Source organism: Stomoxys calcitrans, chromosome 4 (genome assembly GCF_963082655.1).
Source record: "Stomoxys calcitrans chromosome 4, idStoCalc2.1, whole genome shotgun sequence".
Lineage (NCBI taxonomy): Eukaryota > Metazoa > Arthropoda > Insecta > Diptera > Muscidae > Stomoxys > Stomoxys calcitrans.
This window is the reverse complement of record NC_081555.1, coordinates 182,902,025-183,039,873: the sequence shown is the minus strand read 5'-3', so window position 1 is coordinate 183,039,873 and position 137,849 is coordinate 182,902,025. Positions and strand designations below refer to the sequence as shown.

The 137,849-nt window shown below is 37.4% G+C and overlaps 2 protein-coding genes across 10 annotated transcripts; both read left to right on the top strand.

Annotated features, from left to right (window-relative positions):
• The first annotated feature begins 6,009 nt into the window (after positions 1–6,009).
• Positions 6,010–16,625, top strand: LOC106095877 (uncharacterized). Of its 2 annotated transcripts, XM_013263308.2 has the most exons (7): positions 6,010–7,065; positions 13,245–13,573; positions 13,794–13,993; positions 14,057–14,999; positions 15,061–15,204; positions 15,263–15,455; positions 15,523–16,625. In XM_013263308.2, the coding sequence occupies exons 1-7, from the start codon at positions 6,433–6,435 to the stop codon at positions 16,141–16,143; spliced, it is 3,063 nt and encodes a 1,020-aa protein (XP_013118762.2). In that variant the 5' UTR covers positions 6,010–6,432; the 3' UTR covers positions 16,144–16,625. The 2 variants fall into 2 exon arrangements, with proteins under 2 accessions (XP_013118762.2, XP_059224239.1); XM_059368256.1 differs by having other exon boundaries at positions 13,806–14,999.
• Positions 16,626–21,614: 4,989 nt separating this feature from the next.
• LOC106095876 (integrin alpha-PS2) lies at positions 21,615–128,960 on the top strand. Of its 8 annotated transcripts, none has more exons than XM_013263303.2 (13): positions 22,250–22,319; positions 29,465–29,658; positions 34,484–35,022; positions 70,094–70,218; positions 85,415–85,512; positions 101,367–101,493; positions 112,980–113,041; positions 114,985–115,033; positions 120,057–120,131; positions 122,963–123,351; positions 123,407–124,284; positions 124,362–126,654; positions 126,715–128,960. In XM_013263303.2, the coding sequence occupies exons 3-13, from the start codon at positions 34,772–34,774 to the stop codon at positions 126,802–126,804; spliced, it is 4,437 nt and encodes a 1,478-aa protein (XP_013118757.2). In that variant the 5' UTR covers positions 22,250–22,319; positions 29,465–29,658; positions 34,484–34,771; the 3' UTR covers positions 126,805–128,960. The 8 variants fall into 8 exon arrangements, with proteins under 8 accessions (XP_013118758.2, XP_013118756.2, XP_013118761.2 ...); XM_059368253.1 differs by having other exon boundaries at positions 29,465–29,667; positions 34,488–35,022; XM_013263304.2 differs by lacking the exons at positions 22,250–22,319; positions 29,465–29,658 and adding an exon at positions 21,615–21,700.
• Positions 128,961–137,849: the final 8,889 nt, after the last annotated feature.

The following is a 137,849-nucleotide window of genomic DNA, read 5'->3' as shown; positions in this document are numbered from 1 at the left end:
GGACGGAAAGTCCACTTTTATCAAACTAGAAAGGCGATCAGATGTTTCCACTTTTTGTTAAAAACTTCCAAAACATTCTAAATAAGATACTCCTATTTCCTACAAACTTTAGTACACCCGAAAAATACTGTGCTAATATCAGCAAACACTGACTACTGATATTAAATTTAAAATTTTAAACTGAATAAATCCATTTAAAATTCTTGAGCTTCCAAAAAAACAATTGAGGCACATGCTATATGTTAATAGAGAAAAATTGTCAATTATAGGCGAACATTTTTTGTTTAAAAACATAAATATAATAGTAGTTGATATTTTGTCAGCTGTTATTTAAATTCGATGAAAAATAAGCAATTTGTAAAAAATTTTAACAAATTTTAAGTTATGTGCTTGTAAAATAGGAAAACAAGATGGAATATAAACATTTTTTAAATGTTTACTGTTTAAGCAAAAAAAATACTGCTGTCCCTTTTCAGCAGACTTTTTGCTGTTTCAGCAAACATTTTTGCTGTTTCACCAAACACCTAACGAATTTCTATGAGTGTCGATTTTTGCCATCAAGATATTCATTCATTCATCATTCCTTTGTATTTTCATAAAGGGACATTAGGAAGAATTTTAAATGCAAAATTGGCGCATTTTTATATCAAAACTACCCCGCTATCTTAAAAAAAAAATATCCTAGCCGACTTTCTACTTATGTTACTCGTAAGGTTAAATCCCAAGTAGAACATCACATTTTATTGCACATATGAGTAACGAATTTCTATTCCCTATCACTTCCTCTATAAAAGCCCAAAAGAAACACAAAATTATCTCTATTCTTTCCGATTTTATGTATCCGGCGTTATCAAAGATAATTATTCAAAAATGTCAAATTTCCCAAATTTTATGTATCAAGAGTAGAGAACGAATTTCATAATAAAAGTTGGGTCGAAGTACCTGGGGGCCGCCCCAGCCCCAAAACGCTTTAAAATAGGATTATTTGACGATCATGACAATATGGGACTCAAAAGAAAGGTATTCGGGAGTAGATTACGAATATAGTCAGGAAGTACGAATAGGCTTATAATTTATTGATAACGGAAGTGAGCGGACCCTCCACCGTTATCCCAAAAACACCACCCAAAATTAAAAAGTGGACCGATAAGGATAATATGGGTATCAAATGAAAAGTATACGGAAGTAGATAACGAATCTGGTATACAAAGTCATGTCGAAGTATAGGGCGTCACCCCACAAAACGCCCAAAATGGGCACATTACCCAATCACGGATACATGGGATCCGGTTTGTTTGTCCATATAGACTGAATAACGGCAGAACCTATTTTGTCGACATTTTCGCTTATTATGTAGGTTGGTCTGGAAGGAAACATAGGCTATATAATTTTTCGATATCGTAAGGGGGACGAACTCTTATGACAAAAACACAATCCAAAATCAAAAGTTGACCGATCGGGACAATATAGGTATCAAATGAAAGGTATTGGAGAGTACAATACAAATATGGTATTCAAATTTGAGTCTAAGCACCCATCGGGCCGCCCCAATCCCAAAACTCCCCCAAACAGACATATTGGACGTACATTTCAATATGGGGCTCAAATGAAAGGTATTCTGGAGTAGATTTCGAATCTGGCATACAAAATCAGGTCGAATATAGGGGGTCACGCCATCCCTCAAAAACGCCATAAGACCCATTATGACTGTATGATACTTGGCTGAACCGATTTTCTTAAAATTTTCAGAGATTGTGTACGTTTGTCTGGAGGAAAACATAGGCAATATAATTTTTAGATATCGGGTGGAGGCGGACCCTCCCCCTTACCCCAAAAACGACACCCATATCCAAAAATGGTCCGATGGGCACAATAAGGGTATCAAATGAAAGGTATTGGAGACCAGAAAACGAGTATGGTATTAAAATTTGGATCCTATCCAGCGGGCCACGCAACCCCAAAAATCCTCTTAACTGATATATTCAAAGTTCTTGTCAATATTGGACTCAAATGAAAAGTATTAGGCAGTAGATTACAAATATGGCATAAAACATTAGGTCCAAGTAATGGGAGGTCGCCCACTCCCAAATACCCGCAAATAGGCATATAAACCGACCATGGCTATATGAGACTTATGGGAGTAGATTACGAATATGACATTAAAATTTGCATTCAAGTCTAGGTGGCGCTTTTCCTCCTAGAGATACGTCAAATGGGTTATTTGACCCATTATGACAATATGATATCCAATTTTGAAGCCAAGTGTTTTGTAGTACGCCTTAAAGCACCCCCTAAACTGAACCTTATTTCCGTTGGGAATAAAGAACATATTTGATATATATTTTCAGTGCAAAGTGTCAGTGGCCGCCCAGTCCCAAAACACCCTCCAAACGGTTCGTATTTACCGGCCAAGGCAATATGGGGCTCAAATTAAATGGAGTGCAGCACGAATTTGATCCCCTAATGAGAACATTACCCTAGGAAGAACATTACCACCAGGAACCGAGAAGGGGCAAATTCTCACACATCAATGAGTGCTTTCCGATTCAACTCAATGATAAGGGACCTTTTTTTATAGCCCAGACCGAACGGCATCTCGTAGTGTGCCACCTCTTTGGGGAAAATTTTTTAAATGACCATGCATGGCATTTTTCCTCGCAAACGTCGCCAACATTAAGAGGGGATAAACACCGCTTTGTCCGATGTTCTCGCCAGGATTCAAACGCGTTCAGCGTCATAGGCTACAATGACACGAATTCGATATCCGCATTCAGGGCGAAGTGTCCCCACCCTAAAAAGATATTAGAGAGTTAAAGAAGGCGCAGCGGAGCGGGCCCGATTCGGTTAGTTAAACATGAAAGCAAACCCTATCACCAAATCGGAGTCTATATATTCTAAATTCCATCTTAACCTAGCTAAATTCGATGCAAAAATCTATATCTGTGAAATCTAACCTGATTGTTCGATTCATCCATGGATTGAACTATACTTTTATCATGCCGAGAAAATGTCGCTAGACAAATTTTAGATAAATTGGAGCAAATATATGGGTTTCAGAGCAAAAATACCGAAAATTTTGAGTACCTACACCTTAGGTTGGACCCACATAGACCATATTCGCATTTTTTAGCCTAAAGAATTTAAAACTCGGAAATTTAATACGCCTTTTTGGAGCTGAAGATTTCAAATCCGGAGTCCAGTCTTTACGGTGGCAATGAAAAGCTCTATACAGCCTATGCTCAAACATAAACACTAACGCTTTATTACAAAGTTTTGGCATAACTATTTGATCAAAAAAATTTATTTATGGCAACAAGGATAAACTAAAGAGCAATGAATCGTAGCACTTGCGAATTAAGTACCTAAGTGCATCTCAGAAAATTGGAAACAATTCTTACCTAGCGGCCTGGCAGCAACATAAGCAAATCAGACTTCACAATCGATTATTCGACTTTTTAATCATTAAAAGTCGACTTCGACTTTTTTACACAAAGTATCGACTAAACGATTAGTCGAAAGTCGACTTTGAGATCCCTAGTGTTGCGATGTTAAAAAACCGAGTGTCGTCGAATACACAGACCGAGTAATGGCTGTTACTATGTTCATTTTCCACCGTTGAAAACCCTTATTTCGCGATTACTTTTTTGAAACATTGCGAAAATAACAATTCTATTAAAATTTTACCATAAGTAATGGGTGAATGTCCGATCGATAGAAATTTGCTACATTTGGAATTTTAAATTAATTTATATTTTGAATATTCGTTGGAAAATTAGTGTCGCCACACAAATATTAACTAATGAAATATTTCATTATAAGAAGTGCGTACACTGAAAAATAGTTTTTCCTAATTTTAAAGATTAGCAAACTTAATCTAAAATGATCAATTTTCCAACCCTTAAAGGAAACACTCTCTTTAGTGAAAAATATTATCCTTCATATTAGGGTTTTTTCATTTTAAACAGTAGGTTAATAAATCGTTAACTTTCCTCCTTTTATTAACGACATAAATCTAACAGGAAGAATAATTTAAGCAATTTAAAGATACCATTTTTATTTTAAAGTTTTAGTTCTTTGGTTCGTTTTCATTGCTAAAATCCTACGAATAAGGAAAAATCTTAAATTTTCGGCCAACTTCATCGACATCGAAACACTACCATTTGTATTCTCAAGTTGCTGACGTGATTAGGGAGAGATGTAGGGATGCCATATGTCAATAAAACAAATGTTTTTTATGTGGCCCCAGATAGGGTCCTAGGTGTCTTTAAAAGTTGTGAGCCCCTTGAAAATATGAGATATTATACTCAAATGAAATGAAATTTAGAGTAGATTGCCAATTTTGTGCATTGTTATCGTTGTCGTTACACAAGAATTACCGCGAGATTTTTTTGAAAAAGTTTCATTTTGGTAAAAATAGGAAAAAACTAAAGAAGAACGGAGAAAAAGCGCCCCTGAACATTCCATTAAGGAACAGCGAATATTTCTCTCATATCAATGAGTGCAGTCCGATTAAAGTTTAAGCTCAATGATAAGGGGCCCCCTTTTTTATTCCGAGTCCGGACGGCTTGTCGCATAGCGGCATCATTTGGTAGAGAAATTTAGGAGAACGAACTGTTCAATTACAGTTGAAAACACATATTTTTCGGATTTTTTTTAACATTACAAAAATGTGAATGATAACACAATGCTTTTATGAACAAGTTTAAAAAAGTAATGGGGGAATGTCCTACTGAATGAAATTAGAAAGTTTTGCTTCAAAAATCGTCTATCTACTATCTAAAAAAGTAATTCGCACCATTTTCGTTGTTTGTGTGGAATGGTTCTTAAATATAATTCACACACAACCAAAACTAGTTGACAGATAGTGCACTTCGTGAGAAAAAATTGTACTCAGCTACACTACCTGGTAATTATGTCATGCATGGAACATACATTTTGATTCGTTATTCCAAGAATAAATTCTCCAATGCCTATTATGTCACACTGTTGCGCCAAGCGTCATTTTCGGTAAGGTTTGGTATTCTATTCTGATTACGGAATATACGCTTAAATTTTAATTGTTTCGCGAGCGATTTGACAGCAATCAAATGTTTTTGCTTCCATACCAAAACAAGTTTCTTCATCTGCACTTATTGTTTTCTCAATTTTATATGCTTTTCTTCAAATACATAAAGAAAAATAACCACTGAAACCAATAAAGTAAACAAAAATGATGCCGGCAATAGTTTCAAATATTGCCACTATAACAGTTTCTAAAACAGCCATTAAATCCGGATTTAAAGAGCATTATAAACGGGATTTTCCTTACTATAAGCAGAGTACTACTTTTCCACCTATTTTTAGCCAACGTTTCATTTTCATTTTTTTATATGGAGTTTGACAGCATTATGTCGCCTGAAAAGCTAAACAGAATACTCGGATTAACGGTTTCGGCAATGAAAATTTCGCTTACGATGTCAATGTAATTCTTATGGTAACGAAAATTTCGCCAGGTTTGTATACTGCTTCTTCAAAAAAGTAACCGTGAAAAACATGTCTTTTCACCTATGAAAAACGAATATTGTACCAGTCTTTATGAATGCACATTTTTCAAAATATCAATACAAAAAAATTGTCATATTGCTTATAACTATGCAACTAACTGCTTTGTGTCAACGACCCATTAGAGAATGTACTCTGTGTTTCGTTTGCACATTCACTAACTCAAACATTTACCAACTCAAACCTGAATAGACTACTACACGCTAGATGTCACACTCTACACACATGGCTGCAAAATATAACCTAATACAGTGATGCATTTTATTAGCAAACGAATTTAAAGAATTTCTATCATTATTTTCAATTAAATTTTCCATTGTTTCCAAACTCTAAGCATTAGTAAACGATACAAATATTTAAGTTGTATGTACATAAATATAAAAAAATATATACATTTCTATTGTATATTGTACAGGAGCTACTACTAATACTCATTTTATACAACCTTGGGCTTGCTGAATACAAAATTGCAAGCGTGCGGCTTTATTTCTTTACGTGAAATCTCGCGAAAATCTGCTAAAATCTTTTCAGAAAAATAATTTTCTAAGTTTTTCATTGCTTTAGAAGTCGGAAAAACGTCAAAGCTTTTCATCACAACAATTGTAAATTTTCCGTGAAGCCTATATATGAATTTTTATGGGCTTTGCCAAATAATTGCCGACGACGACGCTTCCAGTTGCATTAAACCGAGACAGAGGCGGCAAGGCAGCCATAGCGAACTGAGAAGTGAGTTGTGGGTACAATAAAAAGGGAGACAAAGTAATAGAAATCGAAAAAAGGTGGAAAAGAAAGTCAGGTGCATCTTGCTGCGAAGAGCGGACTAATCGAAGACACGCATAAATTGTCGATGGATAAAGGAGCTTTTGAAGCTGTTCCCATAAACCCGCATTGATGATGTACATTGAAAATACTGGCCTGGAAGATAACCTACATCACATTCTTACTAATCGTATTCCAACATCGAGCAGCCCATCAGCAGCTGCGGCGGCGTCTGCTTTGTTGCTGGCGCACGTAAGGGAGGCGGCGCACAACAGCGCATCGTCGCAAGTGCCAAGGGTGGAGGAGCAGCACAAGCCGTGTAACAAGGAGTGGGTACGCCGCCCAGAACCCCAACTTGTTCCAGTTGAAAGTCTTCAAACATTGGATGTAGCCAAGCGCTTGCCTTCTATACCAAAAGAAGCACTAAACGGTGAATTAAAAAACTTGGCCAAGAACAAAGAGGAGGAAGAGCCAGAGGAGGAGTTTGAACTTTTATATGTAGAGGACATTGATCTACCGGAAAGTGAAGCAAACACCTCCAAGCTACGCAGCGAAACAGAAGAGCAGCCTAACGAATCGGAAAACAAGAATAGGTCAACGACCCACTTTGTTATTGATCTTAATAAATTCACTGGTCCGGCAAGTAGTACCGCGGCGGAAGAAGAAGAAGAATACGAGTACGTGGTGACGCGAGTTGCCAAGAAGAAAAGCAACCGTCTACCACCAACTTCGCTCCAAGAAAGCTATCAAACAACCAATAGCCAGGTGAGTAGAACACAAAAAAATCAGTAAGCTTATTAATGTCCATTGGCTTCTACACAATATTTTACAATTAACCCATTAACCCCGAATGGGTAGAAAAATACCACAAAGCAGATGTCTTGGAAAAATTCCAGCTCGAATTGGGAAAGATTTATCCCAATACTTTTTGGATTAGCGTAGAATGGACTAATAGAACTGGTTAGAAAAAATGTTCCCGTCATAGCGAGGTCGAGCTTAGAAAATTTTTATATCTCAAAAATTCAACAAAAAATTCCTGAAAGTTTTTGGGAGTAAAATTTTTAAAAAACATGTCATGTGGCATTTCAGGTTTCAGTATTAAAAAAGCATTAAAGACGATGAAAATCCTGCTACTTATAAGAACAGGTGAATATTTTTATCAAAACCATTGAAATTCACTTTTCTCCCCTAAATACTCATATACACCTAAGCCAGTCATCGGCTAGTTGTCCACTCCAAATACTAAAAAAGTAACCTCGAAAAAGAAAATCTAAGTTAGGAATTCCGTGCTAATTACAAAATTCCCAATTGTTTTCCTTGGCACGTCCCTTAGTTCGTTCATGCCTGATATTGTGCCCCCACCTAAGTGCCGGTATCTGTTATCTGCGAAAACCGGGCAATGACGTAGGAAATGCTTCAACTTCATCTTCCCCGCTTGCGTTACACATGCTATCACTTGTTGCACCGATTTTACATAAGTGAGCTCGTAGGCCTATGTGTCCCGTTATGATACCGAAAGCTACACTGGCCTCCTACTTACTTCCTTTCAGTAATAGCCTCGTTTTCTCACGATCTGGATCTCTCCATTTTTTACCAAAAAATTAAAAAAAAAAATTTGTGCTATCACACTACACGTTCTTGTCTTATGACAAATCACTTTCAATGTATCATTACTATTTCATTATGTGTGTCAAATTGCCAATTTACATACGATTCGCTATTTTTGTATGACATATGGAGCAAAAGCTGACTTTTTATGGCTACAAATTGTGAATACAATTTAACTTGGGTTTGCTTTCATTCAACTTACAACAAAAACAGCAGATTTCCTTATGTTTTTGTCAGAAGGAATAGAGCATCGCTCTAATCGAAAAAACAGTGCTATTTTGAAAAGTTGTTATCGTAGCAGTGTGTTGTACACCGAGGTGGCAGCCCTTGCCGAAGAAAGATTCCATCGGATCAATCCAGTACGTATAACCGGCTGCCATGGGATTGGTTGTTGATTGGTTTGAAAATTTGTTATTTTTATTCATATCACACTATGTGTGCAACTTTAACAATAGCATAATTTGGCATGTCATAAGACAAGAACATATTGTGTGATAGCACCTTTAATAATGATTACATATATGAAATTTCATCAAAATAGAACAAATGAATCAAGGGCCAGGCGTTAATGTGTTAAACCAGTTAAGTTATAGTGGCAGTCTGTATCCGTCGGTTAGACATTGTAGTGGGTACAACGCTCTATCCCTGCAATGCTAGTCCCAGCTCATTACTAACTAAGCTAATTTACAGTGTTGTGTTTTTGGTGAGACAAAGTCAGATGCAATACTATAGTCATCAAAATTAAGATTAAAACCCTGACCTTGGTTTTTCGTTGAATAGTCTACCATACAACTGTTTTCGTCTTCAATACTAGTTCTTGTTAAACGAGTTAAACTGTCAAAATGTTATTAAATTTTATGTAAATTCAGACGTTTCTCTTCAGGATTTTTTTTTTTATAAAATTTTTAAAAGTTAAATTAATACTCTCTTATCGTTTTTATTACTAATTTATGTTTTTATGGTAATGTTTGTCTAATATATGAGAATAACGGCTTTGAGTAGTATCCTGATTTATTTTTAAGAAAACTTGTTAATTTTGTATTATTTTAGTCATATAAGTTCTAACGACTTGACTTATAAATGATAAATAATAATAATAACAATATATAACAACAATAATTTGAAATATTACATTGAATTTTTTTTTGCCAAAATTCGCTGTTTTAAATAATAGAAGTATTGATACATAACACCGTAGCGCAGAGGTTAGCATTTCCACCTATGCCGCTGAACGCCTGGGTTCGAATCCTGGCGAGACCATTAGAAAAAATTTTCAGCGGTGGTTTTCCCCTCCTTATGCTGGCAACATTTGTGAGGTACTATGCCATGTAAAACTTCTTCCAAAGAGGTGTCGCACTGTGACACGCTGTTCGGACTAGGCTATAAAAAGGAGGCCCCTTATAATTGAGCTTAAACTTGAATCGGACCGCACTCATTGATATGTGAGAAGTTTGCCATGTTCCTTATTGGAATGCTCATGAGAAAAATTTGCATTTGATATATAACAATACTTTTAAAACATGACCACCACATGTGTGGTAGTTATGTTGACGATGGCAGGCGGAGCTTGCCACGTTGACAAAGGTATAAAATGAACGCAAGGGCCATAGAGGGGAGTTGGAGTTTGTTTGAAGAGATATTGCTCAGTGAAAAAACTTACAGCGAACAGTCTTGTTAGTAGTAGTTGAGATTTCACATAGGATTTGTGCTATCTCAACTTTAAGTACTACGCACAACAGGTTTTGAACTGTAGGCCAGTCAGACGGACGGACATAGTTCACGATGGTACCGATGAGATAAAGAAACCCAATTATCGAAACGCGTCCACCAGTGGGGCGATAAGTGTCCTGCCTTGTCGGAGGAACAGGCAATTTGTTTTCTTCAAAACTCATTTAACAATCACTCCTTTGTGTGTTGCATTCGCTTGGTCAATAACCTCGACTTGAAAGACAATGAACCATTCACAAATGTTGAAAATTAATTAATAAGAATTTAAATTATTTCTCTGTCTAGAGTGATAGCCTAATTTTTATTGACTTGGGCACATCTATGATGGATGGTGTCTTAATAAGATCCTGGTATCTCTTTACAGGGTGATTCTGGTATATTTTTGTGCCAGGCATTGCGAATTGCATTCCATAGACCTTCAGCATTTGACAGTCGATTATCTATAACACCATTTTAATGTCTCTCCATAAATTTTAAACGGCTTACCCTGAAACCCATTGACCTAAACTCACCCCTTATCAATTTAGTTGTATGTATCTTGTTGGAATACCAAATACCAGCCTGCATAATCTAGTATAACTTGCTCCAAAAAAATGCTTGATTATGGAACCTATACCGTTGTACAAAAACAACACAACACTTTTGCCCGATCATGTTTGATAGTTTTTTTTTGTAAATTGTATTTGTATTATGATTAGGCAGGCCGGCGGACTTCTGTCTAGACCATGTTCCATCAAATAATACAATTTTACATTCGTTGGTCCACAGTATGTTCCTCCATTTTTCAATCGGCTAATCGATATGCCCTTTAGCGAATTTAAATCGTGAACTTCTTGCGAAAAAGTTTTTTTCAAAACATTGTGGATAATGGTACCAATTACAGTCAGATTTAGTAACTCTGGAACCGTTGTTTCAAGACGCAGTGGGTCTCCCTTTACTGTATCACAATAGTTTAAATACCCATAGAATATCACTTAATTTGGATGTTGATATACGTATGTACAAATTTGGCCTGAGAAAATGTGAGGTGGGAGCACTCCTATTATTTTGAACACAACTGGCCTCCTACTCCATTTACGTTCCCGCAGATAGGGCAACTGAGGTTCTATACACCTGAACAACCTTGCCCCTCAAAGGAAGCTTGCTTAGGAATGCTACCCCCAACCCAAAATCCAAGCATATGGCTACAACAACAAAAGTCATGCGGTTTCCTGATGTGGCAGTGTGTTGTACACTGATGCGACAGCTCTTACAACCGCCATGGGATTTATTTACTACAATCCCATGGCGCTTTTAAAGTCTTGTAACATTCTTTGCCAACATTTTATTAGTTTGTTTCTTAGATACAATATTGAAGCACAGTCCATATTAACTTGAGTGTTATTGTACTAACAATCAAATATCACTTAGTAGATCCCAATTCTTGTGAGAAGTTTGCCCCTGTTCCTTAATGGAATGTTCATGGACAAATTTGCATTTGCAGATCCCAATTCTTAGATACAAATACCGCAAATAGGTCAGATATGTGTCCACAAACTTCCCATTAAGGAACAGCGGGAAGACTTTTTAGAAATCAAGGTGTCCAATTCACGTGATCATGATTATCGGTTATCGGATAATTCTTAAAGTATTACAGATAGGTAAATAATAAGGGGACCAAGATACAGCGGTCAAAAAAAGTATTCATCATTCAATGTTTTTTTTTTAATAAGTCTACAAAAGACAATTGGAATAAAAACATATTAAACTAATGATGCAGTAGTGCTTGTGTGATATATATGTACACAATTTCATTGTTTTTAAAGAAAAAAATAGTATTTATTGGAACAAAAAGGGCCATTTTACAGCTGAACACAAAAAAATTAAACAAAAAAAGTATTCATCATTGCAAAAAAACAAAAAAATAAATAACATAATTTAAAAAAATTAATACTTTGTTATTCGACCACCGCGTCTTATAACTTCTTTTAAACGGTTTGACATCGATTGGACTAATTTAGCGGTTATATTTTGGTCTATATTAGTCCATTCCTCCATTATCACCTGTTGCATTTGACTCTTGCTCGAAAAATTGCGCGTTCTCAATTTGCGTTCGAGATGTTCCCAAAGATGTTCAATTGGGTTCAAGTCGGGACTTTGAGGAGGAGTTTTAATGACTTTGGGGCAGTTATACAGCATCCACATCTTGGTATTTAAAGCAGAATGTTTGGGGTCATTATCTTGATAATATTGAAAGATATTACCAAGCCCAAGTTTTACAGCACTATCTTTTAAATTCCTCTTTAAAATGTCAATGTAATACTTATGATCCATTACTCCATTAAAAATTTCAAGATTTCCCGCTCCTGAAGCCGCCATACACCCCCAAACCATTAAACCACCTCCACCATGTTTTACAGTAGCAACTGTGTTTCGTTCTTCAAGCTCTGTATTTGGTTTTCTGTACACTATAACCTTTCCATCGCACCCAAAAAGATTAAACATGCTCTCGTCTGCAAAAATGACTGTTTTCCAAAATGATTCGGGCTGTTTTACATACATTTTTGCGAAGTTTAGCCTTTTCACTCGGTTTATTTTATTTATAAAGGGCTTCTTACGTGCAGTTCTTCCTCTGTAACTATGCCTTTTGAGTGTATTTCGAATTGTTTGTGTAGTAACTTCCTTCCCTAAATATTCCATAGTGTTTTTACGAAGAATGGTCGCATTTGTCTTCGGAGTTTTCTGAACTTGCCGCACTAGCCAACGCACATCTCCAACTGAAAGTGCTTTTGGTCGACCAGATCTTGGTTTATTGTCAACAGTTTTCGTTTCTGTCCACTTTCTGATGATGGATTGTATAGTAGATCGTGGTCTATTTAATATTTCACTGATAGTTTTTTGAGTTAAACCATTCCTGTGGTGTTTTATTATCAAAACTTTTACCTCATCAGAAACCTCGTTTTGCTTACGACCCATTTTGACAAAAACTATATTTTCAATGAAATTAAATATTTGCTGTCAAGGGCAAAGCCTCCTTTACTAAATAAAACAAAAAAGGGGGATTCCCAAATAATATTTGAATTTGACTTTGATGATAGCACATCAATGATGAATACTTTTTTTGTTCTGTTTTTGGTGTTATTATATAAAATTGCATTTTTTGCGCTAATTAAATTTATTTTTTGAATTTATTTTAAAACATATTACGAAAAATAAACTATTGCATAAAACTGCATTATTTGTTTACTTTAAATTTTCTTCAATTACCCAAAATAAGTGAATTTATTATCAATTTTGCTAATGATGAATACTTTTTTTGACCGCTGTAAGCTTATTTATTTATTTGGTTATTATGCAATTATAACCCACAAGTGGCCAATAACATATGTAATGGGAGGTTTACATTCTAAGTATTCATACAAAAGTAGCTTTAATATCAAAGGGGGTAATTTTGTAATTTATGTTTATACGGGCCATCTTATGGCTTCAAATCACGACGTGTTGCTCACATATTTCAACAGAATTCCAGTTGTTCAGCGTCATCGGTGCATAGAACTCGATGGCTTCCTATCAAATTTATAATGAAAAATATCTAGTTATCGAGCATTAATTCTAAAATTTTGTTTCAGCCAAATTTGCTGCATTCTCAAAAATTTAAAAGGCCTGTGCCGGAAGCTATTCCCATTGAAATTCATCGTCGAAAATTGGTTGGAGACATAACAGCAAGCAGTTCTAGGGATTACAGTGCGGTCAACGGTTTTGAAGGCCCCGACTGCAGTTACTATTCGGATTTAGAGACCGCGGCAGCAGTATCTGACAGAGATTGTGATACCGAGGTTTACAACAAAGACGTCCAAATGGGACTCGACATATTAAATAAAATAAAACAAATCTTTAACTGGAACCCTCTACCAAGTCAAACAGATATAGCAAGTCAGGAAGGAAAAAGAAAAAGAAGGTAAATGCAAGGAATATTCAAATTGTGTTTTGACATTTTTATCGAAATAAAAAATTTCAACCAAACTTTTATATAAATTTAAAAAAAAAAAAATCTAAACAAAAAGATTTTATAAGAATCTGCAAAATAGTCGATACTCAATTTTAGGAAACAATCTGAATATGTATATGCATATATTGTATGTATTAGGTCCTGAGTGCAAATAATCATTTATTCTTAGCTCTTTCTTTAGATCCGAAGACTACTCCGGAGAGAGCGCTAGTGATCATCTGATCAAGTACCGCAAAGTGGAGAATCGTTTTCCCAAATACGTCTCTCACACGGAGGATGACGATGTAATGCACATTGCAGCACCAACGCCACTGAAAAGCAATTCATTTATTTCGAATAATATGTCATCTGGTCGTCGTTCGGGTATAGGTACGGCGACTAGTAGTTCGTTATTTAGTGCCACAGTGATACGAGATTATCGATTATTTACAGATAAACCAGCGTTGAGAAAGTCTATGTTTTCAGCTCCTACTATCACAAAACAAGTGATCAGAAATACCTCATATGCTGACTTCGAATTTTCTGATGAAGATGAACCCCAATTGGTATACCCATCGACGTCAAGGGGGGTACGACACTCCCCCAATACCTTCAACATTCCGATCATGCATTCAGAGGAGTTCACCAAGTCCAGCACACAAAGACCACAACCTCCTCCACTGATTGAAGTAGAAACTGCACGAAGGAGCAGCTACGCTGATGCTCTGCGGCAGAGTAACGCTCGTGTCCCAATCTCAATGGCTGGTCGCCAAGGCCATCTTTTGGGTGCGAGAAATAACAGTGTGTCCTCCTCGGGCGAGGCGGCTTCCATGTCGCATTCATCGCGTTTAATAAATGGTCTCTCGAGTCTGCGCACAAACCCGAACGTAACACGTTCGTCCATATTAGCACAAGAGAAGGAGAGTGAAGAACGTGACAAATATCAAAAGCTTCTTGAGCAAGTAATGCCACGCTTGTATAGTTCCTCTAACGAAAACAAAATATCAACGCTAACTCAGCAAAGAAGAAGATCAAACATTTTGTTAGCAGCAGCAACTTCTTCCACTCGTAGCTCCCCAGCCAATAATAGACGGTCTTTGGGGCTTAGCCAGTCGATTACGAAGAGACCACCTTTATCGTCAACCATAAATTTAGACGATGACGATGATGACGATGTAAGTTTTAACGGCATAAAGCCCACACCTAGACTGACAAAGGGAAAATCAAGCGTGCCCACCACTATTGTCTTAGACGACGATGATGATATATCCGATATCGTTGATTTGGAGAACACTGATCGACACGTCCTGTCACAATGCGCAAAACTCAAGCAAGAGCAGAACTCTCTAAACATATTGGGAGCGAATAAGGCGGTTCCCCCCAAAAAGAAAGCTTTGTAAGTAAATATGACAAAAAAAATGATATTCTTCATCAATAACAACTGTGGCTTATTTTAGACCTTATGTGGAGCCTGTTAACTCTTTTAAGGAGCGCATCAGTGCTTGTCCGCATGTGAAGGAGAACTGGTTGGAGAGTTTTCAATCGAAGTGGTCCCAGCGCAAGCGAAACATACTAGACGAAGTGAAGGAGACCGTTAAAGTGTAAGCGATTTTTTTTGCTATATGCTCCCTCTTCTTACGCTTGTACATATTGTTTTAGCGCTGACAAGTTAACTTTAGAGCGCAGGGCAGCTGAAGCCGAAATACAGGAACGTCTGCGGAAGTTCCAAATTGTCGACCCCGACCTCCTGGTGGTCGATGACTTTGAAGACGTCTTAGAACCGGAATTTGTTGAACTGACACAACAACATGTGGAACGCATCAATGCTGCCATACGTGGTCCTTTAGATACGGTAAGCAGTCATTATCTCAAATAGCATTTAAATGGATGCCGTGTACAAATCTTGAACTTAATTTCAGGTGCTGGTGTCAAAGTTCAATTTGAATATAACCAGACGAGACATTCACACCTTGTGCGGTCACAATTGGCTTAACGATGAAGTCATCAACTTCTACATGAACCTTCTGACCGAACGCGGAGAACTGAAGAGCAAGTCGCATGGCTTGCCCACTGTCTATGCCATGAATACATTTTTTGTCCCTCGTCTCATACAAGCGGGCCATGCTGGCGTCAAGCGCTGGACGCGTAAAGTTGACATATTTTCCAAGGATATTCTGCCAGTACCCGTTCATGTTGGTGGTGTTCATTGGTGCATGGCCATTATCCATATGAAGAATCGCTCTATTAAATATTACGATTCCATGGGCACCCCGAATCCTACTGTGCTCAAAGCGTTGGAGCAATACCTCAAAGACGAGTCGCTAGACAAGCGCAAGCAACCCTTCGATACCAGCGATTTCGTCATTGAGTCTGTGCAGGGAGTTCCACGTCAAATGAATGGCAGTGATTGCGGTGTATTCAGCTGTATGTTCGCCGAGTACATAACACGCAATAAGGACATCACCTTCTCGCAACAGAACATGGAATATTTCCGGCAAAAGATGGTCCTTGAAATAGTCAACGGCGAACTTCTGCAGTAGTTCCCTTCTAGGTCTTCGCATCGAACCCCACAATATTCATAGTAATAAGCATTTGTGCAAAATTTATTAGTTTTTATATCTTTTGTACGCTCATTTGTATTTTTCTTCACTCATTTGGATTATGCGATTATTTTTATTTTCATTTATTAAGCTCTCACGTTCCCCTTCCTTCCCCTTTTATCACCCCGCCACAGTTTTGTTTAGTCCTAACTGAGAAAGTTCTTAAATTTCTCTATTTCACATACTGCTCTATTTAAGCAGGGTAATTTCTTTTTGTTTCTCCTTCAATCTTCTCAAAGTCCTATGGGATTCGAGAATAGCAATTATAATTAAACCATAAATAAGAAAAAAAACTTTAATTTATTTCTTAACTTTAATACAAACACACACACACACACACACACACCCTTACCCACATAGATATACTTACATATATTGCTATAATATTATAAATAAATTTGAACAAAGCTAATCATTTGGAATCAGGATAAGTTCTTTTTTTGTTTGTTTCTTTGCTCCCAGTCGCCAGGGTAAACCGAATTAAGAATATCTAATATGTTGTATGTATGTATTTGCTTCAAATCAGCCCCAAACGATAATTGAATTTTTTATTATTAAAAATATAGAGGAGTATCATTCACTACTCTCCTCTTACCAATAACTACAATATAAATTAAATGTATTTGTAACACAAAAATGTTTATTTTTATTTTGCAAAAACCATCCATCCATCCATCCATCCATCAATGAATGTGTTTACTCTTTGGATGTCATTTATTTTGGAATTAATGTTGGTCATGTCGATGGTAAGATGTTCGCATTGGTTTTGTACCAATGTTACCTCAAATGGAATTCCCTTAAATAGCAAGAACAAAAATCGTCTGTTTGATGAAATTACGCTACAGTCTTCAAAAATTTAGATATTGAGCAGAAACTTTGTACAGGTTCTTCTTTTTTGCATAGGCTGCTATATATACCGATCTGTCGATTTATGGTCTGGGGAGCATAGAAGACGCATGTATTACCAAATTTCACTGAAATTTGGTAAAGCGAGTCGATAACCGTACAGTTTGGATAAATGTAGCAGTGTATGTATACGGATCTCGCGATTTAAGGTCATGGTTAGGTCATTGTGATACTACAGGAACAGGAGAAGGAAGATGCCCTCCAGTTTCTGCCGTGGAACTATTCAGAACATTTGAAAAACCCCAAAAACTTGCGAATGTTCGCATCCGCTAAATCAGCCAAGTTTTTAAAGAAATGAGAACCTAAAGTGAAACTCCTTCTGTCGATGCTAGACACACACACAACACAATCCTATGGCAGCCGATTGTACGTATTGGATTGGCCCGATGGTAGCAAGGGCTGCCGCCGCAGTGTACAACACACACAGCAGATGTTCTATAGTCTTCATCCTCGACGTCCTCACAGCTTCTGCAGAAGTCGTTTCTTGCAATCTTCAGTCTGTCAGCAGGGTTTTCGATCCGACAGTGACCCCTCATCACAGACACAAAGGCTCAGGCGTCTGTTCTAACCAGCGACAGCAGAGCGTTAGACCTATACCAATCTAGATCAGGCCACATAATTTTGGAATGTTCACTACTCTCCCTTTGTGGCCATCTGTCATTCGTTGACCTTCGGGTCTTGTCATGAAGACCAAGCTTACATCTCGCTCGAGGCATACCCGCTGAATTCTGTTCCCCTGGAATATGTAATGTAGTGCCTAGCCTCGAAAGCTCGTCGGCTCTACAATTCCCTGGGATATCTCTGTGGGCCGGCACCCAGAACAGGTGAATTTTGAACTACGTTTCCCAGGTATTTAATAGCTGCCTGGCTGAGAATTTTAGTCCTCGTAATGTTGTTGTTGTAGCCACATTTTTAAGTGGAGGTAGCGATTCTCGTCAAGCTCTTATAGGTGGGTAAGCTCGTGAGCACCATCTTATAGGTGAGTAAGCTCGTGGAACATCGAGGTCCGATCCGTATGGTGCTCATTGCTATTACGAGAAGCTTAGCTGCGAGCTACCGGGGTTCACAGATTGCGGATAGTGGAATGCTCCATACGGAGTAGCTGCAACGGCAGTTGCGGACACTCAGCGGTATCGAGCGGAGAGTCTCATTGAGAGGCCGAATGGCACCGACACTTGCACAAATACTGAGTGCCTATGATGCTCGATATGACAAGGCGAGTTATTGGCGCCTTTAAATATCCAATGGCCACCCTGTTGCCGCGGCAATCGGTCCTTTGGACCGGAACGAGCTTGCTCATCTACAAGAGCATGATGAGGATCGCCACCTCCACATGCAAATGTGGTTACAACAGCCAAAAATACAGAAAACATTAAGCTCGAATAAAGAAACGTCTTTAGGTATGGAAGCTAAAACATTTGATTGTTGTCAGATGCCGGTCGCGGAACAATCATAAATTTCAGCGACTATTCCGAAAGCAGAATAGAATACCAACCCTAACACACACAGCAAGAGAAAAGAAAACCTTATTTTCCACGATTCCGATGCAAACTAATCATCAATGCCAAGAACAACAAACACACTTTGTGTACTTGAACATTCTTTGAATGTCACTGCAGTGCAGCGACGGACCGGTTCGCTTGGTTTGAGCGCAAACACAGCTCTTTTACTTTGATCTTTAAAATCTTTTCGTGATTATTCGAATATATTCTAGCGCCACGGTGCCAAATATCCCAATATCACGGCCACAAAAGGCAAGTCATATTTGGAATGCAAATTCTTGAATGCAATTTGCTAGAGAACATTCCCTTTACTGTAAATAGGTCTGTTCGCATACTTTTCCAGTAAGAATTTGCAGGAGAGTAAGCACTGCATTTATTCTCTTTTACTATTTTTTTGAATTAAACAGCTGGATTTCATTAAACAGCTGTTCGAAACCTCCAGCAGAAATTTGCAAGCTCTCAAAATTGTCGCTGTCAGGGACTCTCCCGCTCTCTTCTGCTGGCAAATAAAGTTGCACAAATTTTTTGGTACACACATGTGAAATTTGGTTTCAATATGTCAAATAGTTTTGTAGATGTAGGGGTTCAAATCCAATAAGTTTTGGTTATGCCTTTTTTCCTTGTTTATGCTATGTCTACATTGACTCGTTTTGCTTATGTTGTTAATAATTGATCCGTTAATAACTATTAAAAATTTAAGTTACTTTAGGGATAAGAGCGTATTTTTTTGGAGAGTTCATATCGATAAAAAAAAGATTGCGACATCGATGTTGGATTAAGAAATATGTTAAGGTGTAGCCGCTTAAATAATAAGTCTGTTCGACTTTTAAATTCTTACATGATCTGAGTTCGAATCGGCATAAGCCAAGTATTAAAAAATAAAATTTCCAAAACATCTCAACTGGTGTGAATGGTTGAGATGTTTTCCAAATTTCATTTTTTAACACTGCAACATAAATTTCTTGTTGCATTATTGTTAAGATTTATTTTCACTTGCTTATGCAATAAAATGTTGTTTGTTTTATATTTTTAGGAAGAAATTTGATGTTTATTTTTTGACATTATTCAGGGATGTATTTGTCAAGCATAATTTAGGCATTTATTTGGGCTCATATGCTTTGAATGACTCCTTTTTGTGACAAACGAGTCGTTTTTCCCTTATAAATTTTGAAGGAAAAACGACTCGTTTTCCCTTTCTGTCTAAAAAATATTTGGTCTGAACATAGTATTAATGACGAAACTTGAAAACTGCTTCTCTTCTCATATATTTTAATATTTCGAGCAACGCTCGGTATAAAGAGAGTCAGTTGGTTAGTTTGGGATGTAAATAATGTGACAGTTTTTTTTTAATTCCTTAGTATAAAGCTCGTTGAAGTGAATCCCAACTTAAGTAGATCAGGAAAAAATTTGTTCAACAGCGTTCGACCTAGTTTTTTGTTTTTTATGCTATGTTAAGACCAAAGCCCTTTTGAGCAAACTACACGTTTTCCCTTTATAATGCTCTGAAAACGACTCGTTTTTCCTTTACAATTTATAAGGGCTTAACGACTCCTTTACCACAAAAACGAGTCATTCAAAGCATGTGAGCCCAAATAAATGTCTTAATTGTGCTAAATAAACACATCCCTAAATAATGTGAAAAAATAAAGATCAAATTTCTTCCTAAAGACTGGTACTACGTTTTTTTGGGAGGAAAAATTTCCCTAAGGTTACCACATTTGATTTGTTTTGGGTTTCTTTGGCCAAAATGTTCCCATTTACATATAAAATTAATATGGCATCAATCAATTTATCAGCTGCTCACATTTGTGTTTACACACAAATGTGAGTGTGTGGACCTTTCCCAAATTTATATATTTTGTGGTAATTTCAACCAAAACCCACCCCTTCGAAATTAATAAATAGTAAAAAAAAGCTTTTTCAAAAGAAACGAATGCAGCTTTTATTTCTAAATATAATAATATGTCAATTTACATACGATTCGTCAGTTTTCTATCACAATTGTATATTATTTTCATATGACATAACCTAAAAATTTTACCAACGTCTGATTTTTTATGCGTAATAATTTTTAAGGTGTGAGAAAGCTGGCTAAATCATAAATCTGTGAAAACAATTTTATTTGGGGTTGCTTTAATTCGACTAATCGAAAAAAATTACATGTGATAATTTGAAAAGTGATTTTCACATTTTAGTATCGTTTGTATCACACGACATGTACAACTCAATGTGTGATAAATTTGACATGTCATAGAACAAGTACATGGCGTGTAATAGAGCCTTAAAACAATTATAAAATAAACAACATATTGTAGCAGAAGCAAGAGAAAATAAATCTTAACAATAATGCATCATAAAAATGATGTCGCAGTGTTAAAAAATAAAATTTGCAAAACATCTCAACTGGTGTGAATGGTTGAGATGTTTTCCAAAAAAGTGACAATTGAACTCGTGCGTCATACTGTGTTGCCATACACGAAGTAGTGTTTGTCAAAAATTGTTTAAATTTTGGGAGTTGCTTTTGTGGTATTTGCTTGCAGAGTTGCATTTTTAATGCGTGCTCATAGTATGTAATCCCACCTTAAACGTCAAATTTTGATTTGCTGCTGTCAAAAATATTACTAGCTAGGCTACTCAAATATTATTCGCCACACCCCAAAAACGTTATATTTTTACGAACCCTACAACTTTGCTATCAATTGGCACACTGCCAAAGTGTAAAACAAATACGAAATTGTAAACGTTATTATCATCCATGCAAGGCGGGAATACTTGTTCATATGACAATGTGGCAACATTGGGTTTTTGGGAAGTGTTCAGAAAACGACTACCGACAGGGAAATTATTCTCTTTTCTCTCATTCTGTTTTGAACAGCCAAAACAAACGGATGTTCATCTGAATGAATTTTAGTGTTTATTTTTTTCGAATTTGAAAACGGAAATGAAATAACGGTTACAATTTAAATTATTTTGCTGTTTAAATATAAATGAGAAAAAAAAACAAAGCGATGCTTCAAATATTAAACAAAAAAACATGTTACATATTTTTTTTACTTACCACCAATAGTGTGCATTGACGTTATGTTTTGGTTTGTTTGCAATTCACAAATTTACTATCATACATTATAGGCAAGATCTTTTTGGCAAACACATGTATAGTTTTAATTTTGACATGATTTCATGTTTTCCGCTGTGTTTCATGAAAGAATAACAACAAAACAAATAACATCTTTAGCCAAAATAGCAACAGGAAAAGAATTCTGTTGAAATGAGCGCACGTTCTAAAGAATAACAACAACGGTCTGCCGCATAGGATCGCCAACATCCACGGCTCGCCGTTGTTTGGCAAAGACAAAACGACAAGACCCAAAGACCGAACCACTCGCGGGAGCAGAAAATAGCAACAAAAACACCAGCAACCACATAGAAACGCCAACATTGAATATTAAAGACATCGTGAGTAAGTATCTTTATGGAAGAGATACATTATTGTGCTGCTGCTGTTGTGTTTCTTGACTGCTGTCGTCGCTGCCATCGCTGCCATCGCTCTGCTATTGCCGTTTTCAGACAAATTCGTATTGAAACGAAAATAAAAAAGAGTTTCAACTTTTCAAAATCTTTGAGTCAAGTCAGTTGGTGTTGAATTCTCGCGGCGGTTAGATCAAAATTTCTAAGATTTTTAGCCGACTCGCACAAATTGCAATCCGAGTGTGTGAATATTTTTTGATATAAATAACCTCATATATAGATGTATATATATTTAAATATATGTATGTCCATACATACTTACTTTTATATGTAGTTTTAAAAGTGAGCAAATCTCATCTCATACATTTTGATGATGATGTGTGGCCCGCGTTAGAATACGTACCTACATATTCAAATTAGTGAACAAATAAATTCTCTAACCTTCAGTTTTAAGAATGGAATGGAAGATGGTGTTGAAAATTTTAAACCTTAAGAGTGAAAAAAGTGCTGGTGGTTATAAAGAAAATAGTTAGCAACAATAAAATAAAAGTACCCATGTATATACAAAATGTACCTATGTGAATTAAAGTGTATAAAATATACCTACATATGGTTTTGGCTAAATACAGTGCCCCAAATGAAAATAAGTGATGAACAAAATGTCTCAATTAGTGATTTTGAGATGATGACAAGAAGTTATATTTACAAAAAAATATATTTTTTTTTTAAATACGAAGAAAATAAGTTGGATTATTTCATTTATGATTCCAAATAACTACGTGGAGTCGAACATCAATACACCGTCAATTAAATTATGTGGATACATGTGTCGACCGATACTAATAAGAAAATGAGTTTGGAGATAAAAATATTTCATTGAAAGTGGTGGAATTGCATTCTTATGAGGCCAATAGACCACTACTGGAGTAATTGTTTCACTGTTATTAGATGGGGGACAATGCAGTTTTCTTTTAAAACATAACTATCACACTTTTTATAAACAAGCCAACAATAGAGAAAATAAGTTAAAAATTATTAGATTTGGCCATGCCGAGCTTTTAGTACCCTACAGCATGAATATATTTATTAACATCTAAATATGATCCGCTCGAGATCATCTTTCTTAAGACAGAGCTACTGACAAATTTTGATTAAAATTTCTATAAAAGCTGGTACTATATTCGGTTGAAACAATACAAAAGTCTCGATTATAACATAATACTTATGCATTTTTTTCATAAGTTAAAAATTATTTAAAAAAAGTAATCATGAAAAAATTTCACCGAAAGCCTTTTTAGTTCCACCCTTAAGGCAAATTTCAATAAAATGTTCCCTAAAGACAAAAATTTTAATGAAATTTTTTCGAGTGTAAAATGTCAATGAAGCTTTATGTTTTAAAAACTAATGTTGAAATTTAATCACAAATGTTTCAATTCAAAATTAATACATTTTTATAAGTTACTAGCCGAAACTGGCCCGCTCCGCTGCCCCTCTTTTAACTCTCTAATATCATTTTAGCATGGGGACACTTCGCCCTAAATGAGCATATCGAATTCGTGCCATTGTAACCTATGACGCTGAACGCGTTCGAATCCTGGCGAGAACATCGGACAAAGCGGTGTTTATCCCCTCTTAATGTTGACGACATTTGCGAGGTACAATGCCATGCATGGTCATTTAAAAAATTTTCCCCAAAGAGGTGTCGCACTACGGGACGCCGTTAAAAAAAGGTCCCTTATCATTGAGTTTACTGTGAAAATTTCAAGGTAATCGGTTCAGCCGTTTTTGAGTCTATACGGAACAAACGAACACAAATTGAATTTTGCCTATTACGGCTTGGTCATTGATTTCAAATATTCTTTATTAATATCCCAAAGGGGAGCGATACGGGCTGTTGACCATAATTTTCTCTAATGACAAAACTTCTTCAAAACTCTTTTGTCTAAGTTTCAGTAAATTTTTCTTATTTGAATTACATCTTCTCTAAACAAAAAAATTTCTTTGTTTTTTGTGATCTGTTTTTTCTCGTAGTTCTTTCTGTAGTCTATGCGTTCAAGATCAGTTATTTTTCGCTGGTATTTACCACAGGGGTAACTACCGAACGAATGGTTGTCCAAATCATCCATTAGTTGACAAACGTGGGTGATTTTATTCATTAATAAAATCCCCATTTGGTTTTTAAATCAAATCTATTTTCAAAAATTTGTTCGAAAGGTTAACCGGACTGCAGTTTCTGGGATACCATCCCTTCTTCAGCGGCTTTCTTCGACGAAATACCCAGTTAGTCATCAATGTTATGAGCTCAGACAGGAATAGTCTAAATGAGAAGAACACTATTGCTCACAAATTCGAAGAAAGCTGTCAGTAATAATTTGGAAAGCATTTTTGATTTTCATACAGCTCTACTAGAAAAAAAGTTCACATAAAATATAATTCAAGGAAATATTCTCTAAATAAAAAATTAAACGAAATTTTGTCTAACGTCAAAATTGGTAACTATACAAAAATTTAATTAAAATCCACTCCGATTTTTTTCCAAAATTTCAGTAAATTTTTATTAGAGGATTCGAGTGGGATAAATTCCCTTGTATACTAATAGGAATACCGATCAAACTTCATACCTTTCAAAGATATTTAAAAAAGCTTGTTCAGACCTTCAATGTTTGTAACGTCATCGGAAAACAGATTACATACATCCAAAGAGATTTATCAGAACAACAGCGAATGTTTGCTGTGACAAAAGGAATTTTACTGAAAATGGAAAAACAATTTTTCTTTTCGCTAAAACTGCCAACATAAGGGTTAAAACAAAAAAAAAATCACGCCCATACTTGTCAAAAGTTTGATGAGTCTACAGAAAATACTTTTACTATGGTTTAGTAGATGAAAAATGTGAAAAACTTTGCTATAAAAGTTAATGGCTTTCCTTTTCCATTTGCAATCTCCGATCATTGAGCTCGTCTCGAAAGAGAAACAAACAAAAATTTAACAATTTAATGACCTTTGCTCTAACAGGCCAAACAAAATCTGGAAAAAAAAGAAAAAACATGAAAGATGAAAAAATTCGGCAGAGCCCGGCCGGGATCCGAACCTGGGTACACGGAGCAACAGCGAGGGCCGTTGCCTAGCGATCGAAGCCATCAATACAACTTCCAACAGTTGTGGTGGATGGAAGTTGGCAGTAGTGTTATTAACACAGAAAAAAGTATGCCATTAAAAAAAAACAGATGCATTGGGAAAATGTACAGCTAATAGACAGGGTTGTCGAGCGTGGTTAATATAGTAATTGTATCATAGATGCGTTTTCGCAATTAATACGATTCAAATACCAACGCACGGCCCTTGAAGCCATCACACCTAATATGGTTAAAGAGTCTTTTAACCAAAGACGAAACGCGTTCCATAGTGTTTGGTGTGTATTGCTATCTTTGGTTTTCCTTTTCCATTTGCAATCCCCGATTATTGAGCTAGTCCCTCGAAACTAACAAAAATTAATAAAAATTTTTATATGAAATCAGCAGAGTGTTTACTGTTATCAGCAAACTTATTTCTCTGTAAGAACTATATAACAAGTAATAGTAAGTACAGTAAATTCTGCTGCGTCGAATCTTATATCCATCCCCTCCACCATTTCCATACACTGGCCCAGTACTTTAGACGGTTTTTTTAGTTCAAGCTAAATCCAAAAATCTGAACCAAATCGAATAAGTGCGAAATATCTAAAATTGGGAGATCAATTTAGATCGTTCACTATGCAGATGTTAGAAGTCATAACAGATCTCCTATCTTAAACGAATAAGTTAATCCAGGTTATATAAAACCCTGTTTACACTACTCTTGAAATACGGATTCAAAGGCTCGATCTTCTGTTTTCCCTTTATAAAATACGGGTTTAATGAGCAGTGTAGGCGGGATTTAAGAGGTTATAGACCGATGAATCCTATGTCTCCTCTCATGTAAAGTGGCCTCTAAATCGGAAAACATTTGACCTTTCTTGATGCTCAAGAAGTCAGATCGGTGGCATTGACAGATTTGGCGAACAACAAACCACCTACTCGAGCGTAGGCGGTAGTATTTATTTGAGGTGTTACAAACGCAATGACGAAGTTGGTATACCTCCCCACAACGCCCGTATTTGAATCCTCTCCACAATGGCAACTTATTCATTTCAATAATTTTTTATGCGAAAGAACAAAATAAATATGAATATCCAATAAATTACAATGTTTATGTAACAATTGGGGGGTTAACCAACAAAAGGGAAAACCTTATAAAACTCATTTCACTTTAGTCAAAATGATTATTTCTTTGGTCTATTCTGAGAATCCACCCCGGACATAACTTCATGTTAAAAGCAATTCTAAGGCCTCTTTATTTTAAAATTGTTCTAAGATTTTTTTAATTTAATTTAAATTGATTCATTTGGAGTGATTAATTAATTCACAATGTTGACATTTCCAAAGAGAAAACACAGGCAAGCTATTTTTGGTGTCATTTGGTGTATTCTCAGCCACCCTATTATGTCCCATTGACAAAAAAGAAAGCCCATGATAATTTATAAAAATAAAAGTGAAGTGAACTTTTATCCGTTTCGGCTACTGTACAAGGGATCCCTATGAGAGTGTCCCTCGATACATGTATATATGTGTGTATGTGCGAGGCAGTTGACAAATACCTTGATGCGACCAACGAATACGTAAATGTGTGTTGATGCTGATACTGCGGCTGCTGACGACGACGATGATGATTGTGATGCTGGTGATGAGCCAGCGAGCAAACAGTTCTACACCAAAACAAAAAGTTTAATGTGATGATGTTCTAAAAATAAATGTTTCGTTTCGTTTTGGCTTTTTAACATTTCGATCACTTTGTTGCTTCTAGAGCAACAGATTCGATTTTCCACCAAATAAATACATCACGCTGCAGACGAAGAAGATGTAGAAGGCGTCGGAGAGTAAAGTAAATAAACAAAACAAATTTTTTAAAGAAAAATTTAAGAAAAACAAAAAAATCCCCAAGAACATCTGTCCATTGTTGATCTCCTGCTTATGCAATTAATCGTCAAACGCCATCATTTAGAGAAGCCTGCACATTCAGCACCTTAGAACTAAGAGAAGTGGAGCAAACTTCATCAAGCATGGATTTCTAATAGATGGAAAATGTTGTATTATTCATTCCATTGAACGATTGATCGATTTTGATATTGCAAACGCCGTCGTAGTTGTTTTCACTCATAAGGCGGTGGCGGCATCGACAACCGAACGAATTCAGTTCAACCTCAAACACCCACCTTTACTGCCGGCCGCCACCACTGTTGGTGCAGCACCGCCATCACCACCACTACTGCCGCTAGCAGCTGTTACGAGTGTAGTTACAAACATGGTTGGCATTTTAATTAAATTGTGGAAATGTGGTTTCCAAATCGAAAAATTCCGCATTTTATTCCGTTGGTGGGTTGGCTGGCAGCACTGCCATTCCATGCGGCGGTATTCTTTAGAATAGATATTACACTTTTTGCCTGACCGCCGCCGCCGCCACCATATGATGTGCAGTTCAATTCATGTACAACCTTTTATGAGCTTCTCAATTGGGTGCTACTCGATTGAGGGGTGATTGAATGTTTTTCGATTTTCACCGGTACCTTCGCTCATTGGACTTTTCCACGTCCCACTAACCATGCGATCGCTTAAGATCCAAGTTAAATATGAGTTATTGGCGCCCACGTTTAAGCGTTTAATAGACATTACTTGCTTGCTTGCTGCCTTTGAGTTTGTTGAGTGTTTATTGCTTTGATGCAACTTGCAACTTGGGACACATTAACCCTTAATTTACTACCACCAAATAAGGTGACATAGAAAGCATTAAACCGCACAAAGTGCAGTTAATGGTCAATAAAAACTTGTTTTGGCATGGATGGCTGACAACTTGATGGGCCAAGCATTGATTGAGGAAATATTAAGCGATTAATGTCATCTAAATGTTAGATATTTGTCATCAGAAAATAGTGATTAGCAACGATTTTGTAGTAGGTCAAGAATATGATGAACATTTCAACCTACCTCTCATCACACTTGAGTTTTGCTTACTATTTAAGTGGGAACTAATTTGAATTGGACAGCACTTCTTGTAGCCTAAAATGTAAGTGGTACACCATACCGGTAGTTAATTTTACCCTACACCCCTACTGCGGTACAGGGCACAACCGGAGAAATAAGTAAGTGTACCACAGTGGTGGTGTAGGGTATAATTAAATTTTTGAAGGCAGCCTGCCAAAGTGTTAAATTTTTCAACAACAGGCGAAGCATTTGTGAATATACAATTTTAGATTTTCCTTTGAAAAGCATGAATATGATCTAACAGTCGTGGACACAAAATTTAATGAAGCATTAAAATAGGTTCATTTGGCAGTTCTGTAAAGGAGATCTGTCCAATAAACCTATTTCAAAGCTCAATTAAGTTTTGTTAATACCGGCGTTAGTGTTTGTACCGTCTCTTCTATTATTTGAAATAGTTAAAATTTTATCAAATTGTGGAAAATAGGAAAAACCTTACACAATGCATACTTTTAAAGTATTTATGAAATTTTTTACCACACACATTTCATAATGGCTATAATATTCTAAACACAAAGCTAAACAAAACTTTTGCCGAGATAAGGGTAGAGCTTTGTTCGCTTTTGGCGAAAATTTTTTGTGATTATTTTTTTTTTTAGATAATAGATTTTGAAACAAAAAATCTTGCTGATTTCATTCAGTGGGACATTCTCATTATAATTTATAAAACAATTTTATTAAAAGTATTATGTTATCATTGATATTTTTGAAGTGTTTCAAAAAAGTAATCGTGAAAAATATGTGTTTTCCACCGAGAAAGACGAACATAGCATCAGCCAATAGCAAGCACCTAAAGGTGGCGCCCTTAAATCCCAATAGTCTCTTTCGTCTGGTATTGGACTAATACCTAATAGTATTAAAATAATGTGAATAAAATAACCCCAGCAAGTATAGGCAAGCATCGTCTTTTTCTATTAGTGCAATGGGAAAATGGAAGTTAAATGAGATACAGTTGGCGAAGGACATTTAAAGTGAATGGTTGTGTTCATAAGTTTAAAATCTTGTTTAGTTGACTCTAAATCATTAGCAAAATCCTGCGGCCAAGGAAAACTGTTAAATTTAGTTTTGTTTTATGTGTGTACTTTCTGGGCGAATGCAACTTGAAAAAAGACAAAGAGAATAGGTATAACCAAAAAAACCTTGAATGGCTCCCCCCAATTCTTGAGATCTACATCGATAATTCGATTCGGTGATACTTTTAATAGCTTCAGTAGGTATTTCCGCTGTAAATTAACTGAAAAATTTATTGTTTACTTTTAACAAAAATTTAAGGTCATTTTATGAAATGATTTATACAAAAAAATCTCCGAAAACAACTGAGACCACCGCCAAGCAGGCAACACCACCTACGCTGACGTTGTAGTAAGAAAAAAATACGAAGCAAAAAGTGAAATAACGACAAACAGCAACTTGGCCAACTTTAGCACCTCGACTAGCTGCCTACTCAAAATTGCGCGGATATAGATGTATGGCAAGTGTGTTCGCTCTTTCAAAGAATTGACACAAATCCAAAATTTTAATGCAAATTATTGAAATAAATCTCTTCAAAAGAAATAATTGACACCGAAGGAAGGAGACGACATTAAAGTTCTAAACAAGTGCAACTCGTTCTTAATACTCGAATATTTGACTCGCGAGCTATTTGTCAATTTATTGTTATTTTGTCTGTCTAAAACGAACACAAAAGACTGTGAATTTTATGCAAAAATTCGAAGAAAAGAATCTACATCCAGTGAAGCAAAAAAACAAAAATGAAAAAAAAAAATCCATAAAATTAAGCCAAAAGTGATGTCACGAAAAATAACAAAACAAAGCAAATATCGAATAAAAATTTATAAATTGTTAAACATCGTTGCTGACTCTGCTAGTGTTGTTGTTGTTGTTGTTGCGGTTGTTCCTATAGTTCTTGTCTTTTCAAAGATCTGGTGCTGCTGTCATACGAGAAAACACACATCTCAAAATTCAGACAACATCCAGCAACAACTAAATACAAGAGACTGAGACTGAGACTACCCGAAGCTCTGTGAGATAATTTTTGCCAAACGAATAAGTGACCGTGTGGTGTATGGGGCTGTGTGTGAGAGCATTGCCGCCAAACAAACACACAAAGTATCTGAAGGCGGCAAATGATTATTAGACAGATTTTGCAAACACACAGACTTACGGATACACACTAACATTTTTTCCATATGAAGAGAAAGAGCACACATCAATAAGCTTTGCTACATCAGTTCTGAGTAGAATGTATTTGGAGAATGTTTTTTTCTTGCGGTATTGAGAGCACCCCAATACAATAACGAACTGCAAACAGACGTCGCCGACTTTTAACCTCCCTATTTTCAGCAGGCGCCTCCTCCCCCACTAAAAAAAAAAACATTGGCGCTTCTCAATAGGGTATTGGTGAGAAATGAAAACATTGATCATGATCGAATCTACTATTCAAAATACACACCCGCAGATCTCGTTTTTCGATTTCTCGATCTCCCAACTGATCAGCGATCGTAGTAGGCAAACAAACGCGGCGTCTATCCACAACTTGCCAATTGTTTGTGTATGGTGTATTCTTGTGTATGTACATCTACACATATTTATATTGAACATTGAAACATGGAACAAGTTAATGTATATCTTTTTTGAGCAATTACGTCAGCAATAAAAGTTTAGCGCAGCATTGTAGCAACGAGGCTTTGCTATTGTTATTTTTTAATTCAAAAAAATTGTTGAGGCGCTTGCTCTCTAGTTTCAACTTGACAAACTTTATAAGTGACAAAGTAGAAAACAATTAACAATTATTGTTTATATTGTTTGTCTGGTCTGTCTCTGTCTGTATGATTTTTTTCTTTCTGTGGGGTTCAGTTCTGTTTTCGTAGTCTTTTTAGAGCAACCTTGACTTGCTTCTTTAGTCGCAATGCTTTTTGCGTTACACATATACACACACATATATGAACATGTATGTAGATGTATTTATTTATACACGTACATATAAACGCAATAAAACTTAATTTGTGTTGTTGTAAATTTCCCAATACCGGGGCTCACAACAAATAAAGCCCTAATAAATGAATTACTTTAAAAATTATACCTATACCTATTTCGTAATATGCATATCTTCTAATTTAATTTATTTTAAATTTTATTGCTCTTAAGTCCCGCTATGAAAATGTTTCTTTAATTTTGCTTTTTGGAACACATATTGCAACATAAATATGTCATGCATATGCGTGTTCCGAGGGTAATTTCATATGTATGTAGATTTATTGTGTTCTTAAGTTTATCAAATGTACACTCGAAGAAATTTTTAAGAGGATACAACAACGAAAAAAAGTTGGTTAGAATTATAGTACAGAAAGAAGAAAAACGGAACAAATTGATTGTAGTTTTACAACGTATTCTGAAATTATTCTTCCAGTAAAACAAGTCTGTACTGAATGCATATATTAGGTGGTATTCCTTTTACAAATTTTCACACAATCATTATCAACGCATGGACTTTATAGTCTCGCCCACTTGCAGTGTTGTGCAAAATAAAAGCACGCTTTTTCTTATTGATGAAAATAATCATACAACCATTTTTTTGACGCACTATAAGTTTTAAAAACTATATATCAAATTGGGATTTAAGAGCAATATTTTTATGAAAATGAGGTTTTGTTCAATAATGGTACATTTTCCCGTGTGCAAAACAAAAATAATTAATTAAATGGTTAATATCAGTTTCACCATTTTTGACCATGGTTAAGGCATAGATTGTATTTACCGGATAATTATTGACACAAAAAAACCTTTTTCGATTAGTTTTAGCGAGTATGAGTATTTCAGATCTTTAATTGTATTCATTGAAAAGCTAAAATAAAAGTTTTGTACCCAGCGACCCAGAGTTGACTAGTGGAAAACTTGTAATCATTTGCCTAGTACGAGCTCTGAATTTTGAAACATGTTTCTAGTAATGTCAAAGTTTAAGATCAGTCGAAGTTAGCATCTGCAAGTTTTTCTGTCCTTCAAAGTATTTCTCTTAAAAAAGTTATCCATTATTTATAAAGATTGACAAAAAGTGCATTAAAATTGTGTTAAGACTGTAGGAAATACATGTCAAAAGCATTATATTGGAATTTCCTTGCATGAAAATAATCTAACATTACCTGGGATAAGGGCACTCGTATAAAAACCGACTTTTCGTGAACTTACTATTTGAATTTCATCAATTTAATTTCGTTTACTTAATAAATATCTTAATTTCTCTAATTTTTCTGTTCAATTTAAAAGCTTGGAGCATAGTAGAGCAACAAAATATTGATTTTTAAAAAATTTCAATATGTCTTTTCATCTTACAAAAAATCATATTTTTCTTTCGGTTTTTCTCCGGATAAAATGTTTGTTGGAGACCACCGTAGCGCAGAGGTTAGCATGTCCGCCTATGACGCTGAACGCCTGGGTCCAAATCCTGGCGAGACCATCGTAAAACTTTCAGCGGTGGTTTTCCGCTCCTAATGCTGGCGTCATTTGCGAGGTATTATACCATGTATTGTAAAAACTTCTCCTCAAAAAAGTTGTCGCACTGCGGCACGCCGTTCGGACTCGGCTACAAAACGGAGGTCCCTTATCATTGAGCTTAAACTTGAATCGGACTGCACTCATTGATATGTGAGAAGTTGCCCTTTTCCTTAATAGAATGTTCATGGGCAAATTTGCATTTGCAATATGTTTGTTGTCTGGTGTGTAACTTTCGTAATTTTTATTCGTGAGTTTTCTGTAGGACTTAGATCTGTCATTAACTAACCCAAGCACGTTTTCAACCTATTTATACTCTACACCACCACTGTGGTACAGGGTATTATAAATTTGTACATTTGTTTGCAACGCTAAGAAGGGAAAGAGCTAGACCCATTGATAAGCATACCGATCGACTTAGTATAACTTTCTGATTCGATTTAGCCATGTCCGTCCGTCCGTCCGTCTGTCCGTCTGTGAGTCCATGTATTCTTGTAATCAAAGTGCAGGTCGTATTTGTTGTCCAGTCAACACAAAATTTTGCACATATCACATTTTTGGCCCAAGGACCAACGCTATTGATTTTGATAAAAATCGGTTCAGATTTAGATATAGCTCACATATAAAGGGTGATTTTTTTGAGGTTAGGATTTTCATGCATTAGTATTTGACAGATCACGTGGGATTTCAGACATGGTGTCAAAGAGAAAGATGCTCAGTATGCTTTGACATTTCATCATGAATAGACTTACTAACGAGCAACGCTTGCAAATCATTGAATTTTATTACCAAAATCGGTGTTCGGTTCGAAATGTGTTCAAATTTTGTTTAGCGATGAGGCTCATTTCTGGTTGAATGGCTACGTAAATAAGCAAAATTGCCGCATTTGGAGTGAAGAGCAACCAGAAGCCGTTCAAGAACTGCACATGCATCCCGAAAAATGCACTGTTTGGTGTGGTTTGTACGCTGGTGGAATCATTGGACCGTATTTTTTCAAAGATGCTGTTGGACGCAACGTTACGGTGAATGAACACATTTCGAACCGAACACTGATTTTGGTAATAAAATTCAATGATTTGCAAGCGTTGCTCGTTAGTAAGTCTATTCATGATGAAATGTCAAAGCATACTGAGCATCTTTCTCTTTGACACCATGTCTGAAATCCCACGTGATCTGTCAAATACTAATGCATGAAAATCCTAACCTCAAAAAAATCACCCTATATATGCCCGATGAGCCACTTCACCAACGGTGGGTATTGATGAATGCAACTAATTCTATTTGTGTTTAAGATTTTAAAAAAGATTTGCTTTTAATTGTATTATTAATGGCATATACGTATTAAGATCATTGCCAGTAGCTAATGTCTTTTCTTTTGAGCCACTGTAAATATTTCGATAATTTACTTTTCTCTCCACTACAAGTCTTGTTGTTCTTGCGAATGCCATCTTCAATGTACATACGACAGTGTGGCGTTGTAAAGTTAGTTAGGTAATTTGATCGTTTTCAATTGTTCGTAAAAAAGTCTTGGTATGTTTTCACTCACCCAATGATAAGGCTGTCAACATATCATCAAACCAACCCCAGAACAAGATGAGCGAGTATTGCGTGAGTTTTCTCCTTTGGTTTGGTGGGGCTGAAAAGACCTTGGGCAAGATTTGAAAGAAAATTTAATGGAATGAAGAAATTAATAATCATTTAGTACAACAACAACAGCAGCAGCAATAAAGACAACAGCAATAACAACAATAACGGCCTCAGCTATGCTATTCAACTTCTCAATTTCAAAATTTACAATTTTAGGCAGATAACCTAACAACAACAACCATCGAATATAACTAAAAAAAATTATCGAAGCCTGAAACGACAATCACTACTCTCGCAATAAATAATGACGAATTCTAATTAAGTTGTTCATTGAGAAAAATTTACAAAAACAAAACCAAAATAAAAGCAGTGCGTCCGCAGTTATTGATCGATAAATAATTTGAAAGAAATAAAAACACAAAACACCATCAACACGCAATCGCGCATCCCAAACGCGCATAATAGGCGAAGCTGAGCAACGGAATACCACAGAAGTGAGTGAACATGAAAAAACTATTCCAAGCGACCACACGACAGCGGTCGTTACCGGCAGCACGCCACAGCAACAACTATTACATCACCAAAACTACCTCCGGATGGATGATCTTGTTGGCCATCTGCTGTGCGGTGTTAGTGTGGCCTATGGCCACGGCTTACAATGTTGATATACCCACGTATGTCATCCACCAGCGTCCAGAACACAATACCATGTTTGGTTTCAGTATCGCCCTGCACAAGGGTCCATACCAAAATTCGTAAGTATCATTTTTAATGTTTCTATTATAAATTATAACATTAGTATGTTTGTTGGTATGTCTCTTCAATGTCCAATCCCCCCAGTCAACTCAATGTGAAAAAACAAGCGTACAAGTGTGCAATTAACAAACAATTGACACTTATGAGCGGGTCAAAAAATTAAAAACATGGACTCGAACAGCCAACATTTTGCTCATGTTTTGTAACATTTGAGGAACTGAAGTAGTTGCCTTAATGCGATTGTTAATAATAACATAGGGTACAAGAACTGAAAAATCCGTTGGGCACTAAAGTCATATAACTCTATTGCAGAGACAAACCAGTAAAAACGTTCTTAGTTCAGCCGGGCGGAATTTTGGGTATACACCACCAAGGAATCTGATAACAATTTACGTGGTTTATATCTGGATCAGTGTGAAGAAATCAAATATTGGGGCCCCAAGATTTTTATGGGGTGTTATATCTTAGTCGAAGATTTTTACCAGATGAATTTTGTCCATCTACTGCAATACTTCTTCGCTGGAGCTTCTTCATTCATGCTGACACACAGAAAAAATAAAACACATGGGTTCAATTAAGAAATTTGTATATTCAATTAAAAAAATTCGCTGAAATTGGATTTGGAGTTATCACAAGCTCAAAATTCTTATTCAAGCGGTCAATAAACCAATTTATTTGAAAGTTTTCTCAAATACGTCTAACTATGCTAACGTCCTCACACAGCTCATAAAGCTCGTGGTTCATACGACACCCTACTCTCCATCAATGCAAACTGGTTTATAAATTTTACGAAGAATCTCTCCCTCTTTCTCAAACACTCCAAGCACTGCCTCGTCTGCTTTCACAAGTACCCATACCTCGGAACTATATTATAAAACGGGTAGTATGAGTGCCTTGTATAGTATGATCTTCGTCTGTCGAGAGATGGCCTTGTTTCTAAACTGCCTAATGAATCCAAAGTAGCATCTGTTTGCCAGTATTATTCTTCGCTTTATCTCAAAACTGGTTTCATTCATGGTACCGATCCATGATATCGATGTCATCGGCATAGGCAAGTAGCATGTGTTGTCTTGTGAGTAGTGTGCCATATCTAGTCACATCTGCATCTCGTATTATCTTCTGCAGCAGAATATTGAAGAGATCACACGATAGGATCTCTCGTTGTCTGCAGCCTAGGCTTTGTATTAAATGGTTCGGAGAGATTCTTTCCTATTCTTACTGAGGAACGCGTATCAGGCAATTGTTATCCTGCAGACATGGCTTGAAATATCTTTGAACGTATAGGGGTATCGAAAGCGACTTTTTAGTCAACAAAGAGATGGTAGATTTTGATTTGTCCTTCTCGGGTCATTCCCAGGATTTGACGCAGTGTGAATATCTGGTCCATGGTGGATTTACCAGGTCCAAAGCCACACTGATAGGGACCAATTATTTCGTTGGCTTTCGACTTGAATCTTTCATACAGTACGCTCGTTAGTATGCTATGTGCGATGGGGAGAAGACGTATGCGTTCTTCTAGCTAGATCGGGCAGATAAGTTCATGCATACGCCTTATCAGTGTATCGCATCCAATCTTAAATAGTTCAGCAGGAAACCCATCGGTTCCTGCTGCCTTGTTGTGCTCCAGTCGGATCACAGCTTCTTGGACTTCATTCTGACTAGAAAATAAACATTCTATGACATCATCAGGGATTGGTTCTGCGGTATCCTCTTCGCCGCCAACGTCAGACACTAGTAGCTGGGTAAAATGTTATTTCCATATCCTCAGCACTCCATCTGTATCAGTCTCCAGATTTCCTTCTTAGTCTCTGCTGAGGGATGTGCCTGTATCAAAGCCATCGTTTTGATGTGTGATTCTTTGTTAAAACTTCATTCTGTCTGACAGTTGTAGTATAGTTCGTTACCGTTTGGTGTTGTTGTACCCGGTCCATCGCACTTCATGTAAGGCGGTAATATATGCTTTGTTCTTCTCCAATACATCCTCCAATGCGTATACAGCACCTCCTCCAGGTGCAGATCGGCAAATCATTGTCCTTTTTCGTTTCGAACGTTATTGAAGTCCGTTATTTCTATTCATTTGTTTCTCAAAGTTGTTATTATAATTTTCCGGAGGCGGGTTATAGGCCTAGCGTTCCAACCGCATGGGTTTTTTGGGGCTCGCGAACCGCTTGCTCCAAGATCCGACGCTCACAGACGCTGATGTTGGCCATTGGTTATTTGAAGGAGCCAAAAAATCGCCTTATCATCTCAAGTATCATTGGCACTTAGTATTTAAATAAGAGCCAGTGCTATCTGACCCCTCACTGAGACTCTCGTCTCGAAATCGCTGACTGCACGCGGCTGCATTTGCACCTATTCCGGATAAAAACGAAGCTTCGTTTCCACTATCCGCAACCTGTGGACGCGCTCGGTAGCTTTCATCTAAGCTTCCCGTGATAGCGATGAACTCCACACAACTCGGACCTTAAAGTTGCACCCCGTGTGGTGCTCACCGTTATTCTGTGTCGGCCGGTGAACCAAAATGCCTGCATGAAAGACTGAATTTATTAACATCTTCAAGATAAAATTCCATTACACCAATTAGATACAGATACCTTACTTCTGTAAGATAATTCTTCGAAAACACTGTGCGTCTTTGGAATAACCTTCCTTCTAGTTACAATATATTTAAAAGTAACCTTCTTAGGAACTTATCACAATTGATTTTGCCACCGAATTGTGTTATTCCTTTTCGTTTTACTATACGAATTTCAATACTTGTTTTTATTTCTAATTTTTATTTTAAACATAAAAAAATTGTTTTCACCTAAATTTAATTTTTTTTACTTTTTTAACTCCTAGACCATGGCAAATTTGCTGGTGTTGAATACTATAAATGTACTTAAAACATCATATTTCTGCATAATAGTGTGCGAAATTGTGGCTTCTACAGGCTCAAGGCTCATGTCTTTCAGATACCAAATTTCAGCCAAAAATTGAGGATTCCAGAGGCTCAAGACGTCAAATTGGCGATCGGGTTTTATGAGAGTTCTATCTTTTTAAGGGACTATTGGGACGATTTGATGTGGGTGTTGGAACAAACCGCACAAAAATAGTGGCTTAAGAACTCAAATCGAGGGAGAAAATTATATCACAGCCATAATCAATAAGAAGTATCTATTTGAAATTTTGTATTCCTTTGACCGCTATCGCGATTGCTAGAGGGACGGACATGGCTACTTGTCAAGATAATTTAAAGGCTCAAGAACACAGATCAAAATTTCGTGGAGTTATAAACAGAATGGCAATATAGTATACCCCTTCCCCATCAAAGAAACATTGCCTATCGAAATAAATATAAAAATTCTGCAAGCATTCCATATAATTGCTCACATTTCAAAAATGTCTTGCAAAAAAATCTCAACGAAGTAGTATTCAGAAAAACCCATAGAGATAAAATTTCTTTTTATCTCCACGACAGACAATGTATGATGATGTGATGGCGGGTCTATGTGCATGTTGTAATCTGATAAATAATTGTGCTTAAATAGTCAAATGATATAACGAAAACAAACAGAATTACTTGTATGATCACATTCCCTCACACACACGCGCTTACTACGAAATACTTATTATTTGTCTCACCCACAACGGCCAGCAAGATAAGGTGGCTTGACTGGTTAACAAGAAAAAGATAAACAAGGAAATACACACACGCCCTCACATTTCCAAACATTTCTCAGCGATTTTGTACTCTTACGTACATTTGTATCTCTGGGGAAGCTGTAAACAAAGCAAACAAAAAAAAAAAGAATCAATTAAAATGGCACTGGCTGAACAAACTTAGTTAACACCTTTGCTGCATACGCCACCCCATTCAACAACCACTGCTATTCACACTTAAATGAGTGCGGAGAATTTCTTTGAGGTGAATACCGAATGTGAGAGTAAACTAACATTAATAACTCCCGAAACCCCTTGCCTAATACCACATATTTTTGGCCCCACTCTTTGTGCGTATGTATGCTCTGAAATGTATGGCTTATCAAAGGATCTGTTCTAAGCTGATAAATGAGCAAAGAGAAGAACAAAAAAAAAAACACATACGAGAAAGATGAAAAGTCTTTGAAATATGAAATATTAATAGGCACGAATGAAAAATGGAAAATAAACCATACTTAATTATAAAAAGTGTATGTGCATGTATGTGTGTTTGGTTTATGGCGGCCGTAGTTTATGGGAAAATTCCAAATCAGTCAGCCATGCATTTCAAAATGGGAGCAGCGATTTTAATGGTCGCGGTAAATTAAAATCTAAATAAGTAAATTTTTATGTTTCCATGCATGTTGTAGTAGTAGACATCTTATAAGATAACTTTGTGTGAAAAAATCCTATGATAATCTTAAAGATTGCACGGCAATAGCATGCCATATGTAACTTAGACATCCTAGATAAGCACAAACATTTTAAGGTCATACCTAACTACATTTGGTCGAAACCTTGTAAAGCAGAGCATTAAAAGTACCCGCCAAGTTATTGAAGTTTAAGAAAACATATCGACCATGCACCCAAAGAGCAACATGCAAGACATACTGTATGATTCTATATTAGGAATGTAGGTATGCATGTACCTATGTGCAATATATTTCTCTCTCTCTCTTGGGGCTAATGTTTTAGTGCTGTCAGCTCTCTATTGCTTATGATTTGTTTACTTCGATAGCCTTTTGAACTACTCTCGCGAATGGACTTTTCTATAAATGCACTCAGATCGTAGGTTTGTTTCAGCATTCAATGTGTTGGTGTGTGTGCGTGTTTGTAAAAGCACGGCAATTGCTTGAACCGCCATGGATTACATTAATCAATGTTTTTATGTTTTCTATTTTGCATCAGATTCTCCTCCTTTGGCCGGATTATCCGTTAATGTCAAAAGTCGACTATTCGAATGATTTTGTGGCATGCTTCGGCAAAGTAACACTGCCATATGCATGGTTGCACTTTGGCTACGTATTTATCTGCTCCAAAGGGGCTAAGTTGAACTTCCGTCTATCCCGAGACGGTGCAAGCACATGCATACAAAAGCGAACACAAATGTTTTCAAGCTAAACTGGCCAAACTTCCACTGGTGTCGAAATTTTTGGGATTTCTTTTTATTACCTTAAAAAGTTAAGAAATTTTGTTGTTTGTTTATTTGTTAAAAGAAAATGTATATATGTATGCATATGTCGACGTATTGTATGTGTACAAGTACCTTAACATGCATGAGCATATTAATGTACATAAAACACTCTCATACACTTGATGTGTTTGTTCATAAGGTTGCTTCACTGTAAAATAAAAATTTTATATTGTTTTTTATTTCTTTTACTACTCTCTTTTCTAAATAGAGGAGGGCAATATCCTCTTGAACGAACAAAAATCGATAACATTTTCTTTGAAGGAAACTTTGAACAACCTCGTATAAAGGTTAGGTTATAGTGAAAATCTGAAATAAGACTTCGACAATTTTCTCTATTGTGATCAGGGTTGCCGTTTTTGGTAGGTTCCTACCAAAATTGGTAGGTTTTTATCCTCTTGGTAGGCTGATCTCAATTTTTGGTAGGTTTTTCCAACGTACATATATAAATACCAAGTTTATTACTGAACTAATCGCCGGGAATAACTCAAAACTAATTCCCCTTATGTCGTTTCTGTGTATTCGTTAGGAGTGCAGAATATGAAACCATGGATATTACAAGGGGTTTCACTGCTTCTTCGGTTATATACAAAAGCGCCCCAAAAAAAGTTTGGGTCTGACCAATCTAAACCCTTTTGGGGTTTGGTTTTATTAAAATTTAAGTAAAATTTGGCACCCATAATTTAGTTAAACGAATTTTCAAAGTAAAAAATACATTTTAATTGTACGCCAAATAAAAAATGTTGGGACAACATTTAAGATTTTGTGCTTTCTTTGAATAGAAAGCATTGAACAAAATGGTCTATAGCAATATACTGCAATGGAATCTCAACGAATAAAACTTTAAAATAAAGATGCTATCGTCTGTTTGCGCTCTTTTATTTTGATCTTTAAAATTTTTTTGTACTTTTTCAAACATATTCTAGCTTGAGATAAAATTCAAAAAAAAAAAAAAAACTTAGCAAAACATTTGTAAAAGTTAGGCAAGTGTGTGTTGTTCTTCAAAACACTTTTACTGGCATGGTGGATCGTGATTTCTGATACGCCATGTATCAACACCTTTGTTAAATTGATTGATTATTATAATATACGGTACAGGTAGCAAACTAGCGATAAAAGCAACATTCGACATTTTCGATATTTCTAAAAATAAATATCGATACTATCGTTAATTTTCTACACCCATATTTCAAACGAAAATGAAATGTAAAAATCGGGAGATCGATTCATATAGACGCAACATCAATGCACAGACCGAATATCCAAAATAAATAAAGTCAGTTGAAAGTTATGAGAGAAAACATTGTACAAAATTTTAGCCCAATCGAATGAAAATCGCGCCCTCTATACACGTAATGTATCTTATAGGATGCATTCAGTGACGGATCGCTTATTTTCACTCAACCAAATTTGTTATTCAAAACAGTAAATTGTTTGCTAATTGTTTGCTACATTATTGCTGTTTCAGCAAACATAGAACTGCTGTATTAGCAAACATTTCTTCTGCTCTTTCAACTAACAAAATCTGCGGTTTTGAGTACACAAGTCTGTGATTATAATCATCCACTGAGACACACATTTACATATGTGTTCTATTTTTTCTTCTAACATCCCCTTCATAATTGAGCAGCAGTCAGTTTTAGCAAACAAAAGACTTTTCAGCAGTAAGCTTGCTACTCTGAAATTGCAGTACTACTTCTACAATAGCAGCAAAATTAACTAATAATATTCAGCAGACAGTGTTTGCTATTTTCAGCAAACTTTTTTCTATGAGTGTTCGTTTAATTTTTCAAAAAAATTCACTTTTTCGATAGCATCGATAGGAAAAATATCAACCGATATTCAGACCAAAACTAAAATATCGATAGCACCATCGATATTTTACCAGCTCTAATATACGGAAGAACGGACGGATACGGCTAGAATGCCTTAGAAAGACCATCAATCATCAATATTTCGGATTTTACAAATGGAATGACTAGATTCATATTACTCCCACGTATGGTTGTGTGCAAAAAAATGGAGGTCACCGTGGCGCAGAGGTAAGCGTGTTCGCTTATGACGCTGAGAACGTTGGATGCGTTGGAGATCTCTTCCTAATGTTGGCAACATTTGTGAGGAATTAAGCAGTGGAAAAACGTCTCCTCAAAGAGGTGTCGCCCTGCGGCACGTCGTTCGGATTCCGCTTTAAAAAATAGATCCTTTATCATTGAGCTTAAACTTGAATTTGGCAGCACTCATTGATATGTGAGAGGTTCGCAGCTGTTCCTAAATGGAATCTTCATGAGCAAATTTGTGGTAGATTTTTCCTTCTAATCTTTACTATCTTGTCTAATTTAAAAAACTAAACTTGGCTCTTGCTTTCAGTAACATCATTTTCTTTAATTCTTTTTGCTTGACTATTGAAGCCCCCCTATTACATGTACACATTAGCCGTATGGTTGAACACAAAACACACACCACATACTGTGTACATAGGTATGTTTGGATGTTCGAAGTCTGTAACTTACAGTGTGGTATTATGTTGGTGTGTGTCCCAAATAGCTTTTAATGGTCTGCTAAAATATTTACATTGTTCTTGTATAGCGCTTCTTTTGGCCACAAATTCAAGGGAAATTTTGGGAATAAACTCAAAATACTCGGAATGCTAAAAAAAGTTCTATATAAGCAAATGTAAATGATGGTTAGGGCTGGGGAAGGTGTGGGTAAGAATATAGAAGAATGGCTGGCATAGTAAAGATTACCTAAATAAAGTCATAAAATTATAAACAAACGTATAGCGAAAAAAAATCGAGTCTGGTGGATAAGCGGATGAACAAGAAATTCCACCGGGTGACAGAAAGATTTAATGGGCATTTATGTTGATATTAAGCTTTTGGGGTTTTTATTTTAATTTCTCGCACCGTGCTGTCCGGAAGTAGCCTTCGCTTTGATTTGTCATCGGTCGTAGGAAATTTATTTGTTTAACAATTTGTCAATTAATGAACAGGCCCTAAGCATGAGGGGACATATGTTTCTACTGTTTACCCGCAAATGCTTGGGTGATCTCTTCCGCTTGAGCCACTTGACTCAAAATACTTCAGATAATAATGCCAAAAGTGGCGAACAAGTTGTGGAGTCTACTTTGCAATTTCGTCAAATGCGAATCCCACAAATATTGGGTCACACTCTCCTTAAAAGAACTTAAAGATGTGACCAGATACGAGAGTCAATCAGTTAGACAAACAGACAGCGACGATGGCAAGCAGTACGTAGTTGATTGGCTTTGTGGCATAAGGCAAGGTTGGGTAAAGCAAAACTCAAGTGCAACGTCGTCATACATGTTGCAAAAGTCCAGTGAGGCCACTAATTAGTATGAGGAGTCTGGTACACTTTCGGCTGCATCTTGGCCGAGAACAAATTGTGGTATAAAGCCATAAAGCGATTGATTGACCCATTCAAGCTGTATGGTCGCCTTGCTGTGCTGTTGTATGCCAACATGGCTAAGTAGTGCAACGACTGAGAAACCGACAGACAAGTAAGCAGGCAACACAATGGTAGAAAATGACCAATTTTGGTCGGGACACATTTTTTAAAATGACCACAGAGTTGCATACAAGTTACCAAGTTATGGAGACGACAACAACTACCTTCTCGTGGCTATGGCTATGTAGGAGATGCAATGCGGACTTTGACATACATTCTTCACCAAGGAAAATGGAAAATCTAATGTAATGCCTGCTTACGCCTTAATAACGAAGACAGCCACCAACAACTGAAGTGGATCTGGTCACTTGAGCAGAAGCCAAAATAAGTAGCTGAGCTTGTTTCGGTTTATGTCGTACTTCAGTTAGTGATTGAACAAATAAGCTGTGTATTGCTGAAGTGTTTATTTCTTATTGCGATAATTGTATCAGCAAAACAAATTTTGCATCTACCTTTCTTATTGTATTATATTAAAAATGTCATTGAAAGATTCGAATTCGCTTCTATATCTCGAAAATTTTAAAGAAAATTATAAAAGCTTATTCCTCACAATCGGTTGATCGGTCAGCTGACCGAAAGTCTTGTGGATGCGAGGTGTTGCGAATGTGGCAGATGCTGAGAAACTTGTTGAGCTCCTCAAGAGGGAACATCTGTCCACTTCTTTCGTACAGCCTTGGAAACTAGGGGCCGTACTAACTTGGCACTAATCAAGGTACAACAACAACAACAAGGTATTCTCCGTAAATCGACCGAGGGACTATAATGTAAGGTCCAGACCTGCTCATTTATCTCCTACGCCACCACTTCAAGGTCTACCCTCTTATACCGAGTTTCTGCATCACAAGTTTGTTTTCGAGGCAACAAAGATTTCGGCTTATGTCTTTTCTCAATTTCTCCTACGTTTCCTTCTTGCTCATTTCTATTGCGGTAATGAGAACCTTCTTTGCCTCCTTGTACTGAGCGCGATCTGTCTCTAAGTCTTGCCATGGATTTATTGCATCCGATCTCTATGCGGCACTGTTCACGGAGCGTCTGGTGCGTGCTCTACCTCTTGGGCTTGCCCATCAATTTTAGCTCTTTATAAGATTTTATGTATGGGAGTTATTTTACTTTCTCTCACATAATTATTTCACTCCCGCAAATAGTCAATAAAAAATAAAATTTTACTTTATTAATTTCACAAAAACACCGTTCCCCTTGCTCCCTCAAATGAACCAATTTGGAAAAAAACATGACTTGCAATTTGTTTATGTTCTATTTTGAAATAAATTATAGAAGTGTGTCCATACCACAGTCAATCATTTCCGCATTTCCTAGGAAAGACACTCATTGTATTTGAGCCCATTTCAATTGTTTACTTTTTAGGCTTGAGGTCTATTCGGTGTTCTAAACTAACCCAAATTAACACAAACAACGATCGATATGATCGCAGTAGCCTGGGCAACCAATGGGCCTAAACAAACAAATTATCTGATGTTCTCTGACGTGACAGGGCATGCATGAGCAAATACGAAAATAATATTTCCTCAATTTTCCTTTACTCCTTGGCATACAGACGGAAATTGTTTAGCTGCAGGGCAGAATTTGCTTTTCTTCTCAATTTCGGCCGCAGCAGCAGCAGCGGAATCGACAAACAAAGTAATTACTCGGTCACCAAAAACAACAACAAATAGCAAAAAGTAAATATTGTTGGTGGTTGGTTGGTCTGTCTTTCAATCTGCCTATCAGTGGCAATAATCACTTTTTCAGAAAAACCACCAAACACCACAACAATAAGGGTAACGCCAGGCAAAGCCAATTGATAACAAATAAACAAGTCACAGGCCAAAGAGTAGGTATCGCTAAGGCGCAGGCGCATGCACTGCATTCCAAATATGTACATATGTATCTCAAAAGTATAAACTACCACAAGCATTCGATAGTTACTATTTCATTAATCAATGAACTGATAGGAATCAATTACACACTTACCTCCTCTCTATTTTCTACATCTCACATACACCTACATCTTCATGCGTGCCACCTTCCGCTGACTACCTTTGAGTCTATTCTAGCGTTTATCTGATTCTTAAAGGCAGAATACGTGGGCTCCTGCCGCTCGTTTGCACCTAAAAATATCCCCAGATTTTCCTTTGACTGCCGGCATTAGCCCTTAAATGGCGCCTGGATTGAAAGGAAGAAGAAAAATGTACATCACACCTTGAACCGATGTTTTGCTCCGCCTTGTGACCCATATGTGGCTTTGATTTAGAAAAACCATCCCAACATTAAATTTTGATTCTTTCGAATTCAATTTTAATTTAAAATTCTAAAACCGTTTGTGTGCGCTGTTTTGTACTCCACAACAATCGATTAAACAGAAAAAATCTGGTCATTAAAGTAAAGACTAAAATTTTTAATTAGTTGTGTTTTGGATCACTAGAATATCAGGTTTGGTGAAAGCTATGTTGATTGAGAATGGTATCGATAAGTTTTAGTTATCGAAAGTCATACCATGAGTTGTAGTTTCTTTAATCGTGTCGCGTCCCGTTTAATTCAACTTCTCTAAAAAAAGATTTTTGGCGCCTCGCTCTAAACTGATTGAAGTGATGAAGTGAGAAAGAGCGAGAGCATTCATTAATGAAGACATTTAAAAATGCCAATATTAAAATTTTATATGTTTTTAATTCATCGAAAGTCTATGCTAAATCACTCTTATTGCATAATTAAACAAATTAATACAAAATCATTTGATGATGCAGCCGAGCCAAAATAAAGAACTCTACTCTACTAGTAGTTGCGATATCATATTAGATCTCAATTAAATCCATTAAGCTAATGTTAAGCACGACTAATATTTTATGAATTTGCAATGAAATTAATGGCAGTTTCTATATTTACATTATAAAGCAATAATTGCATATACACTGATAGAAAAGGACTCTGCAAAATTATGCACCCGTGGTGTTATTATCATAAACAGCCGTTATGGAAAATCTGGATAAAGTGCAGTGATGGTTTTGTGAACGTGCGTTGTCAATTTTATGCACCGGCCGACATTTCCTACACAATGTGTATGTATACCAAACTTAAGTTGTGATAAGGCGTTTGTAAACACGCAATCATGGGATAGATGTAACACAGGTTCGATTCCTGACAGCACATAAAAACTTTTTATAATATTAAAAAAAACATACGCTTCACAATAAGTTGTTGTAATGTGAACGCCTGGTGACAGTTTCGAACGTTTTGTTCAAAATGGAGACAATATTGACAACGCCGTGGTTGATTTTTTTATGGATGGTTTTAAGGTTTTGTTAATATACATCTACTATTGCCGAGATAGAAATTGAAGACGAAAATAATGAGTGTCGTAGAAAAGTTCATTATAAGGATAAGTACTCCGTTAAAACGAAAGCAGTGCGTAATTTTATACCCCCCACCATAAGATGGGGGTATACTAATTACGCCATTTTGTTTGTAACACCTCGAAATATGCGTCTGAGACCCCATAAAGTAAATATATTCTTGATCGTCATGTCATTTTAAGTCGATCTAGCCATGTCCGTCCTTTCGAAGGAGTAAAGCTAGCCGCTTAAAATTTAAAATTAGTGTAGGTCGGTTGGTATTGTAAATAGGCCAAATGGGTCCATGTTTTGATATAGCTGCCATATTAGCCGATCTTGGGTCTTGACTTCTTAGCCTCTTTAGGGCGCAATTCTCGTCCCATTTGAATGAAATTTTGCACGTGGTGTTTTGGTATCACTTGCAACAACTGTACTAAGTGTGATTCAAATCGGTCCATAATCTGGTATAGCTGCCATATAAACCGATCTTGGATTTTGACTTCTTGAGCGCGCAATAACTGTGCTAAGTATGGCGTAAATCGGTATAGAACCTGATATAGCTGCCATTTAAACCGATCTGGGATCTTGACTTCTTGAGCCTCTAGAGGGCGCAATTCTTATCCGATTTGGCTGAAATTTTGTACAACGGTTTCTCTCGTAACCTTCAACATACGTGTCTATTATGGTCTGAATCGATCAATAGCTGGATACAGCTCCCATATAAACTGATCTTCCGATTTGACTTCTTGAGGCCTTACAAGCCTCTATTTTTATCCGATTTGGCTGAAATTTTGCGTGTAGTGTTCTATTATGACTTTCATCAACTGTGCCAAGTACAGTCCAAAGCGGTCTATAACCAGGCATAGCTCTCATATTTTAGCAGAATTCATGGTGGTGGGTTCCCAAGATTCGGCCCTGTCGAACTTAGCACGCTTTTACTAGTTTCAATGGTCCACTTTACGTCAATTCAAATTTCATTGTATTGCCTCTTTCCAAACTCGGGCTAGAATTTTTCTTAGACAGTTCTATTCTTGGGAATTCTTCTGCCCATTAGTCGTTAATGAGTTACGTCAAACAGTTAGCCGACATCACGATATCGCTTGGACGAATGAGGCCATCCGCACGAAATCTTTGTTAATCAAAAAAAACTTTTTGAATTTAATTTTTTTTGTTGAAACACTTTTTTACTACTTCCACCAGAGTCGGAGTCGAGAAAACTATCTCGACAAAATAGTATTAGCATATTTCAAACTAAAAATGTTACGAATCATAAGCAGATCTAAGTTTATTTGGATTTATTGTCGATGTTATGATACACAATTATATTAAAAGTCTTCCATTTTCGCTCAACTCCATTATGGTTTTGTATTATGATCCGCTGTATTCGTTATGCGATAAATAAAACAAAAAATGGTTGTTGTTTCGCACATTTAAATACCTACTTTGTGATGGATATTTCTTTATCGCGTAAATGTTTTTAAGCAATGTATGTGCCATAGAAATCCTTGCTGTGTTTTTTGTACCAGGCAGCCATTTGTGTGTTGCTTTTATGATTTTTGTACCGAAAACTTAAAAATTGTCACTTTCCGAGTTTACCACCCGCACTCATTCAAGCTGCTCAATATATCGACCGCTCTTTGCTCAATCAAATCAAAAAAGGAAAAATGTTGTGTGTGAGAATGTGTGACGGGCACGAGCACACAATTGCAATTATTTGTAAACCTATGGCTCTGCTTGGGATTATTTTCTTGTGTGCGTACAAAGTAATGTGCAATAGAATGAGTATTTTCGCCAACCACTGGCGAAATAATCACCCTTTCTCTCTAGTAGGAGTGACACAAGGGGACAAATATTGGTCCAGTACACGAATAATTGCTTGCGGCTATTGAAGCACTTTTGCAATTAAAGAGCTTTTCGTTTTAAAACAAAGCAAAGGTCGTTTTAACGTTAAAAAAGTTGTTAAAGGGTTTACTATGAACAAAGTAAGTTACGATCAATAATACTTCTTTATGGCTATCGTTTGATAAGTTGAAACGAAACGTTACACGCAAAACTTCGTGATAAAAGTATTTTGGTTGTCGAAAAAAATTTCCAAACGTTATTATAGAAATTCTTTGTTAAAGAAAATTGCAATATTACAATTTAAAATTTCAATATCATCAATAATAAGTGAAACTTTTCTTCAAAAGGTTTTCTTATTCGACATTATGAACATCTGGAATGAGTCGTTCTGCTAATTCTGCCAATATTTCAATCAAACTTTTGGAAAACTAACGAGTAGATTAAGTTTAAAAATAGCATCATTATTTAAAAGATTTGGTTCTTTGGCTCGTTTTTATTGCTAAAATCATACGAACAAGGAAACATCTTAATTTTTTTGTATAAACTTTTTTTCAGTGAAATAAATGCACTATTATAGAACCATGTACCACAATAAAGGTATAATGTATACATTAGGGTTTTTTAATGTTCAGTGAGTGCCGAAATCGTATTTTACGACAAATTCTAAGAAAAATTACCCAAGAAACCTTGGATATAGAATAAAAATTGAGATCTAGTTTTCAACGTAAAATCGGCCCGGCACGGGATAGCTGTGTGCACCACACAAGCTGGAACTTTGAGGTCCGATCTATGTGGTGTTCTTTACTATCACGAGAAGATTATGTATTTACCTCCAATCACTAGGGTAGAGGTTAAAATGAACGCATGAAATCTTTAGATATCAATGTTTAAAGCCACTCCTGTAGTTGCCATAAAATAAATCTTCAATTCGCAACGAGGAACAACGGAGAATTTAAAGCTTTATTCCACCTAATGTAACTTTATGACTAACATGCATGTATGTATGTAAGATTTTGAATAGCCACAGAGTTTACCACAATTTATTTAAATATTTATGGTAGTATATTTATCATTTCAAAATGCATATTGTGCACATTAAATATGGGCAAGATAACCCAGCAGCAGATACTACCTGCTCCGTTATATTTATTTTCTAACTTGGTGTTTTCATGTCATTACCTTCGTTGAACTTAACTGAATTGTGTTCCCATTAAGTTAGGCTATCCCTCATATGCTTGTAGTTAAACAAAAAAATATTAAAATTTTGTAGGTAAAAAACAGAGAGTTTAAAAAAAATGAGCGAGCATTTTTCACTTATCATTTCTAGGTGTTGTAAATTACAGCACCAAGTTATAATGGCTTTTACAGCAGAGCCCGACCATGGATAATCGAAGGAAGGATATCATTCATAGGTCTTTAGCTGCATTTACATGAATGCGACCACCCCTGCAAGTGAACGACCACAAAAAGTCATTTGCCTCCCGCATTAAACGATGAAAATTGTGCCGCTTTTATATATCGCCGGATAAGCGCATGAGTGAATTTCTGTTATCAAACATCAATTATAAGGCTGTACGAAGTGAACCTGGGTCAATGGGCATGTTTCCCGTTCCTGTTGTTTGTATTGCACTGCGAACAAGAGAGAGGGTGGGAGAAAGACAGAGGAATTCTGGGAATTTTCCCCCTTTTCGGGCATATTTGTTTTTCCCTCAATGGCTAGCCAGCACACATATGGCCATTCATGATCATTATGGACCCATGAGCAGGCGTGTAAAAAATTAATAACATTTCAAACGCCCTTTCAATGGGAAATCAACGCATTTAAAGACAATGGAGTGGACGTGGGCCAGTTCCATGAAGGCATTGCATAAAATTCCAATTTCAAATTTTCCAATACGAGGGTCGAGGGCACACACGCGCCCTCTGAGACTCTCGTTACGCTACCCTCAGTGGACATAACCATACCATGTGGCATTAGAGGATTGTCCAGCTCTATAGTCTGTCCGTCTGTCTGACTGATGGTCGTCTCAATGGATGGTTGGTGGGTTGGTAATTTCCGTCAAACATAAACTTTGGTTTTATTAGAGTTTTTGTTCTATGTCTTTGTGTTTAGTTACCTCTTACAACAATTCCCAGAGTCTTATTGTTGGGTGCTTCTTATGGCTCAAGGTTCTGTTGAGGAAGTTCAATGTCATGTAATAAACCTATAAAACACCCATGCATACACATACGCACACACACCTACACACATACATACATACAGCCATAGGTTAAATGGCAAAAAGGGAAAGTACAAAACTGAAAATGTTGCTACGGTCGAAAACATTTTTACTTTTCACAAAAGGGGGCAACAACAAAAGGCTTGAGTATGACTTCCAGAGGGCAAGACAAAAGAACAGAATGTTAGTATCCACCAATGTAGTAGTTCTCTGCGCAACAAAACAAAAACAATGGGAAAATTTCATCTTGAAGCAACACCTCAGCGGTTGGGCCTCTGCAGCAAATAATGTTTTGGCATTTCATTCATGAACCATGTGTGAAGGGAATCCATGCAGCACCGCAGCACAGCTAACATACTGCGGAATACAAATTTGAACACCATCGAGAGATTTTCTGCAATCACGTGTCTGGTGGCAAAGCAGCATGTCTGGCTGGCTGGCAGTCTGACTGGCTCAGCTAGCTAAACCGTGAAAGGTTAATTTTTCATTAAGAATTTTCCCATTTGCATGAGTGGTGGTATGGCAAGTAAAATTACAGCGATCGACGTTTGCCTTAAGACTAAATTTATCCACAACAAAACGGATGTCGAGCACATGTAAGGGATCAACGTCAACTTCCATGCCAATAGCTGGTCCAACATTATAATCGCCATTGACTTACGATGCCAGGCTTAAAAGAAGGGAAGGTTATAACACAGTGGTTATTTTGTTAGATTTGACACTAAAAATAACCTCTTTAAGTGATTTATATTAATTCACTTATATCAAATAAAAAGGCATTTAGTTTGGCCTAGCCGATCTTTGGATACCCACCCCCTCGGAGATACTCGATAAACCAACTTTCATTCTAATACGGTGGAAAATGTATCATTTATGAACCCATAGCAGCTATATGTAAATATAGTCCGATCTGCACCTTATTCAGAAAGACTATGAAAAAGTTCTAAACAACTCATAGTACCATCGGTTAAACAATTCACCTTTTATGGGCCTAAGAACATACATCGGGTGATCAGTATATGTATGCGGCAGCTTTGTCCATATATATATATCGATCTGAACCGTAACAGCTTAGGCATAGGGCAGTAGCATGTGTTCTCTTGTGATAAGTGTGCCACATCTATTCACATCTGCATCTCGTGTAATCTTCTCCAAAATGATATTAAAGAGATAACACAAGAGGCTGTCTCCTTGTCTGAAACCTCGTTTGGTATTAAATAGCTCGGATAGATTCTTTCCTATTCTTAGTGTGCAACGCGTATCAGCAAGTGTCATCCTGCAGAGTTTTATTAACTTTGCAGGGATGCCAAACTCAGACATGGCTTGAAATACCTTTGCACGTAAAGGAGTATCGAAGGCGGCTTTGTAGTCAACAAAGGTATGGTAGGTGTTGATTTGTCCTTCTCGGGTCTTTTCCAGGATTTGGCGCAGTGTGAATCTGGTCCAGGGTGGATTTACCAGGTCTAAAGCCGCATTGGTAGGGTCCAATTATCTCATTGATTTTAGGTTTTAATCTTTCACACAGTGCGCTCGAGAGTATCTTGTATGCGATGGGGAGGAGACTTATTCCTCTGTAGTTGGCACATTTCGTCTTGCATCCTTTCTTGTTTATGGAACATAGTATGCTGAGGTTCCAATCATCGGGCATGCGTTCTTCTAGCCAGATTTCGCAGATAAGCTGATGCATACGCCTTATCAGCGTGTCGCCTCCGGACTTAAATAGTTTAGCGGGTAACCCGTCGACTCCAGCTGCCCTGTTGTTCTTTAGTGAAAAACCCAACTGCTCGATTTTCGAATGAAGAAATTTTTTAGAAAGCACACATCATGACTTTTCCAACGATGTATGGTAGTACCTTGTAGAATTCTAAGATGTCCTCCAGGAGCATTAGCCATAATCCTGTCCAGAGTATTTTTTTTATAAATTTGTCATTTTACTCAGTACTATGGTAAGAGATATTTCTGTCGGTCGCCCACTCCCTTAACTCGGACTGCGTCGATCCGAAAGGCTTCGGGTTAATAAAGTTTATTGACAGCAGTCCTCTGGCCTTCACCGCCAAGTCGTCTGCCCTTTCATTTCCCCTTACTCCGTTATGGACAAGCACCCAAACGATGCGGATTTTCCCATCCCCATTGCCTTGCCCTTATGGCAATTTTACTGTCGGTAAAGATGTTCACACTCAACGTCCTCGCGTTAGCACCACATTTGGTGATCGCCCGGATCTCCGCCTGCAGGACCGTAATATGGTCAGGCAGTCTAAAACAGATGTCAGTCCCTGGGTAATCAATGTAAACCCCCAGGCCCACTCCGTCCTCTAGCTTTGCACCACATCACTTCACACATTCGGTGATCGCCCGGATCTCCGCAGGCAGTCTAAAACAGATGTCTGTCCTTGGGTTCTCAATGTAAACCCCCAGGCCCACTCTGTCCTCTAGCTTTGATCCAAAAATCTTTCACCAAAGGAAATGTTTTCTTTAACACTTATAAAATTAGACAAATTTGGACTTGTACCGAAAAGTCTTCTGTATGATCAAAACGAGTGACTTAGCATTTGTTTCTTTTCAACAAGTTCGTTTTTGCCCACTGTGTTTTATTTTCAATAACACTGTTCTCTCTTTTATGGACGAAAACTTAGCGTAAGACTTGCCCATTTTCGATGAGAAAGAAGGATGGCCTGTACTAAACATTTAAGTATACATATGTAAATGTGCTACATATACACACTTAAACATATGAATGTATATGCCTCTGGGTTTATGTGTAAAACAAACTCCATCTAATGGCAGATATTAAACTTCAAGGAGCATTGATGATTTACAATAGGATCTTAACAGGGAGGAAGTTGTACTTTTTCCCTGTGTTAGTTTTGTACACTACCCCTGGTAGATTGCGTCCCTATATTGCCTGTTTACAACTCAATTCTAAAAATAACAGCTCCCGCAGTAGTGGCAGCAATGGCATAAGGGACAACCATTAACATGTGCATTACAAATCAACTGCACAAAGGCTACAAAGGTACCTTTGTAGTCTCGGTCGTCGGTCGTCGATTGGGGTTTGGTGCATCTCAAACATTTCTGTCCGTCTAGCTGCATGTCGTTTCTTTCCGCCCGTATGTTTTGTATGGCATGGTTCTTCCTTTATATACGAATTCAAAATTAAATTTTACACTCGCACGCCTCCATGAGACGATGACATTCAACCATGCCTGCCAACAGTAACAGCACACACTCCAGGCTATGAGTGTGCGTTAAATGCGCAAAAGTGCAGTTTTTCTTCTAATTTTTTTTAAATTTTAATGAACTTTGCATAGCATTCGCTGGTGGCGTGTGGAATGCATTGTAGTGTCGAATAATTGCGGAAATTTCATGCATTTTACATTTAGACTTTAACAGTCGATCTTGAATGTTCCTCCTGGAGGTTTGAAAGTGCGATGTTCTTTTGCATAATTGACTATTTGTAGGAAAAGGAAGAAATGGAGGTTTGGAAAATAATGCAGCAGCAAGTTATAGCTTTCCTGTTTATCTTTTAGAAGAATTCATTTTGAATGTTTCAATAGTTTTATTATTCTGCTGAATAATACAATGATTCATTCATCGAAATTTTACATATATTTATTTGGTTATTCTTTTCACTGTGAGAAATTTTGGTAACTAAAAGTTTTCTGTAGCAACAGAGACAGGGACAGTAAACAAACGCTTTCCGCCAAAAGTCAAGTAGCAAATGGTATCACTTAACGTATGTTTTCTCTCTCTACTAGTACTTTTTTTAAGTTTTCTCTCTATTTTCATACTTTTAGACGACTTGTTTTATGCCAAATTTAAGAGTTCAAGTTCACCCCATTTAGTCCCACCTGCTGTTAATAATTAAAAGAAATAGTACTTTTAAAACATTTGGTACTTTTTTGTGCGCAAATAGAACGACTTTCCAACCAGATTATGGTACAACAGTTATAATGCCTAGGACCTATCTGTAACCAAAATTTCTAATTTGTATATACAAAGATACAATTAGAAAAAGATCTACGGTGATGAGTATACATATCAAATGTCTTATTATCTTGGGACAAATGTGTAAGCCTTATTTCTAGAGCTGCGAAACTATCAATGGCACTATCGATAGTTTAATTTTTGTTTCAATATCGACAAGTATCCGTTATTTATGTGAATGCAATGCCACATTGTGGAAGGATGAGATAAATGAGAGTAAGAGAAGCAACTGGTAGTGTGAGAAAGAGTATCACTATTTATGTGAGGGTGTGTGGGGGTGTGATGTGCGTGGACCTACTTTGCATATTGGTAGGCCAATTGTTTAAGGCTCGGCTTTAAAGTGCGTGATGTTTGCATTTTTGTTGTTGTCTGTACGTGTAAATCCATTGCGAGCTGCACAACGAGCCAAAAAATCTTACAATTATAGTACAGGTCGTATGCAGTAGGTGGGTAAGTGTAATTTATTGTATTTATCGTAAACATGGAAGTGAAAGTTCAGTCGTGCCGGAATACTGATAGTCATCCCCATACATATATATTTATATCCAAATATAGGCCGATCTTAATCATATTTGGTTCAGGAACGGAATTTTCAGTTCCAAATTTCCAAGAAATCAGGTAAAAATAGCGGTTTTTATGGGCTTAAACCCCTAAATAAGCAGGTCGCTCTATATGGCAGCTATATCTAAATAAGATACGATCTGGACTATACACGGTTCGGATGCCGGGAGTCTAAATACGACTTAATGTTTCAAATTTCATCCAAATCGAAAAATAAATGTGCTGTTTGTGTACATAAGCCCTAAATCAATTGATCGATCTATATGGCAGCTATATCTAAATAAGCTTCGTTCTGGATCATATTTGGGTTGGATGTGCGGCGTCTTAAAGCAGCTCAATGTTTCCAATTTCAGCGAAATCGGATAAAAATGCGAGGATACGAGTCTGTGCAAAATATCAACTTAATATCTTAATTTTTAAAGATTGTAGCATGGACGGACGGACGGGTATGGTTAAATCGTCTTAGAATTTTACGACAATACGTAATTGCGGATTTTTCATATAGAAGGCGTTGACAATTTTTTTTTACAGCTTGTGACTCTGTAATTGCATTCTTTCTTCTGTCAGTTATCAGCTGTTACTTTTAGCTTGCTTTAGAAAAAAAGTGTAAAAATGGTATATTTGATTAAAGTTCATTCTAAGTTTTATTAAAAATGCATTTACTTTCTTTTAAAAAATCCGCAATTACTTTGGGCAACCCAATACATCGTTGGGTCAGAAATGGATATTTCGATGTGTTGCAAACGGATGTGAATATACCCCCTATCCTTTGGTGGCGGATGTAAAAAAGAATGCCAATTAGAACGATCCTACTCACTCAAAAGTTAATAATTTTTTGGCTATACTATGCACTCAATGAATGAAATAGTTGGTGGAGCGTTTTTCACATTATGTGAGGGGCTCATATCTTTTTAAACCCACCATCACACATCGACATATTCATTTCTGACACTACAATGTACAGCGGTCAAAAAAAGTATTCATCATTCAATGTTTTTTTTTTTTAATAAGTCTACAAAAGACAATTGGAATAAAAACATATTAAACTAATGATGCAGTAGTGCTTGTGTGATATATATGTACACAATTTCATTGTTTTTAAAGAAAAAAATAGTATTTATTGGAACAAAAAGGGCCATTTTACAGCTGAACACAAAAAATTAAACAAAAAAAGTATTCATCATTGCAAAAAAACAAAAAAATAAATAACATAATTTAAAAAAATTAATACTTTGTTATTCGACCACCGCGTCTTATAACTTCTTTTAAACGGTTTGACATCGATTGGACTAATTTAGCGGTTATATTTTGGTCTATATTAGTCCATTCCTCCATTATCACCTGTTGCATTTGACTCTTGCTCGAAAAATTGCGCGTTCTCAATTTGCGTTCGAGATGTTCCCAAAGATGTTCAATTGGGTTCAAGTCGGGACTTTGAGGAGGAGTTTTAATGACTTTGGGGCAGTTATACAGCATCCACATCTTGGTATATAAAGCAGAATGTTTGGGGTCATTATCTTGATAATATTGAAAGTTATTACCAAGCCCAAGTTTTACAGCACTATCTTTTAAATTCCTCTTTAAAATGTCAATGTAATACTTATGATCCATTACTCCATTAATAATTTCAAGATTTCCCGCTCCTGAAGCCGCCATACACCCCCAAACCATTAAACCAACTCCACCATGTTTTACAGTAGCAACTGTGTTTCGTTCTTCAAGCTCTGTATTTGGTTTTCTGTACACTATGACCTTTCCATCGCACCCAAAAAGATTAAACTTGCTCTCGTCTGCAAAAATGACTGTTTTCCAAAATGATTCGGGCTGTTTTACATACATTTTTGCGAAGTTTAGCCTTTTCACTCGATTTATTTTATTTATAAAGGGCTTCTTACGTGCAGTTCTTCCTCTGTAACTATGCCTTTTGAGTGTATTTCGAATTGTTTGTGTAGTAACTTCCTTCCCTAAATATTCCATAGTGTTTTTACGAAGAATGGTCGCATTTGTCTTCGGAGTTTTCTGAACTTGCCGCACTAGCCAACGCACATCTCCAACTGAAAGTGCTTTTGGTCGACCAGATCTTGGTTTATTGTCAACAGTTTTCGTTTCTGTCCACTTTCTGATGATGGATTGTATAGTAGATCGTGGTCTATTTAATATTTCACTGATAGTTTTTTGAGTTAAACCATTCCTGTGGTGTTTTATTATCAAAACTTTTACCTCATCAGAAACCTCGTTTTGCTTACGACCCATTTTGACAAAAACTATAATTTCAATGAAATTAAATATTTGCTGTCAAGGGCAAAGCCTCCTTTACTAAATAAAACAGAAAAGGGGGATTCCCAAATAATATTTGAATTTGAGTTTGATGATAGCACATCAATGATGAATACTTTTTTTGTTCTGTTTTTGGTGTTATTATATAAAATTGCATTTTTTGCGCTAATTAAATTTATTTTTTGAATTTATTTTAAAACATATTACGAAAAATAAACTATTGCATAAAACTGCATTATTTGTTTACTTTAAATTTTCTTCAATTACCCAAAATAAGTGAATTTATTATCAATTTTGCTAATGATGAATACTTTTTTTGACCGCTGTATGTATATTTCGTATCGTCGTAAAATTCTAAGACGATTTAACGATGCCCGTCCGTCCGTCCATCTGTATGTCCGTTAGTTGTAATATCCATTGCCGATATTAAAGCCATGCCCGTCCGTCTGTCTCTTGAAATCACGCTACAGTCTTTAAACATAGAGATACTGAGTTGAAACTTTACACAGATTCTTTTTTTGTCCATAAGCAGGTTAAGTTCGAAGATGTGCTATATCGGACTATATCTTCATATAGCCCCCATATAGATCCACCGATTGAGGGATTTAGGTCCATAAAATCCACATTTATTATCCGATTTTGCTGAAATTTGGGACAGTGAGATGTGTTAGGCCCTTCAACATCTCTTTTGAATTTGGCCCAGATTGGTCAAGATTTGGATATAGCTGTCATATAGAATGATCCGCCGATTTAGGGTCTTAGGCCTATAAAAGCCACATTTATTGTTTGATTTTGCTAATATTTGGGTCAGTGAGTTGTGTTAGGCCACTCAACATCTTTCTTCAATTTGACCTAGATCGGTCCAGATTTGGATATAGCTGCCATATAGACCGATCCGCGGATTTAGAGTCTTAGGTCCCTAAAAGCTACATTTATTAACGCCGGTTTTGCTGAAATTTTGGGCAGTGAGTTGTGTTAGGCATTTCGATATCCGTCTTCAATTTGGCCCAAATCGGTCCAGATTTGGATATAGCTGCCATATAGACCGATCCGTCGATTTAGAGTCTTAGACCCATAAAAGCCACATTTATTATCCGATTTTGCTGAAATTTGGGACAGTAAGTTGTGTTAGGGCCTTTCGATATCCGTCTTCAATTTGGCCCAAATCGGTCCAGATTTGGATATAGCTGCCATATAGACCGATCCGTCGATTTAGAGTCTTACTTATTGTCCGATGTCGCCGAAATTTGGGACAGTGAGTTGTGTTAGGCCTCTCGAAATACTTCTGCAATATAGCACAGATCGGTTCAGAAAGCTGCCATATAGAACGATCTCTCGATTTAAGGTTTTGGGCCCTAAAAGGCGCAAGGTGGCACTCAATTGCGAAGGTTATAGAAGGAGAACCTAACATTTAAAAAATGGATTCAAGTTTCAGAGGGCCTTAACCCTCTAAACGTCTTAACGGGCATGTAACCTAATTATGACAATATGCGTTCAAATTTAAGATATTTGTGAAAGGAGTACGAATTTGATATCCAAATGTTGGGTTAAGTGTCCCAAGGGCCGCCAAACCACCTTAACCACCCCTTTCTCAAGAGAATATGTAGAGTGATGAAATGAAACGTAGGTAAGAGTAGGGTACGAACCTGGCCTTGAAATATAAAGTTAAACGCCTGAGAGTCCCCAAGAAATCTTTAAGGCATATGTAGCTTGATAATAGTAATATGGAGCGCAAATGAAAGCTATATGAGGGTAGAATACGAATTCGATTATTAGCTTAGGATTAGTCATAAGTAATTATAAGAATTAAGGCCTTAAAGAACCTATGAAGCCTTGAAAAGATTTACTCCTTAAACCCAAAAAAAAAAAAAATCTGATATCAGCAAACACTCGTTGCTGATTTTAGTTTCAACAGTTCCAATTCTTGAACTTCTTAATAATAGTTAACGGATTTCTTACATATTAATGTGCATTTGTGGCAATTTTAGACGTATGTTTTTTAAGTATAATATAATTTTTCTAGATATTTTCTCTTAAAAAAATTTATAAAATTTATAAAATGTAATATAGCACTTAAATTAAAGTATTTTTACATTTTTAGAGTATAGCCAACTGAAAACAGAAGGAAATGTTTTGGCGTTTTTAAAAATTGCTATTGTCCTAAATCCAATAGACTTTCTGTTGTTACAGCCACAAAACCTACAAGTTTGGATTACAAGTATAAGCAAATTTTTGTTCTGTGTATTGCAAGAGACTGCACAGCGCAGTGTGCCTGGGTGGGCTAGTAACAGAAAAATGACAAATTTCTTTTGAAAGTTGAGTTCATGCTACAGCAAGTGCAAATGGGAGGCTCGACGAACAATCAAACAGATTAGTAATATTTTATTAAAAAGGAGAACCATATGTTTATGCAGTTAGTATTGAATGTCATGACAAATTTAATTTGTCCATGCATTTGTTTATCTGGAATATGTGTTTGTGTCTGTTCTACAATAAGCATTTAATAGTTATTGCTCACTTAACTTTATGAGGTAATATTTTAAAAATAAATTCCATTTCACAAAGTGTTGTCTATTTTGAATCAATGATAATTTGTTGCTGCTACAACTGGCGAATAGGAATGGCGTCATTTTGCCTCTCTGTAGAAGATCAGTACTTAAAAGTTTTAGTTGGTTTTTTAGATTTTAAATCATTAAGTTTACAATACAAGCCATCTGTTGAATTTCAGATAATAGAGCTAAAAAGCAGTAAACTAAAGCAAATGAGGGCTTCTGTTGAACATTGTCCTAAAAAATTGCCTTTGGCATTAAGGTAGTTATAGTGGCAGATGTCCTTGAAGTAGTTTTTTTTAATTTTGGGAATTGCTTGCAAAATCTTCTCATTGAGTATTTGGCATTGTCACTAAGCACCCACCCTTTGTGGTATGACGCACCACCAAAGGAAGGGATAGTCTTTCTTTTAATAGACCAGCATGCTGTCCCCCTTTCCATGTCAACGGCATCAAAGTGAAGTGTTTAATAAGTTGAATGTTTCATTTAATGGGATTTCAAAAAGGATTTCCTGCAATAGTTTGCTCTTCTCAACATATGATGGCTATCAATTTTAATTAATCCCTCTCCATACATTATCCTCTACTCAAATGCAAGTGATGGCTTCTCAATTTTTATTGGGAGATATAGTTTGACAATAATAATGTTTATTTAATTAAATTTATCTCCTCTACAAAGACCAAAGACAAATTTCTATTTAGCCAGAGTCACATACTGCAAATTTTTATTCGATAATGTTCGAGGGGAGAGTCTCTGTAGATTAGTTTTTGGGAACATAACAATAAAGCCTAGAGAAAAATGGGTGTGATATTTTGTACTCTTTTTGAGTATAAAAAAAGGGTGATTTTTTATGAGATTAGTTTTTCGGGGTGCTAGCACTGTTTGATAATTGTGTGAAAGTGAAAAGTATTCAGTTTACTCTGCCATTTTAAAGCGAAGAAACTCACAAACGACAAATGTCAAGGGATATCTACTGTTTTATCGTTATTATTATATTAGGAGTGCCGTAGCGTAGGTTAGCATGTCCGCCTATGACTCAGGAACGCCTGGGTTCGAATCCTGGCGAGATCATAAAAAAAAATTTCAGCGGTGTTTTTCCACTTCTAATGCTGGCAACATTTGTGAGCTACTATGCCATGTAAAAACTTCTCTCCAAAGAGGTGTCGCACTGCGCCACGCCGTTTGGACTCGGCTCTAAAAAGGAGGCCCCTTATCATTGAGCTTAAACTTGAATTGGACAGCACTCATTGATTTGTGAGAAGTTTGCCCCAGTTCCATAATGGAACGTTCATGGGCAAATTTGCATTTGCATTTGGGGTGGAGGGCGTACAAACCATTATTAAACCAGTAGGGAAAGGCAAAAGTCGGGCGGTGCCGACTTTATTATACCCTACACCTACCCTATAAATACAAAGGGGGGCTATATCTAATTCTGAACCAACATTGATGGACCTCGGCGGATGTATTCAGATAGGTTATTAAAATTACTGTATCAAATTTCGAGCAAAGCAAATATGTCCAAAAAGTAATAACTACGGTTGACAAATGACAAAAAATTACCCAAAATGTGACGAACATATGGAAGTTTATCTAAATCTGAACCGATTTCGAACAAACTTTATGGATATTGTGGAAGTTCTCGAGGAAAGCATTCTACAAAATTTTGGGAGGATTGGTCAATAACCGATTTCTATGAAATTCGACACTAATATGGAGAGTCATAAGAAAATCCTTCCTGCCCAATTTCGAGAGAATCGGTTAACAAATGACTATTTTATTGCTATATTTCTGAAAATCGGACGAACATATATATGAGAGCTATATCTAAATCTGAACCGATTTTTTTCCAATTTCAATAGGCTTCGTCTCTGAGTCGAAAAACATTCACATACCAAATTTAATTTGAAGACGATCGGATGAAAATTGCGACCTGTAGTTTGTACACAAATTAACATGGACAGAGGGACAGACAGGCGGACATAGCTAAATCGAATCAAAAAGTGATTCTGAGTCGATCTGTATACTTTCCAAGGGGGTAACTCTCTTCCTTTTGGGTGTTACAAACAAATGCACTAAGTTATAATACCCTATACCACAATGATAAATGAGAAAAATTTTGAAATTTGTAAATTTTGCATTAAAAATCAAAATAAATAGTTTTAAAAAACGGAAAATTTGCTTACTAAACTTGTCTATACATGCTATAAAAAACATTTTATAATCCATCACAATGAAAATATTAAAAAAAAATTATTTCTCATCCTTGAAACTCATTTAAAGCCCCAACTAGATTTATATGTCAAACAAAAACATAAACATACAAAATATCTGGCAGTCGATTGTCATTGCTTTCTGTAGCGTAGCCACACCATATGGTCATAATATGAGAAACTTTTAATAATTCTCTCAATAAAAAAACTCAATGATCCAAATGTCCGCCGAAATTTTCAATGGTGGCCATGCCTTTGATCAATGATTCTGCAGGCGTCGCTCGCCAACTGGGAGGGGTTGTCGTTCGTAGTTTATGCCACGCGTTTCAACATAAATTTGAACAGCGTTTCTGTTTTGTTCTCTTCAAAATTTCAATTCATTTTGTGGCCGCCACCACATTTGGCAACCCAGACACGCACAAATGCAAAAGGAACCACCAAAAACATCAGCATCACCGTGGACGTAGACGTTAGTGACTCATAGATTAAACAAATTAAAATCTATTTTTATCCAATTGTTTATGAAAAAAGCCAAGAGAAAGAAAAAAATTAAATAAAATAAAAAATACTACAAAAATAATAATGAAAAAAAAAAAAAACAGAAAACAAGTAGAGGCAGTTAATGCCTTTAGAATAAGGCGTTACTCACTCATTCACCCATTCACTCGTGCATAATTGGGCAATTTGCCATTACAAATACAAATAATTCTTAGAAATGACCTCAGGTGCGAGGAAAAGTAAAAAGTTAAAGAACGATTGTGGGCAGCTGTAACCCACCGTTCTTAAATGATCCAAGTATTAATCGATAAGATGAGTAATTTCAATACAATCAAATCGATCATCTGCTGCTGAGGAAGAACCCCACTAGGGAGGCTGCAACGAATGAAAACTAAATCGTGGAATTCTAGTTGGGAGAAAATGTTCGTAGAAGTCACAAAGCAGTTCTTGGGATTTGTATTTGTTAAATTTAAATAAAAAAAATATTATTACATGGGGATAAAAAAAAAGAAATTAAAGCTTTTAGGCACTCGTGAATACTCTGCTTGCTTGCAACAAAAAACAATTCCCAGAAACAACTTCTGAATGAATGAAACAAATATTTATACAATATATGACGAGTTGATGATAAACTGCCAGTCCGGTGTTTATAACAAATTATGAGTTGTAATGCAAATTCCTTTATAATGAATAGTAATAAAACATTGACATTGCCTTCAGTTTGTTTAATTTTTTACTCCACAATTTATAATGCTCGTTTTTAAACAAATAGGCTGAAATTTTGACTGCTGTTTTCCATCTCTTCATATGGCATATGGCTTAGTTGGATCCACGTGTTTACTTAGTCCTATTGTAAGACGATTAGTCAACTTACATTCTAAAGTCGACTCTTGAATATTCTAACTTTAAATCCAACCATCCATTTCAAGGTGAGCTTTGTAGGTCTTTTAAAAAAAGACTAAAGCTATAGAATCGCATAACGTGTTTGGATTGTAATGCACACGATGTATAAAGTCACGTCATTGGACTTTACTGAATGGTTTATTTGGGAAAAAATGCGAAAGCTGCATAATTCCAAAACAATTTTTATTTATCGTTCACAGCATTTTAGGTCGATTTAGAAATAACTGGCCGCCTGTGTGTCGAAAACATGTTAACAGACGCATTAGTAAGGCTAATTAAGGTCCACGTTTCAATACAGCTTGCATATCGATCTCTCGATTTTAGAAATACCCAATGTATTTTTTGGTATCCTTTCATACATTTATAGCTTCATTAGTGTTTAGTCATTTTATAGCTTCACTGGTTTTTCCCCCTTCCGAATTATGTAGACCTTACGGAAGCTCGAAAAGTCTAACACAAGTTTTTGGGGTACTTAAACAATTTCTGTTGACTTATACTAACAGGCAATGGTTGCAAAAAGTATTGTTTGGCCTAGGCCACAATTTTGGAATATGGAGGAGTTCATACAAAATCGTAAGGACGAGATTAGTTCAATATATTTAAAGTTATGATCAGAATTATTGATGTGGTTTTGCATTAACTTTAATCATACGCGTTAGTGAACCAGTTTGCCCATTTTTATACCCACAACCATAGGATGGCGGTATACTAATCTAGTCATTCAGCCTCTAGCTAATACGGTATGGTTAAAATTTTTGAAGATCCGTGATCCAACCAACTATGTTAAAGGTCTCACCCATTCTTAATTGCTATGGCATTATGCCGTATTGATAGCCCTGACTCTCATAAGCCTTTTGATATACAACGTGATGAGTTGATGTTATATTTAGGTTAGGTCCTTAACTCGGACTGCGTCGAACCGAAAGTCTTCGTGTTAACCAATTTATTGACAGCAGTCCTCTGGCCTTCACCACCAAATCGTCTGCCCTTTCATTTCCCCTTACTCCGTTATGACCCGGCACCCAAACGATGCGGATTTTGCCATCCTCAGAGAAGGCGTTAATCTCCTTACACTGCAAGACTGTTCGTGACCTTACCGTCCTGGTTGTTATTGCCCTTATGGCAATTTTACTGTCGGTAAAGAAGTTATATTTACTTGGTATACTAAACCTAACTTTATTATTTCGTTGAGACTGGGAATAAAGATTTCTTCCCTCCTTCATTTTGACAACTGCCACTGTGGCCGTTGAACGTATTATAATCCAATTTAGATGATTTTTACGTGGGCAATGGTCGATTCCGACTGATGAAATGTTGTATCGCAGCCAAGTGCATTTCATTATTACTCAGTGTTATCCCATTTCTTGAGCAGGATTTTCTCGTGAGTTGGGATTTTTCCGTGAGTCGTGTCTATTGTAATTGTAGTCACGCGCAAAGAATTTCTTTCCATCACGACCACGTGATTGTGTTTCGATCTCGCTCATTAATCACGAGACCCACGGTTGATACTACAACTTAAGCTTAAATCTCTCTCTAATATCAACCAATCGATCGTTTTGAACGATATTTAGTTTACAATGTTAAATATATATTTTATTACTTTGAATACACAAATAAATTTAATAACAATTTAACTTCCAATCGAGAAGGTCATAACCAAGTTTAATAAAAAAAAAAAATAAATGAGAACAGACACTCTTGTCAGGGTACAATACAAAGCCATCTACATCTGAGAGCATGAATGCCATCTGTTGCCTCAAACAAACATCAGCAGCAGCTAACTGCCAACAATTATTGCCAATTATAAATTCTCTTACAAACCTTCATACAAACATACGTACATACATATGTATGCATGCGCATATACGTGCCTTGTTACTTGCTGTATGGATACTATTACATAATATAATTTTTTTGTTTAAATTACAAAAAAAAAAAACGAATATTTATAGCACGTGCCATCACAGATAGCCGCCGCACTTGTTGTATTGTTGTTATTGTTTTCAATAGTGTTGTTGCTTTGAATTGAATTTCAATTCTCTTCGTAATTGTTCTTCTCTTCGATGGATGGGGAATTGCTCAATTTAGATGTGCTCCCAGTGATCTACATTTTATTGATGTTGTTTTTGTTTCTTTTGTTCGGTTTTGTCTAATTCATTTGCATGACACCAAGCAATGCCTCCACACACTCGTACTCTCCATTCCCCAGGCACCCACGGACACATTTTTCATTCTTAAGTGAGTGTTTTGGCGTTCATACATGCAAATGAAATAATTACACCACTGTGCGGCCAGATACCCAGACAGACAACTAGCTATCTTAAATAGGCATTTGTTTCAATGACTGTATTTCGAGTGTGGGAGGGTCAACTACCCAACTGATAGTTGTCCATCGCATAGACAAACGGACACAGATTGTAATTAGTCGCAGATTAATTAAGCCCCGAGTAAACAACTAAACCACAATCTCACTTATGAATCTCACCTTCCATTGTCGGCGGAAATTCACTTGAAATCTATTCCATCCCAAAGGGTATACCATTTTTGGAGTGACTGTAGTATGTTGTTGAAATATTAATATCTTGAGGGCACGGTAAAGATAAAAAGGTATTGTAAAACATCGGTAGGATATCATATGGAGTACAATGCCTTATGAATTAATGATACGATTTACTGATTTGGCAGAAGGCCAAATTTAAAATCTCATTTAATAAGGATAAGAACAGTACTCTTTACAGATGATTTAGAAGGATGAGAAGAAGGATGTTAAAAGTTATAATAAAACGTAACGCAACATATAGGTCAAATTGGATAAGAATTGTGCCCAACCGATCTGTAGTATTAAGAAAATATCCTATTTTCGACCACAAATTTCTCAATGTATAACTAATGGAAAGACAAGTTGGTAAAGAGTATAAACAAGTTAAAGCGCGTTAAGTTCGCCTGGCCCGGCACGAATCTTTTGTACCCTCCATCGAGGATCGCATGGAATAAATTCTTTAAATGACTTTTTAAATATATTGAAGCTGTATCAAGTTTAGAAAAAAGTAATGGACCTATTTTGATTATATAAAGCGTGTATTTTGGAAGTCGAAACAAACTCTACGGGGTAGTCGCGTAATAATTACGCCCTCTAGAGGCCAGCGTGGCGAGGAGGTTACCATGTCCACCTATGACGCCGAACGTATGGGTTCAAATTCCGTCGTAAAACTTGAAGAAACATTCTCTTACAGAAATGTTTGTCAAATTTACTGTACAGAGTACAGCTACGGAATTTTCTACGTTCGAATTATTGAATTAAACTGAAATTCTCATAATAAGTGCGGCATTAGTGAAAAACTTCAAAAATATGTACGATTTAAAGTTTCAGAAACATTTCAAGAATACTTACAGACATTCTAAAGGAAGTGGTGCGCATTTCGAAGTGAGGAGGGTATAATGATTCTGGCTTAAAACCACATAAAGTTAATGTCTGACTTACTGACCTGACTGAAAAGTTTAAAAATTCTACTACTGCTAAATGCTGGGTCGGACCCGTGTGTAAATACAATGAGAAGAACACCATATGTGCTACTCAAAGTAATTCTGCATAATGCTCTATTTTCCAGTCAATGAAGATTTCACATTGGCTGATCCCTTATTGTCGGCAAACACGTAGACTTGTTTATGGCTAGTTTCAAACTAGATAACATTGGATTTGGATTATATTCGAAGAAACTACAATACTAGCAATGCCTTTAAAGAAACGTGATCTCTGTAGTATGCATCAAGCAAAGATCCTTGCTGTTAGAGAGGAATTAAAATGTCACGTAATGATATATCTTCCCTTAGAAGTAAAAAAACCAAGATACAGTTTAAAATCCAACAGCTCTAATGTGGGTGCAATCCTACGGAGATAATGTAGTATATTAAAGATCTATCCAAAATCCACTTTAAAAACGAAGCAGAAGTAGGAAAACAATAGAATCCAAGTCGATGGAATGTCACAAATAAAGGTTTGTAAGCATTGAATTATTTTCTCTTTTCTGTAGTTTACTAGATTATATGCCTCAAAAATACAAACAAACTATTGGAAAACCTGAAACTAAGTTTTGGAAGTTTCTTAGGCATATTTCATAGCAGTATTGCACTGATGAAGAGCCCTCGTTAAGCTGGAAAACGTCTGGCAACAACTTTTTGTCTGTGAACAATATTGTCTGACAATATCTCTCAAATATACAAATTTAAAAATCCTTCATTCAGGTGATGTTAATTTTGATGGTGAAATTACCGCAGCTTTCTTCCCTTGGAAGAAATAGCGTTAAGAAATATAAATTTATTGTCTAATACTAATAGAAAAAAGTAAAAAGGCGTTAAGTTCGGCCGGGGCAAATTTTGTATACCCACAACCTCGGTTATATATGTAAACCATCTTTCGTCATAATCCCGTAAAGAATTCATAATTTAATCCCCCATAGCAGCTATATCAAAATATGGTCTGATTTGGACCGAATTCGTCACGGACATTGAGTGGTCTAATATGTACAAGTCATTGTTCAATTTTGTAGAGAGAAATATTGGCATTTTTGGTAGCTATATTCAAATATAGACCGATCTGAACGGTCTATACGAAACGGATGTCGGAAAGCTTAACATAAGTCATTGTGTCAAATTTCAGCGAAATCGGATTATAAATGCGTCTTTTATGGGGCCAAGACTTTAAATCGAGAGATCGGTCTATATGGGGGCTAAATCAAGATATAGCCCATCTTCGAACTTAACCTGCCTATAGACAAAAAGAATATGTGCAAAGTTTCAGCTCAATATCTCTATTTTTAAAGACTGTAGCGTGATTTCAACAGACATACGGACGGACATAGCTAGACTGTCTTAGATTTTTACGACGATCAAGAATATATATAGGGTCGGAGATGGATATTTCGATGTGTTGCAAACGGAATGACAAAATGAATATACTTCGGTGGTGGGTATAACAAAATAAAAAGAGATGTACATACATAGAGAGCAAGATATATTCATCTACAGGTAGTGGCAGTTGCTCAACAACAAAATATTGAATGCACTATCTGTCAAAATCAGTGATTAGTACAACTCTGATTTTGTGTATGTGACTAGTTCGCGCCATTTTTCGTTGTTTGTGTGTTATCGTTCCTAACTACAATACACACACCCAAACAAAACTCGCTGACAGCATAGTGCACTTCGCGAGAAAAAATTGTATTCAGCTGTTTACGGTACACTACCTGGTAATAATGTCATGTACCGATAGCAATTCTATATTGAATGAAGTTTTGCATTTTAAAGTACTTTAATTCAGGTGCAATTATTTAAGTCACTATCCAGAACTCTTCCAACTTGACCCATGGTCATCCATAGCAGTTGGCGCAGAGAAATTTTACGTCTATTTAACTTGCATATTTTTTAGTTTTTCAGAAGGTAATTTGTTTCATTCGTGTTGGCTCTAAAATAATTTTTATTAATCTAAAAAAAATATATTTTTTTACGTCATTGTCAAAATTTTCACACGAGATTCGAAGTGTCTTAACTTTATATTTCGATGTAGAGATTAGAAGGTCATTTGTTGCAGATTGTCTTAGTGAAATGACAATACAAATGAAATATTATCTCATTAAAAATAATAATAATTTTCTGTTTAAAACACATAAGATTGAACTTGTGTTTTTTTCGTTCTTTAAAATACGAGTACTTGTTGAACAGCGATTTAGTAGAGAAGCATTGTCAAAGTCATGCGCGAATAATATTTTCGCAACTTGACCCATAAACATTGAACACTTCATTCCCAAAAATTCATTAATCATATTTTTTCTTCTGAAAACTGACAAACTGACACAATCCCCATACAAAAAATGTTAAAGAGCTTTTTAATAAAGCTCATATTCACACGCTTTGTATGCAAATACACTTGGCCATTGATACTAATAAAATCGGCACAAGTTGGCTGTTAATATAAGTCATCAAATGTGATCATAAAATTTGAGAAGAGACTCATTCGTTTTTCGTACAATATAAACTTATTGGCTTAATTAATTTTTAATGTATATTCGACTTTTATTTTCTTTGCAGCTTGGTGGTGGGAGCACCTAAATTTGATACCTCTTCATTCCAAGAAGGCGTGAAGGAAGCAGGTGCTGTCTTCAATTGTGGCATGGATGATGATCAATGCACTTTGGTGAGATTCGATTCGTCAAGTAAGTAATCAGCATAAATACTAGCAGTAGTGGTGACTGCTAGTACTAAACTGCCAAGTAGCCCAAGTGCAATGATATGGGTATCATCAGCATTTATGCTAGAGATATATTAAAAAAGTGGCAGCTCTTGTAATTGAACATGTAAGAGGAATTTGGTTTCTTCAGCACACCTAAGGGTTTTAAATAGGTGTGTGGTCTACCTATCAGTTCCAAACTTCATGACAACCTAAAATATTGAACCATAAAAAATAACCAAATGTGTATGTCATGCATTTCACACACCGTTACATTTTCTTAATGGCCAGCTAAGGTGCGATTGACTTCAATGGCACTGCTGTGACACACTTGCATCCCGTGGATTTTGTGATCTCTATTCTTTCTAGGGCGGGGGAAGATTTACAATGCATCTCTGACATTTAAGCTTTTTTTCTTTTGACTGTTGACTATGGTGCGATTGTGTGATTTGTATCGATCGCACCTCTTGCATGTGTAAACAATCGCCAAAATACCAGTATCAATGTTTCCAGATTGATGACTAGTATCCATCCATCCATCTATATAGCTATGCATTGACATAAGCCGTTGTCTAGCAGCAAGTGACACAGCACCATCAATGGATATCTCAGGAGAATATTTTGGGGTTATTTGTTTTTAATGCTGCTGGGGCGTTTCTATCGCACCCAACAACCCACATAAATAGTGTAGAGCAACGCAACAACAACAATGACGACGACGACTACGACAAGATGATATCAAACATACAGCATCAAGCGAATCATTGAGACAACCGGATGGACGGACAGACCGACAAAATACCACCACAAATTATAGGTAAAACCTACGCATCTAATGTGCTAGCTGACTAGTGTAGCTGGCTTTTCTTTGTAGGTAAGACTGAATTTTTCTGGCTATGGAAATTATTTGTGGTTCTTTGCAGCATGTATGGACGTTTGATTGCCTATTCGTTTTGTTTGTTTGTTGGTTTGAACGGCATGGTTTTCGAGCCGTGCTCGAATAATTCATTCTCTATTTGGAGCGTTTTTATTTAGGGCAAAACTAGTTCACCTTACCTTGCGGTCGACCACAAATGGCAAATGGTGTTTTTTTCTAATCGAAATTATGAAATGTTCTCTTGCCATCACAGTGTTTACATATTCAGTTTAAAAGAATATGTGTGAAATAGTTGCTAAAAATAAAAATTTTACCAACAAAAGAACAGCCAAATAATGGTCCCCCTTTTATGGATATTTGTATCAATAATTTATATTTATTTGTATCTATAATTATACTAACGTTATCAATCTGTTTGTATCATTTTCCTACAAAGCATATATGTTTTTTGAACATCACGATATTCTAAGTCTGTCTGTTGAGAGAAGCCTAATTTTGGAATGAAGGCTAATATGGTGTGAATAGGCCAAGCTCCGGATATAGCTCCCATAATAACTGATATTTCAAATGTTCACATTCCAAGTTTACTATCCTAACGCAATCGAGCTGCTCAACATACTGACCGCTCTTTGCATATTCAAAGAAACGGAAAAGGTGTTGTGTGTGAGCATGTGTATACACTAAAGACGAGCATACAATTGCAATTATTTGCGAGCCCCTGGGCTTGCTTGGGATTATTGTCTTGGTGCACAGTAACGTGCAATTGGGGTGAGTATTTTTGCCCATCACTGCTCTATACACTTAAATACTCACCCTTTCTCTCTAGTATTAAAGATAAAAAATAATAATTAGATTAATAGAACAATCGTTTGTGGCTATCGAAACACTTTTGGCATTAAAGAGATTTTAGTTTTACAACAAAAAAAGGAAAAAAGCATTAAATTCGGCCGGCCAGAACTTTGGATACCCACCACCTCGGGTATATATGTAAACCCCTTTTCTTCACAATCCGGTGAAAATTGGATAACTTTAGCAACTAAATTCGGCACGGACATTGAGTGGTCTAATATGTATAAGTCACTATTAAATTTTGTAGAACAAAATATTGGTCTTTTTGGCAGCTATATCCATGTATAAACCGATTTGAACCATATTAAGGTCGAATATCGGGAGACTCAGAAAAACTCACTGTTTTAAATTTCACCGAAATCAGATAATAAATGAAGCTTGTATGGGCTTCAGTGCCCTTATCGGCAGATCGGTCTATGTAGCAGTTATATGCAAATATGGTCCGGTTTGGGCCGTTCTAGAACTTAACCAGCGTGCATCAAAAAGACGTATAGTTGCCAAATTTCAGCTCAATATCTCAATTTTTGGAGGCTGTAGAGTGATTACAACAGAGAGACGGACAGACACACGGACGTCGTTAAATCGTCTTAGAATTTTACGGCGATCCGAAATATATATACTTGGAATGACTAAATGAATATACCCCCTATCCCACGGTGGTGGGTATAAAAAGGTCGTTTTGCCGAAGGAAAAATTGCAAACCCTTCAGCAGTTTACAATAAACAAAGTTTATTATGTTCAATAATGCTATGTTTGCGGCTAACGTTTCATATGAAGAAGCGAAACATTACAAAGTTACAATAAAAGAAGAACTTGGAATTAAAAGTATTTTGTTTGTCGTAAAAATGTCCCCAGAGTTTTTTTTTGCGTATACGGATCAGATAGAAATTTGCAATTACCACCAAAGGTGGTCTTCTTTTTCTTCGCTTAATTCATAGTCTAAATTACATAAATCCTTTTTCATTTTGAATAGTTTGCTGTTAACTCCAAAGGAACAGCAGATAGCCAATAAATAGTCGAATTTGAATTCATCCTATGACTAGCGACTATCTTTTTCCCCTTTTATGTCGGACAAAACGAAAAATCCTATAAATAATAATGGCCTAGACTGGAGCAAATCAAATTTTCATAGCATTCCATAAAATATAAATTTTTTGAGCCACTTTGTAACCGGACCACTGAAAATAAATCTGAAAAGTAAAAGATGTTATTTCCCAGCACAGTTAGCAAGACAAGCAACCAACACCAAAACAAACAGAACAACAGTATGGAGCATTTGTAATTCCATGAAGAAGTCGTCTGTTTGTAATAAAACTGGCCCATAAACTTACACCGATTGCCACATTTCCGCATTTGTTTGTCTAAGAGGAGGCAAATGAAAGCACACACGCACTCTGGAGTCTAGGGCTGCTGCAATCCTTATGCGTGCATGCCCGTGTGTGTCTGAATGTGTGTTAACATGGTCTTCAGCATGACGATTCCTATGCTGGACGGCCAGCCAGCCAGCCAGCCGTATTTTGCCACAAAATATGTTGGCAATTCACTTAGGCTATGTTTCCATTGAGGCGGCATAAATGCTCTTGTTGCTGCAATAAAAACAAATTGTGGCAAGTTCTCTTCTCACAGGGTAGCATGTCGAGTGGCCTGTTGCGGCTGTGGCTGCTGCGGATGTGCAAATAAAATTATACGCTTTCTTGTGGCTAATGCGATTGATGATGAAAGCCCGCGCGTGCGCCCAGCCTAAGACAGAACAGCCAAAAGCGACCGCCTCTAAGAGCATCGACAACTAACCGAAAAACCACAGATCACCACATGGTGCAGCCAGTTTGCATAACTCTCAATGAAGGCTTTTGTCGTCCCATACACTGAAACAACCCAAAACAACACCACACATCAATTGCCCATAAGGAGCTGGGGCTGCCACAGCAAGATCAACAATTTAGGAAATAAAACGAACAGCAAGTCGATCTGAATGGCAAACATTGTGCAAGAATTAAAAAGTCTTGTTACTGTAGGTAATGGGAATGTAGGAGTATGGGTATCAACCTGAAAATAGTTTTTAGGATTTTAGAGAGCACAAACTATCCATAAGAAAATATATTTTTTAAAAATCTTCTTTGGGATTATTTTAAGGTTGAGAACATCGAGTAATAAATATTTCGAACATCAAGTAAAAAAGAAGTAAGAAAGAGGTCAGTATATCTTTTGATGTCATAACGGGGCACATAGGACTATGAGCTCACTTATGTAAAATCAATGCGGCAAGTGATAGCATATGTGCATGTGGGTAAGATGACAAGACGTTCGAGCCTTTCCTATGTCATTGCCCAGCTTTCGCGGCTAACAGACACTGGTACTTAGATGGGGACATGATACCAAACATGAACCAACTTAGGGGAGTGGTATGAAAAACAATTAAGGATTTTGGAAGTAGCACAGAATTCCTAACTTAAAATTTTCTTTTTCGAGGTTACTTTTTAGTTTTTAGAGCGCACAATAAGCCGATAACTGGCTTAGCTGTATGCTCATAGTGGCATGGGGCGGATTAATATCTGCACTCTCTTTTCAACCTAACCTAACCTAAAAATGGAATCGATGCGAAAAAGCGCGTTTCTGAAGTGCTTCGAGGATTGGAAGTAACGAAAGTATTGGAAAAAATATCTGAGGGGAAGGGGAAAAGATAGTCATTGATGAATAAATAAATAATTTTTTGAAAAAAATTAACATAACGTTTATTTTTTGATCAGACCTCGTATACTTTGTTGGGTCTCAGATCATTGCTTCGATGAGTTACAAACGGAAGGACAATGTTAGTATTACTTTAAAGGAGACAAGATAGTTATTGACGAATAAATAAATATTTTATGAAAAAATTTAATATAAAAATACCCGTATTTTTTGATCAGAAAATGTTTAAAGAGTCATTTAAACATAAGATTGGTGTACATACACATTTTGTAGGGATTATGTTTAGAACAGTCGTCTCCGCACGTTGTCAATATTTTCAACAACGTCTGTATGTGTGCTTTAGCCACGTGATTTTTTTATCAGTGCACGATGGGCCCAGTAACCAGTTTCAGAGGCAAAAATTCCATTTTTGAACTTAGCCATCTTCAAAAAGTAAATGAGTTTTGAGAGCCCAAAAACAAAATATTTGACCTAGGTGGCAACTTTGTATTTAGAAATGAACTGGTTTAGTTGTCATTAGTTGTTGTGTTTAATTGTTTGGCTTTTAAACCAAATTGTGAAATGTTAACATTTGAGTATCACAAAAAAGTTTATGGTGTATTAGATTTATACATATGTACTAGCAGAGCCTGACCCGCTTCGATGCGCCTTCATTTACACCAGTCGAATAATAAGTTTCTAATCCTTACGGCTTCATTCACAAAACTTAAAGAGGCCTTAAATAGGTTTATTTGACAGTTCTATAAAGGAAATCTGTCCAATAAACCTATTTCAAATCTACGTTAAGTTTGTGAATACCGCTATAAGTCTATAAAGAATTTTTGCAACATTTTTTTTCTACAGATTTTTTCTTTAAAAAACTTTATTCATTAGAAATTTTGTTATATATATATATATATATATATATGTTTCTATCTATGGCAAAGAAAGGCTATTAAATTTCTTTAAACAATAATTCTTAAGTCTCGTCCTTGAATTGGAAATTTAAAAAAAATAATGCCGCAAATAACCGCAATTAAATTCCTATATTTTGTTTTTCATTGTTCAGAGGGCTTTGACCACTCTGTCCTCTCTTTGTTCGTGTTGGCGCTTCCATTCAGATCCAATTGTAAACAGCCAATAGAGGGCGCTTAATTAAATAGCATTGCTACTCCCTTGGAGTGGCTTAACGCCTATAACGTTGATCATCATGTGGTAGTTGTCTTTAAATGACAAATGATATTCATCATTTAGTCTAAAACTTTTATAATCTATAGTCTATATATTTGGTAGCCACCATTACGCAGATGTGTACACGACCATTTGTAACGCTGAACGTCAGGGTTCGAAACCCGGCGAGGACTTTAGAATAGATTTTGTGATGGGCATCCCCACATTATTCGTGGCGACACTTCTTGGTAACTAAGTCATATAATACTTTTGAACAAAAAAGTATTGCCCATCGGCACGACGTTTGGACTTGCCTAGGAAAAAAAGGCCCCTTAAAAATGTTTAATCGGAAAAACTGATTGGTAGTTATATCCCTGCTGTTACTGTGGGGGGCACCATAGCGATAGGGTTTGCATCTGCGCCTATGACGCCGAACGAATTGTCATAATTTTTAGAAAAAGGCGTCCTACATTGTCTATTGTACCTGAATTAATTAAATCACACAGTATCCTTTTGGGTCATTAGGATATATCAACTGTTTTCGTGTGAGGTGGTCCCCTAGATATATTACCAAAATAAAGATATCAGATTCGCAGGCGACAACCTCATATAATATTTTAATCCCATATTGTCGTTAAAGGTCTATACAACCATTTGGTGGGGCATCTATAGGAAAGTTGTGCGCCACACCTCTTCTGCCACTTGAGCACAAATTAGAATATCGCACTCCACTCAAAAATATCTACCACTTGGTTCCCCATTGTCTTAATAGTTCAATTAACCTATCTGAAGCGCTTCAAAAAGTCAAAGCGCTACCTGGATACTTGAACACAAATTTTAATGTCATACTCGTAATCTACTCCCAATTACTTTTCATTTGAATCCCTCATAGCCCTATCATGGCTATGTGGTATGCCCATTTGGGGAACATTTTGGTGATGGGGCTGCCCCCAATATACTTGGACCTCATTTGTTATGTCAAATACGTAATCTACTCCCGAATACCTTTCATTGGAGTCCATATTGATATGTACGTCTAATATGTCTGTTTGGGGAAGTTTTGGGGTCGGACCAGCCCCCTATGTACTTGGACCCAACTTTTGATATCAAATTTATATTCTAATCCCGACGATTAGAATATAAATTTAAAATTATGTCGACGAATTTGATATTTTTTAATAATATAGAATTAGAACTGTCTTTTTTTTCCTTAATTTTGCACACATACGGAAACACCCATATGCTTAACAAACTATACAAAAAACCATAACAATTTGTGTGCGTAAAATGCAAATTTATGCAGAACATCTTGTCTGCAGCCGTGAATACCGCGTTAATGCTCATGTGGCTGGCTTGGAAGGCCGGTCGACAGGAAGATAATAACTAATGATGATGGTGATGGCTCCATAGACTAGTGTAAAATGTTGGGAGTCCATTCGCTTGTTTGCCCACCACCCAATGGCACAGCTGAACCTCAACCGCTAGAAGGATAAATAAAGTCCATGTGCATCGTCATTAGTGTTTATACCGATCATTGGTGGTGGCTCTGCACTCAGCACTCATCACTTTTGGGCACTAAATCTTTCCCACAGTTGAGGGGGTATCGCGAATAATGCTGATGACGACGATGTCCATGTCCATGAAGTGCTATAAATACGCTAATTCATGGTTATGGTTATCGCATAACAGTGATGGCAACTTAGCCTCCAGGATAAACAAACAGCACTTGCATAAAATGAAACATGAGCGTATATGGAATGTTTGAATGGTGGGATACAAGCGTATAGTGAGTAGGTTGGGTTAGTTTAAAATCTGAGGTCCATTCTGTTCGTCCTAGAAAAGGGTTCAAGATGAGAGAAACATTACTATTCATAATTCTATGGCCCCTCCTCGGGCTATCGGCAGTGGCGCAATATACCTTTTTCAAATCATGCAAAAGCCCGCCTCTATCCCGTCGGACGTCAACTACCCAAAATTTTAATGACCAGTCCAAATCCTTACCAGTAGCCCGGAGATTATAGTTTTGAACCACAAAATAAGTGCCGAAACCAGAAACCTTTTGATCAAATTGGTTTAGTATTAACCTTAAAATACAACATCTGCTTTAGTGCATTAGTGATTCATTAGCAAAAGTCCGATCAAACGAAGCAAGGGTTTGAAAAAGTGTAACGAAAAACGTAATTCATGGCCAAATAAATTACAGATCCCATTGATCGAATTATGGAAAATTGCGGTTACTTGACTTTACTGAAAGCTACCAGCGTTCCTTGAAAACGTGGTATTCATACTGAGTAGCTCGATCGAGGTTAAATAGTTGAAATACATAAATTTTGCATGAAAAAATATTTTTTTGTACTCAAGTTTCGAAAGAAGCATTCAAGTGCATGGGCCTTTTTAAGCGGATCAAAAACTATTTAACTTCCTCTTATCTTCTCACACTAGCGCAGAGGTCCGCTGAACGCCTGGGTTCGAATCGTGGTGAGAACATCAGAAAAAATCTTTCAGCTGTGGTTACCCCCTCCTAATGCTGGCGATATTTGTGAGGTACTATGTCATGTAAAGACTTATATCCAAAGAGGTGTCGCACTGCAGCACACCGTTCGAGGTTGGCTATAAAAAGAAAGCCACCTTATCATCTTGAATCGTACAGCACTCATTGATATGTTCCATAATGGAATGTTCATGGCTAAATTTGTATGGGCGGAGGTTCCAAAAATCTCATTGGGGCTACTTGACCGGGTTCATAGGAGAACGATGGTGTTGATTGACGATGGTAGGATAGCAAACTCTATTTTTTCTCTTGAGCGCCGTCAGAAAGTGGGCAGCGTGGTGCTGTTTTATCGATACTATCATGGTGTTTGTAACGTAGAGACACGTCTTCATATCCATGAAGTGAGACGCATGATTTTCTAGCAACGCACACCAGTTCAATTGGCCAGTTGACCAAACCATGCATTACCGTGGAAAACCTTTTTTTAGACCAACAATACGAATGTGGTATCGACCTCCAGAAATTTAAAACAAGTCTGAATAAACATTATTCCCCCTTTTCCCTCCTCCGACTCCTGATTTTCCATTCTCCAACGCTATTCAATGCATGTATAGGGGACATCCCCTGCGTGTTGGTTAAATATGAAAAAAAAAATAGCTAAAAAGTTTTTAAGTTATTTTTTTTCCAAAAAAAAAAATATTTTTTTTATCAAACAACAAGTGATATCATTCACAGTTAATAAGTTACAATTAGTCGGATCACTTCACTTGTAAAACTTAAATCTTCCCCCTCAAAAAGCCCCCTCCTAAGCCTAGGTTCTACTGAGATTCTGTTTTCATTGCATGTGATGATCGTGTCAAACATTAACACCACCATTACTTACGTCTTTAGACTCTGCAGGAGTGTAAGGCTAACGCGCACATTCTTAAACATGCACAAATCAAACACAAACGACGAGGCTAAAGATGAATGTGATAATGAAAGCAAAATTACCACCATTTACAAGCGAACGAATTGATTTATGCTGCACGGTGGGTAGAGGTGTACTTGAACTTGAAAATCGATTGTAGCGTTTTGCTGCTCAAACTTAAACTTGAGACATACGATAAAACAACTTGCAACAAGGTGTGAGTTGGAAATTGATTTTTTATTAATACAGTGGCTAAAGATAAGTTTGCGCCTTTTTAAAAAATCAAACTCGGCTTCAAAACATTAACTGCCTATTATATAATTCGAGTAGAGGCCACCGTGGCGCAGTGGTTAGCATGTCCACCTATGACGTCGAACGCATGGGTTCAAATTCCGGCGCGAACATCAGAAAAAATTTCAGCTATGGTCGTACCCTTACTAATGTTGGCAATATTTGTGAGTTATCCTGCCTTCTCTAATAAGTCGTGTCGCTATTTGAAACACAGTTCCGACTCGCCATTAAAAAATGAGGAGTATAATTAAAATTTGGATTCTTGCTGGATTGCGATGAATGCATCTTAGCAGCTGGCAAGCCATCGGTTTCTACCGCCCCATTTTGTGTAGGCGGCAGACATTCAAGGGGGGCTACCGTTGCGCAGAGGCTAGAATATCGGTTTATGACGGTGAAGGCCTGGGTTCGAACCCTACAGAGAACATCAGAAAAATTATCAGCGGTCGTGAGGATTAAGCCATGTTAAAACTCAAAGGGATATCGGATTGCGGCATCACGTTCTACCTCGGCTATAAAAAGGAGGAGGACCCTTATCATTGAGCCTAAACTTGAATCGGACTGTACTCATTGATAAGTGTTTTTCAATTTTTATACATACACTGCAATATACATGGAGTGTGCCTCTAAGCAGCAGCTGGGAAACATTATCTTTCCATATCTTCAGTACAATAGCTCTTGTACAAGTTCTCTCTCTGTCTTAAAGCCATTAGGTGCTTTATTCTTTGGCTGTATTTTGGGATTTTTTTCAGGCTCTTGAACATGTCGACTCGCTTGAACTCATACTCTTTTTGGTCTATGAAATAAAGATATCTCCTCTGTTGTTTTCATCCGAAACCTCTCCTTTGCTTAGCGCGTTTTTTGAATTCTATGCCATATCGGCCTTATTGCATTTAGTACTCAAGTACTAACTTGGGCCTTTTCTTTTGAATGGATTATGGTTATGCTATGAAAATTTGTGGCAAAAATGTTATGTCCTGAATCGATGTCTTCTCCCCGGGTCAATCATATGTCTAATACGATGGTTGAATCCCTCCTAGCTGGTCTTTGAGTCGAAGAATTTGCTTGGTGGAAATTGTTTGACTAGGGAGTCCCGATCACATCATGATCAATTTCGTATATTGTTTGTTAGGGGGCAACAGTGTGGCCTTTGGAATGTCAAGATGTAGAAACCTGCTGCTAGTAACTAACCGTGGTGAAGCCTATTTGACCATCCTACCTATTTTCTCGTCCTATTTATCTTTTTGTTTTGCTATCGATAACATAAACAGAAATCGAAAAATGATTTTATTAAGCTTTTCCTTTCGATTTCCATATATGTTGTAAAATTACCTTTTCAATGCAGCATCTTGCCGGACCACTGTGCATGCCATAAATAACAACATCATCTTCAATCATGGACTTCGCACTGCGAGCAAAATGTGAAGACAAAGGTGATGGTGATGACAATGATAATTATGATCCTAACCGGCAGCCATCCTATTAGTGGCGGTGATAATGAATGGGCCAGCCGACATTTTCCGGGGAAACATCCCCGTTCTGGCAGTCTTCACGTCCATCAATTGAACGATCAATGGATTTCAGTGCAATTTCCCAAGTGCTTGCAAGGGATTTGCATAGTGGCTTTGCTTTTGTGCTTGCCAGGCCATGCTAAGTGACAACGTGATTTGACTGGTTAACATCGAGAGCCGCCAATAGAATTAGCAGACGGGGACATTGGGCTCCAAGCAGAATAGTGCCTGTCAGCAGGCACCAGAAAACAGCATTCGTCACTCTATTCGCTCTTTTGTTGTTGTTGTCTTTGACTCCGTCAATTGAATTTCAATTCACCACAATGTTGTACCCAATTTAACAAAAGCGGAAGCCATTTGCCATTCAATTTAGGAAGTGCCCGCACTCATACGTAAATATGTCATCGTTGTTGCCGTTTACAATGGAAGGGCTAAAGTGCTCTGCTCTGCTGTTCATTGCTGTGGCCTGCAGAGCTTGCTTGAATCTCAAGCAGAAGATAAATGAATGAGAGAAAAATGTGATTTTTATGAGATTGAAGTTAAGTCAAAGTGACAGAAGCTTCCGTTGCGCTCAGTTATCATTTCAAGAGGGAAAACTGAAATGATTAAACAATTCAAAGCGTGCACAGAATCCATTAGGGTCATTGTGAAATTGATTGAAATGTGGTATGAGATCGCGCACACATCTTTTGTATATGATAAAATAGGCGGAATCTAGGTGCACTTTTAATGTCAGGTGATATGTATGGTGAGCTGAAATTCATTTAAAAATCCAATCTTGACAGTATTCACGGTGCAACTAGAATAAGTACAAAATGGTACTTTCTTTTCGGATTGAGCTAGACCCATGAAATTTGGAATACAGGTACACCTTGGCAGTATATATGGGGTAACAAAAAGATTTTTTTGAAATTCGTACATTAAGGTACTAAAACGAAGATGTTCTTGAACTTTGTACAACTAAGTACTAAAACGTACAAAATGGTACTTTCTTTACAGATTGAGTTAGAGCTCCTAAAGTAGGGATACACCTTGACACTATATAATCGGTGACTAGAAGATTTTTTTGAAATCATTTAATTAAGGTAAATTCCAAACCTGCTAGGTGTGTCATGGTGGCCTCCGTGGTGCAAAGCTTTGCATGTTCGCCTATTACATCCTACGCCTGGGCTTGAATCCTGGAGAACCCGATATTTGCCATGTAAAAACTTCTTCCCATATATTGGACGACGTCGCTCGAACTCGTCTATTAACAGGTTCATTATCGTTTCACTTGCACTTGAATCGGACGGCATTTCTTTATGAATGTTAATGGGCAAATTTGAATTTAGCTAGGTGTGTACCTTTGCGGCTTGACACTCGGACACAGTAATAAGAATTAAGTCCATTATCTTGTGAATTTATCCTTTTGCCAAAAATTCTTCATACAAAATTAACCATTTGATCCATTTTCCCATTTTGTATTTTTGCTCTAAAATCTACATTTAATAATGGATTTTTAAAAATTTGCATTTAATCGATAGAGAACCAATGAGGGTACAACATTATTTCACAAACATTGAAAATAACTTTCCCATTTCGTTTTGGTAAGATGTCAAACACAAAAATTTGCATTATCTTTTTCATTGATTAAAAATATCAATTTTTCGAAGACTTGGTAGTATTATTGGTGTCAATGCCTATGATTTTGACAGTCGGGTGACGCATGGAACGACTACCATGTGTTCGCCGACTGTCGATATCTTAAATCTTTTTTAAAATTCGTCAGTGGTTATTGCGAATGAGGCATATATATAATAATATATTCCAAAATCCTTAGAATTCGCTTTTTGAGCCCCTATGAGCCTTAAGATTTTACCAATTTGGCTGGAGTTTACTATTCCTTGCAGTGTACAATTGTCTCCAATGCCCAAACCAGATACGACCGAGATAGATCTATGAATAGACACGAGGGTTGCGTTTTATATTGTATTTCGAGATTGGACAACCTTTGAGTTGGGATTTGCCAACTGACAGATCTATCGTAAAGCTTGACATTTTTGAGGTTATATGAACTCAGAAAGTTTTGACATACGAGCGTCAGTTGTTTTGTTTACAGTAACTTAAAAGATTCATCCCGCCCAAAAATGGAATAAAATCGACGTGGATTAACTCAACAACAGTGCATTTTTTGGGGATGACGCTCCAACCGAGGTCGAAGTTCCCTCCAAGACGAAATTCGTGAAGGTCGTCCAAAATCAGTTGTTGTTCCAAAAACCATTGATGCTGTGCGCCGTGAGATTGAGACAACCCTAGGCATTAGTGGGATACATTCAATATTGCATGAACATTTGTACATCAAAAAAATTTGTTCGCGTTGGATCCCACGCAATTTGTCAATCGCTCAAAAAACGTCCCGTGTCGATTGGTCGAAAGAAATGCACTAAAAATACGAAACAACTGCATTTTTGAGCACTCAAAACATCAATTTGATGAGTCATTCGTCGTATAGTCTTGTCTTAGCACCTAATGAAAAAATAAAATGAGAGGTCGACGTTTTTCGGCACCTGAAAAAGCTGTTGATGCGTTCAGAATGCATGTTTTGGAGATACCTCAATCAGAGTGGCAAAAGTGCTTCGACAATTGGTTCAAACGCATGCAAAAAATATAGATCTTAATGGGGAATATTTTGAAAAACAATAAAACGATTTTCGATAGTTTATATTTGTTTTTGTGTTCTCTCCGAAATATAAAAGGCAACCCTCGTATAGCCCCAAATTTGCTTCTTGAGCCTCAAAATATCAAATTTTTATAGGATTTGGCCAATATTTGTTATATAAGTAAGTTACAGTGAGCGCCAACATTAAGTGTACAAATGCCACGCTTTTTTTAAACAATATTTGAAAACAGTTTTCTACCCAAGTATTTACCTTTGAGGACGAGTGGTATATATATGTCCCACGAAGGAACAACATTTTTACCATTTTGGCGACACTTTTCTTAGCAAATGAGACTATTCTAAGAACGAATATGCAAAAAATTAGAACTTTATCGATATGGGAATATTCTTTACCATGGCCAACAAAGTAATAATCTAAAAAAAAAAACGAATAACAATATTTTTTCGATCGGAGGAAACGAGTTGTAAAATTAAACAAAGATTGACTAAGAATAGAACTTCTCAGATGATCCAAACGATAAGTTCTACATTGGTGCAACCGCCAACTAATGATGCATGGGATCAATTTAATAAATGTATAATATATGGAGCTAAAATGAAACATAAATAAAATTGTTATGACAGAATTAGAATCGAAGATTAAGTGTTGCCAACACAATGGCTCGAAAGTGTCGATATGAAAAAAAAAAATGTATGAAGTTTACATGGCCAAATGACATCGAACAGAACATATTTGTGTACATTTATTATCTGCCATTAATGCGTCGCTCTCCCAAATAATATTTATGCATATTTATTATCTTATATTCCTTGCTCCTTTCCCCCTTTGAATAACAAACGAAAAAAAAACAAAAACCAAAAAAACAAACACAACTAACATCATCTATTGGTGAAATGAAGATGTAAACAAATGTTTCATCAAATTTAAAGGTAGGCGCTGTCATCTGGGCTGTCATGTTCCCGATCGATGTTAACAAAACAATGCACTGATCCCTCCCCCCCTCTCTCTCTCTCTATCACTCTGTTTGAAGACAAGCCAAATGTAAATACACGCCGCCTCAACACCCACTCTCCACAGTTACAATGTCGCACACAAACTCGGTCGCCTCTCACTTTTCATTTGAAGATGCTTTGTTTCATATTTTGAATTTGTTTGATTTTCTTCATGGGCTTCATCATCAACATCACCACCAGTACCAGCTCCATCATTAGCAACAACAATACTTCCGTTTATGAGTTGCAAGCAAGCATCCATCCAACGACCCCGTTCTTTTAAGTTTATAAAGTGAGCCGCCGCCAACTGACCGAATGAGGAGAAATGCTTCAAATATCTGACACTCAACACATTTTAGTCAATTCGATTTGACTTTGCTTTTGTTTTTCATCTCATATTCATGATTATGATTGAGATATTGGAGTGCATGCAATGATGCTGGTCGTAAACTATGTATGTATGCCAGCTGACTTGGGCTGTCAACTCCCATCGTTAGCTGCTGCTTAAGGCATTGTCCAGTTCGGCTCAAGTCACTCATTGTTTTTTTTTTTTGTCTCTCCATTCACTTCAATATTTATTTGTTTAACTGCTTTTTAATTGAGTCATTCTTTTGTGATTACATTTTTTGATTAATTAGTTGTCTAAATGTTGTCGATGTGGTAGTTGCTGTTACAGATGATGCTCTCCACAGTTGGACTGAAGCTTCCTCTAGTTGTTGTTTTTGTATTGTTTGTTGTAGTAACGCATTTTTAATTTTTATTTTCAGGCAACAATCGCAACACACATGGAGATGTGATTGATCGCAAGTCATATCAGTGGCTCGGTGCAACAGTAGCCACAAGTAAAGATAATGATTTTGTTGTGGTAAGTTCCAATCCAATCTACTCCTCGTGAATACACACATAATATTAGTAAGCAGCTTATGTCGATATAAATAAATCAATGCATTGAATTATTATTAGATATGTCCATTGCAATGACACCAAGATTCATAAAAGATTAAAATGTTTCTGCCCTTCTCAAATCTCAATCAAATATGGAAAAAGAAACTATACCAGAACTGGTGAATAGAGAACGAACGAAGCAAAACTCAAGTCGAAACTTTCCTTTCGTTTATTGGAATTTAATGCCAAAATTACATGAAAGATGTTAACGAATATTCCAAAAACAAATAAGCACATCTTAATTGATAAGCACCACGGACCCCATTTTAGATGGTAACTCAGTTTATATATAGATAATTAAACCTTGGAACTTTTTCAGGATCATCTTTTGAGGGAGGAAAAATTCAAAAGCTAGACGGTGCTGGTAAAATGAAATTTTTCGAAAGCAGGATTTCTACCTAGATGTTTCTACCTCATATGATGGCTATACCGACACGTACATCAATATGATTGGTTTTCAATACCAAAGATACTAAATATAATATAAATGTTTCCGTAATATTGCAAAGCTCCATCTTAATTTTGTCATGTCTAGCATAAAATACTACGGACCCTTCAAGCCTTTTGCATTGTCTTCCTGCACTAGTGTCTTAGCCCTAAATTTTCTTAGTTAACTTACTTTCCGACCACCCCAATTGGTTGTGGCACTGTAGGAAGGTAAGGTAGTTAGCAATATCTTCTTTTAAACCAAATCGGATAGAAATTAAGGACTCTTAGGGTTTAAGAAGTCAAATCGAATATTCGTGAATCAAGTGAGTCGGAATTTCCGATATTATTAAATAGTAGTTTGATTCTCACCTATTGCTATATATTACACAGTAATCACCGAAAAACATGGAAATTGTTGGCTTTTTAATTCCTTAAACTTCAAATTGTACAAATGCACATATAAATATTTTCTATGGAAATTTTAAACTTCCACAGAAATTAAGAATAACGGCACTTTGTATGAAGTTAAAACAGAGAATTGGTTATGAAAAGGAAAAAACGGTCAAGGTAGTAAATGTTTCATCCCTTAATTGTTGTTTAATTACTATTTTTGAACATATAATTATTTGTCGTGGTGGTGGATATTTAAAGTTCGACCCTGCTTAATACGGTTTTGCTTGTGTTTTTTTTTATACTCTTCCTATATATTCTATATTCTATATATTCTTGATCATCATGACATTTTAAGTAGATCTAGCCATGTCCGTCCGTCTGTGGAAATCAGACTCGAAGGAGTAAAGCTAGGCGCTTGAACAAATACTTCCTTTTAGTGTAGGTCGGTTAGGGTTTTAAATGGGTCATATCGGTTCATGTTTTCATATAATCCCACATAAACATATCTCCCGATTTGACTTTTTGAGTCCCTAGAGGGCGCAATTCTTATCACAATGCACAATGAATTCTTCTATGACCCTTAACATACGTGCCAAGTATGACCTGAAACGGTGTAAAACCTGGTATAGGTCCCATTTGAACCGATCTCCCGATTTCATTTCTTGATCCTCTGGAGCGCGTAATTCTTATCCGATTTTGCTGAAGTTTTGCAAAGTCACTGTATTTATGACCTCTAACTTCTAACATACATGCTAAATATGTACTGAATCGGTTTATAACCTGATATAGCTCCCATATAAACCGATCTCCCGATTTTACTTTTGGAGTCTCTAGAAGGCGTAATTCTTATCCGATTTTGCTGAAATTTTGCACAGTCACTGTATCTATGACCTCAAACATATTTGTTAAATATGGTCTGAATCGAACCATAACCTGATACAGCTCCCATATAAACCGATATCCCGATTTTACTTCTGGAGACTCTAGAGGGCGTAAATCTTATCCGATTTTGCTGAAATTTTGCATACTCACTGTATTTTATACCTCTCGCAAAAGTCCCAAATATGGTCTGAAACGGTCTATAAACGGATATGGATCCTATATAAACCGATCTTCCGATTTTCTTGAGCCTCTAGAGAGCGTAATTCCTATCCTATTTCGTTGACACAATTGTATCTACTATGGTCTCCAACATCCAAATCGGTTCATAAGTTGATGTATGGTCCGAACCGGTTCATAAGTTGATGTAGGTCCAATAGCATAGCATTCCTTATTCATTATCCTTTGTAAGCCTATAAAGAGATACCGGGCAAAGAACATGATGCGATCCATGATGGAGGGTATATAAGATTCGGCCCGCCGAACTTAGCACGCTTTTGCTGTTTCAAATTATTTTCCTTTCTTCGGAGTAAAAAATCATTCGCTGGATTTATAACCCTTCGCCATATCCAAAAGTCGTCAATTATCCCTCATTAAAATCATGTACATTGTAAGTGATTAACTTAAAAGTAAATCAGCTTTAAAGATTATGTCTTCATTACTTTCGCTTTTGAATAAGAATTTTTGCCGTGATAGCCCTGAACTGAATTTTTACTTTGTGGGCTGTTACTTGGATAAACAAAACAAAAGCGACAACAAAACAGAAAAAAGCAGAGAATAATTTGTGACACATTAACTGACAAGCAAACCAAAGAACAAGTGACTGACGGAGCGAATGAGTGGGCAGTGGGTGGGTGAGTGAATAGACTCATGGTTGGATGGCATGGAGCTCGCACAGCATTTTTGTGATTTGGTAAGCTAGGTACTGAACTGATATCGGGTGGGAGGTATAGGGACACCGACATCTCTTTGACTTTACGGGGCTATTATGAATGAACGTGTGAACGACATATACTCGTACATCGGCCACCCAAATAAAGTCGGCGTGCGTTTGGAGGAGCCACCAACGTCCCAAAACGCCCCACCACATGGCCATAAACATTGTTTTCACTTTTCATTAAACACCGCTGCGGCCGACGCAGCGGCGATGGCGAGGAATTCACTTTCGTGGCCATCCATGCCCAGGAATGTGTAACGCCTGGTGGAATTGTGGCTGTATGGTGTGTTTGGAATGTGGTATCCATAACTCTCAGTGCTTGATGTGAGTGCATGGAAGTGAAAATGAAATCTTATTGGGTCATTTGCAGTCCTATCATCGCCATTGCCATTGCTGTTACAACAAGAGGAGGAAGAAGTGAAGAGACGACCATATCCTGGCCAGGTCATCAGCACAGTAAATACGAAATTGAGGGGCAATGGACGATGACTTTCGCTCGCTAGTTTAAGGTGTGTCCTGACTCTACTTGGCTTTAAATGATTTTTAATTGTTAGCGATTTGCTTTGTTTGCCCATCATTTGAGCAGCGCTCCTTCCCACCAGCTGGCATTTGGCCTTTCCACTCTTGGCGAGTGCCTTTATGGCATGTAATCTATGCTGTGGTTAATTTTCCTTGTCGTTGATGTTTGTGCTTTTGTTTGTTTGGGTGGTTAGTTTCTGTGTTGTTTTGCTTTAATGAAAGCTCAATTAATGATAAGGATCTCGTGAAGAAGAAGAAGAAGGCTCGTGGTCATTGGTATGGTGGGGGTGGGGGAGTGACCTGCTTCTTGGCCAGGTAATGCATGTGTTTTGGTGTTGTGTGCCATTGTTTACAAAGATTTTTTTATGGATGAGCCTTGGAACATTTAAAGTCTTGCGAATTGCTTTTCTTGTTGTTGTGTTTAATGAACATGACCTCCAATAGCTTTATGATGAAGCCACGGCACAAACAATTGTTTGCTTGACTTGTGACTTTAGTATTTGATTTTATGGGTTTATCTTTTATGACTATTCCATGAATGGGTGATCAATGGGTCAGACGATAGGTCATGATGATGACACATACCCATACCATTTGTTCTGATGTCAACACCACCACTTCATTATCTAGAAATAGAAATAATGACCGAGGGATTGTGAAAATCCGTCATGCTTAGGATTTCCCACAAATAGAGGGTTTCAATTCAGTGAACATTCTGAAATTGATCGCAAACAACCAAATGTCACACTCATAGAAAAAAGTTTGCTGAAAATAGCAAACACTCTCTGCTGAATATTAGTAGTTAATTTTGCTGCTATTGCAGCAGTAGTTCTGCTGTTACAGCAGTGGTTTTGCAATTTCAGAGCAGCAGGCTTACTGCTGAAAAGTCTGTTGTTTGTTGAAAATGACTGGTGCTTAGTTACGGAGGGGATGTTAGAAGAAAACTAAAATACCAAAGTGTGCCTCAGTGGATGTTTAATTACCACTGAATGTATGCTTTCCATAATCTTTTTTCTTTAAATTTAGATACAAAAGGCCATGCCAGTCATCTACACCTTAGTAGGGCAATAACAAAAAATGCGAGCTAGCTCAGCCATGTTTCTAAATGTATACCAATGGATGGATCAGGTAGCTTCTTTACAGTAATATTCCACAAATTAGAATCATCTCTTCCAATAAATTTTCTAAAAAGAATTCTAAAGAAATGCCTAAAGTAATAAAAACAAGTAAAAGCAAGCATTAAAAAATAGCATTACATTTTTTTCAGCAGATCTTTGTATATAAAACAACAGCAGGTTTTGTTTGCTGATTTAGCTGAGCGAAATGTTTGCTAATACAGAAGCCTTATGTTTGCTGAAACAGCACTATTGTCTGCTTTCCCATTTTTAGCAGACAAAAATTTCTATTTTAGCAAACATTTATGCTGTTTTGAGTAACGAGTTTGGTTGAGTGCAGAAGTTTTGAACAAGCATTGCGTTCTTTTGTATACGAGTCTATGCGGATTCTTCCATGCAAGCTCATCTGGCTTTCTAAAATACTAGTTCCAAACCTCAAAATCTTGACGTCTTAGAACCCACCTATTATTATTTTTCATCGATTGTAAGCAGTGAAGAATGAAAGTGAAGATCATCGTGGCGTAGAATTATAAATGAATTCGATTTATAACGAGAACATCAGAAAAAATTCTTCAGCAGTGGTTATCCGGTCATGTCAAACTTTGCAACAAAGAGATGTTGTCCAGCGGCCGTTCGGCCTTATTTTAAAGACGGACAGCTCTGACTAATATATGAGAACTTTGTTCGCTTTTCATTGGTGGACAACTTTTCGGGGACACATTAGGATTTAGAAGCAGAATCAATTCATAGAAAACGACCATTAACCCACTAATGACGAATGAGTAGAAAAAACAGTCAATAATAGAGCTGTCATAGAAAAATTCTAGCTCGAGTTAGGAATGAGGTATCCTAATGAAATTGGATTGGCGTAAAGAAGACCAATGATACTTGTTATAAAAATTCATCCCGTCATATAAGGTCATGTTTTGGGGAAAATTGGCTTTTCGAAAGTCGGCAATTCTTTTTTATTTCCAAATAAATGTTCTCAAAACTCTTAGGAGTGAAATTTCTGGAAACCGTTTTAATGTTGCATTTGGTGGTTTCTACATTAAAAAAATAAGTTTATAGCGATAAGCTTACCACTTTTGACAGCAGGTGCGATTTTATGACAAAGTTAATAAAATCCACTAAATGGTCATAAAATGTTAGTTTTTGTTGTAAAAACATAGTGGCTTAGAAAATACAAATATTTTTTTTCCCAAAAATGTTTTGTTAAAACAATTTCGATATCAATATAAGTAATAAAATTATAAAATTTCATCAAAATCGGACAGGGAAATCGAGGGTCAGCCATGAATTGATTAAATAAATCAATGAATCATTAGATCAATAATCACTAAATACAATTTCTTTCGTCTGATTTAAGCCTCTACATAGGGTGGAGGTAGAGCTTGACATTAGCGATGACATATCCGATGTAAGAACAATTCGTAAACAATTTTACTTCCTACCAAAAATTTAGGAAACGGACGCAGCACTCAGTGGAATGAATTGTGTGTTCCATGATTAACCGAGAGTTGGCGGTCTTTCAATAAATAACCTGTTGGGCCGATTTGACTTCTTGAGTCCGTCATAGGCACAGTTGAATTGGAGTTTTAAATGAGATCTTCTGTTGGGACTCATGCTTAGTAAGTAAGGTCTATATAAGTTCATGAAGAACGAAATCGTCCAGAAAAGGAAAGAAATCGTCCAGAAAAAGAAAGAAATCGTCCGGAAAGCTATACCATATAGAACGTATACGCAGTTTTACTTGTTCTTTCAACCAATTTCCCCTTGCTTGTTCATCTATCCATTAATCTTAGCATTGAATGAGGTGGTAATCATCTTGGATGGTGGCTATTTGCCTACTCTGCATTGTCGGCATCTATGAAAAGCCGCCTATTAACAAATCAATTGTTGTGAATTAGCACAAAATGGGCACAATCTTTGATCTCAGTCTAAGAGATCAGACGAAAAGGAAAAAATAACGCAACAAGAGAGCATTGATTTTTTGATCGTGTTGACTTTTGACATGGCACTCCTGTCTGCGATATATCGCCATGGCCTCTTGCCAACTTTGTCTAAAACGGCTGCTTGACACAGCTCCACATGAACACATTGGCACATTGTGCAATACATTCGCACCTAATACGGTTTGGTGGCGACGGTCTACGATGGCGGACTCCACCTAGGCTCCAAGAGAAAGAGACAAGGCGGCATGCAGTTGACAACGTGACAGGACAGTTTTACGAGTCGAGTGTCTTCGGCGCAACAGCAATGAGCTCATCTGCAAATGTTCGTAGGTACATTCATAAGTTGGAGCTAAATCGCGTACAATTGCCAAATTCAATAAAGCCTCATCAGATTGGCTGGGAATTAAACAATCATCATCATCGATTGCCATTTCAAAACGATCGAATTGAATCACCACTGTTCATTGTGGTGCCGTCATCAATGGCTTCTTCTTCTTCCTGTGGTGCTGTGAGGATCATGATGGTGATGATGTTGTTGTCGGCGACGGCCGTAGTGACGGTGGTAGCAATGAATGCTGCAAAGGGTGCATAAACACATTTCACAACGTGCACTGAACCGATTTACTCGATTTGTTGTGGCACGACTGATACCCTTTCGTTCGAATTGGCGGCAGCGCTGGCGGGAGGGACAATGTGATCTTCATCACTATGGACTGTGGCCTGACCATGCCATCGCGCTTATTGTCTGAGGCCAATGGTGGCACAATCGATGATTCGTACAAGTATGAGTAGCTTTTGTGTTCTCCATTAAACTGACAACGATGACAGGAATATCTACACGCCAACGATAAGAACCGTTTGTATGGTCGGTCGTTTGTTCGTTTCTCAGCAATTCTCGTTGGAGGATAGCATTGGCTTCTTGGCTGGCATTGTATTCAGCAAAATAAAATATAAATGTTCGCGATAAACATAATCATGCGAATATGTGCCCATACCAACATAGAGATGGATATGCTCATGCACCTACATCCCATTCAGACAATAATACTCGCTGCAAAACAATGTATGCAATAGATGGGCACAGTCATGCGTACACTGCGCGTTATTTGCATAGGAGCTAATCAAAACAGTATTTGTGTACTTACCTGGAAAAGTTTGATGTTTGAAAGATCTTGTAGTGTAAGCACCTGAAAATATAACGGAAAATTGTAAATCTTAACGGAAGCTGGAAATGCATTTTGTTAAAATAAATGACATTTTTATAGAAATAAATGACGTTGAAATTTTGCACATGATGTTTTGTTGGAGGCCACCGTAGCGCAAAGGTTAGCATGTCCGCCCATGACGCTCAACTCTAGCTCCGGCAAAAATTTTTCCGCTCCACTCCACGTTCTGCTCCGGCCGTTACTTTACATTTAAATTGACTATTTATTTTTAAAATTTCTTCTTATACACACCGTGGCCTATGAAGAGACATATTAATTTTGTCATTATGTTTACAACATCAAGCTAAATTGAACTCCGATTATATGAATTTTCCGTCGCCGTCTATACTGGGCTCTTTATAAAGCGTCCTGAATTGTATTCTTGAGCCTCTAGAGGGCGCAATTCTTATCAGATTTGGCTGAAATTTTGCAAACCGGTTTCTTTTATGACCTCCAACTTTTTTGTAAAGTATAGTCTCAATCGGAGGAGGAGGCCACCGTAGCGCAGAGGTTAGCATGTCCGCCTATGACGCTGGACGCCTGCTTTCCAACCCAGGCGAGACCATCAGAAAAAAAAAATTTTAGCGGTGGTTTTCCCCTCCTAATGCTGGCAACATTTGTGAGGTACTATGCCATGTAAAACTTCTATCCAAAGAGGTGTCGCACTGCGGCACGTCGTTCGGACTCGGCTATAAAAATGAGGCCCCTTATCATTGAGCTTAAACTTGAATCGGACTGCACTCATTGATATGTGAGAAGTTTGCCCCTGTTGCTTAGTGGAATGTTCATGGGCAAAATTTTCCATTTGCATAGTCTCAATCGGTCCTTAACCGTTTATAGCCCTCATATAAACCAATCTCCTGATTATACTTCTTGAGCCCCTAATCGTAATTCATCTCCGATTTGGATGAAATTTTGCATAATTTCTTCCACGACCTCCAACTCACGCATAATCCGACCTCTTCAAGCGTCTAGGGGCGCAAGTATTATTTGATTTGACCGAAGTTTGGGTAACAATTTCTCCTATTACCCCCAACATCCATGCCAAGTATGGTCGGAATTTGTGTCTATTGCTCCTATATAAATAGATAACCCGGCTTTACATCTTAAGGATTTGGACCATACGCGGTTCGGATATCGGGTGATCCCGATAGCGCAACTCTATGTTCCATATTTATATCGGAGTATGGTCCGATCTGGACCAAATTTGGTTCGGACAACGAGATATCTAGTCCAACTCACTGCTTTAAATTTCAGCGAAATAGGAAAATACGGCTTTTTATTGTCTTAGGACCCTAAATCGGTAGATCGGTCTTAATGACAACTGTATACAAATTTAGTTCGATCTGGACTATGGAACTCACTATTTTAAATTTAAGCGAAATTGGGTAACAAATGGGGCTTTTATGGGCTTAAACCCCTAGTTTGGTAGATCGATCCATAAGACAGCTATATCTAAATATTGTCCGATCTGGACTATGTTCAGGTCGGACAACGAGAGGCTTGGTGTAACTCACTGTTCCAAATTTCAGCGAAATCGGGTAACAAATGAGTCTTTTATGGGTTGAAGACCCTTAATCGGCAGATCGGTCTGTATGCCAGCAATATGTAAATATAGTTCGATCTGGACCAAACTCGTTGCGGATGTCATTCTTCTAAACTTCAATAAAATCGGATGATAAACGCGCCATTAAATCGGTAGGTCGGTCTATATGGCAGCAATATTTAATAATAACCCGATATGAACCATTTTCGGTCACATACCAGGGGCCTTAGAACAACTCGCGGTTTATATTCTCAACGAAATCGGATAATAAATACGGCTTTTGTAGGCTCAAGATCCTTTACCGGAAAATCCGTCTATATAGCAGCTATATCTAAATATTATTCGTTTTTGCTCTTTCAAGAACATAACCAGTGCAAAGACAAACTACGAATCTGCGCCAAACTTTAGACCAATATCGCAAATTTTGAAGGCTGTTGCGTGATAACAAAAGATGTACAGTTACACAGACATCTTAAAATCATCTTAGAATTTAACGACGATCATTTTTCGATGTGTTGCAAACGGAATGACTAATGAATATACCTTCTTTCCTATGGTGGTGAATATAAAAATCCATGGAGTTTGTTGTTTGATCCCATTTAGTTTCTGCCTATCAAAAGAACTTGACAAATTTGATCAACGGTGGATGGTATACAAGATTGGCCCCTACCGCACTTTGTTCGTTTTCATTTGTTTTGACTTTAAGACTAAACTTTTTACAATTGGTACAAATCGGTTCTCTAATATGTTTTCGGTAGCGATTTTAGTTATTTTATTTAAGTTATCTCATGTTTAATAATTTAAAATTTTGGTTTTTATTCGCAAAAATAACAAATTCATAAAACAAAAAACTAGTATTTTTATATAGTCGAGGCTCCGGGTTCAAAAAATTTCGCCCCTGCTCCGGAAAAAATAGGTCTGCTCCGAATACCTGGTTATAATATCCGAATCCCATGCCAAGTGTGATCTCAATCGCTCCTTTTCTTTACATAGCTGCCATCAGTGTTGCCAGTATTTTTCCCTTCCTTGTCCCCAAATTTCGAAATCCCCAATTACAAGTTGATTTCCCCAAATCATCAACAAACAACAAAATATATTTGATTTGTTTTTTAGCATAAAACATTCCATGCAAATCGGATGTACTGGAGAGATGTCGAATGCCAAGTTAGACTGGATAGATAGTAATCGATACCATGCAATAACAGTCGATAACACATGCTTTGCACTATATTGTTAAAAAACTGGGACATAATTTCTGATTGGAAAACTTGCTGTGTTTTATTTTAGTCCTATCCAATGCAAGTCAGATGTTTTGGATAGAATTGCAGAACAAAGTTGTCCTGGGTATCGATATCATGCGATAAGAGATAATAATAATCGATTAATCGTTATTTGTTCTATAAACTATGTACTATGTACTGTGATTTCTACCATAAATTAAAATAATTATACCGCAAGCATAACTTGGTGTATTTTGTAACTATTTATGTTTATCAAAAATTGCTAAAAAAATAGTTTGGGTAAAATACAAAAAACGTAATTTTCCTCCCCACATAATCCTTAATTTAAGCACAGAATCCCAAGTACCTAAGTCAAAAATTTCGTCTCCATTTTCGGAAATTTCTACCCCATTTGGGGAGAAATCCCCAATAATGGCAACACTGGCTGTCATACGTATTGATCTTCTAATTTGAATTCGTGAGCATCTGGAAACCGCAATGACCCATGTACACCAGCCTATCTAGGGCTGGGTTAATATTTTCTCCACGCCAGTTTCCTACTAGAAATATTGATTTCTACTAGATTTAATTGGTGACAGTAAATTATTAATTTTAGGACTTCACAAAAATATAGCGGGTTTATCATATTTATCTGTACATTTTTTAAAATCGTGCAGTGTATTAATATTGTATATGATTTGTTGTTGCTGTTGTTTATATGTGTTTATATCAACAACCGACAACGTTGTACACCGATTATTTACCAAAAATGGCCAATATGACCATCTAAGGTTTAGCGATGAAGACACCGGCAACAAGGAAACGAATTTCCACTAAAAACCAAACAACGAAAAAAATAAACAAAACTTGAATGAATTGCCAGAAAATCACTGAAGGATTTAAAAGATTACAAATTCCATACTGTTTTTGGATACAACTCGTGAGGGAAGAGGGAATGAGAATGGGACGGGAATGCTAGATAGGCATAAATCGTATTCTATAACAGTTTGAATATATTTTGGAATAAATCATTGAAATGAGTTGATGCATTAGGGTTTCGCTCGAAGGACTCAACGACTTAAATTAAAAGGTTGGCGATATGTATGTAACTGGAGCAATAACCAAACATTTGAAATATATGTGCAACGGATTTGATATCTAAAGGAGTTTAGAATCATTTCATGGTCCTATGCTTTCTGCGTCTTCAGTGTCTCCAAGAAGACAAAAGATTATAATAACTTTATGAAAGCATAAATCAAAAAGAAGTAGAAACGTTCTAAGTTCCAGCGGACTCACTACCATGGAGCCTAGACCACCTAGACTAGGTTTAGGTGGCAGTATGCCACCAGACTGACTTTTCGTCCATTGCGATACCACAGGAACAGTAGAAGGAAGATGCCTTTTAAAGTTCTCAAAAAAAAAAATGCGAAACTAAATTGGAACTCCTTTTGACTGCCAGTGCAGGACACACACACAACAGATGTTCTATAGTCTATTCTTCCTCGACGTCCTGATAGATTGGGCAAAAGTCGTTACTGGCAACATTCAGTCTGTCAGCAAGTTTACCGATCAGACAGTGACCTGTCAAGACGGACACAATGACTAATACGTCTGTTCTAGCCAGTGACAGCAAATTGGAAGACCTTTTCAAGTTTATATTAGGTCACATTTTTAAATGCTCACAGCCCCTCTTTGTAACCATCTATCATTTGTTGCCCTTCGAGCCTGATCCTGAAAACTTTGCTTACATTTTGTTAGAGGCATAAGTTCCCCTACAAAGTGTAAGGTGGTTCCTAGTCTCGGAAGCTCGTCCCCTTTACAATTCCCTGGGATATCTCTGTGGTCCGACCCCACGACAGGTGAATATTGAACTGTTATTGAGAGATCTGGAGATCGAGGGCGGCTTTTGAATTTAGAAATACGTTTTCCAGAGATTTAATGGCTGTCTGGCTGTCTGAGAAGATATTTATGACAATCGTCGTTATGACATTTCATCGGAGCGATTTCACCACTTCCTTAATTGCAAAGATCTACGTTTGATACACAAGGTTGCCAAGGTTGCAAGGTTGCCTTCTCCACAGTCCAAGTTCTTCGGAGTAGACCCCAAAGCCTGGTCGTATAGTTTGGAACCATTCGTATAGAAGTCTATGTAATTTCTATTACCAGGGATATCGAGTTCCAATGGGTTCTACCGGGAATAGTGGAACAGAAGTTTTTATCAAACAGCAGCTCAGAGAGAGTGTAATCCACACTGCCTGGGATATTGGGCATTGTATCAAGGATAATACAGTGTCCATAAGCGCTGCAAGACCAAAGGGAAAGCTCCCTTAGCTTCACAGCGGTGGTCTCAGCAATTTGTCTAGCCACGATGTCCAGAGGCTGCTATGCTTCAACAAGCCATCCTTCGGATCCGGATGAGTATTTAACAGTAGGTAGGCTTTTGAAGCGCCGTCCACCAGACCACAATACCATATAGCATATAGGTCAGGTGTATAGGGCAAGAGTTGCCCAAAAAACGCTGACCTCCCATTTTATTTTTTACGTACGGAAATAAAAAGAGGTCATTCGGTGCCATATCAGGACTATACAGCGGATGACTAATCAAATCGATGTTTTGAGTGCTCAAAAATTCAGTCCAAGCGACACGAGACTTTTTTGAGCGATTGACAAATTGTAAACGCGAACGTTGACGGTCAAATGTTCATGCAATTATGCCTAGGGTTGTTTCAATCTCACGACAGCTCACATCTTACGATCTTACAATATCAATTGGCGCACAGCCAACTGATATTGTTTTTGGAACATCAACTGATTTTGGGCGATCTTGACGAAATTCGTCTTGGAGTGAACTACGATCTCGGTTGGAGGGTCATCGCCAAAAATTGATGTAAGTTCATCGATGCACTGTTGTTAAGTTAATTCACGTCGAAAGTTGTAAAAAATAATCGCACGAAAATGTTCACGATTTAATTCCATTTTTTGGGCGAAATGAATCTTTTAAGTTAATGTAAACAACACAAAAAGCGTTCTTATGTCAAAACGATCTGAGTACATATAACCTCAAAAATGTCAATCATTACGATAGAGCTGTCAGTTGGCAGATTACAACACAAGGGTTGTCCAATTCCAATATAAAAAAGGCAACCCTTGTAAAAGCGTGGTAAGTTCGGCCGGGCCGAATCTTATATACCCTCCACCATGAATCGCATTTGTCGAATTCGAGGCAAACAAAGGATAATGGATAATAATTGCTATGCTATTGGAGCTATATCAAGTTATGGTTCGACTTGGACCATAATTGAATTGAATGTTGGAGATCATAGTAGAATTCATTGTGTAAAATTTCAGACAATTCGGATAAGAATTGCGCCCTTTTGCGGCGCAAGAAGTAAAATCAGTAGGTCGGTTAATATGGGAGCTGTACCAGTCTTATGTCCATTCCGACCATATTTGACACGTATATTGAAGGTCATTGCAAAATCCGTTGCCCTCTAAAGGCTTAAGATATATAATCAGGAGATCAGTTTATATGGGAGTTATTTCAAGTTATGAACCGATTTAGACCATACTTGGCATAATTGTTGCAAAACAAAATACGTTGTGCAAAATTTCAGCCAAATGGGATAAGAATTGCGCCCTCTAGTGGCTCAAAAAGTCAAGATCCGAGATCGGTTTATATGGCAGCTTTATCAAAACATGGACTGACATGGTTCATTTACAATCCCAAGCGACCTAGAAAAATAAGAAATATTTGTGCACAATTACAAGCGCTTACCTTTACTCCTTCGGAAGTTAGCGTGCTTTCGACAGACAGACGAACGGACATGGCTAGATCGACTTAAAGTGTCATGACGATCAAAATATATATACTTTATGGGGTCTTAGACGAGTATTTCAAGGTGTTACAAACGAAATGACGACCTATGGTGGTCTGAAATAAGCAAAAATGTCAAACTTTCAAAAAGAATGTCAGCTGTAGAGTTACATAGATAGGTTAAACGATGTTTGTTTGAATACTGAGGAACCTTACCTGGAATAGACAGAAGTGATGGCGACAAGATGAACGGTTCATTAGGCTCATACTTATTTGTCAGTTTTTATGGTGTGCGACAATGTGACTTGAAGTTTTTTTCAATGTCTAGGCTTCTGTTGTTCGTTCAGTCGATCATGTTAACTTAAATCTTAATGTTGACTTTCAAAGCTAAATAGAACCACGAAATTTTTAGTTCAATATACCATTGTAGTGTCAGCACAATAACTGGTCACACATATTGGCCGCTCCATTGACATCTTGAAGGCATGAATGTCCATTTTATAATTCGATTTTAAATAGATTTTGTGTTTGACATGCAAATTCTCATCAGCCTCTATGAAAACTCATGACCAGACCCCAATTACTATAATATATCTGCCTATGTTCTCATTAGTCTTCTGGATTAAAAACTGACACGAAACACTGTTGCACCCATTTTAAAATGGACAGATTTAGCTTGGCATTTATTGTCTATTTAAACGTTTTGGTTACTATTTCCAAATTTTTAATTTAAATTTTCCTAAAATTTCCTATACCTTTGATAAGGAAATCCCTAACGCCAAGCACACATTTTGATGGAAATACCAATGAGAAGAATTCAGCATAACTTAAAGAATAGGCTGCATACGAATAAGTTATTTACTTTGCCAACCAAGAAGTTTTGCAGAGATTTTCGATAGGCTAGCAAATAGCAGAGTCAGGTAAAGTTGGTGGCTGGTGCCGACTACGACTGACATTTGAAATTCAAACTGTTTAGAGCATTCCACCATGCCTGCAATAGCAATGGCCTCAACTATTGTGCCACTACTTTTTCCTCTCGCCACGCAACAATTTAAGATAAAAGATTTCGTATAAATTTGTAAAAGTAATTGTTTTATGATCCAACTCGCCAAAAGGATTTTTTTGTTCCACCAGCTACCAGCCACCAAAAATGTGAGTGAATCGAATGCGACAGACAGTGAGGGAAATGATCAATGCCTTGCCTTCGCAAACCATATTTGGAAGACAAGCAGGTTGGTTGCCAGTCAAGTCAGTGGTTGGTCTACGGCCAGCCACATCTTGTCCACTGTTAGTAGATGGTTGGGGAGACAGGCCAAATATAGTGGGGCAGGCATATGATTCAACTGCAATCCAACACAAACGTCTGTCTACCACATCTCTTGACGATCTTTTGATGACGATGACGAGCATGATGATGTGATGATCTCAAAATAAAACTCTGGGCTACCTTGGACTCTTTTGTTTGTCATTTGTTGTGTTGCTCCAGCAGCTAAAACAACAACGAAATAAAAAGTGAGCAAATATTTCAACTCCTTTCTTTCTTCCTTGGTTGGGTAGCTTATGATTATGGTCATGGCATTTAGAGAAACTCCAAAACGTTTTATTGCTGCAGACTTTTATTGAGTTTGTTCTCCTCGATGGCTATCTACATAATAAAATAATATTTATGCACAACTAAAAGTTTTTTCTCGATTCGATTTTTTTTTCGCCTATTGTCCGATTGTGATTTTGATTTAATTTTATTTTCTCTTCTTTTATATTACAGGCTTGTGCTCCTCGTTATGTTTTCCATACAATAACGCCAACGAAGAACTTACGCTGGGATCCCATCGGTACATGCTTCACCACCAGGAACTTTACCCATTTCAAAGAGGTCTCTCCATGCCGTACAAGTGAGTACATCTTTCTGCACATGGCTTGGGCTACATGGCGGTAGGGTTGGATTGGGTTGGGCTAGATTATTTCACAAATTACCAAGTACTTATCGATTAAGTACTCCCTGCGGATGATGCCACAGTGCTTTGCATAATTTATGCCTAGTTTTGGTCTTTTTGCATAAATTAAAATAATTTCCTGTGTCTCACACGTATAATGGTCAGACTCAAACCCATACATAGTCCATGCTATGCATGTAGCCTTTTTTTGTTGTTAATGAAATTTAGGCTTCATTTAGGTATAGGGTATCACATCGAAAGATATCGAATTTCATGTGAACCGTACTCTACTAGCCTGCCAACGTCGGGGCGAATCCTTAAAAAACACTAAAATTGAATTTCTCAAATAATAAAAATGGAAGTGATTTGACTTTGTCTGCTTGCCTCTGCCTGTTTCTGACTGACAATAAGTCCCTCCAATTGAATAGACTTCTGTTTGGTATTCTGATAGTTGTTGTTGTTATTTTGCCACTGTGCCATACAGCGTATGTTTTGTTTCTGGTTCCGTGGAAAATGTTTATTTTATATTGGAAACATCGAATTTCCTTTTCAAGAGCGGCAATGGCACCGTAAATGTGTAGAAGCCTTGTCTAAGATAAAAATACTTGTCTATAAATAGCTACGCAGATCATTTACCAGGGAGTTTTTCCACTGCGCCAGGAAAGAGTTGCCCCGGCTGCGAGTATTTACGTGCATGCCTCAGAATGCCATCTGTTGGACACTTGTAAATAATAAAATATGAACATAAATTGAATTTAGTCGCACACATTGTAAATTATCAACACATATGTATGTATGTACTGAAGAGGGGAAAATGAAGTGAGAAAAAAAACGCTAGCAAAGGTAAACACAAAGGGATGATGAACTAAAAATGAAGTGTTGCTATGATTTAGGGGAGAGGGTATTGTGTGATTTTGGATAACATTGAAAATTTGATGGTTCCGATGGAAGGAACCATGTTGAAAATAGAAGAATCCTTCGATGCCTATACGTACGCAATGGCTGTATGCACTGATAATGAGGGGACTTTTAACAATGTGAGGCCCGACACAGTGATCCAATCCTTAGACCAGTACCGGTAAATAAATAAGTTGAGGATTCAATGACCTAAAGATAAGAAGAAAAGTGGCACAGGTCTCACTAAAGGGGCATTTTAGCGCCATTCCTTTGGGTGACCATAAAAAATAACGTAGTACGGATGATGACTGAGGAGAAATTTGAATGCTAAGCAGACGATGTTATATAACTGTTTAGGGGTAGGAGTCCAAATCAGCTAGCGATCTAAATTCTAACTCAGAGAAGACAGAAATCTGTCTGTTTTGGAGAAAGGAGAAAGTGATTCAATTGGCCAGGAGCCACGTTTCCCCAATAGAATGTTTTCGATATCTGTCAAGGTCAAATACTTAGGAGTTATCTTGGGCGGGAAACTGAATTGGAAGTGTCACATTCAGGAGCATACCAAGAAGGCTCAAAGATTTTTGTACTATCCAAGGATAGTCCACTAGCTCTACAGGTACAGTAATTTGGTGGACTGCGACGGCCACAAAATGCAACGTAACGATAATACAACAGGTTCAGAAAAGATGTTGTCTTGGCATGGGCAGGAAGATGAGAAACACGCCCACCAGGGCAGTGGAGACTGTTGTAAATGTTAGAACCATAGACATAAAGATTAATTGTGAGGCGACAGGAGAATGGATTAAGGATACGAGCAGGACATACCATACCTAAGACGGCATTTGAGGTCTAGCGCGGGTCTCTGCAGGAAGCGGTAAAGTTTTTGACTGACAGAACTCTTGTATTGCCAATTAAAAGTTCATGCTACACGAATGGATCAACGATAGAGGACAGAGAGGGTGAGGGGGTTTACATTGAGGTCCCAGGAACTGAGATCTGTTTCCGATTGCTTGACCATAATACGGTACTGCGGAGATCCGGACGACAGGGAATTCGTAAGGCGGTGTGATGTTTACGAGAGGACGACGAAAATACCACGGGGAGATCCAAATCGTAAGAAGACGGGGCTATTACCGATAGAAAGAAAGAAGGAAATCGGTATCATAACACATAGGACTACGAGCGCCCTTATGCAGGATAGGTGCGCCAAGTGATAGCATGTTGGGAAGATGGTATGGAGAACAATCATCGGCAAGGGCTGCCGCCTGAGTGTACAACACACTTCTACAACAACAACAACCATCTTAGGGGTGTGGTATGGAGAACAATTAGGAATTTTGTAAGTAGCACGGAACTGACCTGAATTAGATTTTTTTCGAGGTAACCCTCACAAGCCCAAAACCCACCCGTGTGGGATCTTCGAGTCAGTGAATTTTCATCAAATCAAAAAACGCTTTGAACTCCGTGGCTAAATTTGTTTTTTTTTTTTTTTTTTGATTTGCAAATTGCAAATTTTGCCCATGAACATTCCATTAAGGAACAGGAGCAAACTTCTCACATATCAATGAGTGCCGTGCGATTCAAGTTTAAAGTTTAAGTTGATAAGGGCCTCCTATTTATAGCAGAGTCCGAACGGCGTGCCGCAGTGCGACACCTCTTTGGAGAGAAGTTTTACATGGAATAGTACCTCATAAATGTTGGCAGCATAAGGAGGGAAAAACCACCGCGGAAAATTTTTTCTGATGGTGTCGACGCGTTCAGCGTCATAGGCGGACATGCTAACCTCTGCGCAACGGTGGCCTCCAACCATGATTTTACTATTGATTTAAAAATATTTTTCCATTTCCGTCGAAGCCGAAAACCCACCGGGCTGGAATTCTAATTTTCTACAAAATTTTTATTGAAAAAAGTATTTTATTGAACAAAGTAAACATAACTTGCGTTACGATCCAAAAAATAATAAATTTAATGGTATTTAAAAATATTTTGTACCTGAAGAACGTGTTCCCATTTGGCTACGCATGTGCGTTTACTTAATTCATGCAGAAACTGTCTCAGTAAAGAAGCTGGTTGACTTGGGCCAATTTTTCTTCCTAGAAAACCTACTGGATGACGGAAGTGGCTGTAGGGGATGTTGTATTTTGATGTCTGTCTTCTTCAGTTTTTTTTCACATGTATGACATTTTGTATATACCACGGGGTATATACAAATCTTTGGACCTGAGAAGGTTAAGAACGAACAATAAGCCAATGGGAAAAAAATTTTACACTCAGAGAAATTTCTTCGTGAAAACAGCGAAAAGTTTGCTGTAACAGCAAAAATTCAGTTGAAAATGGAACAGCACTAATTTTTTGCTAAAACAGCAAACATATTCTGCTGGTTTTAGACAGTAAAATGTTGATTTTATTCTCAAAAGGTTAAAAATGCTTCAAAAACTTGTATATTACATCTTATCTTTAAATCCTAAAAGGAATACAATGTTACCAAAATTTCTACAGTTTAACAATTTTTTAATGTTTTCAAAAAACGCCAGACAAAATATCCACTAAAAACATATTAATGCTTTAAAAAAAAAAAAAAAACATGTAAGGAAAGGCAAAAGTCAGGCGTGCTGCCTATAAAATACGCTACACCTATCCTACTAGTGGAATTAGGAGCCGGATGTAGATAATCCGATTTTGACCAAACTCTTTAGATATTGTGGTAGTCGTCGAGAAAAGCGTTGTGCAAAGTTGTGTGAAGATTGGTGCATAAAGGTGCAGGCAAAGGTCCAGAAATGAAAATTGTAAGAATTATTTTGGGAGCTATATCTTAATCCTAACCGATTTCTATGAAATTCGCCGGTAATTTTCAGAGTCAGAGGAAATCCTTTCTACCAAATTCCTGTGAACAAATAACCACTTTATTGCAATATAAGTCCAAATCGGACGAACATCGAGCTGTCCGAAACAACATTATGTTCCCAATTTCAGCCAAACCGTACTTTCAATACAATTTGGATGGCCTCAAGTTCTTAACTCGGGAGTTCCGTCTGTATTCTGTATTCATATTCTGCAAGGATATAAGAAGGTCAAACACTAAATTTTAGCGAAATAAGTTAATAATTGGGATTTTTTTGTACAATATAGTAAAACCGGCGATAGGACAATATGCTACCCATATCTAAGTATGGTTAATACCACATTCGGCAAGGATGTCGAGGTGTCTTAAATAACTCAATGTTTCCTGTACCAAGTTTAATAAAAAATAAGACAACAATTTGCGTTTATGGGACCATGTCCTTATATCGGAAGATATGTTCCGATGTACATCATGTCCAGGAAGGCAGTCGCATATTTGCATTGAACATCCCATTAAGGAACGGCGGGGATACTTCTCCCATAACAATGAGTGCTGTCAGATACAAGTTTAAGCTCAATGATAAGGGACTTCCTTTTTATTGTGGAGTCCGAATGGTTTGCCGAGGAGCGACACCGCTTACTAGAGAAATGTACAAGGCTGATTAACTAAAGTAAATCCCTTACAAGCAAGATATATTCATTTACAGGTAGTGGCAGTAGCCCAACAACAAAATATTGAGTGCACTATCTGCCAAAATCAGTGATTAGTGCAATTTTTCGTTGGATATGTGTGTGTTAAAGTTCTTAACTATAATACACACACTCTGCCAAAACTCTTTGACAGATAGTGCACTTCGCGAGAAAAAATTGTACTCAGCTGTTTACGGTACACTACCTGGTAATTATGTCATGCTTACAAGTATCGCCAGCACGAGGAGGGATTAAAACGCAGGCGTCCAGCATCAAAGGCGCTTACTGTACCATGTATTGTATGGTCTCATGAGAGATCTCCCAGAGAACTTCTCATGGAGGCCATCCATGGTAACTTAAATATAAAATTTTGTCCCATTAAAATTTTGGTTTCTAAATTCCATTTTTAATTCAAAAAATAAAGCAAAATAAGCAAATATAGCGTTTTAAAACGTGGTTCCTCGTAATTTCGATGGATGTTGAATAGGACGATTCAGCTATTTCCGAACTTATTTTTTGGCGATATAGTTATTTATCTAATATTGCCACAAGTCAATTTTCGTCCTCCTGGCTTGCACCATCACACCCCCCCCCCCCCCCATGCCAAATTTAAAACGACATATACCCTCCTTTAACAACGTAACATTCCGAGTCAATCCTTTTGTAATTCCCACTGTGCCACATTTAAAAAGACATAAATAAAACACACGAGATTCGATATTTATGTTGGAATGTCCGTCCAAGCGATTAATCGCTTCTTCTGTAAATTAAAGTCGACGACGAAGCCCTGCAAGCATTCCAACATTACTCAAAGCAATAAATACCAACTTAACGCATTAAATATTTCAAAAATTACAAGTGCTCATGTGACATGAACTTTTTCCGTTTGAATTCAAACTCCACAACAAGGTACAAGCGGACGCACGCACATGTATGAAACATATATGAATGTGGTCTCTCTCGGTCTGTCTGTTTGTCTGTGGGTCTTATGACTAGGCCTCAGAGTCGCATGACTTGTCCATCTATCCATCCGAAACCAAACAACGGCCAACCTTCCCTCATCCATCCAAGCAACTAACCATCCATCAGGTAAGCTTTCAAGTTGAGGTTTTTGTTGAAAAGAATAAATAAAACGCAAAGAAGCGAACGAAATGAAATAAAAGCATCAAAACGTAATGTTACAACTAATTGAAATTCTATACGGGGGCGATTTTATTATGAGAATTACCAACTTCTCAACTTGGTTTACCAAACAGCCAGTCAGTGTCAGCGTCAGCGTTTGCCGTCCAAGTCCACAGTTCAGAAGCCATTGGGAAGGCCTACAACAGCTTAGTGGAAACTTGCGGCTTGTAGATCTGGACGCTGGTTGGACTGGCTGTTGTATGTCGTCCCTCCAATCTCGCCCAAGGAGCGATTCAATTCAAGTGCGGACAGCGACATGCCATGGCATTCCCGCCGCTTGGCTTTTGTTCTGTTCTGTCAAGCATTCGAGGGTCTCAGCAATTCCAAAAGCATGTCGCCGATGCCTTCTTTCTATTCTGGAGGCAGTAGCGCGCTACCATGCCTGGCCAACAAATATCAGCGGCATGATGGTGTCACACATTTGCGGCGAGCTTTTCTTTGGCCTGTCTGCTCGTTTGCCATAGCGTCCTTCTTCGTCCACTGAGTGCTGCCGTTGCTGCTGCTGAATGTTTAAATTGAAACACTTCGGAGACAAATTGTTATCGTTTAATTTGATCTGGCGCACGATCGCTCTGATGGTGGTGCGCATACTCGTTTCGGACGGCAGTGGTGGTGCACATGCGCATGTGTTTTTGCGCACTCACTTTACGCTGCTGAAGATGAAGGGCTTTGAAGTCAAACCTCAAACCCTTGCCTTGCCTTTAATGGCCATGGACTGCGATTGCCTTCTTTGTTTCTTGCATTTTTTCTTCACCTCCAGAGTGGAACATGTGCAGAGCGGAATTGTGTGTGTTTGCTGTGTCACTTCATTTGTAACACCTCCGAATATCATGAACACCCAGATCCATTACAAACTGTGAACGAGCCTTTGGAGCAGATTTATAATTCAATTGCATAAATCGCCAACATTTTCACATCTCTTTATTTGTGTGCCTACTCTGGTGTAGGGTTATCGCAATTCGTCTTCCACTAGGCTCTCACCAAGTACTTCCAGCAGCAAACTTCAACAAAAACTCTTAGTCTTGTGTGTAGGTTGTACAAATGTGTATGTCCGCTGGTATTCCTTTAAATGTTTTAATTCCGCAGAGAACAATTATCCTTTTATGGCAAATGAAAACCACCAGGAACGCAAAAGGAATGATTAACAAATTACTTTTCAATCAAGAATGTACGTTTTCCCCACTACCCTCCCTCACATCCCTTTGACCATTAGCAGAGATTAAAATCTCTCTTCCACTGGTGATGTGATGAAGGTTTTCGTTGATCATACGATTGCGGACTTCAAATGGATAAAGGCAATAAATCGCAGGCATTATTACAACACAGGACTAGGATTTGCAAAAACTAAAAGTCAAAGGCAATAGACTGTCCCAAATGTGAATAATTAAAGAAAATGTTTGTAAAACAGTTAAGTACAGGTATTGAAATAATTTATGAATATATTGGGTTGCCCAGAAAGTAAATGCGGATTTTTCATATAGTCGGCGTTGACAAATTTTTTCACAGCTTGAGACTCTGTAATTGCATTCTTTCTTCTGTCAGTTATCAGCTGTTACTTTTAGCTTGCTTTAGAAAAAAGTGTAAAAAAGTATATTTGATTAAAGTTCATTCTAAGTTCTATTAAAAATGCATTTACTTTCTTTTAAAATATCCGCAATTACTTTTTGGGCAACCCAATATTTTCTCCAAAATAAAGAGAAATACATTTGGCGTTTCATATAATTCATGGATTTTTTTAAAAAGGTTTTACATGGCTTAATATCTGACCAATATCGAATATTGTCGCCGCCATCGTGTCCTATATCATACTCATTTCCGTTTTCACCACATAACTTTCACTCGAGACGACTCGGTTCGATATTTAGATTTCTCGTACCAATAACCGTCATTTTCTCTTCAATGCCGTCAAGTTAGCAGTTTGGTTTTCCCTGGAAAAATCGCCGAACGGTTGAACGGTTGAAATATTCAGAGTTATTATCATATTGTTCAAATTCTCCCAGTGTAGTTCAAGTCGAATCTCGTGTGTCAAAATCAGCTGATTTTAATATAGAAAGCTGACTAACGAGTAACACAGAATAGTGGGCCAGGCAGTTAATAAGCTTGCACTTTTTCATAATCTTATGTTGCTGAAACCAGGGTTATGTTACTGGAAAATTTTAATTTTCCAGCTCTCTAAAATGGTTTCGGTGCTCTCTAAAATGGTGGGCTATTAGCGTGAAATTGTTACAATTGGTAACAATTTCAAGTTGTGTTGGATAGTGCTCAAAAGCGCTCTAAAAAGGAAAGAAATGTGTATGCATTTTGGCCACATTTGTGGAAGAGAATACCCAAAATCCCCTACCCTGGGAAAAGATGCAAGAAATATTGTTTTTTTAATGGCTATAGAGGCCTTTAGCTCTTGATGACATACAAATAATTTCAGCGGATTTAGATTTGCTAGATCATTCCCCAAAAATTTCGGTACAGGGAGCCGACACAAACACCAAGTTCGCACTGCTATATATGTCAAACTAGCAATGACAGCTGCATGATATTTGTTTTATTGACAGCTCATTAGATTGTTACCTTGCTTCAAATATCATTTGCATTGTGATGGAGTTCAAGCCTAATAGTGTGGATAGGCAAGTGCGTAATATTAGGCTAGAAAATTACAAAAGCTAGACAAGGTTATACTCGTAAGAGCAAAAGAGTTGCTGCGCTTGCACGAAGCTGGTGAATTTCCGAACATCGTGTTCTCCAACAAGCAAAATTTCTAAAATGGTAACTCGTAAACTTCCAAAATTGTAATGTTTACTTAACTGTGCGCTAGTTAAATTTAACAGGTAGGAGCAGTTGCCCAACAACAAAAAATTGAGTGCAGTATCTTTCAAAATCAGTGTTACTAGTTCGCGCAATTTTTCGCTGCTTGTGTGTGTTATTCTTCTTAAAAACCGAACGTTATTAAAACTCGTTAACAGATAGTGCACTTGACGAGAAAAATTGTCTCAGCTGTTTGCTGTACACTACCTGTGTTATTTTGTCTTGACCGTGCGTCAGATATGAGTATAAAACCCCGTTTACACTGCTCTTTAAATCCGGTTTTAATGGCTCGATCATCGGTTTTCCCTTTATAAAATCAGCTGACGAGAGCCTTACATCCGGATTTAGTGAGCAGTGTAAACGAGTTTTAGGGTAATGACCTTTTCCCAACTTCGTTTCCCTGTATCACATTTGGATGAGTTCGTATTTAAGATTTGATAAAATCTTACACAAGGTTATTCGGGCATTTTGGGCAATTTTTTGAAGTCACATAAGCAGTTATATAATTGAACCTAAGCTTTAGAGCCACATATATGTAACATGACATAGGAGCACCAAACACATAAGGAAGTAAAATATTCACGTTTTCATTGGAGAGGATAAATTTTAGTGGGAGGTTGTTCTTGCTGCGGCAGGAGTTGTATAAGTATTGCATATCTTTGATGGCACGCTCACAGCACTGATTGTTTCGGGCAATGTTGATTGGAGATTCATCTTCTTTATAGTGGGTCTTCAAGATCTTTTGACTACTCAACCAATGATCAGTCCTTGAATAAGAAATAAATCAACCGATTTTACGCAAACTGTTCCGAGTTTCAGGCATCTGAATAAACGCAGGAGCTGGAATAGCACGATAGTTCCAGCGTGTATTGCATATATAAGGGATCTGCTCAAACTTTCCAAAAGGGAGTTCACTCCTCTCAGTGAAGTGACGGAAGACACGAGTGAGGTGGAAGAGAAACTTCATGTTGTCTCTCCAGCCCCCTGCTTACTTAATTTCAGTTTTACCATTATTGCTTACTGCTGCTTTCAATTGGTCAAAACTTGATCCTCAGTATACGTTAAAGGCTAGTAAACCTGATGGAGGCAACATAATGGTTTTGGGGTTCTTTTTCATGGTGTTTTGTGGTGCCTAAACGCAAGAATTCTCAAAGAATGGATCTCCATTTCAAAGAAATCTAACGCAGCAACGGTGTGCCATCAGCTTTCCGCTGAGTCAGGAATCCACAAGGCTATTTTAAAGAAAGCTAATCGGGTGAAGGATTACTTGGTTAGCACGGAGAAGTGGAGCATGCACTTTGACGGTAAACTCCTTGAGAGCAGAATCACAGAAGGACTGAAGAATGTTTCAGATGAGCAAGGGTTAATACCGGGAAAAAGGACAGGCGCTGTAGTTCGACTGCAAAAAATTGTCGATGAGTAAGGTCAACCCACACACAACTTCATCAGTTGCCAGCGCCGTATGCTGGATTATGCAAGAGGATCACCATTCCCATAGAGATTATGTAACACATGGACTATCTTTTGTGAGAAACTCATTATTTTGATGCCTTTCATTACAAAGTTTATTTATGAAATCCGAGGTAAACAACAGTTTTTTCGTACAACATTTTTCTAGTATGAAATTCACTATAATTCCGAAGATCTTTATTTGAAGACCCCAAGGCCTCCTCAGAATGCATTCCTATTGGTAAAGCAGCTCATTTGATTATCTCCGAGCCAAGTATTTATATTTTGTGTAAGCTTAAAGGCATATAAAGGGTGAAAAAGTCACAGTTTGGTACGGTTTATGGGTTGATGGCATCAATGGACCGTACCTCTTCAAAGATGATGCGAATCGTAACGTAACTGTGAATGGTGAGCGCTACGATGAGATGATATCCAACTTTTTTGTCCAAAATGCAAGAGCTCGACTTGCATGACATGTGGTTTTAACAAGACGGTGCCACACAGCACGCGTAACAATGTACCCATTGAGAGGCGAGTTTGGTGAACATTTTTTTTCACGTTCGGGACCGCTCAATTAGCCGCATAGATCGTACGATTTAACGCCTTTAGACTATTTTTTGTGAGGCTATGTTAAAGCTCGTGTCTATACAGACAAGCCCGCATCAATTGACGCATTGGAAGACAACATTGAAACATTTATTCGTTACATACCAGCCGAAATGTTGCAAAGAGTATGGCAAAATTGGACTAAGCGGATGGACCATTTTACGCGTAGTTACGATCAACCGTAGTATCAATTCAAATAACGATTTCATGCATTTTTCTAAATTTTTGGGGTTTTTTTTGAAAAACTTTACTATAGCTTTTAAAAAATCACCCTTTATAAGGCACGTGTAAACCAAATATGCTTCAAAAATATGGTTCGGCCAGTGGTTGTCCAACTCGACACTTGTCTTTCCGATGGGCTTTTCTATGCAGGGCATTTTAGAGAGCAACGTAAGGACTACAAAATATTCCAATATGGTTGCGCTGAAGGTATGGGAATGGTCTAAAATTAGATTACAGATTAGATTCGTGTTGCTTACAAATCGTTTGGATTTGTCATTTGAATCAATAAAAAATATGTTCACACAAAAAAAATATGGATGTTTCAATTGGTAAAAAACCATGTACAAATTTCGAATTATAAGTATCCCAAAGAGATTCGATCTATATGGCCACGAAAATTAATATCGCTAGAGTGTAAGTTACTTTTATAAATTAAAGAGAAGTAATTGCCAGGGACGCAGGCGTATCGATCGCAGAAACCACGCTATTAGGGTTGGTACTCTATTCCTCTTTTCATAACTGTCAAACTCCATATAAAAGGACTTAAAAAAACAATCAAACACAATTTATTCTAATGTAATATGATGTCAGGATTTTGTTGGCGTACAATATTTGCTATAAATAAGTTTAATTAAACTATGATATTTTGTTGAAATTTTTCACATGGTTTTGGCGTATACTGTACAACAAATTCTTGGTTTTTGTATTTTTGAGTGACACTACTATCAACAAATAATAAAAACAAATTTTCCTTACAGATAACTGGGGCTATCATCGCCAAGGCTATTGTCAAGCTGGTTTCAGTGCAGCCGCCACAGCGGTAAGTACATTCGGCGACATTCGTTCATTTGTATATATATGGAAAAGTATGCAACAACTTAAGCCTTTAAGCTTTTCCCAGAATATCTAACAGCAAAAAAAAAAAAAAAAAAAAACTAAAAAAATGAAGAGACTACCATTAACTCACGCATGTAAATCAGTTGTGGACGGACAACAAAATCACTGACACGTTTCTTGATGGAGCCCTGTAAGCTCACTTCCATCCATAACTGATCTTTTTAACGTGCTCGGAATCCACAAAGGCTGCACGAGTCCACAGAAGCCAATGCAAACCATTAACACCTTCCCTTGATTTCTTTCTTTCACAACTTCTGGTTGTGCTGGTGCTTGCTGGTAACACTTTGCCATTGTATTCAAATGGTGTTTTTAGTTCTTCAAAATTGCAAATTGAGAACAGAATAGCAAAAAGAAAACAAGTAAAAGCGTGCTAAGTACGACCGGGCCGAATCTTGGAAACCCACCACCATAGATTCTGCTAAAAATTTATACAAAATAAATTTAGTTGAACGGCATTCTATTCTATTCTACATACCAAACTTCTGTTAAACCAGCAAAAATTAAAGCTTCTAGGAACCGAACATGGATTATCGAGAGAGCGGTTTATGTGGCAGCTATACCAGGTTATATATAAGGAGACCACCGTGGCGAAGATGTTAGCATGTCCGCCTATGAAGCTGAACGCCTGGGTTCAAATCCCGGCGTGAACATCAAAAACATTTTCAGCGGTAGTTATCCCCTTACTAATCCCGGCAACATTTGTAAGGTATCCTGCCATGTTAAAACTTCTCTACTAAAAGGTGTCGCTATGCGGCTTGCCGTTCGAACTCGGCATAAAAAAGGATATGAGAGAAGGATCCCCTGCTCCTTAATGGAATGTTCACGGGAAATTTAGTATTTAGTATACCAGGTTATAGACCGATTTGGACCTTACTTAGCACAGTTGTTGGAAGTCATAACAGAACACAATGAGCACAAATTTAGCTAAATCGGATAAAAAATGCGGCTTCTAGGGGCTCAAGAAGTCAAATCGAGAGATGGGTTTATAAGGGAGCTAAATCAGGTTATATACCGATTTGGATCGTACTTGGCACAAAACACCACATGCTCAATTTCAGAAAAATCGTACAAGATTTGCGGCTTGTAAGGCCTCAAGAAGTCAAATCGTGAGATCGGTTTAAATGGCAGCTATATTGAAATCTAAACCGTTGTGGCCCTTTGCAATCTCCAATGACCTATATCAATATTAAGTATCTGCATCTGGACTGTACTTGGCACACTTGTAGGAAGTCACAACAAAATACCACATGCTCAATTTCAGCCAAATCGTAAAAAAATTGTGGCTTCCAGGGGCTCAAGAAGTCAAATCGAGAGATCGGTTTATAAGGGAGCTAAATCAGGTTATATACCGATTTGGATCGTACTTGGCACACTTGTTGGAAGTCATAACAAAACACCGCATGCTCAATTTCAGAAAAATCGTACAAAATTTGCGGCTTGTAAGGCCTCAAGAAGTCAAATCGTGAGATCGGTTTATATAGGAGCTATATCGAAATCTAAACCGTTGTGGCCCATTTGCAATCTCCAATGACCTATATCAATATTAAGTATCTGCAAAATTTCAAGCGGCTAGATTTACGACCTCTGTCGTTATTTCGACAGACGGACGGAAATGGCTAGATCGACTCAGAACATCGATATATACTTTATGTGATCTCAGACGAATATTTTGAAGTGTTACAAACGGAATGACTAGATTAGTATACCCCTACATCCTATGGTGGTGGGTATAAAAAAGTTAAAGAAAATTTCACACTTCACTCTCACTCAAAAGCGAAGGCAGAAATGAATGCATACAAAACGATTGTAAAGCCCTATTTATATTTTAATATAATACCATTTTTTTCTTACCCCGATTTCTTGCAGAACGGCGATCGTTTATACATTGGTGCTCCAGGTAGCTGGTATTGGCAAGGTAAGCTATGCGCATTTCCAATATTCACTAAAACCTTGGCTAAGACTTAGTAATGTATTTTGTTTCATACTTATGTACCTCTACTTACCTACTTATTTGAAAAACAAAAAAAAACGTACAAATAGTTATAATTTTATTTCGAAGAAATCCGTAATCGAAATTTTATTCAAAATATGCTAAAATGTTTATATAAAACCCAAAACATGATAAACCTGGTATTTAGTGTTAAAGAAATTGTTGTATTTTTGTTGTTATGTTTACCCGTAATTAATAGACCCCAACCAAAGCAAACACCTTCTCAAACAAAAATCCCCCCCACACCACTTACCAGTCCTAAACAGATTGTTACATCCAACCCAGAGCCAGGAAGTTTAAGTAGAGTATTTGGACTTATGGACAAGAGTTTAATTTGCCCTTGTTCTCCATGGGGTGAATATGAAATATGCCAGAGAGCAAAAGTGCCAGATAAAATTGGCTTACCTCTCCAAGAATTGGCAAATCTTGTTAATCACATTGAAATACCCTTAATCCCTATCCTCCTATTCTCACTGATCTCATGGAACTAAAACGCACTGGGGTCAGGAATCAGTATGCCCACAACCGTTTGCATGTTGTCTGTTTGTAATGTAATCGGAGAAATTGTGGAGTAGTAGTTTTGTATTCGAATGTTGTATGTTTTCGTTGGTATCTGTCGACCTGTATTGATTTGATAGCCAATTTCAAATACTTGCCTCTTTTATGACCCCCTTCCCGCCACCATATAATGTAGAAAAAATTGCATGATCTTTGAACAAAAAAAAAAATAAGGGGAACCAAAAATAACGTTGAACCAAATATAGCAAATCTTAGATATTACCAAAATACATCTGTATTAAGAATAGCATATAATTTTGAAAGTGAATTAAAGAAAACTATTATAACTACAAAATATTCTAAAAGGGTGACTCTGACTCTTTTACTGTTTAAGTTTTACAATTTTTAAAAACAACTAATAAATGGCCCAATGTTTGGCAAGACCGGCATTTTGTTATCCTACACCCATTTCGATATTATTGGTCGCATGATGTATAACATCATCCTCTTTACAATTCATTCAACAATTCTATTTTGTGACGCAGTAACTTTCAGCTTTCTTTCAACATATCCAGCTCAGTTTTGATGGTTAAAAAAGCGTTTAGTGTTTATAAGTGATAAAATGACAAAGTTGGCGCTAAAAACCGTAATAGCTTAAGAGTCATCCTTAGAGATTTGTAAAACATAGAACATTTGCATATTGCAAATTAACATTCTAGAATTCCAGTCATTATGGAAAGGCCTTAAAATTTTCATAAAAGCCTAATGCATCCACTTCCAAAGGGTTGATAATTCTAATAAATTAAGGCTATTATCATATGAATTCATGCCAAGTCACTAGCTTTTATTTACTACAACTTCTTTTAAGTGTTTTGGTATCCTTCAAGAATTTACCCTCGTATTAAGCGATGCACAGAAAAAAAGCTTGTAAGCTGTCATGTAAAAAAACTCATCTCAATGCTGTTCCCTTTTTCATAAAATTACAAAGTAAGAAGTAAAAAAAAAAAACATTTTGTGCTTTGCATTTAAAGGATGTGTGGATATCACATCGCCGCTCTAGGCTTAAGTCAATTTTAGTTGGTTTTATGTAAAATTGTTTACTTTGTTCAATTCAATGCTAAGCTGCCAAGCTTCAAATCTTCATCATCATAGTTTATAAAGCTGAATAATAAGCTTTTATAGCATTATCTCGGATTATCACAAACCTAGCACAAAATAGTGCTTAAATATACTCCAAAGCGCAAATTTTTTTGTTAAAAAGGTTATTTTTATTGTATGCTACTATTATCATTGTACTCGTATGTATATATTCTATATCCTTTCAAATATGTATAATGTAAGTATATGTAATATTTCATATTTTATCTCAATATTGCAAAAGGATTGTCCACATATTTGTAATACAAATTACGCTCTAAGAGCACTTTAAGTTAAGAATGATTTTTGTATGGTGTGTTAATATATGGCAGTCTTGGCATTCTATATGAATCATGCAATCACAATTTGGTAGTTAGCTACGCTCACAAAAGGTGCTGCTGGAGACTGGCTAATAGTCAGGCGAAAGTTTAAGTCCAAGGACTTTTCGGCAATAAGTACAGGGTAGCTAACATGGAGCGCTATCAAAATCACACTGGTATTTCTATCTGTCGTAATGACAGAAATGACAGCTTCGTGGTATTTGTTTTATTTACAGATCATTATATTGCCACCAATAGCACTTGCTTCTGAGTTTATTTGGCTGGAGTCATCCCCAGCTATTGTTGGCGACCTAAAGTACTTCAATGTGAAGAAAATTTTTGTATATCGCACCATAAATGGTTACAAGGATACTGGTAACGTTGTCAAACGCCATGGTGGTATTCCAAAAAAAACTGCAGCTACACATGAAATGGTTAGTGAGTGAAGACTCAAATTCAATGAAATCCATGCTGTAGTGGTAATCAAATGGCTAGAAAAAGCAAAAAGCAAATTGCCCATGAACATTCTATTTAGGGACTGGGGCAAACTTCTCACAATCGATATTAAGCTCAATGATAAGGGACCTCCTATTTAGAGACGAGTCCGAATGGTGTGCTGCAGAGCGACACCTCTTTGGGAAGAAGTTTTTTACCTCACAAATGTCGCCAGCATTAGGAGGGGCAAACCACCGATGATGTTTCTACCAGAATTCGAACCCATGCGTTCAGCGACATAGGCAGACATTCTCTACCTCTGCGTTACGGTGGCCTCCAATCAAATGGCTAGAGATCTAAAAATATCTCGTGAAAGGATGCAACATGTATTGAAAAACTAAATTAAGATAAGGCCTTGCAAGTTCCAAAACGCATACGATCTTACACCAAAAGCAAAAAAAAATATAATACCCTACACCACCTGGTGTACGTGACTCTTTTATATGTAGAACTTATCTCGAAATCTTGTCAGATTTTAATTTGGATACCTATTGAAATATCAAATAGAACATTGTTAGATTTTCCTACGATAGAACAACAAATTTGGATTTCCACATCCTTAAAAGGCCATATCGGATAAAAGATTTTATGCGAGTTATAAAATAAAGTTTCGATCCGAATTTCGTGAGAATCGGTTAACGAAAGACCATATAATAGAAATTTTGGTTCAAATTTGACGAACTTACATATGGAAGCTGTATCCAAATCAGAACTGATTTTTTCCAATTTCAATAGGATACATCACAGATAGACCGAGGGTATATTCCCCCCTAAAGGGCGTTCAATAAAGTACCCCATCTGGAAAATCTGTTTATCTTTTTAAGACCTGGTGGATTTTACTCGGTTTCAATCGTTTATTACGGTTTGCAAAATTAAAATATTCCAAATTGTGCATTGTGGAAATACAAAGGGCCTTTCTTGAGAAACATTTTTAATGTAAACTTCATATTTCTCACCCAATTACGATACATGAAAGTTCCATATTGTCCTGACAACACTGTACAACAGTCAATCTGAGGGTGGGAAATTCCAAGTTAGATCCATTATATTGGGTTAGCAGAACAAAAACCCAAAAGTGATTAGAATCCTTTGGCCAAACTGTTTATTAGGGCTCTTTCATAATTTTGCGATATAACCGAGATATTGATATCATGGGTGAATAGATTAATACGAATTTTTATATTTTAATACTTAACCAATATTTGTTACCTTAATAATAACCTAAAAACTTAAATCATACATTTAAATTTGTCAGTCAATATCAAGGGGGAACGCCCCACCCCAAAAAACCCCAAACGGATTTATAGACCGGTCGGTAAAAATGGGACTTAAATGAATGGAACATAAGAGTAGAAAATGAATCTGGTATTAAAATTAAGTGTCAGGGGTCACACCCCATCCAAGGGGCTTTTTTTCAAGCAACCTGAATCAGTATTTCGATTGATTAGAATATGATATTCTAATAGATTAGATTAGAATATCTGCAAATGGCTGTCGACAGTCATGAATGACGAATAGGCTTTTAGTTGAACTGTTACCATTCATTAGTGGAATATATCAATTGTTCTATACGAATGGTAGTGCGATGAAAGACCGTTAGTAGAATAATACAGAATACAGTTGGTAGTTGTATTTGTATTGTGGACACTCCTATTGCATACATGTACTCAAAGATTGTGTTAATTCGATTTTTTTAAAAAAGACTCAGAAATGTTTTATTCGTGTTATGCAAAAACAAGTCCTGGTATATATTTTTAAGTTCTTTTGGTAATGATAAGAACAAGTAAAACTCAATGCACGCGTTAACACAATCTCAACAATATGTATTTGAATAATTAATTGTAAGATATATTTTTCCCTTTATCAGTATATATGCATACAGTGAGCGGCAAAATATAGTGTACAAAAGCAATTGTTTATTATTTATTTTTACAAATACTGAGCTTATGGTCAATGTAAGTTAGTACATAATTAAAATAGAATCTTTGGCTGCTAAGACCATCAGCTATGTTTGTTTTTGATTTCTAGGTTTTAATATAAAACTAAATATACACAAAACTTAAAACAGTTTTATAGAAGGTTAAATTTTGTGATCGTCAATCTAAAGGCCAAAATTAAAACTATATGAAAGCAAATACTTTTGTACACCTCATTTTACGCTCACTGTATATAGATGTAATGTTCTATGCTTGTTATTGTGGCCAAATATTAATAATTTTCAAATTGTTTATTTTTTTCTTGTTTTTTTTTAATGTTCGTGCACACTTTCTCCTACCAAACATAATTGTCTTAAATGTCTCAATTTCTAAATCTAAACCAAATGTTGTGACGCTCGTTGTATACTCATTAACGATCACCTTTAAAACGTAAATCGTATGCCACCAACCACCATGTATCTCTATCTCTATCTCTGATTATAAATCCAAATAATCGAAAAATATATAAAAATAAATAAACCAACCACAAAATCATCACAAATTACCACAAATAAACTAAAGGACAATCCTACTCCGTGTCACCAAATGCCACCTTCCCATATAAGCCGCCTTTTTATCAGCCTTTCGGCACCGGAGGTAATTTAATGAAACCAAAGATAGTGAATTAACCCAACTTGGTCTCCTGCAATCGCCAACATTAATAAAAGAAATCGTTTTTTTTTTTGTATTAATTTAAAACACCTAGAAATGCAAATGTATATCCCATAAAAAAAGCATACCCTCCTAAAAAAAAAAACAAATTCCTTCCTGTATATCTTCTCAATTGGCAAGAAGTCATTTTGTAAATTGTTTTTAATTTCGTTTTTCCAAAAGAGATACTGGAATAAGAATTACTACAAAAGAAATACCACCGCCACTACCACCACGCTTTTAGTTGATTAAGGAACTCCATTTAATCTTAAGTTTAATTGTTAATGGTATCTGCAGTTAATATGCTTCCTTGCGTTGCCACCTGGTGTGATTAGTACACATGGTACATACCACATACATACATACATACATACATGCATACAAGTGCTCTTGTTATATAGCGCATACTCGTACATTTATAAATGGTTCATTCAATGCTTTGTTTTCGATATTGGAAGAGATAAAAGGCTAAAGGAAGTTTTTCCCAAAGGAAAAAGCAAAAAGCGAAAAAATGCAAATAATTCCATTATAACCGATTCCATGCACCCAGCACTGATCGTGACCAGAAAAGCTGCCCCCAAGTAACCTGGCTTCCTGCACCCACACCCACACCTCATACACATACAACAAATTTCATATACATACATTTCATTTAGCTTAAATCTCATCTACAACATACTACAGCATCCTTCATCGGCCTGCCCATAGTGGGCGACATAGGTGTTAGCTCATCGTATTCCCCAACACTGTGTAAAAATTCGCTTAAAATATTTTCTAAAACAAACTAAAATTGTTTTTGGTTGTCTTACTTTTAATTAAGCTAGCGATATCACTATTTCTCTGTAACAACACAGAGTATAAGTACAATCGCAAATTTGCCCATGAGCATTCCATTAGGTAACAGGGGCAAACTTCTCACATATCAATTAGAGCTGTCTGATTCAAGTTTTAGCTCAGTACAATCAGCCAAGTTTTACTGCTGGCCACCTATTAGCAAAAGTTTAACACATAAAAGGAAAAACCAAAGACCGTATACGACCATGACATACGGTCTGCTTGTTCTTCCTAATATCGTAAAAGTGGCGGACTTAAGATTCATGCAAGTCGAATGCAGCATTTTAACCATTTACACTTTTTATCCCTTCGTAAATAGTAAATTAATTTGTAAATTATTACAAAATTACGTGTCGAAAAATTTTGCGAAATATATGAAACCAGCTGTTTTCCATTTTTACAACAGCTGACTTTGCTTAAGCCGCTATTACACGTTATGTATTGGGTTGCCCAAAAAGTAATTGCGGATTTTTCATATAGTCGGCGTTGACAAATTTTTTCACAGCTTGCGACTCTGTAATTGCATTCTTTCTTCTGTCAGTTATCAGCTGGTACTTTTAGCTTGATTTAGAAAAAAAGTGTAAAAAAAGTATATTTGATTAAAGTTCATTCTAAGTTTTATTAAAAATGCATTTACTTTCTTTTAAAAAATCCACAATTACTTTTTGGGCAACCCAATAGTTGTCATGTCACTTTTTTGAATACACACGTGATTTGAAATGTTTGTCAAAATTGTCAATTCACATACGATTCATCATTTTTGCTATTACACCTGTATGTTATTTTCGTATGACATAACCTAAAAATGTTAGCAAATCCGAGTTTTTATGCTCAAAAATTGTAAAAGTTGTGAGAAAGGTGGTTAAATCATAAAATAATTTAATTTGAGTTGCCTTCAATCGACTGACAACAAAAAAAGCTGATTTCTTTATGTTGTTGTCAGAAGGAATAGAGAACGCTCTAAACCAAAAAATGACATGTGCTATTTTGAAAAGTGATTTTCACATTCTAGTTGCACTTGCATCATACGACATGTACAACTCTACATGTGCTAAATTTGACATGTCAATAAACATGTCATAACATGATATGATATGTCATAACATGACATGACATGTCATAACATGAAATGACATGTCATAACATGACATGACATGACTTGTCATGACATGTGTAATAGAGTCTTTACCAAGCTAACAATTGTCGTTCGTTTCAGAACACATCCCTTGTGGATATGACAATACATATGAATATTTAATTTGTAAAAACTCAAATTTAAACAATTCTTTTCTGAAAAAAAGGGTTAATGACATAAGTTGTCGAAATCCATTTTTCAAGTGGTTTCATCTTTTAAGCTGCAAACTCTTACAACGCTGTTTCAGTTTGACGCCAATTGAAATTATTTTAAGTGCATTTTTTTTTTAATGTTTTTGCCCAACCAAGGGGTTTAATTTTAGTTCTAGTATAACAACCCAACCCAGAATTAGCGTTCGCACCTCATCAATCGCATCCATTTCGCACCTTGTCATAATGGTCCATCCATACGATTTCCATTTTTACATCATTTCATTTATTTGGGGATTCAAAGATCACAAAAATTTGGGCTCATACCTCACCTTCACCCCATTGTGTACCCTCGTCATTCACCCCTTTTGAAGAACTTGTTGTCTGCCTGCATGCCTGCCTGCCTGCTGTGTTAGTGCCTGGTTTACCGTTTGGAAATCAAACAAAATCAAAACTTTGTGTAAATACAACAAAGGTGTATGTGTTGCATTGGTTTGAAGTATTATTGCTCTCATTGCATCCCAGTTTTTTAATGAATCACTTACTAACCCACCTTTACTACCAGCTCCACCACCCTTGTGGGAGAAGGAAACAAGACCACCGGGCTAATGCCTTTTTCTTGGTGATTTTCTAAATCTCCGAATTTCCTTTACGTTTAGGTCAAACCTACTCACAGGATGTCACGAGACCGGAAAATCAAGTCTACTCCACAGCCGAGAGCAGTTCTAGCGATGACGATTCCTATTTGGGCTATTCCATGGTCTCGGGCCACTTTAATGGCGATGGTATTGAAGATGTGGCCATTGGCATGCCACGCGGCGCCGGTTTGCTGGGCAAGATCGTTGTCAACCAATGGAACATGGTGAATATTTTTAATATCACGGGCCGTCAAATTGGTGAATACTTTGGCTATGCTTTGGCCACTTCGGATGTGGATGGTGATGGTTTTGACGATTTAATCATTGGTGCTCCCATGTATAGTGAGCACGGCAACACTGAGGGCAAATATGATGTGGGCCGTGTCTACATTCTATTGCAAAAACGTGGAGTAAGTTTTGATCCCCAAATCTGTTATGAATCGTTAATTATCATCTCCTTTGCAGGCGGAACGCTGGTCCGTTGAACATATACGCGATGGTTACAATACGAAGGGCCGTTTTGGCTTGGCCCTAACCACTTTGGGTGACATCAATCGCGATGGCTATGGCGACTTTGCTGTAGGTGCTCCCTACGATGGTGCTTTTGGTCGTGGAGTAGTTTACATATTCCATGGCTCAGCAAATGGTCCTCTGCAGAAGCCTTCGCAGATAATCAGGGCCGAGGATGTTGTGGGTGTGGCTCCTTATCCAAGTACTTTTGGCTTCGCTCTCTCCGGTGGCATTGATATGGATGGTAATACCTATCCAGATTTGGCAGTAGGTGCTTACACATCTGCCCAGGTGTTCATATTTAAATCGCGGCCTGTGGCCGCCGTGGACGCCGCTACGTACTTCAACAGCGCCTCCAAACTTATCAATCTAGAAGATAAGGCTTGCAGTTCGAAGCGAGATGGCAGAGCTGTACCTTGCACCAATCTGACAACCTGCTGGAGCTACAAGGGTGAGCACCTGCCGTCGAGATTGAACTTCACCGTGTCCTGGGTGCTGGATGCCAAGAAAACGAAAAATCCCCGCATGTTTTTCATGTCCAATCTGAACAATATGCGTTCCATGTTTATTGCCCTAAATTACGGCCAACAGTTCTGCCACACCGAGACCGTGTACATTGACAATGTGGAAGACAAATTGACACCATTGGAAGTGGAGACCCGCTATAATCTCACCAGCAACATGGAGCCTGTGCACATGGTTAGACGCCGTCGTGCAGCTCTCGAACCTGTCATCGATCAAAATCGTGAAACAGTCCAGAGGGACACCATCAACATTCAGAAGAATTGTGGAGCCGATAATATCTGTGTGCCCGATCTTAAATTGGAAATTAAGTAAGTATACATGAGGATTAATGGTGCGTAGGTTCCGCCGAAGAAGAAGACTAATGTGTTTTGCTTTTGCCCTTTAGGACTGTGGACAAATATTTGTCTGGCTCTCCGGATCCTTTGACCATTGACGTTTTCATTTCTAACAACAACGAGGATGCCTTCGAGGCCGCCTTCTATTTGGTTATGCCCAAGGATTTGGACTACATGAAGATGGAGAAAATCGCGGACACCAATGATGCCACCATTACCTGCACAGTTCCCTCCAATGACAACCACTATACCTTGAAGTGTGACATAGGTAATCCCTTGCCCGCCAAAAAGGTGGCCAACTTCAGGGTATACATGATGCCCTCGATGAGAAGGGGCATGTCGCCCAGCTACGAGTTCTACATGGAGGCCAATTCGACCAATGCCGAAAAGGATGGCTCCACTATGGACAACATCATATCGAAGAATATCAGCATCTGGGTAGAGACGGATTTGGCCATTGATGGTACCTCATTGCCAGACTTTGATCTCTACAAGGCCTCTGACTACAAGTCGCTGGAGAATGCCACCAAGGAGGAGGATTTGGGTCCCCAGGTAGTGCATTTGTATAACTTCTTCAATAATGGACCCTCTGAGATTGTCGAGGCGGTAATGCTCATCCACTATCCCCACCAAACTGTGGCTGGCGACACACTCATGTACATGACCAACCAGCCCGAAACTTCGGGAAGCATTGTATGCGACCCCCATATTGCTGTCAATCCCTGGAATTTGCAATTGGATCAGAATCTAGTACGCAAGTCTTATTTGGCCGAAAGGGGGGCCGTGGGAACATCTTCCTCGTGGGGCTATATTGAAAAGTCTTATGGACATGCTGGTGGTGCCACAGGAGTTACGATAGGAGCAGGCAGAGTATTGACTGAAGAGGAAAAGAGGCGACTGGAACATGAGGATGCTCAGGTTGAGTCTGGAGACGGTTCTCGCATCCATGCCATGCGTGCTAATCAAGCTGCCCAGTCCGGAGGATCCACTGGCGGAGGCAGATGGCATTGGGATTGGAACACAACCACAACTTATGATGATGGTCGTCACACGGGCACAGTCACAATGAAGAATGGATCCTCTGCCAACTATGGTGATCAAAGAATAGCCCAAGCTGGCGCAGGAATGTACGGTGGCCAACAATACTACGGCAACTATAATCAACAACAGGGTGGAAATGTGCAAGGCCACAATGTGGGTGGCGTTCAGCAGCAATATGGCAACCATCAGCAACAAGGTGGAGTAGTTACTAATGCCAATATACAAGGACAAGGTGCAATGGGCAATGGCCAGGTTACTGCGCAGGGTGAAAATATGGGGGCTCACAATGTGAGGCAACACATCCAAATGGCCAACCCCTCCCAAAGTCAGGGACAATATCAAAGCACTCACTACGTTTCCGGGCAGCCGCAGAGAACCACCTACACCTATACCTCCTCGGGTGGAAGGTATCCCCAGCAACAGCAGCAGGGTCATCAACAACAGCAACAATACGGAGTGGGTAGTGGAGCTTCCTACAATGAATTCTCCAATAATGGCGGAGCTGACTTTGGAAAAATTGCTGCAGGAGGCGGCGGTTTCCGTGCCGGCACCATGGACCTTGGTACCCTCAATCGTGGCAATGTCGATGATGAAATACGAGCCCAAGGCGGTGCTGCTGGAGGTGGTGGTGGCGGCAATAGTTATACCTATCATTATTCCTCCGGAAGCCCCCAAACACATACCACCTATCAGCAGTCTTCTCACTCGTCTTCATCTGGTACGCCGCAAATGCAAGGCAGTTATCATCAGTCGTACCACTCCTCATCGGGATCGCCCCAAACCCATGCCAGCTATCAGCAGTCCTCTCACTCCTCCTCCGGAAGCAGCAATTTTGACAATAAGCCCTACTATGGTACAGACTACTACGATGACTTCACCGATCCCATTCAAATGCAAAACAGCCCAAGTGCTCCCAGCAGAACGCGTCGCGATGAACCCGAAGAAATTGGACTCAACTCTCCCTGTCGCGCAACCAAATGTGAAACTCTGCGCTGCGTGGCTCGCAATCTCAAGAAGGGCGATCAGGTTTGGGTGGGTATACGCACACGCATGGTTGCCAAGACCATGGAGAAGATAGCAGGCAGTGTTCCATTGAACATATCCACCATGGCGGTGTCGCATGTCACCAAGCTACCCAACATAGGCACACCCACCGATGACATCATAAGAACGCATGAGATCTACTACAAAGCTATACCTGAGCCCACCCCGGTGCCGGATGTGGTACCCTTGTGGGTGGTGGTGTTGGCAGCATGTGTGGGAGCGCTGATACTTCTGCTGCTGATATTCCTGCTTTACAAGGTATGGTGGGAGGTTATTGAAAAAAATCACAGTCTTTAATCTTCCTTTCTCCCTTTTTAGGTGGGCTTCTTCAATCGCAATCGGCCTGCCGATCATACCATGGAGCGACAACCATTGCGAAATGGCTACCACGGCGATGAACATCTGTAAGGATAGATTGGAACTGCTGCTATCCGTTTACCACATCTACAACAAAGAGCTCTTAGAGTTCTCTGCGTCTAATTATGTGTTGCTTTTATGAAAATACAAAAAAAAAAAACGAAACAAAAATCCATTGGACCATGTGGCAACTTTGTACCCATCCCGCCTTCCACACTCAACATCCAAATACCCACCCATCCCCGCACAAACTGTGATGGACTTTTCAAAAAAGTCCACACAAAAGCCAAAGTTGCTTCCGCATGGTCCATAGTGTCTGTGCCTGCCTTTTGAACATATCTGTCATCTGTCTCTATTAACAAACGCGCTGCAGCGCCCAAGCCACAGGAATGCAGCTGGAATTTATTATTTTTTTTTATCTTACAACTAACGGCTCCTAGTCACCAAAAACAAACAAAAACTAAACATTTTTATATATCATTAATTTTTTTGCCATAAAACACGAACGAAGCGCGTGATTTGACTTAGCCAAGCCAGGCAACCCACCCGTGTCGGGTGAAGACCGTCACTCCGTCCTGATCCTGGTTTTTGCCCTTTGCGGATCAGTTCGGTCTGTGTCAACTACCCACCCACACCTCCTCAACTCTATGATGGTGAAGTTGTGGAAGAGCAAACCAACAAACAAACATAAGCTAAAGATTTGTTTTATCGATCTATTTAATAGAGAATAATAAGAAATCTGTTGACAAATGTATTTTAGAGAGACAAAGAAAGCGAGAAAGAGAGAGAGCGAGAGAGAAAAAACCGAAAATGATAATCAAACCATTAAACAAAAGTGCTAAAATTATTTATAATTAAAATTAAAACTAATAAAACTAATTTTATACAATGGACGATTAAATGAAAACTATGATTAAAACAGGGCGACGTCTTTGTCGCTTGTGCGAACACTTTTGATCGCAAGTGTATGGGTAGTGAATGTTGTTATTCTGTTTTTTTTTTTTTTTGTAACTTTTTTTAAATGTAAGCTTGCGTGAATGATATGAACGAGTGAATGAGATGTGTTAAATTATTGCCATCCAATAAACGTAGGGTAGACATTTTTCCAAATTCGCCTTGAATTCAACTTGGTTTTCTCTTTGCCCATGTTATATTTCAATTTGATTAACAAGATTGAAATTTAAACATTTTTAGTTGTATTCAATGTGGATAATTCTGAATCTTAAATTAGTGTTTATTTCAATTCCATACATTTTTGAAACTTTTTATTTTCCGGAACAATGTCATACAACAAAGCTCGATTGACTTCAGTAAAAGATTTCTCAAGTTGGAACTCTTAAAATGATGTTAAAATAGCCCTAAATTGATTTGAAATTGTTGAAGAACTCCACACTTTTTCTTTATATGTTTACATGAATCCAGCGCTATTTATTCGTTAATTTCTTTATAAAAACAAAAAGTAAGAAAAGAAATGTTAATGTATATTAGAAAATTAAAAAATTGTCCAGATGTGTTCAACTTTTTAGATCTTTAAAGTGAGAAAAGCTAGCATGAATCTCAGTAAATATTGGACATTAAGATAGAGCATTTTGATGAAATACTCCGTAAATATTGGACATTAGGATAGAGCATTCTAATTCCACCGATTTCTACTTGAAAGCATATGGAAACAATTTTGTTTTTTGGGGAAACTTCTTGGAAAAATCTTTATCACATGTTTATAAGGGGGTTTCATACTGTGCAAATGTTTATTTTGTAATGTTTATGTTAATTTTTATCAAATGAATTGTCCGTTTTTTTTAAGAGTGAAAAAAACAATACCAATAAATTGTAAATAAACTGTAAGCGAACTAATTAAGTAATAACTACAAGAATTTCTTTTCTTTCGATAACTCAGTTATAATGAATTGTGTTCAAAATCCTTTTCTTCTCTTGGAGACTGTTTGTTGGATATGGACGATTTACAAGCAGAGTATGGCAGTACGCTTCCATCTACAAACAGTCAACCAGTCCATCTTTAGTACCTTTTCCCTCCCCCTTCTATGTAAAATTTGTCATTGTTTAATTTATTAATTGTACTTATTAACCGCTAACGATTAACTTGGCTTCTAATCTATACTAAGTTGTAAAAAAATAAAAACAAACAAAAAATACCCTAAACAAATAAAAAAGTATTGAAAAAAAAAACATAAAAATTCAAAACTAAATGCATGTTTTATTTACGCTTGTCACGACTGATGTGGGGATTTGATTTTCACATAAAACGTTTTTTACTACCTTTTACTTTTGGGCACTTTAAAGAAAGGGGTCATTAAATTTCACTAATGTCGACCAAATGACATTTTAATGTGAATGCATCAAAATCATGCACATTTTTAGCGCCGTTTTATGCTAAATGAATGAATGCATCAATGAATGGATCGATGAATGTCTTCCATAAACCAAAATTTGATTGTTTGACAGCGATTGTGCTATGTTTAAATTTTCTAATGTGAACAAAATCTTTTTTATTGCTTCAGTTTTTAATCCACTACTGAATTAAGAAGACTTTTGAAGTAAACATTTTATTGCCCTCACCCATTGAAAGAAAAAGTAAAATTTTTGAATGCTATGCTCAGATATATTGACAATGTAGCGATAATAAAAAATCGAAAAAAAATGTTTCAACAAAAAAAAAATGTTTCTCCCAAATACCTTTCATTGGAATATTGGTATGTACGGTAAATATGTCCGCTATGGGGGTGTTTTTGAGAGTGAGGCGGATCCCCATATATCAGATTCGTGCTCTGGTCTCAAATGCCTTACATTTGAGTCCCATATTGTCATTATTGGTTTATATTCCATTTGGCTGGTGGATTTGGAGGTGCCGCGGCCCCCTAGATATCCCACCCATCTCCGAGATCTGGCGTTTTTGCAAATAGGGTAAGGGGAGGGTCCACCCATTAAAGTTTGGATGTTAGATCTACTTCGTTCTCTGGGATTTGGTGGTGGATTGGAGTAGCCAAACTATTGGGTTGCCCAAAAAGTAATTGCAGATTTTTCATATAGTCGGCGTTGACAAATTTTTTCACAGCCTGTGACTCTGTAATTGCATTCTTTCTTCTGTCAGTTATCAGCTGTTACTTTTAGCTTGCTTTAGAAAATACGTGTAAAAAAAGTATATTTGATTAATGTTTAGATTTCTAAACATGGGATATTAGTTGATGTGTGTCATGGAAATGTTTTAGCCTTGAGAACGAATAGATAAGATACTTTCCATTTTTTGTTTATTTTCATGAGGAACCCTCGTGTTTCCGTATTCCCTCAGTTTAGCTGCACCAAGGCAACCAAAAACCCCACACGAGCTGCTAAGTCAGCGCATTGGACACCTTATTCTAGACACCTTATTCATTTGGTTGCACCCAAACCAACTACTTACAACCATTCATGGGAAACCTTCATGCTCCCGTATTCCCACAAGTAACACGAGCCGCCTATTCAACACCCCACTACAGGTTAATAGCCCAATATTCTACACGGGCCACTGTGTCAGCAAGAAATGCAATGGCAACGTTGGCAGAGCGACAGCGGCGCAACATAATGTGGTGGCTTAGTTTTAAGTAACAGCATTATTGTAAGCTTAGTTTTTAACTCATACTCAATGAATAAAGTTTAATCCATTCATTAAAAATAATTTATATAAGGATGAGATTTCAAAGAAATAAATGAGTATCAAAAAAGTACTCCGGGATTAAACTCGTTTTATTCATTTGGTCCTTCGAACCTTCGGTACGGTTAAGTGTGTTTAAAGTAAAAGTTGGTGATTCTTGCAAAGTAGTAAAGAATAAACAAAGATTTAATACACGTATCGAATCAGTGTAAGTGATTTAAAATTGAAAGAAAAATGTTCACAAGGAGTCAATCGGATTCTCTGTTGGAGAAATTGAAAAACCTTGAACATTTGTTGGCAGTAAAAGCAGTTGACCTCGATGTGGAGGAAATGTTACTGCCAGTTGTCAAGAAAAATAGAAAGTGGCTGCAGGAAATCATTGTAGGCTACAACAAGTTAAACAAGGATATCGGAAAGTCGTCCAGTGGGCATGAAGAAGAGGTCCAGGAGCTGCAAAGACGAGTAGAAGAAGCAATTAGCAAAATGGATAAAATTGTGCAAGGGTTTGAGCAGCAAGAAAAAGGAGCCTCAGCCAAAGTGGCAGCTAATCAGGACGCAGAGATAACGCAAGGCAGTGCGGAGAAAAAATTAATGGTAACGCAAGGTGCAGCTGCATTGGCACCTAGCGAACAAACGGCAAATGAGAGTAACACCCAGCCGAGAGATCAGGCAATTAGCAGAGAGCAAGAAAAGCCTGTGTCGAAGCTAAGAAGAAAATTTGAATTGAAGTATAGAACTATTACAAGAAAGCTGGAAGTAATAGAAAGCAGATTGCCAACTGCGAATAAAAGTTATTTAAATATGCAATGGCTGGCGTTGCAATCAGAGTATGGACAACTGGAATCAATAGTGGAAATAATTATTGATGATGATGACGAAGATGATTTAGACATGATTGAAGCTTGGGACTGTATCAGGGAAAGATACGTGGATGTCTGTGTGGAAATTGAAGAACGTGTGGAAACAATGCAAAATACAGGATCAACAAGTTTAATTAGATTGGAAGAGTTAAAAGTGCCCATATTCAGTGGGTATATCAACGATTGGAATTCCTTCAAAGAAATATTTACAAAGTTAGTAGAGGAGGACAGAAGGCTATCGGAAGTCGAAAAATTTTATCGACTTAAAAGTGTGGTGAAAGGTGATGCTGCTCGCTTAATACAACATCTTCAAGTGACAGGGGAGAACTACAGTGCGGCATGGAAGATACTGGAGCAGAGATACGATAACCGGCGGCTGTTATTCTGCACATTGTTTGACAAGATCATCGACCACGGCATAATAAATATTCAGTATAGCAACAGTATAAAGCAGCTATTGGATACGGCTACGGAATCATTACATGCATTGAAAGCTATGGGAATGAAGGTAGACGAGGCAGATCCATTCATTGCTCGGATCCTTATTAGAAAGCTAGATAAGGAAGGATTGCTGAAATATGAGCAATGGGTCCAGAAATCAAAAGAAGTCCAAAGGCTAGAGGATGTCCTGTCTTTTCTGGAGCAGCAATACTTGGCTTTGGAAGCGGTATACAGCAAAAAAGGAAACACGCATCAAAGAGCAAAAACAACACAGTCATACCAAACAACTCAACGATCGTGCGCATTTTGTCAAGCATCAGGACATGGGTTAAAAGAGTGCTACAAATTTTTGAAACTGCAACCAGCTGAAAAAGGTGCGTGGGCACAAAAAATGAAAATGTGCAAAATTTGTTTGAGTCACCCGTCGGAAAAGAAATGCTTCAAATTTAACACCAAGTGCGAAAAGTGCGGCGGAAAACATATTACTATGCTTCACGTCGAAGGAAACAAAACGCAGGAAACTCAGAGATCAAACTCCAAAGCTCAATTAATCATGGAAGGCAATGCTGTCACTCTGTTGGCAACAGCACAAATACGAGTAAAGGCTGCAAGTGGTGAGCAAATTTTAATGAGAGCCTTAATCGATCAAGGTTCTCAACGCACTTCAATATCGGAAGAGGCAGCCCAAATACTGAGGTTACCCAGAAAGAAGTTAGTTACAGATTTAGTGGGTCTGGGTAACACGACAGTCGGCAGATCAAAAGCCATCATGCAAATTGAAATCAAACCACGGTTTGAGAGCGATGCGGTTCATGTTATAGATGCTATGGTGTTGTCAACATTATCTTCAGCGCAACCTGATAGAAATTTGAACGTCAGTGTGGAGAGCTGGCGAAATTACTGTTTGGCTGATCCGCTGTTCTATAAGTCCGATAGAATTGACTTATTAATTGGTGCAGATTTATATCATGAAATCATTCAAGAAGGGGTAGTCAAAATTGGCTCTTTGTCTGGACAAGAGACGTCACTTGGTCTCATAATCTGTGGTTGCGTTTGCGGACATGAATCTGGAAATGCCGTGATGGCGGTTACGAAAGAGCTGGAAAGATTTTGGGAGATGGAGGAAGTATGTGAAGATGACGACGTCAAGGAAGATCGATGCGAGCAGCTCTTTACAACAACAACAACAATAAATGAGGATAAGAGATTGGTGGTGAGATTGCCGTTTAAGGAGGATATCGAGTTGGGCGCATCAAGGAAAATGGCGTTAGCACGTTTTTTAAATCTTGAAAAAAGATTGGAAAAGGATGAAAAGTTACAGAAACAATATTGTGCTTTTATGAAGGAGTATTTGGAGATGGGGCATATGAAAAAGGTCTCAAGAAGAAATAGTGGAAAGTACTATTTACCACATCAAGCGGTGATAAGAGAAAGCCATCTTACAACAAAAGTTCGGGTGGTATTTGATGCTTCAGCCAAGACATCGAATGGTAAAAGCTTAAACGACGTACTTGAAATTGGTCCAAAACTACAACAAGATATATTTCAAATTCTATTGAAATGGCGATTATGGAGATTTGTCTTGGTAGCGGATGTGGAGAAAATGTATCGACAAGTGTTAGTAGCAGATAAAGATCAGTCATACCAATGCATATTGTGGCGCGAGAATAAACATATGCCAATTGAGGAGTTTGCGCTAACGACTGTTACCTACGGAACAGCATGTGCTCCATTTCTGGCAAAACGAGCTCTAATTGAAATTGGAAAAGAGTGCAGCGAACGGAATCCAAAGATTCAAGCCATCATAGAAAATGATTTTTACATGGATGATTTGATGACAGGTGCTGATTCAGTACAGGAATGCATTGGAATTCATCATGACATCAGCCAACAATTGGATAAGTTTGGTTTCAAGCTGCGTAAATGGATGTCTAATGAAAATGACATATTGGAAGCAATACCAAATGTTGGCGAAAATGAAGTCATTAGGATTGAGGAAGGCGAAACAATGAAAACGTTGGGTGTTCAATGGGATCCCCATACAGATAATTTTGCTTTCTATTTTCAGATCATTGAAGATAACAAGTTGACTAAGCGGAAGGCGCTTTCCACACTGGCCAAGATATATGATCCTTTGGGTTGGCTGGCTCCTGTAACCATTCTAGCCAAGCTATTCATTCAGCGACTATGGGTAATGGATATGGCATGGGACGACCAGTTAAGCTCTGAGATGATAAAGGAATGGGATGTCATCATGAGGAAATTGCCCGACTTAGCAGAAATCCGAATACCGCGTTGGTTGTCTACCTCATCACTAATGGAAATAGAACTGCATGGTTTTGCTGATGCTTCGGAAAAGGCGTACGCAGCTGTCATATACATCCGGGCCGCAAACAAAGTTACGTTGGTAGCAGCAAAATCTAAGGTAAACCCAGTGAAAAATAGGAAAACACTGCCAAAACTTGAATTGTGTGCAGCGCATCTGTTGGCTAAATTGATGCTTAATGTGGAAAAGTTAATAGTCCAAAAACAACAGAAATACTTATGGAGCGATTCAACTATTGCTCTAGCATGGATCGCAAAGGCTGAAAATATTAAAGACAAATTTGTTCGGGTTAGAGTAGAGGAAATTAAGAAGTCTGTTCCTGGTGCCGTATGGGGTCATGTGCGATCCAAGGAGAATCCAGCGGATGCTGCATCAAGAGGGATGAAGCCAGAGCTGCTAAAAGGAGATGAGTTATGGTGGAGTGGTCCACATTGGCTGCTGGAGAAAAACAATTGGCCCATATCGACGGTTCAACCCTTTGTTGGAGTTCTAAAGGAAGCTAAACAGGAAGACGATGTCATCATGCAGTTAATTACGAGGATTTCTAGCTACAAAAAACTCATAAGAATTATAGCATATGTGCGAAGATTTATTGAACGTGCTCAGCGTAAACCAGGAAAAAATGAATTAACTGCGGAAGAAATAAACGAGGCAGAGCAATTAATAATTACGAGCGTGCAGATTCCCTTGGTAGAAAAATCATCAGCAGAAATATTCCGCGTCGTACCACTGCCGATGGTGAGAAACGGAACCGCAATGGTAGCAGCTTTAAGACAGCAGTTCCTGGCCTACAACTATGAAATGGATGCTTATCATCTACTGTCGCAGTCATTGATGAACCAATGTCAGCTAACTGGTGAAGATGAATTTCTTTGCAGAGGCAACTGGGCCTGGGAAGACGCCAACGATCATTCATGTGAGCTAGCAGCGCTTAAGCCAACAAGTAAATATGGCTGCCAGTTTTTGAAGACTCAGAACAGGAATTTTTGGATTGAGCTGAAGACAAGAGGGTCATGGTTGTTTAAAACTAAAGATCAAGTTTCGGCCCATATTCTATGTGCTGAGCGCACTAAAGGAGTATTTGAATTACCAGGCCTAGGTATCATCACTCTCCAGCCTGGGTGTACTGCTAGGATTGGACGAACCGTATTAACTGCGTCACAAGAAGCAAAAACTGAGATGTCCTATAATTCCACATCATATATCTTGAGAGAGGTGAAGGACATAGCGATGGTGGACGAGCTAAACTACAATAAAATCGATCATTCGTCAACGATTCAAGGATTGGAGGAAGAAATTAAAATGATGAAGGCGAATCCGATCCACCTTAAGGAGCTATCATGGCATCACATCAGTGGTCATATTTCACTAATCTTAATAATATTATTTTTAAGTTATGTAATCTATAAGTATTTAACAAGAGAAAGTAACATAGTTGTTGTTCGTCCTCGGGATGTTTAGATTTTAACATATATATTTGAATTACAGTCCATTTTGCTGAATTTTTACAGTTTATAAGTAGAGCTATTTCATAATTAGTTTTGGCCGCCCGCAGAATGTTTAGATTTCTAAACATGGGATATTAGTTGATGTGTGTCATGGAAATGTTTTAGCCTTGAGAACGAATAGATAAGATACTTTCCATTTTTTGTTTATTTTCATGAGGAACCCTCGTGTTTCCGTATTCCCTCAGTTTAGCTGCACCAAGGCAACCAAAAACCCCACACGAGCTGCTAAGTCAGCGCATTGGACACCTTATTCTAGACACCTTATTCATTTGGTTGCACCCAAACCAACTACTTACAACCATTCATGGGAAACCTTCATGCTCCCGTATTCCCACAAGTAACACGAGCCGCCTATTCAACACCCCACTACAGGTTAATAGCCCAATATTCTACACGGGCCACTGTGTCAGCAAGAAATGCAATGGCAACGTTGGCAGAGCGACAGCGGCGCAACATAATGTGGTGGCTTAGTTTTAAGTAACAGCATTATTGTAAGCTTAGTTTTTAACTCATACTCAATGAATAAAGTTTAATCCATTCATTAAAAATAATTTATATAAGGATGAGATTTCAAAGAAATAAATGAGTATCAAAAAAGTACTCCGGGATTAAACTCGTTTTATTCATTTGCTGCGGGCGGCCACAGCAAATTATTAAATTTATTAAAAATGCATTTACTTTCTTTTAAAAAATCCGCAATTACTTTTTGGGCAACCCAATATTTATGAGGTGAAGCGTCCCTTAAATACTTGGCCATGAAACAGATACAGATTTGAGCCCCTTTTTGCCATAATAAACAAATATGTCCAGTTTGAGGGGTATGCATGGTGGGGCGGCCACCCACGTACTTACAAACAAACAACAAATTTCGCCTACATTACACTAAGGAAAAGGGGCAAACTTCTCACATATCTGTGGGTGCAGTCGGATTCAAGTTTTAAGCTCAATGATAAGGGGCCTTCTTTTATAGCCGAGTCCGAACGGCGTGGCATCTTGAAGATCCACAGGTCCTCCTGTGTCCATCTTCCATCCTGATCGGCCTTCATATATTATTTCATATTATTCATATATTATTCTTAATTCCTTTTTTTGGTTAGGATATGGGGGAAGGGGATTGCCCTCTGACACGTCCTTTCATTGAGTGCAATATATTCTCGGTCATCCTACATGACAGTTTGGCGTTGCATTTATTGGGAGGATAGGGTCGGCCCCCCGACGCTAAGAAACAAACGACAATTTATTTGAGTCTTTTATTGTCGCGATCTACTGACCCAGATACTTGAAGCCTTATACCAACATTATATTCGAAATATACAGTCATAGACCTTTCTTTTGATTGACATATTATCCCAATCGAATTACACGTCCTATTGAAAGGTATTTAGTGGGTGGGCCAAATTCGTAGTCAAGTCCCTAAGACCTTTCATTCGATACCCATTTTGTGACGTTGGACATTTATGCCCGTTTTGGGGGTTTTCTTGGATTGTGCCATATTGTCCCAAACGGTAAACATGTCCTGTTGAGGGGTTTTGGGGGGTGGGAAGGGGCCTCAGGTTAAATTTTTAAAGCCAAGTTCGCACTCTACTCTCAAATGCTTTTCATTTGATACCCATATTGCCCAAAGCGGTGAAAGTGTCCTCTTGGGGTATTTTGGGGGTATGGGACTCCCGAAACATAAGAGTGAAATTTGTTAACCAAATTCGTACTCTACTCTTAAATACCTTTCATTTGATACCCATATTATCCCAATTAGTGCACATGTCCGTTCGGGTGGGTTTTGGGACGTGGCGTCCCCGCCGATTATTTGACCCCAAAATTTTTTTACCAATTTCGCGTTTTTGGGGTACCATAAGGTGGCATCTCCGAGATCTAGCGTTTTTGAAAATTGGAGTATGGGGGAGGGTCCGCCCCCTTCGGATATCAATAAATTTACTACCCTATTTACTACCCAGCCGTTTTTGAGTCTATACGGAGCACACAAATAAACTAACAAACAAAGCGTAAGAATTTCATTTTTATATAATATCTTATATAGTACATGGTTGCCTTTTATATTTCGGGATGGGATTACCCTTGTGTTGCATTCTGCCAACTGACAGCTCTATCGTAAAGTTTCACATTTTTTAGGTTATATTTACGTACTCAGAACGTTTTGACATACGAGCGCTATTCGTGTTGTTTACAGTAACTTAAAAGATTCATCTCGGCCAAAAATGGAATTAAATCGTGAACTTTTTCGTGCGACTATTTTTTACAACTTTCGACGTGGATTAACTCAACCACAGTGCATTGATGAACTTAATTCAATTTTT

Bases quoted from the DNA above. Each gene is read 5' to 3' on its own strand.
- LOC106095876 (XM_013263304.2), top strand. From the start codon at position 34,772: ATGAAAAAACTATTCCAAGCGACCACACGACAGCGGTCGTTACCGGCA. The intron at 85,513-101,366 runs GTAAGTTCCAAT...TTTATATTACAG, and splicing joins AAGATAATGATTTTGTTGTG to GCTTGTGCTCCTCGTTATGT. The intron at 126,655-126,714 runs GTATGGTGGGAG...CTCCCTTTTTAG, and splicing joins TGATATTCCTGCTTTACAAG to GTGGGCTTCTTCAATCGCAA.
- LOC106095877 (XM_059368256.1), top strand. From the start codon at position 6,433: ATGATGTACATTGAAAATACTGGCCTGGAAGATAACCTACATCACATT. The intron at 7,066-13,244 runs GTGAGTAGAACA...ATTTTGTTTCAG, and splicing joins ATCAAACAACCAATAGCCAG to CCAAATTTGCTGCATTCTCA. The intron at 15,456-15,522 runs GTAAGCAGTCAT...ACTTAATTTCAG, and splicing joins TACGTGGTCCTTTAGATACG to GTGCTGGTGTCAAAGTTCAA.